At 38.9% G+C, this 144,179-nt stretch overlaps 1 protein-coding gene across 1 annotated transcript; it reads right to left on the bottom strand.

Annotated features, from left to right (window-relative positions):
• Positions 1 to 141,518: 141,518 nt before the first annotated feature.
• LOC149164900 (expansin-A1-like) lies at positions 141,519 to 143,228 on the bottom strand. Its single transcript, XM_089432193.1, has 4 exons — positions 143,071 to 143,228; positions 142,860 to 142,983; positions 142,281 to 142,593; positions 141,519 to 142,148 (listed from the first exon to the last, which is right to left on the bottom strand). Exons 2-4 carry the CDS (start codon positions 142,978 to 142,980, stop codon positions 141,842 to 141,844), a joined length of 741 nt encoding a protein of 246 aa, XP_089288319.1. The 5' UTR covers positions 142,981 to 142,983; positions 143,071 to 143,228; the 3' UTR covers positions 141,519 to 141,841.
• Positions 143,229 to 144,179: the final 951 nt, after the last annotated feature.

Raw genomic sequence — 144,179 nt, 5'->3', positions numbered from 1 at the left:
CAAAGTACAAGTCGATCCATGTGAGAGATGTTCTGGAGTTGAACATGGAAAGACATCGCCTGATTACCAGCCATTGATGTAAGCTGTTAACAGGTGTGAGAGGAATCATTGATAATGATGATGACCCTCAAGGTATGACAGTACAATTCACGTGGTGTGAAAAAGGGACTTGGTGTCTAACACCACGCAAAATCTTTCGGTCGAAGGCCATTGATGTAAACCTGTCGTCGGAAGTGAGAAACTTGCCATTGAGGCATGCAAGCTTTAAAGTAATGAAAGGGTTGTTCCTAGATCGACTTCCTAGATAATGAGTTGATGTCGACAAGAAGTGATCCGTCATAGAAGGGCCTTAATGAATCCCACATCTATGACACGAAACGGAGCAAATTATTTTAATGGAGGTGAAAACGATCTGATGATATAAGGTTCAGGGTGGTGGTCATGAAAGAATGGAGCATAAACGTATTGTAGTGGATGAGACACAGGTGAATTCTCTGAGCGACTTCTCTTGAACATATCGGCGACACTGACATGATGGATTGGTAGCGTTAACGCTAAATGTGGATGGTGTGATGGACCAATGGTGATATGATCAGTGAACAGAACAACCCAACCCGACTCGAATGTGGAGTGAAAGTGTCATGTTCAAGAGCAACTTGCTACCAATAAAGTTTCTTCAAGTTTTCTTCCCAATTTTTCACTAGTCATTGCTAACCAGTACCTCTTTATTTTTGTCAAGCTTGAGGAGGATAACATATCCTTGTTCTATAATTTTCCCTTCGGGCAAACCCATCCCTATGTTTTAACGAGCCTAGCGATAGTGAAACTCGTTCTTATCTGTATGGACAAGTTTGTCGCTATTCGGTTTTAACGAGTTTAACGACAAAGATAACTCGGTCCTTTTCAATTTTAGAGAGTCTGAAAGGGACGTAAAGAAAACTCCAACAATATTTTTTCGTCATATAATCCCTTGAGTCCAAAAAAGTATAAAATAATACAAAAGGGATGAATTTTCGGTAATTTTAACGAGCCTAACAAAACAAGCGCTCGATCGTTTTGTGTAATAATCCCTCAGGTCCAAAAAGATTAAAATCTAAAGGAGGGATAGCACTTTCGGTCACTTTAATGAGCTGGAGAGGCCAACTACTCGGCAATCTTTTCATATTTTACGAGTCAGATGAAAAGAGCTTAAAGGAGACTCATATTTTGAGGAACGAGTGATAAATTCGGGTAGCAACTAATTCCAGGTAAGGTTTGGAATTTTCCAATCACAGCAGTGCCACAAGGATGGCTAACAGGATCACTCTTCACAGTTGTTCCTCAAAAAGGGTAAACGATCAAATGGAGGTGAATGATCGGCCAATACAGAGTGGAGGTGATGATGAGAACATGACCAAGGCTTCAAAGGCTGATGATAATGCATTCACGATGGTTATTTACCGGAAATTGGTTCATTTTTTAATGAATGAGCTTAAACTCTGGGGGAAACATTTGCTCATTGCTTATGTTTAATTTTTAACGAGCTTGAACTCCACATAAAAACTGCTTGATCCAGTCGTATAATAAGGATGTCTCATCTAAGATGCCATTTTTTATGGAGCTTGCACCTTACAAAGCTTTGCCCCGCATCCTTTCTTTATGCAAGTTAGGAAACGACCAATCCTACGAGTTTAAAGGGTTAGAGGACCTACAAATTTAAAAAATAAATGGTTGCTCTTCGCTTGCATGCCAAAAGGTTTGCATGCCCTTAGGTATAGTGAAGTAGAGTTTCCCAGGTTACCCCTCAATTTGCAGACAAAACATTTGTTTTATCGGGAAAGGCCTACCTTTTCTAGGTTACCCCTCAATTTGCAGACAAAACATTTGTTCTATCAGGAAAGGCCTACCTTCTGACAGAGGTATCTTATTCCGGTCTAATCCCATATCAAACCAGTCATATATCCTTCACGGGAACCTACCCTATGCCCAAGGTTTTCCTGCCGAAACAGACCAGGGTGCATGCCCCCTGGGTTTCAGTCATGTCCTCCCGAATCACTCACGCTCATCAGGTGGACGGACTGGGGATTGATGAGACATTCCTTGCGTGAAAAGACCATTTACGGATTTTATTTGACTATTTTCTATGTGTGAGCCGGGGAATGAAAGGTGGTCTATGAGCTTGACCACCCTTCCTTCATGCAGAAAACACATTACTCTAAAGAGCGAGGAGACAATGGCTCCCATGCAATAAATATAGTCGCGTCCAAGGAGTAGATTATAATCTAGTGGTCCTTGGACTACCATTACATTCATGTGAACGGTTTTCCTTCTCAATGTTATCGGCACATCGGGAAGGATCCCTAACGGTCAACTGGTTCCTTTGTCAAAGCCTGTTAGATTTCTCATCTCAGGAAAAAGCGATGGTGAACCAAGCGCTTTCCAAGCAGTTGAGGAAAGGATACTCATAGAATCCCCTTCATCTATGATGGTACCGGCCATGACCATTCTATATATTTGTGCAATGATTCGAAATGGTACACTAGCCGATAAACGGGGTCTGCCTAGTAGATTCCGATCGAAGGAAACAACTAGGTTGCTTGGAGGTGGGACCGAATAGACGGCCGGATATGACTCTCACGAAATTCCTTCCTGCGATAAAGGAACGGGTAAACTGCCCCCATGTTCATCGGAGTCTGTGTTTACGAAGAGAATTTGAACAGTGTCGTTCTTTTTCTCTTCGGTGACTGTATCATCTAAAGGTGGACCTTCTGAAGGCAAGACCGGATCAACTGTCGCCTCAACCTTTTGACTTTCATCTGGTGTGGATTTAGATGGTTTAGCTTCAATGATAGACACTTTGACTGACCACAATGGTGTGTCAGTCGAATTTTCAACTAGTGATGGACTTGGCAAGAGTTTATTATATCCAGGAGGAAGCCGTAACGGTGAAACCGGACGGTCGTCCAAAACTCTTTTAGCCTCGTCTAGGAAGGGAAAATGGTGGACGACATGATTGCCTTCACACAGTTTACAAGGGGATTTACTTTTCCTTTTCTGTCCTGACGTTTCTCTTTCACTAGTTGACGGTGTACTTTCAACATGATCATCAGAGGTTGTTGACACTGGATTGTGCAAACGAGGAGACCAGTCCCTTAAGATCCGAGGGATGCAGGGACAATCTCGATGATAGTGATCTCCTTTGCAAATGACACATGGAGATTTAGGCTTTGACAGTGCAATGTGTGGATTTTCACTAGATGATGCCTGGTTGCCCCTTTTCAACTTTGGCTCCTTCTTCTTCTTCTCTTTCTTCTCCTTCCCCTTCTTCTCCTTCTTAGTTACTTGATTTTTGGCTTTACCAGTTTCATCAAGCGAAGAGGAAGGAGGAGAGGGAGAATCGGATGAAGTAGAAGGTTGGGGGGTAGCTTTGGTATCGTCTAGTTGCTTACTTGATTGCTCAGGAATCACGTTGTTCTAAATGACAGAGGTCGAGAAGAGCCATACGGGCAGGCCGATTGTCAATCCTGGAAGTGACAATGTGGCCATATGGGTTGCACCAACATCTCCCCAAGAGGAGAAAGGACTAGGATTTCCTCCAAGGGGAAATCCTTGGTTGGTGGACTCCATTTTTCTCAACCTGAGACCAACGTAGGAAAGGTGATGTTTATTCCGATTAAAATAAATTTTAGACGCTTTGACACAACTTGTTTTTTCAATTTTTAAGAGTCGAGAAAAAACAAAAGATGACTCTAGTCGCCTTCGATTTTTAATGAGCCTGAAGTGACAAGTGCTTAGATGGACATTTTCCTTTAAGGAGTCTAAAAAGGAACGAAAGAGACTACTCTAGAAATCTAGACAGAGGGATTACCAAACCAATTGCAAAACTGCAGAATACTTTTTACGGTACGGCAGTCAATCTTCCTGAATGCTGTGTTCAGTGCATTGCGATCGATAGGGCGGCAGACACGGCTTCCTATGGATAAAGGATATAGCCTATTGTGGTCTCCCAATATATACTCGACGGTACGTGGGAGCACAAGTCCGTACTGGCACTTGTCGTCTCAAAGTGGAGGAATCACCCAACCAGCAATGAAAACAACAGTTACCAGGCTTTACGACGCTGGAATACGTCTCTAGCCTAGACTTCTAAATGTTGTGCGTTAGGTTCCAAAGCGTTTTTAGATTCATTAAATTTATTTTACAGTTGATCTTGTTTAAGAAATTTGCCTTTCAGGTTCACCGCGTGATGTAGATATACAATTCCTAAAATGCAATCTAAGATGATAAACAATCATTTAATCTTCTTTTTGCAATGAAAATCCTAGCTACTAAGGAAAGAGAGATGATATTCTTTCAACATAGAGCAGAGAGCACACACTATATGCATTGTCCTAAATCAAACCAACAAATAGTCTAAATGCAAATGCACATGCATGTATTTGTTTTCAGCCTTCTTAATGTGTGAATGATAAAAATAAAGCTAAGTGCAAATCTGAATTATTTTTCAAAGAGACATTACTAACAAGCTCCTTTTCAAGACAAAATGAAGACAATGACGACACTTTGCGATTTGGAATTGAAAACTTTCTTTCGACACTCAAAAAACTTACTAATTCAAATCAAATACAAGAGTAACAGTGTAATTGACTATCAAGAACAATCAGATTCTCTTCTATGACTGAAAACGACACTTGCGACACTTCCAAATCAAGAAACGATAGTTCAATTACGCTACTTCTTCGTAAAAGAGAACTGAAAATGGCTCATAATACATAAAAACATTTACAGTTATTTGCACAATGGAGGCGGAATAATGGCAAGGAAGGGGGTTTCCACAGATGTATACTGACTACAGACAGCAAAAGTCTGTAGGTTGAAAAGAGTGAAGAAAAACCAAAGTCTGGAGGCAAAATTAGCCTTCTCTGATCATCGCACCTATTACACAGAGATTCCAGTATGCATCCCACCTACAGCACATGGGAAGTGCGATGCATACTGATATCCTTGAAGAGAGGGTGCGATGGTATAGTGCGAGACTTTTGATCCAGTTCTTGATCACAGTTTGTAGCACAGTTCAGGGCTTTAGGCCGAGCAAGTGATAATCAGTAAATAAATCACAGGGTTAGATCTAAGGAGGTTACTAGAGCCACCGCAAGGGCAATTAGGATGTTTACAAATCAATTGTTCAGTTTATAAACAAAACCTGGAGATAGACTGAAGAAGCATTGATCTACTTTTCACTTGCATAACAAATGCAGTTCGAAGGCTAGCTGGCTTGACTTCAGGCTCCATCTGTAAGTTTATAAAACAAACAAGTATAGAAAAGCAAACAAGCTATTCGGTCCCCAGTGGAGTCGCCATTTTGTTATCGGGAAATCTAGTGTCTATGCAGAGCTGCTAGTCCCACTAAGACTGGTAGCTATCTTAGAAACAAACAAACTAAAACTACTTTCGTTTTCCTTTATGAGAAGTAGATAAGAGGGGAACAAAGGAGACCAACCTCTGTCTTGCGCTTGGTTCCTTTCTTGATTCCTCTCCCTTCTGATAGATCTTTGCCACTCGCTTCCTTGTCTACCTAGCTTCAAAGAGCACCTGTGGAATCAAAGCAGCATAACACTATCCAAGAACAGAGAACTACTATCACAAAAAATATAGGACCAGATATATATTGACCACACAAATGCATATATCATCAATCATACAAGAATGTGGAGGAAAACTTTAATAGCTTTATTAAAATCAAGAATAGCAAAGAGGATTACAACCAATTGTTCTGACCCAGCGTCATCCTCTCCGCAAGAAAGCCCTTCTTCACCTCATTAAAAGCTTAGATCACCCAACACTATGATGTTACACCAAGAAACCAACAACACTTCCTTACAAGATACAAAATTCCAGCCTCTGGATCTCTAGGATGAGGGATCCATATATAGATCATTGCAGGGAGATGAGTCAGCTTCTGAGATTTGATTAGTGTCCTCTCTCTGATAGTTCTTGATTCCACTTAGAGATTGATGATCTCTTACTCATCCCTGGGCGAATGCAGAGAGGCAAGTGTCATAGGAGAAGTTTCTGGAAGATTCCATGATCCTCCACCTCACAAATTGACTCTGCCATTTGTCCACTCTCACCCATTGCACCCCATAGAATGGCTTTCCAGTATGCATCGCACCTCCCATGTGCATTTAGGTGGGATGCAGCGCACTTTAACCATGGAGCAGGTGAGATGGTCCAGCTTTGACCAGTTCTGAGTATTTTTTCATGGAGAACTTTTGGGAGATGATGTAATCAGCTGACCTTGTTCTTTTAGGGGATGGAACAACACCTTTAGGGACTTAGGAGTCCTTGGTTTATAGACATGTTTGATTGGGGTTGCAGTGCCAAAAATGTCTATAACACCAATACAAACAAAAAATGAGGGAAGCTCTTGAAACTATAAAGCATCTGCAAAATCTAAATAGCGATGGAGGTCTTGAAATTAGTAGAAGTTGGATTCGTGTTCTTTCTCAAAATCAACCTAAACAAAGCCTAACATAATTTCATCCTCTCCCCTTCATTTCTATCTTCCTCTTATTAAACTTCCCCTCCTTTCTCTTTTCCGGACCTCCCTTCCATTCCTATTTTCCTATCTTATAATAAAAAACTAGCAACACCTCCCCCCTTATTATAATATACTAATACCTCATTAAAGATTAATTTTTTTTTAATATTAATATTAATTTTAACTATTAAATATATTCCTTTATATAATAATAACTTCCCCTAATAATTATTAGCCTCTCTCATCGCTCTAAAAATCATTATCATTAATATTTATAATTCATAACTTAATAATTATTATTAATACATGCTAAAATCAAGAGAAAAAATAATTAATCTAGTTAATATAATTATTATATTATCAATATTCATAATTCATAACGTAATAATTATTAATATAATTATTATATTATTAATATTCATAATTCATAACTTAATAATTATTAGTAATAGAGGCCCAAATTAAGATGAAGTTTTATCTAGTTAGTAATATAATTATTATATCATTGATCAAACTTCACTATTAAGTAATAATTATTACCATTAATTAATTTTAATTAATGCTCTCAATAATCATTTATTCCTATATTTATTAATTCACCATTATAAGATTTACTAATAATTATTATTAAATATGTATATTTCTAAATAATTCCTAAAAAGTAAAAAACCTTTTCGGTTTTATTAATTAATTAATTGGGGTTTTTTTTTGTCGACCATTTCTTTTCTCTCTTCTCATCTCTCATTTTAGTATTTATTTCCTTCTCCCTCTCTTCTTTGTGGATTTATCCTAATGATGAGTCTTGTTATATACTTGAAACGTCAACATAAAATGACTACTATGGTTAATATTCCGAATATTCATTCTCAATAATTCTGGAATACCTGTATATGAAAAGTCCTCATGACAAGCAACCATCTGCCAAAAAATATCCTCTTCTACCATCTTTCATGAATATTTTATGTTCATGCCTCTTTAGTGTGCTTAAGAGGAACAAAATGGGCTTCATGGCACATGGGCGCACTTTGAAAGGCTGGAGGGCTGAAGAGGAGAGACTTCGAGGCTTCGACATTGTTGTAATGGCTACAACCACCCTCCAAAATTTTGCCTCAGCTTGGTTTTGGATCCTCCCTACCAACCATCCTTAGCAGCACATCTTGCACTATCCAAGTACATAGGCTTCAGTTGCGTTTCAGTGGTCTGCCAACTTATGTATGTCAACTTGTTTGTCTCCCGCCACAGGCTGACATTACGGACTTAGCCAAATTTCTGGCTGAGGTGCTCACATAGAAAATTGCACAATTCTGGAAGGGAACCAACCTTCCCTCTAGAAATTGCACAATCCAGCCAGGCTACATGCTAGGCTCCAGAAATGTGCAATTCAGCCAGGCAACGTTCCCTCTGGAAAATTCACAATTCAGCCCAACACTAGGCTTTAGCTCAGAAAATGCGTTATTCTGACTTACGACGAGGGCTTCAGTCCAGAAATTGTGAATGCATGAGGGACAACCAGTCTTTCTCAGCCCAAAAATTGTGTAAATTTCATCCCCAGGTTTATAGATTATTGCATGTGATTTCAGGTTTACCAATTCCCCCTAGGACTTAGCAATCCTGATTTGCATGCATGGGTTGCTTTTCCCGAAAAAGAAAAATGCAAAAAAAAAAAGAAAAAAAAAAGCATCCCTATATTTTAGGGATCTATTTTTAGTCGCTGGAAGTTACATGCAAAGATTATTTTAGAAACTTCCCTCCAAGTGTCGTTTTTTCCTACATTTGTGGCATGCGCATCATAAGCCTCATCCTTATCAAACTTATTTATTTGATGTTGCAGAACTCATTCCTCACATCGATCTTGGAGCTCTGATATCCCACATCGCATCTAGGAATCTTCGACACATTCAACTTAGCTTTTTCTAGGTAAGTCTACTTTTCATGTCTTTTGTTGCTTTTCTGTCACTTTTTGTATTTCGCTTTGTGTGAATGTTGTTTTCTTGGTTTCGTTGCACACCTATTGTCGTTTTAATGCATGTTAGCTTGCAGAAGAATTGTTTCAGTTTTTCATTGCATCTCACTATTGTCGCATGTATGACATTGTTTCTACACTAATGGTGATCGTTGCGGCGACTCGCTTCACACACATGATTGCTTTCCCATTTTTTGAATCTTTCACTCATTATTTTCATGCAAATCATGCTTGTTTTCTCGTTGTCAAGGTGATACCCTATTACCCCACTGTTGGGACTCCTACACCAAATAGTCTGAGGTCTCGTGGGGACTTCTTACCGGGGAGATCCCCTGACATGTTGGCGGGTCCAACACTATCAACATTTATGGCGCTAGAAGGAGGTCAAGATGACAAATTGAGTCCTCAGATCCTATTTTGAATCTTCACATATCTATCATGGATATCATTAGAATCCTCCCTCTCTCATTTCTATCCAATTCTCAACCTATCGACATCACGAGGGAGTTTTATCATCTCTTGTCGGAATTCACATACAATGGTGAAGGAGAAGTGGCCTGGCCTGACTACTTACATGACTTCATTGCATTCTTCGAGGAGGTAGATTAATTTGATGAAGTCGAGGTCAACTTGTTTCTTTCACACACACTTCATGAATCCCCACAACGATGGTGCCACAACCTATCTCACGGTTGCGTGCACTCACTTAAGCAGTTTAGTGATCTAATTGAATCTACTTTCCATCATTTTGATCTTGAACCTCTTGACAAAAAAATGTTAAAACAATGGAAGACTCCGCAAGAATCGCCTATGGATTTTTGGTAGCGTTTTTATGTACTTCAATTTGAAGCTCCAAAAAACCAGATGAAAATCTCATATATTTTGGATAGATTTGAATATTGACTTCACAAATCACTCTAACTGAAGATGAAGTTGAAGTTAAAACCTCACTCAATATACTTTGGTGATGGAGCTACGCAATCACAAGCGGACATAGTTGTTGTCACAGGTGACTTTTTGCCTACCCCTCATCAAATAACTCCACCACCACAAGTGATGTGGGAGAACATGCACACACATCTATTCAATTTTCATATCCTCCTAGCATCACTTCTCTCAATTTTCGCATAGATTTGGTTGCCCATTGGTTGCCACATGCATTTGTTACCTCGACCTTCGTCTTTGCATTCATTCTGATGATCCTCTAGATTGCACTGTCTTGTGTTATTCCATTTCGGACTCTACACCTATTGTGAACGAGGATCAAACCACTGACAGAATTGGTGTTGCAAAACCAACCTGCGCTGTCATTTATGATGAGAAGACTGGGAACCTAAACATCAACGTCCGCGCCTCCTCCACTTTTTCCTGACATCTTTGGTGATTCTGCCATCTTTTATTTTCCTTGTGTAAATCCATCCATGAATGCATCCACTATTGATCATTCACAGAACACACCCGATGTCAATCCATCATTCAACATCAGAGAGGAAAAATTCTTCATTGAAAATCCACTTGACTTTTCATATGCTTTTGCTAGAAATGCAGAGGGTGAACATTCTTGATTCTCATCTACCCCTTTGTTTGATTATTTTATCATTGAGGATGCCAATGAAATCATTGATTTTTCTAATCGTAGTTGTCGTGATCTATTTACCCATGTATTCGATCATGATGATGATTCTATCACTGTTGATCTTTCAAAGCCACCTATTTATGATGACCTATCTATCGACGAAGTTGAAACCTTGCAAACTATCGAGGCACTTCAGCCTGAGCTGATGGTTATGTCAAGCCCTCACTGTCCTAAGGTTGGTTTCACTCTCGATCAGGAAATCGCTGAAACACTCAAGGCTACTCATCACTCATTTGTATGCATTGAAGATCAATCCAACACACAAATTTCGCTTCCTCCACTTGAACTACATGATCCCATCGCTCATGCATTGGTGGAATCTTACACAGCAAGCACACTTGCGCGATGAAAGTTGTCTATGTTTCTTACATTTTCTTGCATGTCACAGTCAAGAGAATGCATATGCTTAACATCTGCACATAGTGTAGCACAACATCATGGAAATTCCATAGAGTGCATGTCATGTACTTTCACTTGTTTCTTTTCTGTGGACGCATTTAAAATCGAAGTGTGTTTGTCTTCATTGTTATATCTTTCATGTTTGTTGGTTCGCGTGATTGTGTTGTTCGCGAACCCTACCTTAACTAACATGGGTCGACCAATGCGTCGATGGTTGCATTGGAAATATCACTTCATGTGATTAGACTCGTGCACCATTAGCTTAGGAGTAGTAGTGTTTGCTTCTTGTCTTGTTTTCTTGCCTGCATTTTTCTTTTCTTACTTTTTGTTTGTTTGTTTGCTTGCCTTCTTCCTTTGCTCACACATTTTTCTTTCACATTTACTTCTGCTTTCACTTTGATTTGTTTTCTTGTTTACGTTTGTAGGTTAGTTTCTCATCGAACCATGCGCGACTCTTGAAACAAGTAGGGTGAAGTGCAATAGGACTTGTACAACCATCAATACTTGGTTATTTGTTGTCTTGTCTCTCTATGTAGAACTTGTTTTCTTCAGTCAATCATACACAAATGTAAAATACGTTCTTTTCAAAGTGAAACTCGGTGAAAACACAATCCTTGTGCGCTAACTAGTATCACCTACTCTAGTCAGTTGTTTTTGGGTTAACCCTTGTCAACTCACGCAAGTAGAGTGAGGTGAGGGAGAAAACCTTAACAAGTATGTTAGAGGTATATACAAATACTTATGTGAAGGAACAGCCTCTTCTACTCTAAATAAGTCGGGATCCCTCTTCCACCTCTGAAATGAATAAGTGTTATGCACAGTTCTTGAAAAAATGAAAAATGAAAATATGAAAATATAAAAAAAATTGAAAAAATGAAAAATGAATAAGGCGAAAGAAGAGAAAGGCTTCCTATGCAGAGAGGTGAAGCAAGTAACTCCGCCGGGGTACTAACTAGGCTCGCTGGCAGCAGAGCAAAGTTTGTATTCCTACGTGACTCCATTGGGGTATTGTCCAGGCCTACTGGCATGGGAGCAACACCAGAGATGAAACTTAAACAATGAATATTATATTTTTTGTGTACCAATATACGCCTCATACCCAATCAAAATATTGTGCTGACTTGTCTTGGAATGTGTACCAACCGACCAAGAGCGTGGCAGGTGCTACATCTTTCAACCAAGCAAGTGTGGAACTGAAGATGATCTAAGAATTAAACAATACTTCCAGATGTGTTAGACTTGATTTTCATGAAACAAGGTCCATTCAGAGAGCTAGAGTGCTACCAGTGTGTCACCAAGTGTAGTAGCGGCTACAACCACCCTCCAAAATTTTGCCTCAGCTTAGTTTTGGAGCCTCCCTACCAACCATCCTTAGCAGCATGTCTTGCACTGTCCAAGTACATAGGCTTCAACTGAGTTTTAGGGGCTTGCTAGCCTATGCATATCAACTTGTTTGTCTCCCACCGCAAGCTGACATTCTGGACTTAGTCAATTTTCTGGCTAAGGTTATCACCTAGAAAATTGCGCAATACTGGAGGGGAACCATCCTTCCCTCCATAAATTGTGAAATCCAGCTAGGTTGCCTGCTGGGCTCCAGAAATGTGCAATCCAGCCAGGCAACCTTCCCTCTGGAAAAAGCGCAATTCATCACAACACTGAGCTTTAGCTCAGAAAATGTGCAATTTGGGCTGATAGCCAAGCCTTCAGTCCATAAATTGCACAATGCATGAGGGAAAACTAGTCTTTCTTAGCCCATTGTGCAAATTTCATCCCCAGGCTTGCCAACCGTTGCATGTGCTTTCATGTTGACCAGTTCCCCCATGACTAAGCAATCTTGATTTTCATGCATGGGTTGTTTTTCCCAAAAAATCAAAAAGAAAAAATCTAAAAAGAATCCCTAGATTTTAGGGATATATTTTTAGCAGTTGGAGGTTACATGCAAAGATCGTTTTAAAAAGTTCCCTCCAAGTGTCACTTTTTCCTAGATTTGTGGCATGCGTGTCATAAGCCTCATCCTTATCAAACTTATTTATTCAACGCTGCAGAGCTCATTCCTCACATCGATCTTGGAGCTCTGACATCCCACATCGCATCTAGGAGTCTTTAGCGCATTCAGCTTAGTTTTTTCCTGGTAAGTCTACTTTTCATGTATTTTGTTGTTTTTCTATCGCTTTTTGTATTTTGATTTGTGTTAATGTTCCTTTCTTGGTTTTTTCGAATGTCTGTTGTTGTTTTAATGCATGTTAGCTCGTAGAAGAATTGTTTTAGTTTTTCATTGCATCTCACTGTTGTCGTATGCATGACATTGTTTCTGCATTGACGGTAGTCATTGTGGTGACTCGCTTCACACATATGCTTGTTTTCCCTTTTTCTGAGTCTTCCACTCATTGTTTGCATGCATGATCATTAACTCTTGTTTACACTTAGCTTTTCCATGCATTCATAACTTTTCATGTTTTCAGTCATATGTCGGTGGGTCTGGGCTGCCTTGGCCCGGACCTTGCCTTGCCCTGCTAGCAATGCACATTTTTTAGAGTGAAGGCTCCTCCTTCCCTCCAAAAACTACAAAAATATAGCCCAACACTGGCATCCACACTTTCTTTGCCCAATTCTGGGAAGTAGTGCCTTGTTGGCCCCAGAAATTACACAATGCAGTTTGTTGGGTTTGCACGTCATTGCTGACTGAAACTGTGCATTTCGCAGTTTCAGTCCTCAGTAGGCTAGGATGGACTATGCATTGCATAGTTTCAGCAGTCAATCAGCCTCCTAATAGCTAGGAATGTGCCTTCCACAGTTTTGGTAGTCAGTCTCACAACCTCCTAATGAAAATTATGCAATCTTCCCAGCCAATCACCCGGGTATGTTGCATGTCAGTCCTCAAGTCGATTTTGTTTTTCAACTGACAAATTTCTTGTTGTGAGTATTTCTATGTCTACAGCTATCTCAGGTGTTCATCCATCTCTCAACAGTACAGGTTCAATGGCCTCCAAGAGAGCAGGGTCAAAGCACACCATTGAAAGTGCAACTAGGGATGTAGTTGAGCAAGTATCTATGAGCTTGCCTATCTACGAAGACACCAAGTTGTTCATAGATAAGGATATCAATGACACCTTCTCAAGCACATTTGAGGAAAATATTGAAGGCCACAGGTTCTATGTCAACATTCACAAGTCTGGCTTGTACTGATTGCATGCAGGTATCCCCCGTTTCCATGCACAGACATGATCCACTGAATTGTCTCACATATTGATCTCGAGAAAATGGTGTTGAGCAGTTCTAGTGGAACATAGCTTGAAACCTTCAGGGCAAAGGAATTTTAGGATATTTATCACTTACCACAGTCAATGATCACGATGGAGAAACCCTTCAGCAGACCCAGCAACAGCACAAAATCAAGAGATATCTTGAAGAGCTGGGCGAAAGAGCCAGCCAAGTTCAGGGCAACATCTAGCCATGTTTACAAGATGAAGATACTACGGAAGGAATATCAGTAGTTGGTCATATTTTCATGCCACTTATATGGCCAAGACAGCACAAAGACCTTCCCACGGAGTTGGTTGATTGCATTAGACCAACTGGCCAGCAAAGGAAGACCTTGCAACTGGTCTGAAATGTTGGCTCTCAGGTTGAAGGAACAGGTGACATAAGCCCGACATCCACCCAAGGGTCAGCAAGTGGAGATATACATGTATACATACATTCTAGATGCAGTCTGTGCCCGTCAGTAGTTCCCAAGCTTGGGTTGGGCATGGACACCTTTGGAAACCTTTGTGCACACTTATTGCAGGTTGTTCTTTGAATGCAACTTCCATGGAGTTATCATACAGTTGTTAGACCACTTTGTCACCCTAGTGTATAAGATGATATTTGAGTAGGATCCACCTTGCATGTTGCAAGTAGTGATGGAGGCACTGATTGACATAGCATATTAGTATGCCTCACCCCTTGGCACCTTCATACAGACGTACATCGCAGAGAAGGCTATGCATATCTTACCGAAGTTTTCCATGGACAAGCTCGTCATACAAGAGGTTTCATATCACATCTCGATAGGGTTATCAACGATATTACACAGGAATAAGAAGGCACCTTGGTCCGCTCTTCCTTTGTGGATCGAGTTGTATGAGATACAAAATCTCAAGCATGTTGAGGCCAAGACAGAGGAATTCAAAAGATTCACCTTCAACACAAAAAGTTTTAATCTGTATGACCCACATTGCTTGGTGAAGGACCACTGTGTGAGACTACAATTTCCTTGGATCCACAGGGCGTTGGCCTGAGCACAAGGAAAATTTTAAGATTGGAAAATTATCTTGAAGTTTAAAAACATTAGCAAATTTCACTAAGCTCTAATATGAAAAATATAAATATTTATTGATGTATTTGTAAAATTATTCAAATTTATAATGGTTTTATATATAGTCTCTATATAATGTTGGTGATTTTTAAGGTAAAGTAATTTTATATTGTAAAATTTGGGCAAATATGTTTTTAGAAAAAATGGAAATTAGCGAATCTTTTTTTTGGAAAAATCATGGAAAATTAGCCGACCTGCAAATATTAGCCCCTAAAATTTTCCATGCCTGACGAAGACCCATGGAGATATTGTTATCACTCCTCTAGGCTCAATGAACCAGTCACAATAGCCATATAGTGGTTATCAAAGCAAAGAGAAGTAGCGTCTTAGAGAGCATCATCCTCAGTAGCAACAGAAGGTAGAATACCTGCACATGACAAAGGTAAGAGAAAGGTTGTTGAAAACGCAGAGGCAAAACAAAGTTGCAAGTTCAAAGTAGATCCACTTGTGTTGAAATCAGCTTTGGAGATTGAGGCTAAGAGGTGATAGCGTGAAAAGAGGATTGTGTAAAGGCTGAGAGAGAAACAGAGGATGGAGGAAACAAAAAGGAGTTGCAGGAGTTGAAGTGGCAACTCAGGGAAGAATAGGTTTTTCACAAAAGAGAGAAGGAAGCACAACAAATACATGTACAGTAGGAGGAACAACATGCACATATTGATGAAATTGTGCCCATATAGGTTATAGACTCATCCGAGTAGCTGGCACAAAGCAGACAAGGTGAGTAGTCGTAGGAGCAAGACGTAGCTCAAGAGATTTAACATATGCTAGAGCATATGAACATAGATATGGTCCATCCAGTTTCAGAATAGGATATTGACCTCATGCCTCAAAACCAAGAGGTCACCCTACCATTGTCACGAGATCCTAAAGTAGAGCAAGTCCCAAACGATCAAGGAGACATGGATATCCTTGAAGACAATCTGGAGGCAGATATGCACAAAATATATTTCGATGAGTCACAACACAGAGTTGTGCAGTCGCACAGAGTGTCTGCTCTGGATGTTCACATATATCCTGCACAGTTTGAAGAATGAGTGATCGTATCCGATATATGCAAGAATCCAACAGCATTGGCTGATGCTACCAAAGCATATGTCGAAGTCACCAGCTCGAGTGTTCGATTCTTGATAGTAGAGAATGAGTGCATGGCTAAGGAGTTACAAGTGACCAAGAATGGAGGAGAACATATTAACACATCCACCAGAGCATAGTTGAGGAGAGCGATAATGGATGAAATATCGTCTCTCGAAGCATTCATGTGGATGTTGTATTCTAGATTCCTCATCATCCATAAGTCAGTTGTCCATCTCAATGGTTGGCAACAACACTATGCTAGGAGAGTACACATATTTTCAAACCTTCACATGGTATCGGTCGCATGCAAACATAGAATATGAGGTACAAAAGAGCCCCATTTCATTTGCCAAATATGATGAAGCCAAAGGCGGTAGAGTTGAAGGCCCGCATCCAGAGTCGGATCCGGAACTATGAGGAACTCCCGCAGCTCATCACCGGTTTGTAGGCTTCACATGCAGGGGTGTTCAAGAGCATGGATGTCATTGTGCACACCCATGCGATCCCATCCATTAGCACACTCACCGAGGATAAGTCAAAGAACCAAGTCTGACTATAGCTGGACATGTACTTTGATGAGTTGATGCGCGTAGCCACCAACATAGACTTGGAGATCAGCGCAGACACTATGCATCAGTATGTTTCTGGTGCAGCTGCACTCAAGACTATGATGCACATGTTATCAAAAGATTTGGACAGAAGTGCCAAATCAGTGTACCCAGATCCAACGGAGGTAAGAGTGCACTTTTAGCAGGATGTCACCATTGAGCACGTAGATACCATAACGGACTACCAAGCTTGGCACCAGTTCACCACCATCGATCATCGCAAGGATGTGGAAGAGTTGGTCTTCCCACAACTTTCTGAGTCTTAGTAATGCCTTGCATGGCTTACTCAAGCCTATTTTGTCTCACATGGCTACATGTACAGATTGTAATGTAACATCTAGTAAAAGTGAAGGACCAAGTGTTGATAGTAGAGTGTAATAGTCATATGGTAGTTGAAGAGTCATGAGGGTAGGTGCAGAGTCACAAAGGGGAATGTCAAGGGTCACCCCACCCTTTGCTATTTATAGAACCTCATAACTCAATGCGCAGGCTTTTGGGAGCCAAGATTTCTATAGGTGTATCTTAGAGAAATCTTGGAGTATATTTTAATGAGCCTTGGCTTCTCCACAGTGCAGAGCTATCATATCTCTTTGGAGGAGCAGGCAGTAGTGACTGTAACATTTCGCTATCGGGACTAGAGGTTGGTCATAGTTTTATGTATCATTGGATCTTTCACTTTCTTAATATAACAAAGCTAGCACATTTCATGCATATGTTGTTATTGTATTTCAACTATATTGGTTACTCTAATGATGTATGTAGATGTTTACGCATGTATGTATGGACTTTTCTATATATGTTTTTATGAATCTTATCGAGATGTGTTGTTGGTTTAACCATCACTTTGGATAGTTGGCTAAGCTGCTTTCTAGCTTGTGATGTTTTGATGTTCGTGTGTTCCCTTTCAAGCTGCGTGCTACCATAGGTTTCTAAGGGGCGCACTTATACCCCCTTTCCATGTGTGTGGTGAAGTAAAATTATGAGTGCGGACACAAACAATTCCTCTAACCCGATAATGGGTCTAGCCACAACCGATACATTCTATGGAATATTTACTTAGGTTAGAACCAATTAATAGGGCCTACCTCTTAGTACGCCTATCCCATTTGATGATGACCTTGCTTGCTCACTCTAGCTATCTCTCATTTCCTTCTTCAAACACTTGAAACAAGTAAACAACAGCAAACAACAACCGTGATAATAGAAAAATTGTAATTCAACCTACTTAAAAAGTCAAGAAACATTAAGCCATAAACATGTAATATGACACATTATGTAGGAAATCAATTGATAGTTGCATGTCTATTGAATCAAGAAGAGATTACAACCATTTTCTTGAGGTTGTCGTTCTCCTTCGACAAAACCAGGTTCCCACACACTTCTGTTAGCATTCCATGATGGCCTCAACAATAATAGTTTTAAGGCTCTTCCCTTTAGACTTCACACTAAACCAAATTCACACTTCTCCTCAGACAACTAGAGAGCTACAACTATGAATAGCTTGTTGTTTACTCCAAGCTTAATTAGCACTAGCACACCAACATTAACACTAGATTGTGCTTGGGAAAAATGGAGGTTTATATAGCATGAATGGATGGGAGATGGATCCTCTTCTTATGGGATAAGGTCTTATCTCTTGAGGTAGTTCCATCCATATATGGGAAAGGAGCCCAACCTGACATCCTCGACCCCATCCAGCCAGACCATTTACCAAACTTCCGTTACGAAGCTTCTAGAGCTAGAAGCTTCGGCTCCTTATTTAAAAAACTTTCTATAAGAGGATTGACGTGACTGGAACAAAGCTAAATCACTCCAGTCAGCACTAGGGACCGTGTTAATCCTTGCATATCAGTGCGAGGAGGACAAGGGTCATTAGCGCTGAAACAAAATATTTTGGGGAAATGGTGCAAAAGGGAATTGTTCTGCTCATGAAAAGGGACACAATCGGAGTTTCTTCATGAAGGGAAAGCATGTAGGGTTCAGTATAGAAGTCCTCCAGGATCAAGGAATAGGGAGTACAGGTATAGTGACAAAATTTTGTGTAACAGATGCCCCCTAAAGCATGAATGCCTAACTAGAGTGAGGGATGAAATGCTTTATGAATCAGTGCGGGAAACCAGAGTTTGTCGTCAGAAAACCTGCAAGGAAGTACAGATACATATACATAACTGAAAAAACCGGTCAAATGATACATGAATCATGGTATGGATGTAGCTATCCAGAGAATAATCATGTAAATTGATCCAGGTATGCGCGCAGCCATCCTATAAAGAGGATCATATCGAAACCAAGGTATGGTCACAGCCATCCAATAATGAGAAGGATCACATATGAAAACTCATGGTATGGTTACAACCATCCATCTGAAAGAGACATGTATATCAACATAATCATGTCACATCACTTTGCAACTTGGACATTTGTGATCTGAGCCTAGGGTCTTGCGCTCCAACACGACCCGATCAAAGTACAAATTCTAACACTTGAATAGATGTGTTGACATCGAACATGCTAGAAAGTCACTTGATTACCAATCAATGATGTAAATTGTTAACAAGCGAGAGAGAAACCACCAATAATGACAAATTTCCTCAAGGTACTATCAACACAATCCACGAAATTGGAATAGATGAACTGAAGTCGAACACTCGTGAAATCACTCGATCAAATGCCAATGATGTGAACTTGTCGTCGAGTGTGAAGAACTTGTCATTAGGGCATGCAAGCTCTAAGGTACTGGAAGGGAATCTCTCAGTCAACTTCCCAGATAATGAGTTGAAATCGACAAGAAGTGACCATGTCGAAGGAGGGCAATAATGTATCCCATGTCATCGACATGAGACAATGGGATGCAAAATGATTTTGGATGATACAGAAAATCATAGGTAAGCGTAACTAAAGAAGGAAACTCTTGAACATATCGGTGACACAACTAGAAGTTTGGTAGCTTTTCGATCCATATGATTGGTGTTCATGATGATGTGGCAGAGATCAAATGGAAGGCAAAAATGAACGGCCCAACCCAGGAAGGTCAACGATACAAAGGAGGATATCCCAACATGACACGAAGTAGAAAGTGTCATGTTCAAGAGTGAGCTGCTGACACAACTGATTAGATTTCCAAATTTTCCCCCACCATTTCTAGCAGGTACCCAAATTAGTTTTTAATCACAATCTTAAAGGGGATAGCATATGCTTGCACTGTAAGTTCATCCTTCAAATGAATCTCACCTAGTAAGTTTAATGAGCCCTAGGAAGGAGGAGCTCATGTTCTTCATGGTGATGAATCCAATGTCGTTTAATATTTTAACGAGTCCGACAAAGGTGTAACTCAGTATCTTTTTCATGGTTAGAGAGTTTGAAAAAGAAACGGAAAAGAAAAATCCACATGGTCCATTTTCATATAGTTGTGTCTCTCGAGCCCAAAAAGGTAGAAAACGATACTTGACAGAACCGCTTGACCATTTCAGTCAAGGAGTACCTTTTTCGTAAATAGTGCATCGGAGCCCGAAAAGGGGTAAACTTATACTAGGCGCATGACGTTTTGCATCCGTTAACGAGTTCGAAATGACAAGGGCTCACCCATTTTATTCTCTTTTACGAGTCAAAAGGGAAAAATACTTGGCAATATTTTCATATGAGTTTTACAAGTCAAGAAAAGAGTCAGCATCATCGTCGAACATCCATCACCTATTATTGCACAAAAAGGTAAAGTGCATTGTCCAATTCTTGAGGCAAAATAGGTCAAAATATTTACAAAACCTAATATTTCATGAAAAACTGAATAAAAGGGAGGAAAAGTAAATATTTTTTTCCATTTACTATCTTACCTTATTGTGGAAGACTTTTTACTCACTTTTCCCCTAATTGTTCTGGAGCAAATTGCGGGAGATCCAAGAGGTCATTCGCCAAGTCACCAGGTACAGGTAAGAGCCAAAGCCTTAAGCTTCATTTTCATACCATTTATTCCCGTTTTTAATCATTTTTTGGATTTTTGAGGGAGGATTTATCAAAAAAAAATCGCCCTCGATCGACACAACTTTCGGGAACAAAATCGCGCCGACTGAGGGTAATTTAAAATGGCCTATCACGTCATCCACACAACTATTTTTAAAACATGTGCACTGACGCCGTGAATAGGGAAAAAACCAATTTCCCCTCAAAACCACCGTTAGAATTTGAAATTTATGGGCCAAAAATGATTATTGACTTAAATCTATGGTTTTTGCAGGAAAGAATCGTCAAAAATGGTAGATTGGAAAGAACATGAGCATGAGGATGTGGACACCCAGGCACTGAATGATCCAAATTGCCTGAATGCTTTGAGGGACTATGGGCTCCTCAAATTCTTTCTCACACTAGGGATGCGGGCCCAACCTGAGCTGCTTCGGTACCTGATTAGTCTCTGGGACATAAATCAGGAAATATTCATCAATGGTAACCAAGAGTTGGAGTTAGAAACTTCATACATATATTTCATCACAGGACTGTCCCAGAGAGGGGAACCAATCAAATTATATGGGCGATGACCGATTGGGGCAAGAATATCCATGTTTCTTTCCGAACATTGCCCTAAAGCCCTCAAATCCAAGAGTGGCAAGATTGAGATTGCCACTGTCTGAGATCTGACACTGAGAGTGCTACTATATACTATCAACAGAGTGGCGGGGTCCTAGGCAGTGCATGATACTAACAAGTCAAAATTCCTATATGCCATTGACTACACATCATCGACGATCTTCAATTGGGTGGAAGCCATGAATATCAACATAAAACACCACCTAACATAAGCTAAGGCAAGGAATCTGAAGCAATTTTGCTTCGGATCCATACTAGTGATCTTTTTCTTGGAATGGGTGCCACTGTTGTAGTTGACTAAGGTAGATGCTCCCATGCCACGCAACCCGCTGGAGTCGTTTGATGCCCGGGATCACTGGGGGCCAGCACATGTCCTACAAGTCTACCTTCTTTTCATGGCTGCGACAACAACTAGTCGTCATGGAGGACTGGCCATACAGTGGCGCCAACTTTCATGGAGATCTGGACATGCCGCTACGAGATGGAGAGGATTTTGACGATGAAGGTAAAAAATCAATTTTTTAATTTTGTGATTTTTTAATTATTTTTTGATATATACGTGTTTATAACATTTTGCTTTGTTAATGTAGATGTTGGACTAGAGCGACCTACTGGGATGTCCCCAATAGACAAGCGTGTCGTGTGCCAATTTGATGTTGTCGCTCCTTATCAGGAGGGGAGTGACAATGAGGAGGAGATCGTGAGGAATCTTGAGGGGTTGACTTGTGGTATCCGAGAGTATGCTCGGGTGGGAGACATTCCTCGCCAGTACCAGAGACACACGGTGTGAGTATCGAAATGGATTCGTTGATTGCTGACTCGTGTTGTACGAGTCATGTCATGCTACCATGATCACCATGCTGATTAGTTCCTAGGTCCAGCATTTTACAATTTTGAGGCCTGCGTGCCATGAGTATATGAGGCCTGTGAGCCACTAATGTTATTTTGGACACACATATTATTTTTTGGGGTTCTGATGTATCAAACGTTGTCACCATATCTATATCTATATATATGTTGTATTTTCTTTCTTACTATGGAACAAATGACTTGTTTTATCTTTTCACATGTTTCGTAAATGTATATCCAACACATAATTAGCTAATGCACTTGTCAATGTATTCATGTGTCTAGGAATATGATGATATGTAATATAATCAAAATTCCTTTCCAATAGACGAATACGGAGATACATTCTCAATATCTAAGGGTTTCTAACGGAATATTTCCCATTGAGTTGAAGGATGACAAGCTCTGAATCCACATTGACAACCAACTCTCGAATGTCAAGAGCAATGGCTTTTGATAACAGTTCCATGACTGCACTGTATTCAGCAATGTTTTTAGTTGTGTGACCTAAACATATATCTTGAAGATCAATCAACTCACTGTGAGGGTCATAAATAGCCCACGCCATAGATGATAAGTCCCGAGTACTACGACAAGCACCATCAGCAAAACCGATGTGGGGATTCATAGACATCTGCAAAGCAAGGAAAACATAGTAAAAGGAAAGTTGTTAGAAAACTAACACACCAAACCACGCTGCACAAAAGTGAATGACACACTAATGTACACAGGTAACCATGCAAGATGACCTAAGCATAGTACTTCTTGAGGTAAATCCCATTTTGAGGCTTGTCCAGAGGATTGCCTTCATAATGAATAAACTCATAGACCCCTTTTTGCAAAACACATTTCACAAAGTAGGGCCCATGCCACATGGGCTCAAACTTTCCTGCCCCCAATTTATCATTAGCTTGGTTGTATAGTAAAACCAAATGACCCTTAGAGAACGCGTGGGGGGAGACCGACTGATCAAAATGGGACTTGACTCATTTCTTTTGTGCTTCGATAAATAGAGTAGTGTGATGACGAGTCTCATCCAATTGTTCTAAATATAAGAGGCGCTCTTCCTGAGGTGATGTCTCGGGGAGAAGTTTGACAGCTAGCTTGGGTGAAGGAATATCGCATTCAATCGACAACGTTGCTTCCAGACCGTAGACAAGCTGGGATGGTGTGAAACCAGTTGCATCTTTGGTTGAGGTTCGGTAAGCCCACAGAGCTGAAAATAGCATGAGATGCCAATTTGACTTGTGCATCCCAATAGTACGTTGAAGCATTGTAACGAAAACCTTATTCAGAACTTCAACTTGGCCATTGGCCTGAGAGTAATACAGGGTTGAACCATCGTGGCGCAAACCTAATGCGGAAGTCAGCTCAACCATCATGTAATCTCTGAAATGGGAGCCATGGTCTATGACAATGGCTTGAGGTACGCTGAACCTATAAATAACATGATTGAAAAGGAATTTAGTTGTCGTTTTACCATTTGCAAAGTATATAGGCATTGCTTTGGCCCATTTGGTGAAATAATCCACAACAATTATAATATGGCCATGCCCCCTGGCCGAACGCGGGTTACATGTCATATACTCGATGCCCCATTTGGAAAAAGGACCAATGGTAATGACGGGGTGTAGGTGAGCGGGTGGGGCACACATCTTGCATTGGTAAATTTGGCATTCATGGCACTAGCGAATAGCAAGGATGCAGTCCTTAAAAATGGGCGGCCAGAAATAGCCAACGCGAAGGATTTTTTGAGTGGTAGCATAGCTAGACATATGACCACAACATGCCCCAGAGTGGCAGTCACTGAGAACTCTCTCAGAATGCTTGAGAATAAGACATTAGCAAAGAACTGAATTAACACCGACAGGGTATAAAGTATCACCAATAATACGATACGATTGGGAGTGATGCCGCATCTATCGGTGATCATCCTTATTCAATGCAGACTGGAACATGGACGTCTGGAGATACACAATGATATCATCGTACCATGGATCAAGGGTGCTGATCAGGAAAAGAGTCTTGTCTGGAAGTTGTTCATCTACACCAATTGGGAGAGATGTAGAAGGAAGGGAACAAATCAGCTCGGTAAAAACTAGTGACTTCTTAGATTTGGCAGTAGTAAATACCAAATCAAATTCTTGCGGGATGACAATCCATTTAGAATACTTTTCCCCCAGCAACTGACGAGTCAAGGTGTAGGTCATGGGGTTGTATTCAGAAATCACAGTAGTAGTGCGTAAGAGGATGTAGTGCCGAAAGCATTGAATAGCCTAGACAGTAGCCAAAGCCAACTTTTCAACATGGGCATAATGTGTTTCAGTTTTGAGGAGATTACGACTAAGGTGGTAGATAACATGTTCGTTGTCGTCTTCATCATCTTGGACCAAGACCATAGCAATGGTGCTAGGGGTTGCAGCTAGGTAAAAGTAATCTCAAGGTTCATCTGGGGGATGCAGCAAAGGAGAATCTACGAGGAAAACCTTGAGATCATCAAAATATTTTTTGGAAACCTCATCCCAGGCAAAGGGTGTACCTTGTTTGAGTAACCAAGTAAATCCTATAGCTAGCCCAACATAATTGGTATAAAACGACAGAGAAAAATTTCCTTTCCTTGCAAGCTTTGGAGTTGGTGCAATGAATATGGAGGGGGTAAATTTACAATGGCATCGAATTTAAGCAGATCAAAGCAAATACCATCCTTGGAAATGATAAAGCCGAGGAGTCGTTCGAATTCTACACAAAAAACACATTTATGTGGGTTTAACCAAATGTTGTAGTGTCTACAGCGAAGAAAAATATGCCGAAGTTGGTCAGGGTGATCTTGGTTCTTACGAGAATAAGCAGGAAGGTCATTCAGGTAAGGCTGAATGATGTTGTGAATATCGTGAAACGCATAGGACATCGCCCGCTGAAATGTAGCCCCAACATTTTTTAGGCCGAAAGGGAGCTTTTTTTATGCGAACGTACCCCATGGGCAGATAAAAGTTGTCTTTTCTTGATCGGCTGGTGCAATGTTAATATGGTTATAACCAGAAAAATTGTCCATAAAGGAAAAAATTTCACTCCCAAAACATTCGTCAATGATCTGATCAATGAAGGGAGTAGGGTAGTTATCCTTAGGACAGGCATGATTGAGACCATGATAATCAATGAAAATGCGGATCATGCCTTGTTTTTCATCACTGGGACAATATTTGACACCCAATCTATAAGAGGGATGGGATAGATGAATCCAGCTTTGAGAATTTTTTCAACTTCACCCTTGATAGCGACGGCCTTCCTAGGGTGCACTGGGTGGAGCCGTTGGCGAACGGGCTTCGTGTGAGGATAAGTTGGTATTTCGTGCACAATAATGCTAGGATCAATGCCAGGCATTTCTTTGTAGGACCATGCAAACACATCACAGAATTCTTGAAACAAACAAGTATAGGTCTTGATCTCATTCGGAGAACAAGTTACCCCAATATGGACATGCTCAACTATACCAGGCTTGATAGAATATCAATCAGCATCGATTGGGTAATAGCACCCAAATTTCCTTCTGACCATACTTCATGAGTCATGATTAGTGGCAGAAGCGGGAGGGAAGGAAATGGAGAAGAGAACTCTTCGAGACCGGTAGACGTGACCACTGGGTGAGGCAGGAATGAGGAATGATCATGAGTATCATTCCAAGGTGGTTCCTCAAGAGACATTACTTCCATGATACCTTCATCAGCAAGAAAAGTCTCAGCTAAGGGATCAAGAGATTCCAAAGTGCCAAGCCATGGGGATTGAGAATATGTATCGAGAGAGGTCTTCGAGACAGAAGAATTAGAGGATGTGGAACTTAAGGCCGAAACAATTTCCACGTAATTAATTGCGGCAGGACTAAGTGGCATAACCTTGCCCCAGGTATCAACAAGATCTAGTGAAGGTATGACACAAGGGTCAGATTTGACCGAGATCATGTTGACAGAGGCAACATGAGGAGGTGGGAATGAAAAATTCTCATTAAGGCAGAATCTTTAAAAGGACCTGCCCCACACTCTCAAAGGGAGCACTAGTGTGCTTGGCGTATGGAACATTGCCATCCGAGGAGAAATAGGCAAAGAAGGACAGTTGGTCGATAGTGAAAATCTTCCCTTGATGGGGAAAATGAATCACACAGAATATGGAGGAGGCTACAGCATGCATGGCATGGGTCCAGCTCCGGTTGAGTAGAAGATTATAATTGAGGTTAACATAAACAATCTCTACCTCGACTTGTACTTGTTAGCCTTATTGGTAAATGGCCCAAAAATGGATCTAATTATGCCCCAAAGTCTCCAAATTTGCTTAAAAGCATGCCAAGGATAAAAACCATCGCATGCCAAGAGCCCTTGGAAGGGCGGAAATGCACTATCAGGAGGCTAAAACACTCAAAAACCATGAAAAACCATGTATCGCAGGCTTAAACAATCCAATGCACAGCAGCATTAGATCTAGTTGATCAACGGCCCAGATCTAAGCAGAAAATCAGAATTGGCACAGGCAGGCAGTGGCAATCAGTGCAAGACACCCCCGATCAGCGATCTATGATGATTGGATTAGCGGGTCGCAATCAGCGGAGGCAAATCAGCGCAGACATTATGGAATTGGCGATTGTGATCAGTGATGCAATGTGGACCATCAATCAAGCACGCAGATCGACAGCCCACATCGCATCCCAAGATCGTTATCGGAGATAATCAATGGGCGGGGCCTTTACATATATATGGGTGTGACCCAATGACTGGACCCGACGGTTATATATATGATATTTCATAAAGTTTGAAGTCCGCAGGAAGGCCATTTTTAATGCATTTTCATGTATTTTCGTTATATAACGAAATAAAAAAGGAACCTTGGACTTGCGATATGCGATAAGGCTCAAACTTGAAAGGGTTTGGGAATGAAAATACATAATATTTTCATGTCCGAAAAGGGCCATTTTCATGTGTTTTCAGTGTTTTGTGCGTATTTCAGAATACAAGGAAAATAAATAGGGGCAGGCCATCTGCGATATGTGATAGAAACCTTAAGGGTGGACCCAATAGAGGAATAAGGCATGTTTAAGGACTTCTAAAGTCCGAAATAAAGAGATGGGTGAGATTTTTACAGTGTTGCAGCGTTTTCTGTATTAAACAGAAAACAATCATTATTAAGCATTTGAAAGGATTTTGAAAGGCACGCAGACCCATTCCACCACCTAATAGAGGCTAGGAGACAGAGACCATGAGATAGAAGGCTGGAAGGGGAAAGGCAACATCACAGCACGATGTAGCCTGAAACAGAAATGATCATGGAGCATAGACAGTGTAACACAGCCGAATCAACCCAAAGAGATCATGGGGTATCTCTGGCATGAGAGAGCTCCCTGTCAGCGCAGCCAAAATATTAGAATGCGGTTATTATTTTGTCAAAAGAAGAAACCTCCAAGCCATGCTTGCCTAGTCAGGGCATCAAACAGTGAACAAGACAGAGAGGATAGATTAAGACACTCTAAGCCTTTGAGAGCTGAGGAGCATTGTAAAAGGCCTATAAATGGCTGAAAGTTAAATGTAACAGGGGTTCAACTTCTCGAGACTATTGAGACTTTGCTACTCAAGCTTCTCATCTTCATTCATTAGCAATATAAGCTTCTTTTGTTGTTATATGTTCAATATCCATTTCTCTTCTGTTATAAGCTTTCACTTGAACAGGTTGTTCATGTTTCTTTTGTATCTAATGCCAGATAACTGTCATTGTATCTTTGCATTGATAAATTAGATTTGCAAGCTTATTTTACTGCCTGTAGCTAGCCATTCATATGTGTTTATATATGCATCTACTGGTATAGTCAGTATTCTCATTTATTGCCTGTAGCTAGCCATTCATATGTGTTTATATATGCATATACCGGTATAGTCAGTTGTTTCAGGGAAAACTAGTGTCGATTCGAACTGCTAGTCCCACTAAGACGGGTAGCTATCTTAGAAACAAACAATGAAAGCTTTTCAAGAGTTCCTTTAAGTGTGATAGATGGAAGAGAAGAATAGAAGACCAACCTGGATCTCTCGCTTTGATCCTAGCTTGATTTCTCCTTTCCTTGATAGAATTTTTCACTTCTCTCCTACTTGTCCCGCTTCAAAGAGTACCTGTAGAGTCAAAGTAACAGCAAAATATGAAAGCATCTCTATCTAAAACATCATAAACAATATGGAATCAGAAACACATTGACCATACAATTGCACTCATAAACAGTAAGATTCACAAATACAAGATCATATGGAGGAAAACTCAAAGAAATTTATTAATAGTAATGTCAGAGAGGATTACAACCCAGCTGTCTGATCCAGCATCATCCTCCCAGTTATAGAAGCCCTCTTCACCTCATGAACAAGCAAATCACCCAACAATGCAATGTCTCTTCTCAGCAAACCAACAGCACTTCCTTACAAAATACAAAATTCCAGCCTCTAGATCTCTCATATGAGTGATCCATTTATAGATGTCTTGCAAGGGTGTGAGTCAGCTGTGGGTTTTTTATTAGTGTCATTCCATTGATAGTTCCTGGTTCCACTGGGAGATTTCATGATCTCTTACTCATCCCTGAGCGAATTCAAAGAGGCAAGTGTCACAGGAGAAGTTTCTGGAAGATTCCATGATCATCCACCTTGAAAACTGTCTCTGCCATTTTTCCATTCTCCCTCATCGCACCCCACAGAAGGCCATTTGAGTATGCATCGCACCTGGACAGTTAGGCAGTCAATATGCATCGTACCTTTCCCATGGAGCAGTCTGTATGGTCCAGTTTTGGCCAGTTCGCAGTAGTTTTTCAGGTGGAACTTCTAGGAAATGATGTAATCAGCGGACCATGATCCTTTAGGGTATGAAGCAACACTTTTAGGGACTTGAGGGGTCCTTAGTTTATGGACATATGAGTTTGGGGTTGTAGTGCCCAAATATGTCTATAACAGATGCCCCCTAAAGCATGAGTTCATAAATCTTCTGATGTCCGGTGAAATGCTTTATTCATGAGGATCCAAGATATTCGAATTGGAAGGTGACTTGTATAAAATACAATACAATACATCATCATCATATTATTTTCATGATCTAGCTGAGGCGGGCATTCCCATGCTCAGCTTTATAAATTCATTTTCATGTACATAGGACAGACAATCGTCTGTTGTTGCAGACTTGTGATCCTTCGTATGAAGAGTCATCTTCCCTGGCTAGATGACTATCTGTGCAGCTTCTGTGTACAATTGATGTCTTTATTTTCCTGAATATATCGCAGCCCAGATGGATGAAACTAGATCCAGGGTCTTCAAAACTCATCCAATCTTCACCCGATGTACAAGTCGATCCATGTGAAAAGATGTTCTGAAGTCGAACATGGAAAGACATCACCTAATTGCCAGCCAATGATGTAATCTGTTAACATACGTGAGAGGAATCATCGATAATGATCACCCTCAAGGTACTACAGTACAATTCACGTGGTGTGAATACATGAGATGATGTCGAACACCACGCGAAGTCTTTCAGTCGAAGGTCATTGATGTAAACCTGTCGTCGGAAGTGAGAAACTTGCCATTGAGGCATGCAAGCTTCAAAGTACTGAAAGGGTTGTTTCTAAGTCAACTTCTTGGATAATGAGCTGATGTCGACAAGAAGTGACCTATCATAGTAGGGCCTTGATGTATCCCACATCTACAATGTGAAATGGAGCAAATGATTTTTGTGGAGGTGAAAACGATCTAATGATATGAGGTTCAGGAATGGCGGTCATGAAAAATGAAGCGTGGATGTAATGCAATGGATGAGGTGTTTGTTGGATGGTGAATTCTCTAAATGACTTCTCTTGAAAATATTGGCGACACTGATATGTACTGGTAGTGTTAACCCCATGGATGGCACGGTGGACCAATGGTGACAGTGAACGGAAACCCAACCCAACTCAATCATGGTGATGGAGTGAAAGTGTCATGTTCAAGAGCGACTTGCTACCAATAGAGTTCTTCAAGTTTTTTTCCCATTTTTCCCCAGCCATTGTTGACCAGTACCTATTTATTTTTGACAAGCTTGAGGAGGATAACATATGCTTGGTCTATAATTTTCCCTTGCAAACCTGTCACTTTGTGTTTAGTGAGCCTAGCGTCAGTGAGACTCGTTCTTGTTTAGGTGGACAAGTTTGTCGCTATTGTTTTAACGAGTTTAACGACAAAGATAACTCGGTCCTTTTCTTGTTTAGGGAGCCTAAAAAGGGACGAAAAGGAGACTCCGACAGTCCTTTTTCGTGGCATAATCCCTTAAGTTCTAAAAAGTGTAAAATAATACGAAAGGGATGACTTTTCGATAGTTTTAACGAGCCGACAAAGACAAGCACTCGATCTTTTTGTTTAATAATCCCTCAAGTCCAAAAAGATTAAAATATATGAGAGGGATAGCATTCCCCTTACTTTAACGAGCTGGCAAGGCTAATAGCTTGATGATCTTTTTATATTTAACGAGTCTAAAAAGAGTTTAAAATAGGCTCGTTTTTTAGGAACGAGTGATATTTCTAGGTAGCAGCTGGTTCTAGGTAAGTTTGTAACTTCTCAAAACATGGCAGTGTGAAGAGGGTGGCAATCAAAATCACTTGTCGCAGATGTTCCTCAAAATGATAAACAATCAAGTGGAAGCGTATGGTCGGCCATATGAAATGGAGGTGATGGAAGGAAGACAACCAAAGTTCAAAAGGGCAGATAGCAAAGCGATCACAAAAGGTTATTTACCAGAGGCAGGTTTATTTTTTAATGAGCTTGAACCTTGTGCCAACATGTGCTCAATGCACGTTGATTTTTTAACGAGCTTGAACCTTGCGGGAACATTGCTCTTACCAGTCTTTTGATAATGTCTCTTGGTAGATTTATTTTTTAATGAGCTTGTTTTGTAATATAACATGTGCTCATGACCTTTTTATGTAAGCTAGAAACGACCGAACTACGAGGTTAAAGGGTTAAGAACCTACAAACTAATAAAATCAAGGGTCATTTTTCACTTGCACACAAAGGTTTGCATGCCCCCACGTCTTTCAGTAAAAAGAGAGTTTCTAGGTTACCAAATTGAAGTTCCTGCGGTTAGGCAGGATTGTTTCTGTCGGCCGACAAAAAACTCTTCCTTTGTGATGTCCATCGAAATAGACAAAGGTGATTACTGTGAGCTTCCAATCACATAATGTACGAAGGTGAATGCTGTGAGCTTCCATTCACAATCGTATAAAGGAAATAATTGTGTCAGACTGATCACATAACCTATACGAGAATGTTATTTGGTCTAAGTATTATGACCTTTCAAGAAAATCTCTCTTTTCCTCTGGGTTCACCTGCCGAAGCAGACTAGGGTACATGCCCCCTAATCTTCATCACACTTACCGAACTACTCACGGTAATTAGGTGGATGGGATGAAGATGGAAGAGACATTGTTGATGCGAAGAGGCCATTTAGGGATGATGGTTGATTTATAGTTGTGTTTGAACTAGGAAATGAAAGCTGGTCGACAAGTTTCACTAGTCTGCCTTCATGTGGAAAACACATCACTCGGAAGAATGTGGAAACAATGGCTTCCATGCTATATATATAATCACGTCCGAGGAGTAGATTGTAATCTAGTTGACCTTGGACTACCATCACGTTTACATAAACGGTTTTCTTTCTCAAAGTTATAGGTAGCTTTGGAAGGATCCCTAATGGTCGACTGGTTCCTTTGTTGAAGCCCGAAAAATTTTGCTTTTCAGGCAAAAGCGATGGCGAACCAAGCACTTTCCAAGCAATTGAGGGAAGGATACTCACCGAAGCCCCTTCATCTATGATTGTACCAAACACGATCATTTTGTACACCTGTACTATGATTCAGAATGGTACATTAGATGGAAGGCGAGCTTTTTCTAGTTGATTCCAGTCAAAGAAAACAACTAGACTGCTCGGAGAAGGTACTGAATAAATGTCTGGATAAGTTTCACAAACTGGGGGGGTCTCTTCCTGTGGTGAAGGAATTGGTGGATTGCCCCCAAGTTCATTAGACTCTATATTGACAAAAATAATTTGAACGGTGTCGTTCTCATCCTCTTTGGAAACTATATCATCTGAAGGTGGATTTTCTGAAGGCAAGACTGGGTCGACTGCCATCTCGACCAATTGGCTTTGATCCGATACGGACTCAGAAGGTTCACTTTCAATGATAGGTGATTCGATCGATAATTGAGTTATGTCAATCGGGTTTTCAACTAGCGAAGGACTTGGCAAGAGTTTCTTGTATCCAGGTGGAAGCTGTTGTGGTGAAGCAGGGCGGTTATCCAAAATGCTTTTGGCCTTGTCCAGAAAAGGACAACGGTAAAGAGTATGATCACCCTCACATAACCTACATGGAACTCTAGCTTTTCCTTTTTGTCTGTTGACTTCGTTTTCACTAGTTGATGGTGTGCTGTCAACCTGACTATCAGGGGTTGATGACACCGAATGGTGCAACCGGGGAGACCATTCTCTCAAGATCCGTGGGATGCAAGGGCAATCTCGATGGTAATGGTTCTCCTTGCAAATTGCGCATGGAGTTTTTGGTTTGGAAACTTTAGTGTGCGGATTTTCGCCAGATGATGCTTTGGTGTTCCCTTGTTTAGCTGGCTTCTTCTTCTTCTCCTTCCCTTTCTTTTTCTTCTCAGTTACTTGGTTTTTAGTGTCACTAGTTTCACCAAGCGAAGAGGAAGAAGGGGAAGGAGAAACAAACGAAGTAGAAGGTGAAGGGGTAACTTCAGTATCATCTGGTTGCTAATTAGATTGTTGAGGAATTGTGGTGTTTTGAACGACAGAAGTCGAGAAAATCCATACCAGTAGGCCGATTGTGATTCCTGGAAGGGACAATGTAGCCATACATGGAGAACCAATATCTCCCCAAGAGGAGAAAGGACTAGGATTTCCTCCAAGGGGGATTCTTTGATTGGTATACTCCATTATCTCAACCTCAGATCAATGTAGGAACAAGATTGTTATTCCGTTTAAAATAGATTTTAAAGACACTTGGACGCAACTTGCTTTTTCAATTTTTAAGAGTCGGGAAAAAGCTAAAGGTGACTCTAGTCGCCTTCGATTTTTAATGAGCCCGAAGTGACAAGTGCTCAGATGGACCTTTTCTTTTAAGGAGTCGAAAAGGAATGAAAGTGACTGCTCTGGAAGTCTAGCTAGAGGGTTTACCAAATCGATCGTAAAACTGCAAAATACACCTTGGTGATAAATGATAGAGAAATTACCAAGGAATTATGTACAACAGTCAATCTTCCCAAATGTTATGTTCAGTGCATTACGATCGATAGGGTGGCAAACACGGCTTCCTAAGGATAAAGGATGATAGCCTATTGTGGTCTCCCAATATATACACGATAGTACGGGGAGCACAAATCTGTACTGGCACTTGTCATATCAAAGAGGAGGAATCACCCAACCTACGATGAAAACAATAGTTACCAGGTTTTACGACGCCGGAACACGTCTCTAGCCTAGACTTCTAGATGTGTTGCGTTAGATTCCAAAGCATTTTTATGTTCATTGAGGTTTATTTTATGGTTGATCTTGCTTAGAAGTTTGTATTTCAAGGTTCACCGCATGATGTAAATGTGAAATTCCTAAATATGCAATCTAAAATGATAAACAGTCATTTATGTTCTTTTAGCAATGAAAATCCTAGCTACAAAGGAAAGAAGATAATGTTTTTTCTTTCAGCAGAGAGCAAAGAGCACACACTAAATCCACTTTCCTAAATCAAAACAAGTAGTCAAAATGCAGGTGCACATGCATGTATTTGTTTTCCACTTTCTTAATGTGTGAATGACAAAAAGAATGCTAAGTACAGATCTGAACTATTTTCTTTCAAAGCGAGAGTACTAACAATTTTCTCTTTTCATAACGAAAGGAAGACTAAGATGACACTTTTCGATTTTGAATTTAAAACTATTTTCGACACTTGAAATACTAATAATTTCAAAATCAAGTACAATGACAAAAGTACCATCAACTATCTAGAAGAGGAAGACTTTACGACCCTCTTCTTTTGATTCAGAATGACAATTACGACACTTGGATCAAAAAACGACAGTTCGATTAGGCTACTTTTGACAAAGGAGGATTGCAAATGATCGACAAATACACAAAAACATTTACAATTCCTAACTGATGGAGGCTGAAATAATGTGAAGGAAGATGGTTACAGCAAGAAGGTACTGATCATGAACAACAAAACTACTAAATAAAGTAGAAAACAGAGAGAAAAAACCAAATTTCAGAGAAGAAAACATAGTTTACTAAATCATCGCACCTGTAACACAGGGAAATAGGGATGCATCTCACCTGCAACACACAGGAGGTGTGATGCATCCAGGTTGCACAGTTACAGATAGTGTGATGGGTTAGGGAGTGAAACTGAGCATGGTTTTTGCTCAAAACTTGCTGCTAAGTTCAGTGATTTAGGCTAAGTAATGATGGATAGTAAACACAAAGCATAAGGGTAGGATCTAATGAGGTTCTAAGCTACCACAAGGGCACTTAGGATGCTTTGTAAGTCAGATGTTCAGTTCATAAACCAAACCGAGATTGACTGAAGCAGCGTTTATCTACTTCTCAATTGCATAGCAAAGGCGTTTCGAAGGCTAGTTGGCTTAACTTCAGGCTCCGTCTGTAGTTTATAAAGCAAACAATAAACAACCAAAACAAACTATTCGTTCCCCAGCGAAGTCGCCATTTTGTTTCAAGGAAAACTAGTGTCGATTCGAACTGCTAGTCCCACTAAGACGGGTAGTTATCTTAGAAACAAACAATGAAAGCTTTTCAAGAGTTCCTTTAAGTGTGATAGATGGAAGAGAAGAATAGAATACCAACCTGGATCTCTCGCTTTGATCCTAGCTTGATTTCTCCTTTCCTTGATAGAACTTGTCACTCCTCTCCTACTTGTCCCGCTTCAAAGAGTACTTGTAGAGTCAAAGTAACAGCAAACTATGAAAGCATCTCTATCTAAAACATCATAAACAATATGGAATCAGAAACACATTGACCATACAATTGCACTCATAAACAATAAGATTCACAAATACAAGATCATATGGAGGAAAACTCAAAGAAATTTATTAATAGTAATGTAAGAGAGGATTACAGCCCAGCTGTCTGATCCAGCATCATCCTCCCAGTTGTAGAAGCCCTCTTCACCTCATGAACAAGCAAATCACCTAACAATGCAATGTCTCTTCTCAGCAAACCAACAGCACTTCCTTACAAAATACAAAATTCCAGCCTCTAGATCTCTTAGATGAGTGATCTATTTATAGATGTCTTGCAAGGGTGTGAGTCAGCTCTGGGTTTTTGATTAGTGTCATTCCACTGATAGTTCTTGGTTCCACTTGGAGATTTCATGATCTCTTACTCATCCCTGGGCGAATTTAGAGAAGCAAGTGTCACAGGAGAAGTTTCTGGAAGATTCCATGATCATCCACCATGCAAACTGTCTCTGCCATTTGTCTATTCTCATTCATCGCACCCCACAGAAGGCCATTTGAGTATGCATCGCACCTGGCCAGTTAGGCAGTCAGTATGCATCGTACCTTGCCCATGGAGAAGTCTGTATGGTCCAGTTTTGGCCAGTTCTGAGTAATTTTTAAGGTGGAACTTCTGGGAGATGATGTAATCAGCTGACCATGATCCTTTAGGGTATGAAGCAACACTTTTAGGGACGTGAGGAGTCCTTAGTTTATGGACATATGAGTTTGGGGTTGCAGTGCCCAAATATGTCTATAACATCAGTATTCTCCATTTATCCATTGAATCTACAAACTATTGAGCATTAGTGGTCTAAAGCCTTGTAAGCTGAGGGTGTTCATGCATGTCTTGAGTAAAAACAAAGTTGAAATGGTTATCTGGCTTGATCCAAACCATCTTTCATTCCAATAGTTCAGAGAACAATATTGAAGATTATATGTTACTAGGCATCTTCGAGTTGCAACCTAAGAGAGTTTCATGGAGTGATAACATAATTGGCGTTGTTACCGAGAAGAGGAAACTGAAGCTTAGCTTCCCAAGGAAACGACACAGATCCAGCTTTGATGATATACAAAGTCTAGGCACTTTTTTGGTTGTAATCATCTATCTAGCGACTCTACTAGAGGCCGAACCTCTTGGCAACTCCACTTCATAGTTTGGCTCAGTTTGTGAGGCATACTCAGAGAAATCCTCAGAAGTCACAAGCTGGCCCAGTATCTGATCCTGAAAAAATCATCAAAGAAAGAACGATATTGCAGAAAGGAGCATCAGGTTCAGGTAAATCTATGCAATCTTCTATATCTCTTCAAGAAAATCCTGCAATAGAACAAATACATGTTGAGATTATAGCTTCTAATACTAGTAGTGAAGAAAAAATCTCAGAAATTCTTAAAGTTCCTTATTCTTTATGTTCTCCTTTTGTTGTAAGCCCAAAGGAAACCTCATATCCTATCCATCATACTGCTTTAGTCTTGTCAGTCACTCCTCAGCCCTCTATCATTTAGACTTCCAGTACTCTTATAGCCACCACAGCTATGGCAAGTCCATAGCACCTACCAAAATGGAAAGAATCATAGCTGCTAGGTATGGACCTCTAATACTGCCCATTCCTTTGAATGCCATGCCTACAAGAGAATATCATAAATATAGGCCTAAGTTCACTGGGACTGAAGGTGTTACAGCTGAAGAACATCTTGAGTCATTCTATAGCTATGCTAATAACCTGGACATTAGTGAAGATGATGTCTGGATGAGAGTCTTTGTCCAAAGCCTAGATCGAGAGGCTAGAAAATGGTTTAGAGAACTGACCCCAAGATCTATAGCAGATATTGAGGCTTTAGATGATGCATTCCTAAAGCATTGGATGGATAAGAAGGATCTACTCTACTACCATACCAAGTTTGGCAACTTAAAGAGGAAAAATGGTGAGTTGTTGTCTGATTTTAATAAGAGGTTTAACCGCATGTACAGCAAGATACCAGCTGAAGTGAAAACCACCACTACCTCTGCTAGACTCATCTATTCCATTGCCTTTGATTCTGACTTCGGTTTACTGTTGAGAGAGAGGCGATGTGCTACTTTGGCTAATATGCAGGATGCAGCCTTGGAAGTAGAATCAAAGATCATGGTTGTAGAGAATCTCAGGGGAAATGTTGATAGAAGGAGATAGAGGGGCGAGTCTTCATCATCTTTAGATCCCAAGATCGAGAAAATGGCCAAGATGATAGAATCATTAGCCTCCGAGATCTCCAAATTAAAGGTTGAGCAGCACCCTAGGAAAGGAAGAGTTCCTAACACCTTTGTGTTAAAAAGTGTGCAACAAGAAATGATAGATTTGGGAAGTGCTAAAAATAGAATTGTTAAAAATAGCACTTCTAAAAATAGCAGTGTGGCCAATGAGCATTTTGGCCACCTTGGGTGAGAGGTGAAACTACTAAAAATAGCATCTTCTAGAAATAACATTTATAGGTCCCTTCCTATTTTTAGCAGTCCCTGGTCTATCTATAGGAAGTAAATTCGAATTTGATCAAGTACCAGTAGTTTGGAATATTAATTAATTAATTCAGTTTGAGTTAATTAGTTAAGGAAAATCAAATTTGAAGTCTTTGTGGAGAACATGCAATAATTTCTCCACTGATTGGGGAATGTGTCCTTGATTTGCTCTACTGATTGAGGAATTAAAGATGAGTTCTATATTGAGAGGATCAATTGACTTAGTTTAACTTAGTCAAGTTCAGTTAGATTAATCTAACAAGTTGTTAAATTAATGAGATATAGTTTGTTGATGCTTGCGCGCATGTGACAACTATTATTATCAGGTAACTGTGTATTCACTCATGGATAACTGATGCATGTCAATTCTGTCAGAGACCCAGTTGAGATCAGAGAAGGGACATTGTACTATCAGTTGGATGAATATTTTTCCTATAAAGGAAGCTCATCCATGATGATGATTTATCTCCTTCAAGTTTGTGCAGTTAGATCAGAGGTTAGTGAGTGTGTGAAGAGGCCAATTCACAGGTGGCAACACTAGACCCCAAGGAAAACTGCACAAGGAAATAGGAGGCTTGGAGGGCAGAGGAGAAGTTTTTTGAGAAGCTTTTGACTGTCTATCAGCAGCAAAGGGATTGCATTGAGAGCTGGATAGCTTCCAAGCTCAGAGAGGATCAATTGACTTAGTTTAACTTAGTCAAGTTCAGTTAGATTAATTTAACAAGTTGTTAAATTAATGAGATATAGTTTGTTGATGCTTGCACGCATGTGACAACTATTATTTTCAGGTAACTGTGTATTCACTCATTGATAACTGATGCATGTCAGTTCTGTCAGAGACCCAGTTGAGATCAGAGAAGGGACATTGTACTATCAGTTGGATGAATATTTTTCCTATAAAGGAAGATCATCCATGATGAGGATTTATCTCCTTCAAGTTTGTGTAGTTAGATCAGAGGTTAGTGAGTGTGTGAAGAGGCCAATTCACACAGGTAGCAGCACTAGACCCCAAGGAAAACTACATAAGGAAATAGGAGGCTTGGAGGGTAGAGGAGAAGGTTTGTGAGAAGCCTTTGACTGTCTATCAGCAGCAGAGGGATTGTACTAAGAACTGGATAGCTTCCGAGCTAAGGCTTTGTGTAATCCGGACTATATTTCCACTTGTATGATAATACAGAGATGGGGTTTTAGGCAGATGCTTTCCCCAAGTAAATTCTTCTGTGTTATGTGTGATTGATTCCTTCTTATCAGTTATATGTGTTCTTATTGATGTTGCTCATGGTTGATTAAGCCTCCGCTAAATTGTTTGTAGAAGTAGATCAAGTGTTTTAATTTAGTACATTGCATTACCAGGTTGATCTACAGGTGGGAAATTTCTACATGGTACCAGAGCTAGCTAATTTATAGAAAAATTTCTACATGGTATCAAAGCTAGCTGATTTGTAGGAAAAAATCTACAAAATTATGCATGGTATCAGAGCAGAGGTGATCAAGGAAGAACAATATACTAGAGGAGATTTCAAAGTTTTGAGTTTTGGGCCGAGAGTTTGCAGAGCAGATCTGAAAATTTCTATAGAAAATTTTTAGAAACAAATAGTAGATTTGGATTCCTTGTGGAAAAATACCCAAAATCAAAAAAAAATCAGTTGAATCGGAGTTCGGATGAGGGATATATCACTGATTTAAAATCAGCTCTTTTTCTAGAAAATTTCATGACGGCGGGAAAGTGGAAATAGATTAGTGTGCTAGCCAAGAACTTGTCTGCAATTGAGGTACAAGATGCATGCAAAGCCTTGAGGAGCAAGGCAAAGGTTAGAGACTTGGTGGTTGAGAGGGAGGGTATGTTACCTCTCAACATGCAGCGCCAGAAGAAGTCTCAGACGATTGTGGAGGAGCCACGATTGGTGAAGCAGCTTCAAGAGGTTGTGGAGCAACCACAACAGGGGAAGATGAGTGGAGATCGAGTAGAGACATCTACTCATGTAGAGACATCTAGTAGGGGGAAACTTCTAGCCAGGTGGGCAGAGAGATCACATGCAGCCATACCTCCAGGTAGGAGGTGGGGCGATATAGAGTGATCGTCCCAAGGAGGAGGGGCAGGATCCTTGAGGTACCCAACCTCTTGGATGAGACCTTGCTACGAGAACCTCGATGTGGAGTCGCAGGAACTGACTGATTGGGTAGAGATAGATGCGTATGGAGTGGCAGAGAGAGCTACAGTGCATGGAATCCCAGGACAGTGTAGAGCATGCAGGCTGCAGCAATGCGAGAGGCATAAGTGTGTTGCACAGTGTAGGGTAGCACAGAGAAGGGTGTAACGGTGCAAGATGCATGGAGATGTTGCAGTAGCACAGAGGTCAGAGAGGGAGCACTTGACAGCAGCAGGTAGAGCTTCAGCATCAGAGTATGTTTCTAGGCCAATAGAGAGGTCAGTTGGGAGGTTTTTTTTGTTCCGAGTGTTGCTGGAGCAACCGCACTTGGTAGATGTGTTGCATGCAGAACATTCCAGAGTTACAAGATCGGGTTAAGGAAGCCTTTCTTATTGAGAGGGAGTGTTGAAAAGTGTACAACAAGAAATGATAAATTTGGGAAGTGCTAAAAATACCACTTCTAAAAATAGCAGTTTGGCCAATGAGCATTTTGGCCACCTTGGGTGAGAGGTGAAATTGCTAAAAATAGCATCTTCTAAAAATAACATTTCTGGGTCCCTTCCTATTTTTAGCAGTCCCTGGTATATCTATAGGAAGTAAATTCAAATTTGGTCAAGTACCAGTAGTTTGGAATATTAATTAATTAATTCAGTTTGAGTTAATTAGTTAAGGAAAATCAAACTTGAAGTCTTTGTGGAGAACATGCAATAATTTCTCCACTGATTGGGGAATGTGTCCTTGATTTGATCTACTGATTGAGGAATTAAAGATGAGTTCTATATTGAGAGGATCAATTGACTTAGTTTAACTTAGTCAAGTTCAGTTAGATTAATTTAACAAGTTGTTAAATTAATGAGATATAGTTTGTTGATGCTTGCATGCATGTGACAACTATTATTTTCAAGTAACTGTGTATTTACTCATGGATAACTGATGCATGTCAGTTCTGTCAGAGACCCAGTTGAGATCAGAGAAGGGACAATGTACTATCAGTTGGATGAATATTTTTCCTATAAAGGAAGCTCATCCATGATGAGGATTTATCTCCTTCAAGTTTGTGTAGTTATATCAGAGGTTAGTGAGTGTGTGAAGAGGCCAATTCACACAGGTGGCAACACTAGACCCCAAGGAAAACTGCACAAGGAAAAAGGAGGCCTGGAGGTCAGAGGAGAAGGTTTTTGAGAAGCCTTTGACTGTCTATCAGCAGCAGAAGGATTGTACTGAGAGCTGGATAGCCTTTGACTGTCTATCAGCAGCAGAAGGATTGTACTGAGAGCTGGATAGCTTCCAAGCTAAGGCTTTGTGTAATCCGGATTATATTTCCACTTGTATGATAATACAGAGATGGGGTTTTAGGTAGGTTCTTTCCCCAGGTAAATTCTTATGTGTTATATGTGATTGATTCCTTCTTATTAGTTATATGTGTTCTTATTGATATTTCTCATGGTTGATTAAGCTTCCGCTAAATTGTTTGTAGAAGTAGATCAAGTGTTTTGCTTTAGTACATTGCATTACTAGGTTGATCTACAGGTGGGAAATTTTAACATACTATCAGAGCTAGCTAATTTGTAAAAAATTCTACATGGTATCAAAGCTATCTGATTTGTAGGAAGAATTCTACAAAATTTTACATGGTATCAGAGCACAGGTGATCAAGGATGAACAATATACTAGAGGAGATTTCAAAGTTTTGAGTTTTGGGCCAAGATTTTGCAGAGCAGATTTGAAAATTTTTGTACAAAATTTTTAGAAACAAATAGTAAATTTTGATTCCTTGTGGAAAAATACCGAAAACCAAAAAAAAAAATTGGCTGAATCAGAGTTCGGATGAGGGAGATATCACTGATTTAAAATCAGCTCTTTTTCTAGAAAATTTTGTGACAGCGGGAAAGTGGAAATAGATTAGTGTGCTAGCCAAGAACCTGTATGCACTTGAGGTACAAGATGCATTCAAAGCCTTGAGGAGAAAGGCCAAGGTTAGAGACTTGGTGGTTGAGAGGGAGGGTATGTTACCTTTCAACATGCAGCGCCAGAAGAAGTCTCAGACGATTGTGGAGGAGCCATGATTGGTGCAGCAGCTTCAGGAGGTTGTGGAGTAACCACAACAGGGGAAGCTGAGTGGAGATCGAGTAGAGACATCTACTCATGCAGATACCTCTAGTAGGGTGAAACTTCAAGCCAAGTGCGCAGATGGATCACATGCAGCCATACCTCCAGGTGGGAGGTGGGGCGATATAGAGTGATCGTCCCAAGGAGGAGGGGCATGATCCTTAAGGTACCCAACCTCTTGGATGAGACCTTGCTCCGAGAGCCCCAATTTGGAGTAGCAGGAACTGACTGATTGGGTAGAGACAGATGTGGATGGAGTGGCAGAGAGAGATACAGTGCAGGGAATCCCAGGACAGCACAGAGCATGTAGGCTGCAGCAATGCGAGAGGCACAAGTGTGTTGCACAGTGCAGGGTAGCACAAAGAAGGGTGCAACAGTGCAAGATGCATGGAGATGTTGTAGTATCACAGAGGTCAGAGAGGGAGCACTTGTCAGCAGTAGTTAGAGCTTCAGCATCAGAGTATGTTTCTACCCCAATAGAGAGGTCAATTGGGATTTTTTTTGTTCCGAGTGTTACTAGAGCAACCGCACTTGGTAGATGTGTTGCATGCAGAACATTCCAGAGTTACAAGATCGGGTTCGAGAGGAAGCCTTTCTTGTTGAGAGGGAGTGTTGAAAAGTGTGCAACAAGAAATGATAAATTTGGGAAGTGCTAAAAATAGAACTGCTAAAAATAGCACTTCTAAAAATAGCAGTTTGGCCAATGAGTATTTTGGCCACCTTGGGTGAGAGGTGAAACTACTAAAAATAACATCTTCTAAAAATAACATTTATAGGTCCCTTCCTATTTTTAGCAGTCCCTGGTCTATGTATAGGAAGTAAATTCGAATTTGGTCTTACCAGCAGTTTGGAATATTAATTAATTAATTCAGTTTGAGTTAATTAGTTAAGGAAAATCAAACTTGAAGTCTTTGTGAGAACATGCAATAATTTCTCCACTGATTGGGGAATGTGTCCTTGATTTGCTCCACTGATTGAGGAATTAAGGATGAGTTCTATATTGAGAGGAACAGTTGACTTATTTTAACTTAGTCAAGTTCAGTTAGATTAATTTAACAAGTTGTTAAATTAATGAGATATAGTTTGATGATGCTTGCATGCATGTGACAACTATTATTTTCAGGTAACTGTGTATTCATTCATGGATAAATGATGCATGTCAGTTCTATTAGAGACCCAGCTGAGATCAAAGAAGGGACAATGTACTATTAGTTGGATGAATATTTTTGCTATAAAGGACGCTCATCCATGATGAGTAATTATCTCCTTCAAGTTCGTGCAATTAGATCAGAGGTTATTGAGTGTGTGAAGAGGCCAATTCACACAGGTGGCAACACTAGACCCCAAGGAAAACTACACAAGGAAATAGGAGGCTAGGAGGGCAAAGGAGAAGGTTTGTGAGAAGCCTTCGACTGTCTATGAGCAGCAGAGGGATTGTACTGAGAACTGGATAGCTTACGAACTAAGGCTTTTTGTAATCTGGACTATATTTCCACTTGTATGATAATACAGAGATGGGGTTTTAGGCAGGTGATTTCCCCGGGTAAATTCTTCTGTGTTATGTGTGATTGATTCCTTCTTATCAGTTATACGTATTCTTATTGATGTTGCTCATGGTTGATTAATCTTCCGCTAAATTTTTTGTAGAAGTAGATCAAGTGTTTTTCTTTAGTACATTGCATTACCAGGTTGATCTACAGGTGGGAAATTTCTACATGGTATCAAAGCTCGCTGATTTGTAGAAAAAGTTCTACATGGTATCAAAGCTCGTTGATTTGTAGGAAAAATTCTACACTTTGCTCCTCCAAATCCAAATCCATACAGTAGAACTGATGAGCAATTGCAGATTTTGCAAAGAAGCAAAGATGCCCATGAAGAGCAAAGTGTGAAGGCCTCTTTCCAGAATGTAGTCATGGAAGAAGAGCAGTTTGAAGAAGATGATGAGATCCATTGTATGGAAGACAAAGCAGTGCCCCTTTTTTTAGCAAAGCTGCCTATGAAAAGTCATTATTCAATGACCAGATTAGCCAAGAGTGGGACGGTGAAGCCGTTCTACAAATTGAAGATCAGCAAAGATATAATCTGAGGTTGAAGATGAATAATGCCAAGGAAACTCCTTTTCAAAGAGCTGTGGTCCCTACAGTACATCAATCTAGTAAGCAGAAGCAACCGGCAGTTGATCCCATCGTCCTCAAAGCTCCAACTCATGAGGTAAGAGGCCTTGACAAGTCTCCTCTCCTTTCAGCTTTCAATCAGAAATTCAGAATCTAAGAATACCTATGCCTCTGATTGAGCTAGTGAAGAATGATTCCTTCAAAAGATCCATCCTCGAGGCCCTTGAGCCTAAATCCATCCAAGCCTCCACTGACTATGTAAATCTGCAAGATGACCAACCAGCTGTTATTCTCATCCCAATGATTGAAAATTGTGAAGACATCTCCCCATCATTCTATATTTCTCTGTCTATTCATGATAAAATCCTTCACAATTGCCTTTTGGACACTGGAGCCAGCCATAATCTAATGCCCAAGGTTGTCATGGATAAATTGGGTCTTGACATTTCCAAGCCTTATCATGACTTGTTTTCTTTTGACTCTAGAAAGGTGAAATGTCTGGGATTAATCAAGGACCTAGCCATCACTTTGTATCAGCTACCCATGAAGAGCATGATGATGGATATTGTGGTAGCAGATGTACCCCCCAAGTTTATCATGTTGCTTTCCAGAGGCTGGATCAAGAGATTAGGTGGAACATTGCAAAATGATCTATCCTATGCTACTGTCCCAGTTTTTGGAGGTGAAAATAGAGATTGTATAAAGAGGCTCAGTTGGCTTATATAATCAGTGATGAAAGGAATCCCAATAATCATCCCATCTATGTTGTCGACAACGATTTTGGAGCTTGTTTTCTTCAGATTGAAGAATCTCAGTTGGCCTCTATGCAACTTAAAAAACCAGTTTGCCAGATCACAGAGGAAGAAGGCCCACAAATTTGGGATATGTTCTTTGATGGGGCTTTCTATAAGGAAGTTGTAGGAGTAGGTGTAGTCCTTGTGTCCCCCACACAGGAATGCATTGATTCATCTTTTATATTAACTTTTCAAGTGAACAAAACCTTCCAAGCAAAACATCCAAGGCTGAAAGCATACAGAGATGAGGTGAAATATAGACCATCTCTGCCTGACAAAGTCAAATGCTACAAATTTTTTGAAGAGGATGATAAAATTAATAGGCTTTTGCAAGTATTTGATGAATTTGATGCCTTATGGATAGGTCCGCTTCTCATTTCTCAAGTTCAGATGAGCAACATTTTCATTTTGCACAATTTAGAAGGAGGAGATGTTTTTGGTAGCCCAGTCAATGGGTTGTTTTTGAAACTTTATTTCATTTAAGGCTTTAAAGCCTTGGTATTGTAAATATGTTTTTCCCAGTTTTTATTTCATTGTAAAATAGACTCCATGCCCAATGGAACACTAGGAGGAAGATTTGATTTTGTTTTTATAGGAAAGGCATTGTTCTGAAGTTCTTGAAACCTCACAGGGAGGCTTTCATCCCCAAAAGGAGCCAGTGTTAGCCTTGTTGGCAAATGACCCAAAAATGGATCCAAATATTCCCCAAAGTCTCCAAATTTTCTTAAAATCATGCCAAGACCATCGCATGCCAAGAGCCCTTGGAAGGGTGGAAATGCACTATCGGGAGGCTAAAACACTCAAAAACCATGAAAAACCATGTATCGCAGGCTTAAGCGGTCCAACGCAAAGTAGTCGTTAGGTCTAGCCGATCAATGGCCCAGATCTAAGCGAAAAATCGTAATCGACACAGGCAAGCAGTGGCAATCAGTGCAAGACACCCCTGATAAGTGATCTCTGATGATCGGATCGGCGGGTCGCAATCGGCGAAGGCCGTATGGAATTGGTGATTGCGATCAGCGATGCAATGTGGACATCAATCAAGCACGCAGATCGATGGCCCACATTACGTCGCAGGAACGCTATCGGAGATAATCAATGGGCAGGGAATTTACATATATATGGGTGTGACCTGATGACTAGACCCGACGGTTATATATATGATATTTTATAAAATTTGAAGTCCGCGGGAAGGCCATTTTTAATACATTTTCGTGTATTTTCGTTATATAATGAAATACAAAGGGAACCTTGGACTTGCGAAATGCGATAAGGCTCGGAAACGAAAGGGTTCGAGAATGAAAATACACAATATTTTCATGTCCGCCAAGGGCCATTTTCATGTGTTTTCAGTGTTTTGTGTGTATTTCAGAATACAAGGAAAATAAACAGGGACAGGTCGTCTGCGATATGTGATAGCAAACCTAAGGGCGGACCCGATAGAGGAATAAGCCATGTTTACGGACTTTTGCAGTCCGAAATAAAGAGATGGGTTGCATTTTTACAGTGTTGCATGATTTTCTATATTAAACAGAAAACAATCATTGTTAAGCATTTGAAAGGATTCTGAAAGCCAAGTAGACCCATTCCACCACCTAATAGAGGCCGCGAGACAAAGACCGTGAGACAGAAGGCTGGAAGGGGAAAGGCATGGGGTATCTGTGGCATGAGAGAGCTCCCTGCCAGCATAACCAAAATATCAGAATGCAGTTATTCTTCTATCAAAAGAAGAAACCTCTGAGCCATGCTTACCTATTCAAGGCATCAAATAGTTAACAAGACAAAGAGGATAGATTAAGACACTCCGAGCCTTTGAGAGCTCAAGAGCATTGTAAAAGGCTTATAAATGGCTGAAAGTTAAATGTAACAAGGGTTCAACTTCTAGAGACTATTGAGACTTTGCTACTCAAGCTTCTCATCTTCATTCATTAGCAATATAAGCTTCTTTTGCTATTATATGTTCAATATCCATTTCTCTTCTGTTCTAAGCTTGTACTTGAACAGGTTGTTCATGTTTCTTTTGTATCTAATGCCAGATAACTGTCATCTTATCTCTGCGTTGATAAATTAGATTTGCAAACCTATTTTACTACCTGTAGCTAGCCATTCATATGTGTTTTTATATGCATCTGCTGGTACAATCAGTATTCTCATTTACTGCCTATAGCTAGCCATTCATATGTGTTTATATATGTGTCTGCCGGTATAGTCGTATTCTCCATTTATCCATTGAATCTACAAACTATTGAGCATTAGTGGTCTAAAGCCTTGTAAGTTGAGGGTGTTCATGCATGTCTTGAGTAAAAACAAATTTGAAATGGTTATCTGGCTTGATCCAAACCATCTTTCATTCCAATATTTCAGAGAACAATATTGAAGATTATATGTTACCAAGCATCTTCGTTCTGCAACCTAGGAGAGCTTCATGGAGTGATAACAGTACTATATTGCCCTCCACAGTTATGGAGAGGTTAGGTAAGACACCGAAGGGTCACGAATCTCGCCCATCAAAAGCTTCCAAAGTGTTCGGGGATTGGTTCAAAGCAGGAGAGCCAATGGCCTTCCACCATGTGATTGATATGATTCGAAAAAAGGATTCAGAGGATAAATAACCAGTCCAATCTGACCATTAGTGGTCGACAAACTCTCAGGAGTTTGAACAGGATTGTCTAGAGATTCTGGGCCAAAATCAGTAGGTGACCCAGTATCAAAAGTAGATGGAGCACGTGATGACAAAGGTTGAATGCTCAGAACGATTCTGAGTTCAACACCTTAGTCCTCGAGTGACTCTGGCAATTCAGGAAAAGGCTCCTCAGGCAATATTTCAAATGGAGGAGATGAAGAGGAACTAGGTGAACTAGATGGTTTAGCCACGATGACCTTATCTTAGTTAACAGGAAAAGAGAGAGATAAACTTCAAGGCCTTAAAAAGTTCTTTTAAGGGAAACTCACTATTTGGTCTAGAAAGACTAATAGGATGTTATAAGATTGTGGGCAATCAATTTATTAAGATGCATAAATAGACTGGTGCTCTTTCATGTTTTAAGAGTCGAGAAAGAAACAAAGATGAATCTATCACTTTCGATTGGAAATGAGCTCGAAAGGACAAGCGCTCGAATGATCTTTTAAGTTTAATGAGTCAAAAATATCAAATGACTGCTCTAGATGGTCTAGGTAAAAAGGATTACCAAGCAACCATGAACTGCAGAATACCTCCTGGCGAACCGAGAAGTATGGGCAGGCAATCTCCCTGAATTTTGTGTTCGGTGTATCACGTTTGCAAGGCGACCAACTTGGCTTCCTATGCATAAAGGATTGCAGCCTAGAGGGTTCTCTCATTATATACTCAACGGTATGGGGAGCACAAATCTGTACTACCATTGTCTAGTGTCGAAGCTAACGACAACTGCTAGGTTTAAAGATGCCAGAACATGTCTCTAGCCTAGACCTTCTAGATGTGATCGTTAGATTTGAAATGCACCTTAGTTTAATTGAGTACATTTTAAAGTTTATCTTGAGTTATGTCTCGATTTTCAGGCCTTAACGATGTGACTCGAAAAAAATGCAACTAAATGAGACAAGACCCTTTCAATTCGATGAATTTTCTACACTAGAGAGGGTAGAAAACACACAATCAAATGCAAACAACCAAGCAACTAAAAGCAAAATGATTTTTCACTACTTCACTTTTTGAGAAAATAAACTAATGAAAAATACATTCCAATTCCTAATTTCCTGACAAGTACATTTCTAATAGTCCTTTCAAAAGCAAAGAGAGTTCTTTTTCTTTTCAAATGCCAATGCAATCCTAGTCTTCAATGATGCTAACTATCGTAGCATATTGATGCAGCAAACTAGAATTTTACACTTTTCATGAAACAACGAAATAATTTTTTTTCATACAACACTTCAATGAAAAAGTCTTCGAGACAATTAGATCTTCAAGAAAATGAAAACATGAAAATAGAATCTATTTCTGACTAATGAAACATTGACTTTACCAAAAACAAGACAAGCAATGTGATCCATGCTGGAAAAGAAACATTTAGACAAACAAACAAAAACTTTCCAAACTTGTGTAATGGGGGTCAAATCCATAGCAGGACTGCAAACGAAATGCGAGTAAATGCACCAACAACTCAACTCACTGAGTTCACAATCAGCTGAATGGATGACAATCTAGATGGACTAGTCCCACTAACCATCCAATGACCCAAGAAATCAAGTGTAAAGATGATAAATCAACAAGCAAACAAACCAAATGAAAAGCAGCTTTCTAGTCAGGGAGAAAATGGTCTAAAAGGCTTACGGGGTTGAAATCATGAGAGAAAAACACACTGGCCAAGATTTGGGACAAACCCTAATCTTCACTTACAAGCATCGACGCAACTTCCTAACTGAAAATAAGCACCAGAAGCGGGTCAGCGCGACTGTTTCTCAGCATATCGCGTTGATCGGCATGACTATCAGTGAATTAAGTGCGCTGAGCAAGGAAGCCAAGAAAAAAATTAAAAAAAATTAAAGTTGGGACCATACTTGCTACTATGAATTTCAAACTTAGACCAGTAAGCAAAGGAAAACAAATAGAACCAAAGGGAAAAAGTGGAACTAGAAAAGTTCACACAAAACCATGAAATCCCAAACAAACAAACAGAAGGATTGGTTCCCCAGTATGGTCGCCAATTTGTGGTGAAGTAAAATTATGAGTGTGGACACAAACAATTCCTCTAGCTCGATAATGGGTCTAGCCACAACCAATACATTCTATGGAATATTTCCTTAAGTTAGAACCAATTAAGAGGACTTACCTCTTAGTACGCTTATCCTGTTTGATGATGACCTTGCTTGCTCGCTCCAACTATCTCTCGTTTCCTTCTTCGAACACCTGAAACAAGTAAACAATAGCAAAGAACAACCGTGATAATAGAAAAATTGTAATTCAACCTACTTAACAAGTCAAGAAACATTAAGCCATAAACATGTAAGATGACACATTATGTAGGAAATCAATCGATAGTTGCATGTATATTGAATCAAGAAGATATTACAACCATTATCTTGATGTTTCCGTTCTCCTCCGACAAAACTAGGTTCCCACACACTTTTGTTAGCATTCCATGATGGCCTCAATGATGATAGTTTTAAGGCTCTTCCCTTTAGACTTCACACTAAACCAAATTCACACTTCTCCCTCACACAACTAGAGAGCTACAACTATGGATAGCTTATTGTTTACTCCAAACTTAATAAGCACTAGCACACCAACATTAACACTAGCTTGTGGTTGGGAAAAATGGAGGTTTATATAGCATGAATGGATGGGAGATGGATCCTCTTCTCATGGGAGAAGGTCTTATCTCTTGAGGTAGTTCCATCCTTATAGGGTAAAGGAGCACAAACTGACATCCTCGACCCCATTCGGCCAAACATTTATCAGACTTCCATTACAGAGCTTCTAGAGCTAGAAGCTTCGGCTCCTTATTTAAAAAACTTTATATAAGAGGATCGGTCCACCTGGAATAAAACTTAGTTGCTTCGGTTGGCGCTAGGTACAGTCTTAATCCCTGCATATCGATGCAGGGAGGACAAGGTTCATTAGCATCAGTCTTGTAAACTAGGAAAAACAGAAGATTTTGGGGAAATGGTGCAAGAGGGAATTGTTCTGCTCATGAAGAGGGACACAATGGGAGTTTCTTCATGAAGGGAAAGCATGTAGGGTTCACTGTAGAGGTCCTCTAGGATCAAGGAATGGGGAGTACAGGGACAGTGACAAAATTCAATGTAACAATGTGTTCGATCCATTCATGCACCATCCTTGACTTGTTGCATATGTCACACCCATGCTACCAACAAGGACATCTTACTTACCTCTACGTGCAACTGCGGTCAAGGTGATACCATACTACCTGTTATCGGGAAATCTAGTGTCTATGTAGAGCTGCTAGTCCCACTAAGACTGGTAGCTATCTTAGAAACAAACAAACTAAAACTACTTTTGTTTTCCTTTATGAGAAGTAGATAAGAGGGAAACAAAGGAGACCAACCTCTATCTTGCACTTGGTTCCTTGCTTGATTTCTCTCCCTTCTGATAGATTTTCGCCACTCGCTTCCTCTTCTACCCAGCTTCAAAGAGCACCTGTGGAATCAAAGCAGCATAACACTATCCAAGAACAGAGATCTAATATCATAAACAATATAGGACCAAATATATATTGACCACACAAATGCATATATCATCAATCATGCAAGAATGTGGAGGAAAACTTGAATAGCTTTATTAATATCAAGAATAGCAAAGAGGATTACAACCAATTGTTCTGACCCAACGTCATCCTCTCGGCAAGAAATCCCTTCTTCACCTCATGAAAAGCTTAGATCACCCAACATTATGATGTTACACCAAGAAACCAGCAGCACTTCCTTACAAGATACAAAGTTCCAGCCTCTGGATCTCTGGGATGAGAGATCCATATATAGATGTTTGCAAGGGGGGTGAGTCAGCTTCTGAGATTTGATTAGTGTCCTCTCTCTGATAGTTCTTGATTCCACTTGGAGATTGATGATCTCTTACTCATCCCTGGGCGAATGCAGAGAGGCAAGTGTCACAGGAGAAGTTTCTGGAAGATTCCATGATCATCCACCTCGCAAATTGATTCTGCCATTTGTCCACTCTCGCCCATCGCACCCCATAGAAGGGCTTTTCAGTATGCATCACACCTCCCGTGTGCATTTAGGTGGGATGCAACGCACTTTGACCATGGAGCAGGTGAGATGGTCCAGTTTTGACCAGTTATGAGTAGTTTTTCATGGAAAACTTCTGGGAGATGATGTAATCAGCTAACCTTGTTCTTTTAGGGGATGGAACAACACTTTTAGAGACTTAGGAGCCCTTGGTTTATGGACAAGTTTGTTTGGGGTTGCAGTGCCCAAAAATGTCTATAACACTACCCCACTGCTGGGACTCCTACACCAAACGGTCTGAGGTCTAGTTTGGACTTCTTATCGGGGAGATCCCCTCACTTGTTAGCGAGTCTAGCACCATCAATAGGCATGTGACCAAATGCAGAAGAGAATCAAGGGAGGGCACATGGCGCAAGTCCAAAGGATGAAGGGGAAAGCTTTAGGCTTCCCAAGTGCGCTATGCACCCAAGGGAAAGATGACAAGAATAGGGCACACTCTTGAAGGTTGAATAATGAATACTTTAGGCCTTTAGGGTGTGCTCATGAGCTAAAGAGGCCCAGGAGGGTGCAGGGTGAAATCCTCAAGGCTGAAGGTTGGTGCTTCGTGCCTTCAGAGTGTGCTTATATGCTCAAAGAGTCCAAGAGGGTGCATGTCACATTAGGAAAGGCTGAAGAGTGGAGCTTAAGGCCTTTAGGGTGTTCTTATGCACTCAAGGAGGGCACACTTCTTTGAGTCGAAGGAATGTGCTCAAGGAGGGCACACTTCTTCGAGTCAAAGGAATGCGCTCAAGGAAGACCTTGTCTTTTGAAGGATACATTTTAGAGTAAGGAAGGGGAAAGAGGGTTAAGGAGTACACCAAGTGCTCTTGGAGGGTGCATGGAACACTTTAGAATAAAGAAGTATTCCTCATCAAGGTTTCAAAGTGCGCCCATGCGCTCTTGGCCTTAATGAATTCATTTTGAACATAAAATTTGTTTAAGTATGGGATATGGGACAAGGAGTGAACAGGGTGAGTCTAGACATAGAACCACGTGTCACAAAAACCAACTCATCAAGATAACTTAGAAAAACATGAACAAAGGTAAGCATTTATTGAAACGCCACTTTATACCCATTCCCCAAGTGCAACGAGTGTAGTGTGTGTGACTACGAACCAAAAGTGTTGTTTTGCAACAACAAATATGTTATGAGCATGAAATTCCTTAAAACATGTTCTCATAAATGTGACAACACTTGAGATCATTCAAAGACACTTGAAACACATATAACAACATGACACGACACTTGAAGATCAAAGCGACTCTAGATTTTACAATGATAGTAGGCTCCAAAATTCGCATGTAGTGAAATTTTGGAGGGTGTTGTAGCAATGACAACACTTGGCAACACACTAGGTGAAATTCGGATTCCCTATTGGAGAATAGATTTCGGTTAAGTTTTAGACCTTTAGGAAGTATTGATTTCCTTGATTTCCCCTTTTTGACCTCATTTTGTACTTAGCATCCTCACTTTTCTCTACTTAGTCGAAACACATACAAAAGATACAGCATATCACAATTGTTTTGATACGGAAAGGGTATTGTGCACGACAAGTTTATGATTTTCACAGTATGAGTTTTCATCTTTGGTTTTTCTCTGTTGCCAGCAGGCCTAGACAGTACCCTGATGGAGTGACTTTAGGAGCACAAACATTGCTTCAATACCAACGAGCCTGGATAGTACCCGACGAAGTCACTTACTTCACCTCCCTATGTAGGAAACCTTTCTCTTCTTTCACCATTTATTTAGTTATTTTAATAGAAATTTGCATTGACACTTATTATTTTCAATGGGTGAAATAGGGATCTTGACTTATTTAGAGAAGAGGAGGTTTCCCCATTAGAGTAGTAATTTAAGACCTCTAATTTTGGTTTTCTCACTTTATATTTTCCCCTTATCCCTTCTCTACTAGATTGGAAAAGCGTTAACACACTAGTATATTTACACCAAGTTGAGCAGTTTAGATACCAGCATAGGCAAGAATGTAATATGTTCCCTCCATGTTCTCCTATTGGATGAATCATATTTTCCATCTGGACTTAGCTTAACCTATGGAATTTTCCCAAACAAAGAAGGAGAACAATAGAAAGCCAAGCGTTGTGGTTGTCACACTTCTATTTTATTGCACTACAAAGCCTTTTGAGCCATGCACTTTACACAAGGGTCTTATTTATGTACACTGACATGACTTGCATAATGGACAAACAAAATAAATAGAAGTAAAACAAATATACAGGAAGCACAACTTGTAGTTGCTATCGAAATTAGTGCTTTAAATATCGACCATTTACAGGAAGGGGGTCAATCCTTCTGCCTAATGATTTCAGCTTGAAGGAGTTGTGACCGAGCTTTTCATCAACAACAAATGGCCCAATCCACAAAGGCTGGAACTTCGTGTGTTTCCCCTTTCTTCATTGGGTTTATCCCACTTCAGGACTAGGTCACTCACATCAAAGCTCTTTGCCCCTGAGGACTTCTTATCAAACCAACACTTTACACAATTCTGGTGTATGGAAAATCGTTCTTTGGCCTTGTGCCTTTCTTCCTCAAGTTTAAGTAGTGTATCTAACCTGCTCTAAACCAGGAGGTAAGGTTTACCTTGTGACTCTTGAGAGAGTTGTAAGGACAAAAGATACAGGTTCAAAGACAACATAACTTCTTTACCGTAAACCAGGAAGTAGTGCAGGGTTCTCAGGGAAGGTTTCAGAGTATCACGGTTGGTCCAAAGAGCATTTTTCAAAGCTTTATGCCAGTTCCATTGTTCAGAGAAGATGGTTTTCTTGATTATACGGATAAGATTCTTGTTTATAGATTCAACCAAACCATCTCTCTGAAGATAATAGTTAGATGCATGTTTCAATACAATTTTGTTTTCTAATGTGAATTCATAATGTTTTAATGATGAAAAATATGTCGCATTATTAAAGACAAATGACATAGGAATTCCAAACCTGGTCATAATATTTTGTTGCAAGAAGTGGATGACTACCTGGTCATTTACTTATTAGAGAGGAATTTCTTCCAACCACTAAGTGAAGTAATATGTCATTGTTAAGATATATCGGTGCTTCTTTGATGAATGAGGAAAAATTTCTTCTATAACATCAAGGCTCCATTGTTGGAATGGTTCTTCTACTACTATTGGTAGCAGTGGGGCAGTTGACTTCTTATCGCGGTCGGCACATTTCTGACAAACTTGGCACTTGCAGACATAGGTGTGAGAATACTTAAATAGAGTAAGCTAATAATAACCAACCTGCATAACCTTATGTGTTGTGGTGTTTTCCACGTAGTGGCCACCTTCCGACCCATCATGTAAATCTTTTAAGTCCTTCTATATATCATGTATCTCAAGGCACCTTAGTAGGACACCATTGTGGTGCTTCCAGAAAATTACTCCATGAAATTGCCCTTTTCTTCTTATTCGATAAGTATGAGGGTAAGGTGTCATGATCGAACAATTTCTGTAGATCTTCATACCAAGGCATTGTAGACATGGACTGAGGAACATATTCAATATTGTACATTTTGATCTCCTGCTCCCATCCTGAAAGATCTTGTTTAGGAGCATCTCTTACTTCGGTGGCTAGCTTACACATGTCATGAACCTTTATCGTATGAACTGGTTTGAACTCCAGATCATACTCTTGCATACAGGTCATCCAATTAGCCCTCTTCTCACCTATCTCTTGTTGTAGGAACAACGTTCCTACTGCTAGATGAGGTACAAATACAATTGTGTGAGCTTTCAATATGTAGGGACTAAAATACTTAACTGTCTTGTATACGACATATGCTTGTTTATGAAGAGAAGCATAATTTAATTCGAACCCTTGTAGGCTAGTTCTTATAAAAGATATAGGTCACTCATTTCCTTCCATATATATTTGAGGCAGCATGGCCACAATTGATGAATCCGAAGAAAATGTATAGAGTATAAAATCTTTTCCATATTATCAACTGAAGAGTATGGGTGCATCGGTAACAGCCTGCTTAATCTGAGAAAAAGTGTCATTTTCCCATTTATCCCATCAATATACTACATCTTTCTTGATCATCCCCTAAATGGGTTTGATTATCTGAGCATAATCTGAGATGAATTTTCTCAAGAAATTAATTTTTCCTAAGAAAAACTACATGGATTTATTATTCAATGGGAATGCGATCTATGTGATAGCTTTGACCCTCTCAAGATCAATCTTAATTCCACTCTTTGCTATGATGTGCCCAAGTAGGATCCCTTTGGACACACCAAGGATGCTCTTCTTGGGATTAAAATAAATCCCATAGTTTCGACACTGCGCGAAAATATGCTTCAGATGACATACATGGTCTGATATTTTCTTGGAGAACACAATAACACCATCCAAATAAACAACAATGCTCTGACCTATCAGGTCATGAAAAGTAATGTCCATTTCTCTTTGGGAAGTCGCACCTGTGTTTATAAATTTTTTGTAGCAGCTACAACCACCCTCCAAAATTTTTCCTTAGCTTCATTTTGGAGCTTCCCTACCAACCATCTTTAGCAGCATGTCTTTCACTCTCCAGGTACATAAGCTTTAGCTGAGTTCCAATGGCTTACTAGCCCATGTTGGTCAACTTGTTTGCACCCACCCACACGGTGACATTCCAGACTTATTCATTTTCTAGCTGAGGTGGTCACCTAGAAAATTGTGCAATAATGTGCAATCCATCTAGGCAGCCTTCCCTCTGGAAAATGTGCAATTCAGCCCAACAGTGGGCTTCAGCTCAAAAATTGCACAATTCTGACTGACAGTCAAGGCTTCAGTCCAGAAATTACACAATGCATGAGGGACAACCAATCTTGCTCAGTCTAGAAACTGTGCAAATGTCATCCACAGTCTTGCAGGCTATTGCACATGCTCCCAGGATGACCAGTTCCCTCCAGGACTAAGCAATCATGATTTTCATGCATGGGTTGCTTTTCCCAAAAAAGAAAAAAGGAAAGAGCATCACTAGATTTTAGGGATCCATTTTTAGCAACTGGAGGTTACATGCAAAAGCCATTTTAGAAACCTCCTACCAAGTGTTGTTTTTTCCTAGATTTGTGGCATGCGCGTCATAACCTCAATCTTATCAAAACTCATTTATTTGACATTGCAGAGCTCATTCCTCAAATCAATCTTGGAGCTCTCATATCCCACATCACATCTAGGAGTCTTCGGCACATTCGGCTTAGCTCTTTCCGGGTAAGTCTGCTTTTCATGTCGTTTGTTTCTTTTCTATTGCTTTTTGTATTTCGATTCATGTAAGTGTTGTTCGCTTTGTTTCAATGAAAATTTGTTGTCATTTTGATGCATGTTAGCTTGTAGAAGCATTGTTTCAGTTTTTCACTGCATCTCATTGCTGTCGCATGAATGACATTGTTTCTTCACTATCGGTCGTCGTTGTCACAACTCACTTCAGACACATGCTTGTTTTCCCATTTGATGAATCCTACACTTACTATTTGCATGCATGATAATTCACTCTAACTTACACTCAGTTTCACCATGCATTCAAGCTTCTCATGTTTTCAGTCATCTGTTGGCGAGTCTGGGGTGCCTTGGCCCAGACCTTGACTTACCCAGCTAGAAATGTGAATTTCTAGAAGTGAATGCTCTACCTTCCCTCCAGAAACTGCACAAATCTAGCCCAACACTAGCCTCTGGGCTTGCATTGCGTAATTCTGGGAGGTAGTGCCTTGCTGGCCCCAGAAACTACGCAATGCGGTTTGCTGGTACGCATGTCACTACTAACTGAAACTATGCATTGCACAGTTTCAGTCCTCAGCAGGTTGGGCTAGACTATACATTACCCAGTTCCAGCATTCAATCAACCTCTTAACATCCCGAACTATTCCTTGCGCAGTTTTGGTAGTCAGTCTCCCAGCCTCCCGGTGAAAATTGTGCAATCTTCACAGTCATTCACACAAATATGTTGCATGGCAGCCCTCCATTTTTTTTTTTTCAAATAAAAAATTTCTTGCCATGAGTGTTTCTATTTCTCTAGGCATCACAGGTGTTCATCTACCTCTCAACAGTAATGGTACAATGGTCTCCCAGAGAGCAAGGTCAAATGACACTGTTGAGAGTGCAACTGGAGATGCAGTTGAGCGAGTGTCTATGAGCTTGCGTATCTATTAAGACACCAAGTTGTTCATAGACAAGGATATCAAGATGAAATGGCAATGACATCACAGAGAGCAGAAGCAGAGAGTAGCATACCTGCACATCACCAAGTTAGGAGGAAGGTTGTTGACAGCGCAGGGGCAGAGCAAAGATGTAAGTTCAAAGCAGATCCACTTGTGATGAAAGAAGCTTTGAAGATTGAGGCTAAGAGGTGACAAGAGCATCGTGCAAAGGTAAAGAGAAAAACTGAGTATGGAAGAAACAAAGAAGTTGTAGGATTTGAAATGACAACTCAGGGAAGAATAGGAGTTGTGCAGAGGAGAGAAAGAAGCATAGCAAGAACAGGTACAATACGAGGCGCAACATGCATAGATTGATGAAACTGTGCCCATACAAGTTATAGACCAATCTCAACAACTAACATAGAGTAGACAGGGTGAACAGTGTTGTCAATCACATGCACATGTGTTCAAGAGCATGGATGTCATCGTGCACATGCATACGATCCCATCCATTGGCACACTCATCAAGGTGAAGACAAAGAACCAAGTCTGACTAGAGTTGGACATGTACTTTGACGAGTTGATGTGCATAGCCACCAACACAGACTTGGAGATCAGCACAGACACTATGCATCAGTTTGTTGTTGGTCCGGCTGCAATCAAGATATTATGTGCATGTTATTACACGAGTTGGAAAGAGGAGCCAAATCATTGTACCCGTATACAATAGGGGCAAGAGTTTTCTTCGAGAAGGATGTCACCACAAAGTACACAGACACCATCATAGACTACCAAGCTTGGCATCGGTTCGCCACCGTCGATCATCGCAAGGATGTCAAAGAGTTGGTCTTCCCATAGCTATATGAGTCTTAGTGATGTCTTGCATGGCTTACGTAAGCCTATTTTGTCTCACATGGGTACATGTGTAGATGGTAATGTAACATCTTGTAAAAATGCAAGAACAAGTGTTGATAGTAGAATGTAACAGTCATGTAGTAGTTGAAGATTCATGAGGGTAGGTGAAGAGTCACAAAGGGGAATGTCAAGGGTCACCCCACCCTTTGTTATTTATAGAACTTCATAACTCATTGTATTGGCTTTTGGGAGCCAAGCTTCCTATAGGTGTGACTTAGAGAAAGCTTGGAGTGTATTGTAATGTGCCTTGGCTTCTCCACAGGGAAGATCTAGTACATCTCTTTGGAGGAGTAGGCGACATTGACTGTAATGTTCCACTGTCGAAACTAGTGGTTGGTCATTGTTGTATTCTATGATTGGATCTTTCACTCTTAATATAAAAGAGCCAACACATTTCATGCATATATTGTTATTGTATTTCAGTTGTCTTGGTTACTCTAATGATGTATGTAGTTGTTTTCATACGCATGTATGTATGGATTATTTCTATATATGTAAGTATGATCTTATTGAGATGTGCTCGTTGTTTAACCATCACTTTGGATCATTGGATAACCCACATTCTAGCCTGTGATGTATCTTTGCTCGTGTGTTCCCTTTCAAGTTGTGTGTTTCTATAGGTTTCTAAGGGGAACACTCATTCCCCTTTCCATGTGTTAGAATCCTTCAATTCATGCACCTTCCTTGGCTTGTTGCGCTAGGCACACCCTTGCTATCAACAAATACATCCTACTTACCTCTACGTTCAACCGCAGTCAAGGCAATACCGTATGACCCACTACTAGGACTCCTACACCAAATGGTCTAAGGTCTAGTTGGGACTTCTTACTGGAAAGATCCCTTGACATGTTGGTGGGTCAAGCACTGTCAACATTTTGGCTCTAGAAGGAGGGCCAGATGACAAGCTAAGTCCTCACATCTATTTTGAATCTCTGCATACTTATCATGACTAACTACAGAGTTTGTCTTCCAAGGTGTATGTCTTATGGAAATGACTTCAAAGTCTGAGAAGAGCTCTAAGATAACTTGTCACATAAAACATACGATGGTGGGGGCCACGTAGTGTTGGTTAGACATGCGGTCGGCGTTGTAGGCTAATGTGAAAGACATGAAATCTTTGAAGATTACATGACCTACGTGTTTTTCGCCTACACGCTTCGAGGGAACGCAATGCATTGGTGTGCCACGCTACCTGAAAAATATATTCATTCTCTTTCTCATCTGGTCGCAGAGATAGATTGTGCTTTCAATCATTTTGATTGTAAAGCACTCAATAAATAAATTCTAAATTACGAAAAGTACCCTATTAATCCATTATCAGTTTCACACACGCTTTTGTAATCTTGCATACCGATTTCTCGAATATGAAATTGATTAGGAATTTCTCAATGGAAGATTTGAGTATCTTCTTTACATATCTGAAAATCCACAATTCTTGAATCATTCGAACCCTACTCAGCATAATTCAGTGATGGATCTGTGTAATCATAGGCAGGCACAGTTGATGTCACAAGTGATTGTATGCCTTCACCTCATCGAATAGCTCCACCACCGCAGAGTGATGTGGGAGAACATGCACACACACCGGTTGAACTATCACACCCTCCCACCCCACCTGCACTTGTTTTCTGCACATATTTGGCTTACAAGTCTGTTGGTTGTCACGTGGATTCCTTCCCTCAACCTTCGTCCTCGCATTCCATTGATGCTTCTGATTGGACTATCTTGTGTTCTTTTGTTATGGACACAACACTTGTTTTGAACGAGGATCAAGTTGTTGATGGAGTTGGTGTTGTGCAGCCAAACTGTGCTATCATTCATGATGAGTGTGTGCAGGAATCTAAAGAAGAACCCGTGGTGAAGGATGACTCCCTTCCATTCGCACCGCATCCACTTTATCCTAACATCCCTTTTGATTCTTCCACTATTGATTTCCCCTGTGAAAACTCATTTTCGGATGTTTCTAATTCTGATTGTTCACAAGACACATCGGATGTCAGTCTCTCATTACATTGTGTAGAGGACACATATTCCTTTAAAAATATGTCCAATATGTCATCTATCATTTCTTAAAACACAAAGGGTGAACATCCTTTCTTCTCATCTACCCCTTTCCACGATTCATCAAATCATGAGGATGCCGACGAACATCCCGAATTTTCTAATCATGGTTGTCGTGATCTTTGTACTTCTTCATTCGATCATGATGTTGATTCACTCGCTGTTAATATGTCTAGGCCATTGGTCTCTGATGATCTACCTGTCGACGAAGTTGAAACCTCATAGGATTTCGAGGCACTTCAACTCGGGCTGATAGTTATGTCAAGCCCTCACTGCCCTGAGGTTGGTTTCACTTTCAATTTGTAAATTTTTGAAACATGCAAGACTCCTCATCACTCTCTGCTTCGCATTGAAGATCAACCCAAAACCCAGATTTCGTTTCCTCCACTCGAATCACATGATCTCATAGCTCTTGCACTGGAGGAATCTTACACGACAAGTACACTTGCGCGACCTAACTGGTCTACCTTTCTCACGTTTTCTTGCATGTCACAGTCAAGAGAATTTGTATTCTTAACATTTGCATGCAGCGTAGCACATCACCATGGAAAGTCCACAGAGTGCATGTCATGCACTTTCACTCATTTATTTTATGTGGATGCATTTAAAATCGGACTGTGTTTGTCTTCATTGTTATATCTTTCATGTTTGCTGGTTCACGCGACTATGTTTTTCGTGAACCATGCCTTCACCAACATGGGTGGACCAATGCATCGGTGGATGCATTGGAAGTATCACTTTACGTGAGCATACTCATGCAACGTTAGCTTAAGAGTAGGAGTAATGTTTTCTTATTGTGGTTTGCTTGCATGCATCCTCACTTTCTTGTTTGGTTGTTTGCTTGCTTGCTTGTTTACTTACTTGCTTTGTTTTTTCATTTTGCTTCTGCTCTTTGCTTTTTTATTTGTTTGCATGAAACTGTGTGCGACTCTTGAAATAAGTTGGGTAAAGTACAAGAGGACTTATTTAGTTATTAATACTTGGTCATTTGTCATCCTGTCTCTGTATGAAGAAATTTTTGTCCTTACTCCATGACACACCAATGGAAAATATGTTATGTTCGAAGTGAACCTTGATGAAAACACAACGCTTGCGTGCCAACTACTATCACCTAATGAAAAAAATGAAAATATGAAAAATTGTTGAATTGAGGCTTTTGTGATCCATAATAGTTGTAAGAAGAACTTTGGCATAAACACATACTGAGCAGTATCTTCATGCCGATTCCCATCATTTCCTTGCTCAAAAGATGGGTGTTCTTAACACCCTCGCTACTCGTGCCCCTAGGATTTTTGATAATGAGAGCTTTGATAAGGAGAGATACCATCTCCTTAATGTCTTTGTGGAGAATGGCTATAGTAGGCGCCTAGTCAGAAGGCTTTCCTTAAAGCCTCTAAAAATGCGTTAATTAAAAAAGAACCGAAGGAGCACCGACTAGGTGTCCATCTTCCCTATGTCCAAGGAACCACAAACAAGATTGCTTGTATCCTTAAGAGGTATGATATTCCCTGTACCTTTAGGCCCCTCAACACCATTCGTAAATCCCTCCGATCGGTGAAAGATCCCATTGACCCTAAGGACATGAAGGGTGTCTACTTGATCCCTTGTTCTTGCGGGACCCCCTATATCGGGGAAACAGGGCGCTCCATCCATCAGAGGATCAACAAACATGTAGTTGACCTAAGACATGGGAGAACCAAGTCTTCAGCGTTAGCAGAGCATGTGGAAAAGACCAAGCATCAGGTTTTTATAGAGGAGGCCAAGGTTGTTGCCAAAGTTGCTCAGTTCCATCATCATAAATTTAGGGAAGCTATTGAGACTGAAAGAAGGCCTAACAATCTCAATAGAGATGACGGCTAGAAGATCAGTAGATGTTGGATCCCTGCCCTTTCATCCTAGTCTTTCTTTTCCTTCCCCCCCCCCCCCTTTTAATCCTTTTCAAGCTTTCGTTGTTCCCCCTGGAGCCTTCCTTCCTCCTAGGGTTTATCCTTCTTGCTCTGTGGTTTTTAATGGTCTTTTTCTTGTCCTTCTCCTTCTTTTTATTTTGTGTCGCTCTTTCTATTTATTTTTTTCCTGATAGATATTAATAAATATTATCTTAACTAATATCCTCCCCTTTTTCTTTTTTTAGGTATATATATATATATATATATATATATATATATATTTGTATTATTATCATTATTTTTATTTATTTTTATTTTTAGTTATTTATTTAGTTATTTTTATTTTTATTTTATTTTTATTTTTATTTTTAATTTTTTTTCTCTCTTCGGATATATTTATTTATTTATTATTTTTATCTATTTAATTATTTATTTATTTTATTTTATTTTATTTTTATTTTTATTTTTATTTATTTTTTTTCAACTAACTTTTACCTTTACTAGCTACGTTCTTAATTAAATTTATATATTTGTTTATGGATTTTTTATTTATTTATTTTATTTTATTTTGTTTTTATTTTTTATTTTTTTATTTATTTTTTTTTTTTAACTTATTATTATTTTCCCGTTCTAATATATATTTATTCTAACTAACTATTATCTTAAAAATACCTTATATATATTTTTATTAAAAGAAAGGTCTTCAATATAACTAAATCCCATTTAAATTTCAAATAACTTATAATTTTTAATTATTAAATGATACCTTTTTAACTAACTATTAACTTAAGCACCAATTAAAATTATTTTATTTATATATTTTTATATATATTTTAAAGGTATGGTCACCGAATATAACTAGCTTCCTTTAAATTATAAAAATGACTTTATGACTCTGGTCCCTAAGTCAAAATTAGTCGTTGGTCAAGATAGTCGTTGGAGGCTCTGCTCAAACTATTTAACATGCAAAGCTGGATCTGTTTCTTCAACTTGTCCCGACGATGAACCACACTGGTTGGTTCAAAACGCGTCCACAAAGGTCTTTCTACATGTGATTTACGTCGAAGTTATTCTTACAACTAATATGAAAAATAATAAAAAAATGAAAAATGAATAAGGCGAAAGAAAAGAAAGGCTTCTTATGTATATAGGTGATGAAAGTAACCTTGTTGGGGTACTGATTAGGCTCGCTGCCAGCGGAGCGATGCTTGTGTTCCTGCGTGACTCCTACAGGGAATTGTCCAGGCCTGCTGATAGCAGAGAAACACCAAAGATGAAACTTAAACTCTGACTATCATATTGTTTGTGCACCAATATACCCCTCATCTCCAATCGAAACAACTGCGTTGACTTAGCTTGGAATGTGTGTCCACTGATCAAGAGCATGGTAGGTGCTACATCTTTCAATCAACCTAGTGTGGAAACCAAGATGATCTAAGAACTGAACAATACTTCCGGAGGAGTTAGACTTTCTTTTCACGAAACAAGGTCCATTTAGAGAGTTGGAGTTCTACCAGTGTGTCACCAAGTGTTGTAGCGGCAACAACCACCTTCCAAAATTTTTCCTTAGCTTCGTTTTGGAGCCTCCTTGTTATCACAAAAAATTGATCATCTAGCCTTAATTTACTAGATGGATTGAGGTACACCATGTAAGGCCAATTTTACCATAGTAAAATTGCTCTCATTGCAAGAAATTACTTAATAAACCACATTTGTTAAGTAATTTACAATTAAACCCATGAAGAATAATTAAATAAATCATTATTTATTTAATTATCTTCTAGCAATAATTAATTAAACCATTGTTTAATTAATATTCCTTGTCGTATTTGATCTAGTTATGAAAAATAAACAGATAAATTATTAATTTTCTTAATTTTCTCTAGGAATAATTAATTAATCAGTAATTAATTATTATTCCTTGTCAATTTTGACTCAATCCCCCAGGATAATTAAATAAATCATTATTTGTTTATTATTCCTTAGTCATATTTCTTGAGATGAAAAATAAATCATTTATTTATTTATTATTTCTAAATAAAAGTTTATATACTTTTTCCCTCCTAACCAAATATAATAAAATATTCCAAGTGTTTATCCAAGAATGGGGTTAATAATATTTTATTACTTCTCATTATTCGAGGATAACTCAATATTTTGTTATAAATAGAAGGGTTTTCCATTCATTATTCACTTCTGATTATTTTCATTGTTGCACTCACTGTTGTAACTTTGATTATTTTCATTGTCGCATACCATTTTTCTTCCATTTGAGTTCCCATTGAGCTCAAACATTTTATTTGTTGGGTTTACACATTATAAAGGAGAGGGACTCTACCAAAAAGCTGAAGACATTTGAGGATAGCCAAGAACCCATCCCATAGAGGGGGACTAGTAACATTTATTTGTTCCCTTCATAGGTGTTATTTAATAAAATCTATTCTTTCTATATCTGGTTTCCATTGGATTATTGGAGTTACCCACATTTATTACTATTTCATTTTTTTGTTTAACTATGATTGTGGAATAGATCAGGACTTTGGCAAGTTTTGTTTTTATCATTTGTTGCAGATCTACAATGTTTAACAACCAATTATTTTGTTGAAATTGTTTGTCATCCATAGTCTTAGGTGATTTATTTTCATACATCATTGAGAAGAAAACACTATAACAAAATTGACAACTCCAATGGGTTTTTACTTCAGATCCAGAGACCTGGGTGACCTTCAGTTTTCAACATAGGGTTTCCGGAAAAATTCTTTCTTTCTTTTTCAAATCTGTTTCTGGTTGTTGCCCAGAGTTGTCTGCTAGGTTGGTTCACCAATGTCCTCTCCCGCTTAGGTCTTGAGCTACTCTGATTTACTCATCAAAGTGGAATTTAGCCCCTTAGGGCTTCTAGTACTCTTCCACCTTTATAGGAGGAGTTCAACTAAGTAAGAAGTCTGAGTTTCTGGAGCATTTTCAGCCATATTTTCCAAATCTGTACCCTTATGTTTCAGATCTTCAAAGATAGGTTGTTTCCATCCAAAGTTTCATTTTAAGCCTTGTTTGGTCATTTTCCTTAGGGTCCCATCAATTTCCCTAGATTTTACACCCATCTCCTATACTTTTCAGCAATCTTCCTATCCAGTTTTTTATTGTTGCTGCACCACTTTCCAGCAGCCTAGTTTCATTTTATCCCAGTCACACCAACACTTATATCTCGTGGCATTTTTAGTGTGTTTTCAGTTGATTTTGCCACCAACCAGCAGAGTGTTTTCAAACCCAGTTTGGGTTGGGTTTAGTTAATTGATTTGATGTTCATTTCTGTTGTTAATTTCAATTCATTTTCAACAATCTTTTTTCTTCTTATTTTTTCATACACAATTTGGGCTTAATTAATAATCACACTTCCACACATAAGCACACCTTAAGCAAAGGGCGCTTGGTTTACACCACTAATCCAAGACATAACATAATTAATTTATCTCCCTACACAAAGACAAAACGATATTGTTGATCTCCCTTCACCATTTCTGTGTCACTTGTATCTTACCACCATTGCACCACCAAGGCATTTGTTGCAGAGACTCTTAGGCCTTCATCCCCAATTTTCACTTGGGCATATTACTCCTCCCCACAGGGTTTGAGTTCATAGTCCCAGTCCCCATACTGACTCTTCTCTTGGTTCATCTAATTCCTCATATGATTCTGAGCCTCCTTCACTGCATATTGTCACCATGTCTGGACCCACTGTTGGTGCAGGAACCCAACCTGTTGTTGGCTCCGGTTCTACCCCAGTGGTCACATTTAGCGGAACCGTTTCGGAAGCCCCCATGCTCCCTTTTATGGCTGGGTTAGGTCTCCCGGATTTTAGCCAATTCATAAACGATCCTATACACCACGATGTTGGTTGGCCTGCTATGTCGACCAAGCTTCCCTCCGACATCCCAAAGTTTGAGGGTAAATCTGGAGAGGACCTTACTAATCATGTCTTGTCCTTCCACATATGGTGTTCATCCAATTCCATTACCGATGACTCCATTTTTCTTCGGTTGTTCCAAATCACACTCACTGGATACGCTACAAAATGTTATGTAGACCAGCCCGTGGCATCTCATTCCATTTTTGTGACACTTGCTAAAGCGTTCCTCTCATATTTTCAGTTGCTTCTTTGATACGACACTGGTACGGAGCTATTGCCCTCATTCCGCCAGTCCTCCGCCACTTTTCTTTCCAATCATGTTCAGGAATGGTGTAGAAAGAGGAGCACATGTCATTCCCCACCCTTCGAAGACCATGTCTATCTTGATTGGTTTCTTAGGATCCTTTTATAACCCATTGGAAAAGATGTTGCATCCCATTTTCCTCAGATAGAGGAAGAAGCTCTCCAAACCGCTCTGAGATATGACCCGATTTATGCGCAATCTAGTTATGTCTATATCATCATTCCAGACCTCCCCCATCCTAGAGGTGCCAATGCACCGAGGCATCTCACACCATCGACGATGTCATTGGAAACCTTTCACACACTTCGCCATATACTCATCAAAGTTATGGCTATCCCCAGGGGGGAACCAGTTCCTCCAACACGTATGCCCCTCCTACTAGCAACATGTTTTTAGGGCAAACTAAAGCTCAACCTGTCTACCAAATTGTTGTTCCTCCCTATGCACAATCAAGTGCTCTAGACCTAAATCATTAGCATCGTAGCCTCCCACGCATCCTCAGCCCCAGCAGCCACTGCCCCCCCATGGTCAATTGCTTGTGCAGCAGAGTGTGACCAATCCCAAAATTTGAAGAAAAAGAATAAGGGTAAGGGTAACAAGGGTAACCAGGGTAATTAAGGTAATCAACCTAGTGAACCCCATGGGAACTAGCTTAGCACTAATAACCAGCAATAGGGCAGCCAGCCCAAGAAGAACAAGGCTATTCATACAAAAATTCCTTGTGCATGTTGTGGTGTGCATGTCCATTATACACATGAGTGCCCTCTCTTACCCTAGATGCACCAAATGTGGGAAGCTTAAGTAGCTTCTAGAGGTCAGTAATCGCCTCAGAATTCTACGCCATCTATAGAGCCTCTTACGACACCAAATGGTCTGCTACAGATCCCTCAACCTAAAGTTGATGCAATTCCCAAGATCCCAAAGGGGCCATTACGTAGTAATGCGGCTTCTAACCCAGCTACCCATACATACAGTATAGTAGATGACTTGGCACAATCACCTGCCACCATGTCAACACTAGAGGTACTCCAATCATGCCCATCTCAAAAGAAAGATCAACTAGCTTCTTTGGGTGTAGTAGATCCTTCCAATGATCATTTGATTGTCTTCCCAGTTGATACATCAGAACAACCCCCATTACCTTCATCTATTGTTTTCCATATAGCAGTCTAAGTCCGTAATTTTGTCATTTCCCGATGCATTATTAATGATGGCGCATCCACCTGTGTGATGTCCATTGTCATTTGGAAACAACTTAAGTCACCTGAAGTCTCCCCATCCACCATCACTTTGTGTGCTTGGGATGATCACTCCTCCCAGCCTCTTGGCATGTATCGCAATTGTCCAATGACTCTTACGAGAAAGACTGTCCATGTAGACTTGAAGTTATTGATGCCCCTTTAGATTACAACATTCTCTTAGGTCGTATTTACACATATGCCATGTCAGCGGTCACATCTGCGGTTTTCTGCAAGATTTGCTTCCCCATGATGGGAAGATCGTCACCATCGATCATTTGACTTACTACGAGCCGGAATCAGTGACCTCCCTCGAGTCCATTATCTCGTCAATGTCAAATAAGCAGTCTTCAACTCCTCTCACTAGTGTTCCACTTGGAGTCTACAAATATTACTCGTTGTTGGGTGCTTTCCCTGGTCCTCCCCCTCTCATCTCAGAGCCTAACTCTTTGAGTGTTTGCATGTTACAACTGTCACGGGCTACTCTCAAGTAGTCTAGTACATCAGATCAATGGTTGGCTCCTCAGCACCTTGTTTTTACCCTTTCAGTGGAGCCATCTAGATCCACCTCGCTAGGACTTATTCCTTGTGTGATCATCATGATCACTATTCCCATTGTTTCCCTCATCTTGATGAATTTCGCAATTGCTTTCAGAGGCACTTCGTGAAAACGAGACCACTCGTAGTGGATCACCTACTCCTCTACTCCTAGATTTTGGTACCACTAGTAAACCAGAACTGGGGGACTCTGGTCCCACCATCGTGATCCCTCCCCCAATGTTGAGATGACGGACTCCATGGGCCATATCCTTTACCTGTCGTAATCCTTGAGTTCCTCACAGGAAAACCTTTCTAAGGTTTCTACGCATGCTTCTATTGAACCTCTTTCGATAGAATCCCAGGTTCAACATTCGTGGATCCTCCATATACTAGCTCGTCGTCTACCATTCCAGATGATGTGTATGTGAACCTTCTTTCTCAGTTTGATGCACTAGGTACTGTTGTCGCATCATGTAGTATGTCTTCCTCCTATCCGCCCATCTTCCCTTCTGATAAGGACATCATGGAAGATATGTCTACCCCTGATTACCCTTACACTTAGGCAAGGTGGCATATTTTTTGGAGGATTTCGAAGGCCATCTCCTTCCTAATTCTCCCAATGCACTCTACCTCAAAAAAAAATTCTCATAGCATATCCCTTCTATTTGTGTGTCTTTGTTTTTTTCATGAAGCTAGGTAGGCTGCATCATCTCATCCATTGTCTTTTGCACCTTTCAGATGGATCCATCATCCACATCGTATATCAGTCATCCTAATTGTGCGAGTCTCTTCTCCAGGAATCTAGCCTCTGCAGCCTCGGCCATTTTTACCCCCTTGCATACATTAGCCCTTTCGAACAGTGTGTGCATTGGATATGCCATCAATAACGGGCCGAATATGATGCAATGATAGGTTTGTTAGTTAATTCCCTCACTCATCACATCCTTCATCTTCATGTTCATTTAGATTCCTTGCTACTTGTCATGCAATTGAATGGTGTGTATCATGTGCATAACCAAGTCCTATTTAGAAAATACATACAAGTTAAGTTGTTGGTACATGAATTTGAAACCATTACTTTCATTCATGTTCCTAGAGCCCAAAATAACTATGTACAGATAGAATTGCAAATAACATTCTAGATTGGAATAAACACATGTATACCATAGAAGACAACCATAAAACATAACACATGCAGAACCATCATCATCATATAAAACATGTGTCATTATGTATCACATAAAACATATAAATATTTGGAGTCCACCACTTTAAATACATCTAGTATGCCCATAGTATAATGGGGGGAACATAGGCCCCTACATCGACTTATCATCCTTTGGAGGATCTCATGCCAAATTGGGTCGAGATGCTTGAATCCATTTTTCAAGCACTTGGAACACAATGGTGCTCCACAAACTCCTCCTGCTAGGGGGAATCATTCCCACCTTTGCATACTATATAAGTCCCCTCCATCACATATGCTTGCGGGCAGTATCCCATGCTTAGGGGAATGATGGTTTTCCCCTGGCCATCTTCTCAATATTAACATAAGTCTCGTCCTAGATCCTACTGGATCTAGGTATGGTCGATTATCCTCCCATTTCTTGGATAGTTTGTCCTACCGGCCTCTTTGGTGAGCCATATGCACATCGCATATCGTACATGTTTGATACCATATCTTCAAATATTCTACTCTATGTCCACATTGTCCCCATATTTGACTTAGTGGGTGAGGATGACACTAGACCTCCTCTAGTAGTTCATTCTTGTTTTCCTTTTCCCTTAATTCTTCACCGGGAACCATCATTCCAAGAAGCATTAAGTCCATATTTAGACAAGTAAGGCCACTTACCTGAAAGTCGCAGATCCTAATTTTGATGGTCAGTTTGACCGCTACGATCTCCACAAGATTTAGGGCCTTCTACTCCTCTCAAATCTGTGGGAAAACACCCTTTTATAGGAAAACCCACAGCTTTTATGTCGCACATTGTGACCAGACCGTAGCTCCGTTTGATGAATTGTCATCACCATTGGAAATATCTCATCGAGTCTCATCCATTTTTTGAGGGAAGGGCCATTATATCTCATGTACTTAAATGATATTGTATTTAGTCTTGGCTCCTATTTTTTCCAGGTGCATTATGTATATGGGACACATTATATTATTTTTTGGCTCAGTTATGTTAGTGTATCATGTACCATTCCGCATGTACTTCATTGCTCAGTTTTATGTTTCTAGGCACATCATTATTTTTGTACTAAGTTATCTCGATGGGTATAAGTATGCCTTCCCTTGGCTCACTGAGATCGAGTACCACAACATAAAAGGATACTTGCATTGGTCTCACCACCTCTGCCCCTATCCTCTATTGGTCTCTCTATCTCTCTCTCTGACTCCACTTTGTTGTCTAGTGATTGTGTCTTTACAACGTACTTCAGTCATATTTTTTTCTCCTAACACTTGTAAGTTAGGGGGCAATCTGTTATCACAAAAAATTGATCTAACCTTCATTTACTAGATGGATCGAAGTACAGCATGTAAGGTTAATTTTACCATAGTAAAATTTCTTTCACTGCGAGAAATTACTTAATAAACCACATTTGCTAAGTAATTTATAATTAAACCCGTGAAGAATAATTAAATAAATCACTATTTATTTAATTATATTCTAGGAATAATTAATTAAAACATTGTCTAATTAATATTCCTTGTCATATTTGACCTAGTTATGAAAAATAAACAACTAAATTATTAATTATCTTATTTTTCTCTAGAAATAATTAATTAATCACTAATTAATTATTATTCCTTTTCAAATTTGACTAAATCCCTCAGGAATAATTAAATAAACCATTATTTGTTTATTATTACTTAACCATATTTCTGGAGATGATAAATAAATCATTTATTTATTTATATTTCTAAGTAAAAGTTTAAATACTTTTCCCTCCAAACCAAATATAATAAAATATTCCAAGTGGTTATTCCAAGAATGGGGTTAATAATATTTTATTATTGTTCATTATTCGAGGATAACTCAATATTTTGTTATAAATAGAAGGGTTTTCCATTCATTATTCACTTCTGATTATTTTCATTGTTGCACTCACTGTTGTAACTCTGATTATTTTCATTGTCGCATACCATTTGAGTTCCCATCGAGCTCAAACATTTTATTTGTTGGGTTTACACATTATAGATGAGAGAGACTATTAAAAAGTTGAAGATGTTTGAGGATAGCCAAGAACCCATCCCATAGAGGGGGACTAGTAAAATATATTTGTTCCTTTCGCAGGTGTTATTTAATAAAATATATTCTTTGTATATTTGGTTTCCATTGGATTATTGGAGTTACCCACATTTATTACTATTTCATTTTGTTGTTTAACTATGATTGTGGCATAGATTTGGACTTTGGCAGGTTTTTTTTCTATCATTTGCTGCAGATCTATAATGTTTAGCAACCATTTTTTGTTGAGACTGTTTGTCATCCACAGTCTTAGGTGATTTCATTTCGTACACCTTTGAGAAGAAAACACTATAACACTCCCTACCAACCATCCTTAGCAGCATGTCTTGCACTGTCCAAGTACATAAGCTTCAGCTGAGTTCGAGTGGCTTACCAGCTCATGTTGGTCAACTTGTTTGCCTCCCACCCGCAGGCTGACATTCCAAACTTAGTAATTTTCTGGTTGAGGTGCTAATCTAGAAAATTTTGCAATCCTGGAGGAGAACCAGCCTTTCCTCCAGAAACTAAGCAATCCAGCTAGGCTCTAGAAATGTGCAATCCATCCATGCAGCCTTCCCTCTCAAAAATGCACAATTCAGCCCAACACTGGACTTCAGCTCAGAAATTACACAATTCTAACTAACAGTCAAGGCTTCAGTCTAGAAATTGTGCAATGCATGAGGGACAGCCAGTCTTGCTCAGGCCAGAAACTGTGCAAATGTCATCCACATGCTTACAGGTTGTTGGATGTGCTCCCAAGAAGACCAATTCCCTCCAAGACTGAGCAATCTTGATTTGCATGCATGGACTAAGAAAAAAGCAAATAGCATCCCTAGATTTTAGGGATCATTTTTTAGCAGCTGGGTTACATGCAAAATCCATTTTGGAAACCTCATGCCAAGTGTCTCTTTTTCCTAGATTTGTGGCATGCACGTCATAACCTCAATCTTATCAAAACTTGTATATTCGATGTTGTAGAGCTCATTCCTCACATCGATCTTGGAGCTCTAACATCCCACATCACATCTAAGAGTCTTCGGCACATTTAGCTCAGCTCTTTTCAGGTAAGACTGCTTTTCATGTCATTTATTGATTTTTTGTTGCTTTTTGTATTTCGCTTCATGTATGTGTTGTTCGCTTGGTTTCAATGAACGCTTGCTCTTGTTTGGATGCATATTAGCTTGTAGAAGCATTGTTTCAGTTTTTCACTACTTCTCATTGTTGTCGCATGCATTACACTGTTTCTGCACTGACAGTCATCGTTGCAACGACTCACTTCACACGCATGCTTGTTTTCTTGTTTTTTGAATCCTGCACTCACCGGTTTCATGCATGATCATTCACTCTTGTTTACACTCATTTTCATCATGCATTCAGACTTCTCATGGTTTTTGTCACCCGTCGGCGGGTCTGGGTTGCCTTGGCCTGGACCCTGCCTTGCCCAGCTAGCATTGCGCATTTCCGAAAGTGAAGGCTCTTCCTTCCCTCCATAAACTGTGCAAATTGTGCCTATCACTGGCCTCCAAAATTTCATTGCGCAATTTTGGCAGGAAGTTCCTTACCGACCCAAAAAACTATGCAATGCAGTTTTCTGGTATGCATGTCACTACTGACTGAAACTGCACATTGTACAATTTTAGTCCTTAGCGGTCTAGTCTGGACTATGCATTATGTAGTTCAAGTATTTAGTCAATCTCCTGACAACCTGGATTGTGCCTTGTGTAGTTTTTGCAGTTAATCTCCCATCCTCCCTGTGAAAATTGCGCAATCTTCATGGTCAGTCACACAAGTATGTTGTATGTCAGCCCTCCATTTTGCTTTGGTTTTAAACTGACATATTGTTTTCCATGAGTGTTCTATGTCTCCAAGTATCACAGGTGTTTGTCTGCCTCTCAACAGTACAGGTACAATGTCCTCCCAGAGAGCAGGGTCAAAGGACACCGTTGAGAGCGCAACTAAAGATGCAGTTGAGCAAGTGTCTATGAGCTTGCCTATCTATTAAGACACCAAGTTGTTCATAGACAAGGATATCAAGATGAAATGGCAGTGGCATCACAGAGAATAACACCATTAGCAGTAGTAGAGGGTAGCAGACCTGTGCATCACCAAGGCAGGAGGAAGGTTGTTGACAACGCAGAGGTGGAGCAAAGCTACAAGTTCAAAGCATATCCACTTATGATGAAAGAATCTTTGGAGATTGAGGCTAAGAGGTGACAATGCGACAAGAGGATCGTACAAAGGAAAAGAGAGAAATAGAGGATGGAGGAAACAAAGGAGGAGTTGCAGGAGTTGAAATGACAACTCAAGGAAGAACAAGAGTTGTGCATAGGGGAGAAGGAAGCGCAATAGGAATAGGTACAACAGGAGGCGCAACATGCACAAATTAATGAAACTTCACCCATACAGGTTATAGACTCATCTCGGCAACTGGCACAGAGTAGACAGGGCGAGCAGTGTTGTCAATCACATGCACAAGAGTTCAAGATCATGGATGTCATTGTGCGCATGCATGCAATCCCATCCATTCGCACACTCACTGAGGGGAATACAAAGAACCAAGTCCGACTGGAGCTAGACATGTACTTCGACGACTTGATGCGTATAGCCACCAGCACAAACATTATGCATTAGTATGTTGTTGGTCTGGATGCACATTAGACGAGTTGGACTAAAGAGCCAAATCAATGTACCCAGATGCAATGGAGGCAAGAGTTCGCTTCCAAAAGGATGTCGCCACAGAGTACATGAACACCATCATGGACTACCAAGCTTGGCATCGGTTCGCCACCACTGATCATCGCGAGGATATCGAAGAGTTGGTCATCCCACAACTGTCTGAGTCTTAGTGATGTCTTGCATGGCTTACTCAAGCCTATTTGGTCACACATGGGTACATGTGAAGATTGTAATGTAACATCTGTTGGCATTATGGTCCAAGTGTTGTCCTTGATGGAAAATCACATATGATAACCAGATGTATCCACAAGCCAGTTTAGAAATGATAAAGTGATGCATGATGGCAACTCACATTGTAACAGGTCAATTACGAGGTAACACAGTAATGGAAAAGAAGAACAAAATGATGGGTCAAAGGATTACATATCATAATCAAGAAATTGAGGAAAGAGAATATTTTAAGTTGTATATGTTGTTTAACCTAGTCCAAGTCACATATACACATGCGTACATAGAGTAAAAAGGAGTGTATACGTATGCACGCAGTTTCACATAAGAAAAAGTGTGTATGGTATGAAAAATTAAGATGTAAAGAATACCAAGGGTCTTGTTCTCGCAACAGCTACAACAATTGGCAATTCCCTGGAAGATCCCAGGATCTCTGATCCCTCATGTTTCTCATGTTCTGATTGTCCCTTAGGTTCCTAAGGAGACGTTGGTTGTTGTAAAAGTTTATTCGGTCTCTAAGGTAGTCCCGGCCTCTTGTCCCAAGATCCCATGAGTGCTCTCGGTGAGAGGTTGATCGTTGGCAGGGGTTTCCTCAGTGATTCTTTGATTGTTCCCATGCACTTCTCTTCTATGCGTCTGGTTATTCTTGCCAGTAAAGTTATTCTTAGGCTCCCTCTTCATCTTCCGGCTGGCTTTCCAACCCTTCGATAGATATTCTTTCGACGGCGTCTGCATAATCATCTAGGGCTAAGCCAATTAATTGTGATACAGAGTTAACTAGGACGCCCTGACGCGTATGTTGAAGGTTGGAGGTGCGAGAGTTGGCTAGGGAGTTAGTGGCGGGGATACATATTAAACCCCTAGTGAATTGGCGTGTGATATGGTGCAAAGCTCTGAGCTGTTCATTAGTGACTTCGTACATGGGAATTTCCTCCCCTCCAAGGGTGTATTCAAGGGGGGGAATAGGAGTTTCTTCCTGGAGGGGTTTTATGAAGGGTGGCCCAAACGGAGGGTTATAAGTACCTCAGGGGGCGTGGGAGGCTGCGGTTGATTACTTCCTTGATGGGAAGTCTCTGTGTGAGGATGGATTTTAGTGCTTTCCATGGCCCTCCTTCTAGCACCAGCGGCAGGTCGAGTACAGAAAGTGAATCAGAAGGCAATTATCCCTAGACCAAACCACCGTCCCCCACCACTGGCTTGGATGGCGCAATCCCCTTTAAACCTTAGAGGCCTCCTACATGATATGCCCCGACATTCTGAGAAACACCTTCCAAAATTCGACCCGGAGAAAGGGACCTTAGATGATGACCACATTAGCAATTTCTCTTTAGCTTTGCAAATGAGGAAGGTCCAGTATGATGACATAGCATGCCGCCTATTCCCACATACCCTTGAAAATAAAGTGGCCACTTGGTATCAATTGCTACCCATCTCCTCCATCTGAACGTGGGATGAGTTCCGGAAATCCTTTCTGAACAAGTTTTCAAATGATAAGACACCTTCCATGCTCCTCACCGAGATCAGCACGTTGAAATGCAATAAGAAGGAGAAGTTAAAGGATTTTAATCAAGGTGTCACCACTATTTTAAACAAGTTCCCCATGGATGTAGCCCTTGATGATTCCATCACGATTGACTACTACACAAGGGCCCTGCCATGGGACATTGTTGTTTTCGTTAAGCGCGAAGAAAAGCTCACTCTGGTAGATAATTTTGTCGCGGCACTCAAGGTCGAAAAGGATGTTCTTTCAATTGGTGCCCTGGAACATGAGTCGCGAGAGGATCCAAAGTCCTCTGGTAAGAGGAACCAAGCTTCCTTAAGTAAAACAGGTGATAAAGACAAAGATCCTTTTGACTTTGAAGGACTAACCAAATCGCTAAAACAACTAACCAACAAAGTGTCTGAGCTAAAGTGAAGAACCAGTGATGCTTCTGGAGGGTCCAAACCCACTAAGCCCTTTTTCCAGAAAACCAATAATTTCCCCCTAAAGTTTCGCAAAACCCTAGTCCTACCTTCAACGTAGAAGAATTAGGCAAAGATAACTTCTACACTTTCCATCAGGCTTCACACTCCGAGAAAACCTACCCGCAATGGTTACATAATATGACCATCGTCATCACCCAATTATTAAAAGATCAGACTGCTGGCAAAACGGAGGATGAAACAGACGAATCAGGAGAATATGATTCCCCCCTTGGTGAGGATTCCCCCTCTGTTGTGCTAACTCTCGAGATCCTCCGAGGAGGAGATGTGTGCACTACACAAGAAACCTGTGTCGGAGAGGCTCTCCAAAAACCGCCCAAAAGTTACAATCTTAGGAGTAAAGGTGTGGTAATATACTCTTCCTTAGAAGAAAAGAAGAAAGCTTTGTTGCGTAGGATCTTGGCCCCGACCGATACCAGTTAAACATCTGTCCCATCACCCAGAGGAACGGATGATTTACACCCGACCAAATCAACTGCCAGCATGGAAAGGAACCCCTCCACACCTAAGGATGCATCCAAAGGGTTTACTACTAAGACTATCGTGGCTACACCAAGCATAACACCGGAATCTTTGCCCGCCGAGTTAGATTACAATATCATCGAAGATTTAAAGAAGAAACGAGCTAACATCTTGTTATTCAAGTTTTTCAAATTGGAGACTCAGCGGGAACTCATAGCCAAATCCCTCACCTTCTCCCTTGACCCTGTTAAACCCACTGCCTCGAGCAAGGGAAATCTTGTAGGTCGATCCCTAGGCGTAGTCGACCTCCAAGCTATAGTTAACACCGCCAACACCAACTCGAGAGGCTCAACCCCCCCATTCCTCTTAACCTTTGAGATGTTTAATTTCAACGTCCACAACTGCCTCGTCGACTCTAGTGCATCAACCAACGTTATGCCCTGGTCGGTATGCAAGAAACTGAATGTTCAACCAGAGAAAACCAATGCCAAAATTATCCAACTTGACAGATCTCAAGTCCCAACCATTGGAGAATTAAATAATGTCATCATTCGGTTATCCTCTGATGCCTGAGTGAACTAATGCATTGACATAATCATTATAGACATCCCGGAAACTTACGATCTTCTTCTCAGTAGAGATTGGTCTTGCAAGTTGCAGGGCTACTTTGCCACCGATTGGTCTCACTTATGGCTACCTTACAAAGGAAAAAATAACTAGATCAGGGTAAATAGTGAACCTTGTATGAAACATATTGTTTCCAACCTTGAAAGCTCTAATGAACCAATGAGTTACACACAACAAGATCTATGAGTATGCCTCCTCGAATCTTCATTCGGGTGCTATCAACGTCAGACCTCAACCATTTCCTCGGATACCCAAATTGAAATCCCCACACAAACCCCAAGCTGTAATGACGCAATTTTTTCTTTAAACTTGCATACGTCAGGTTTACTCTTTCCCAACACGAAGACATGGATGTTGTACTATGACGGTTCCAAAACCCATGATGGAGCAGGGGTCGGATACATCCTGCTAAATCCCAAAAGGAGAAATATTTTTTGTCTCTTGCAGGTTAGAATTCCAATGTACCAACAACACTGTTGAATACAAGGCATTAGTGATCGGCCTAAAAAAGGCCATTGACTTAAAATCAGACTGCCTGAAAGTCATTGGGGATTCGGAAATCATCACGAGACAGGTATGCAATAACATCCATTGTTTGTCTCCACATCTAAAGAACTACCAACAAGAGGTATGGTGTCTCATAAATTCTTTTAAAGTTTTCGATATCATGTTTGTTCCTAGGTTTAACAACGTTGCTACTGATACTCTAACTAATGCCGCAGCTAGGTTCACACCCCTTAGAGATGGCTTTTCTATTGAAATTTTGTATAAACCAGCAGTACCAGATAATGTAACTAACTTGTGCATGTTTAATGATGACCAACAGATTCTGGAATTCATGGAAAATGCTGAAGTATTCAAAGACGCGGCTATTGATGAAGAGGAACATGAAAAAACATTACAAGATGAGGTGGATTCCCGAAAGGGAAATACCTTACCGAAAGGGGTGGTGTCATTGGAATAACTCTTTGACCTTCAGAATCACTTCAAGGGTCCACCAAATGCCAAGACACATAGTTCCACCCTCTTACATGAGAAAATCAATCTCGGGACTGAGTGTGACACCAAATATGTTAATCTAGGAACAGAATGCACCCCGGAGTAAAAAAATCTTTCATCAGTTTGTTTTGAAAGTACCAAGATGTCTTTTCTTAGATTACGATGACTTGAAAGCGTATGATACTCGGATTATTCAGCATGTCATTCCTACCAGAGAGGGGGTCAAACCATTTCAATAGAAACTGAGGAAGGTGCATCCCACCTTAGAACCCCTCATACAAAAGGAGTTAAAGAAATTTTTGGACGCCCACATTATCTTTAAGGTCAGACACTCGACATGGGTATCTAATCTGGTACTGGTAAGAAAAAAATCTTGAGAAATACGCCTTTGTGTTGATTTTCAGAACCTTAATCGGGCGTCGGACAAAGATAACTACCCTATTCCATCCATGGAGCAGATCCTTCAAACTATCTTAGATTCCGAGCTCTTCTCTCCACTGGATGGGTTCTTCGGTTACAATCAGGTCCTGGTCTCAGAACTTGATAGGATTAAGACAACATTTCGAACGAGGTGGGGAACATTCACTTTTCGTCACATGTCATTCAAACTAATAAACATTGGGGAAACTTTCCAAAGGGCTATGGATATCACTTTTCGGGGGTTAATGGGGCAGAGTGTGGTGGTCTACTTGGATGATGTCACTGTTTTTTCAAAAAAAAGAAGTGATCATCTCAGCATTTGAAACATAATTTTGAAAGATTCTGGAAATATGGGATCTCTCTCAACCCTAAGAAGAGCATATTTGTAGTTTTGGAAGGCAATTTTTTGGGCCACATCATCACCAAGAAAGGGATCACCGTCGACCCTGACCGCATAAAATCCATAGCACAAATCCCTCAACTGAGCACCAAGAAAGGTATGCAATATTTCCTCGATAAAATTAATTTCCTGCACAAGTTTATTTCAAATTTTTCACAAATTGCCAAACCTCTACAAAACAAGATAAAGAAAGATACAATTTTCAAATGGGACCGGGAAGAAAAGGAATCATTTGATCGGATTAAGGCAGCAACCATGGAGGCACCTTCACTCTCAAGCCCCGATTTCTGCAAATATTTTATCTTATACACTTTCACTTCAGATTCATCACTGGTCGTGGTCCTCACTCAAAAGGACTGTGATCATGACAAACGTCCTATATCTTTCATGAGTACAGGATTCCAAGGGGCAAAGCTGAATTACCCAGACATCGATAAGCAGGCTTATGTTGTCTACAAAGCAGTGAAACACTTCAGGCCTTACATCCTAAAAAATCACGTCATCATAATGGTCCCCCATCCCACTGTTAGATCCCTCTTCATACAACAAGAGTTGGGGGAGAGAAGAGCCAACTGGACGACATCCCTCCAGGAATATGACTTAGAATTTAAGCCCTCGCACATTGTAAAAGGACATGGTCTTTGCAAGCTAGTCGCCAAGGCCATAGATCTGCAGGGCACGGAAGCTGACTAATTGGCCCAAGAAACAGAAGGATGGGAACATGAAATCGAAATGTACCACAATGAACTCCTCAACTCACATGACTCCCCATCATGGTATGCTAATTTAAAGCAATACCTAACACAGGGGTCGTTGCCCGAAACAATGTCTGCTAAACAGAGAAGAGCCATCAGACTGAAAGCAGCCTCATATCAGATGGTCCAGGGGAACCTCTTCAGGAAGCATCACCTTGGTGTGTTGCTAAGATGTCTAGAATATGACGAAGCACAACGGGTGCTCAAAGATCTACATGATGGATCGGCAGGAGGTCATTACGCGGGTGACACCACAGCGCACAAGGTTATGCGAGCAGGTTTCTACTGGCCCACTCTATTCAAAGATGCTCATGACTATGTACGAAAGTGTTCGATCTACCAAAAGCATGCTGGCAGGAAGGCAAGGTCATCCACCCCCTTACAACCCATAGCAATCGAGGAAGCTTTTCAACAATGGGGTCTGGACATCATAGGCGAGATCATTCCTCACTCGTCAAAGCAGCATAGGTACATACTCACGGCCACCGACTACTTCACTCGATGGGTAGAGGCAATCCCACTTCGAAAGGTTAACAACAATGAGGTAATATCTTTTATTAAGCAACACATCATCACCAGGTTCGGCGTTCCAACCTCCCTTGTTTTTGATAACGCTACTTACTTTTCGTCTTTGAAATTATATAATTTCACTCTGGAAAATAGCATAGTGTTAAAACATTCGGCTAATTACTACCCTCAAGGGAACGGCTTGGCTGAATCAACCAACAAGAACCTCATTCGTATCATCAAAAAAACCCTGCTTTCGCAGCAAAGGAATTGGCATAACGCCCTCAGTAATGCTCTTTGGGCTAACCAGGTCACTCCCAAAACCTCAATAAGCACATCTTTGTACTTCCTAGTCTACGGGAAAGAAGCCATCTTGCCCCCAATCTGTATCTCCCCGCCCTTAAGCTAGCCCAAGAGTCATGAGGCACCCCTTGCCCATCTATACAAAGCCGGATCGATACCTTGGTGAAACTAGAGGAAGAAAGGTTCAAAACTAAGGAGAAGTTTGCCATTCACCAAGCTCAGATCAAAAGATGGTTTGATGGGAAATCTGCAGGGTCCCACAAATTTGAGGTAGGGGACCTAGTGCTCAAATGGGACCAGGCTCATGAAGACAAAGGCAAACACGCAAAATTTCAAGCCTTGTGGATAGGCCCATTCCAGATTGTAGAAAAAATTGGTCATCACACTTTCAAATTACAAACCCTGGGAGGACGGGTGGAACCCCTTCCAGTGAACGGCCATGACCTTAAACATTACTTCACCTAGCAACCCCAGAGTTGCTAAGTCCCACCTTGTACTATAGTCTACCATTGCTTTCATAGATAGTTGTCATTTACCGCCATTTAGTTTCAATCACTAGTTTAACGGTTGTTTGTTGTTTTTCTGGAATAAAGTAGAGATGGTAGTTCAAAGTTAAAACGGCCCTACAGTTTAGGTCCCTTAGACACTCTCCAGATCCGTTAATGGACTAAAGTTTAAGTATGACAAGAGTATAGTATGAAAGATTTGGTAACGACAGGGAATGTGATGGCATGCACAGATCCTGATTCTCACCCACGTCGGTCTATCCATGCTACTCACATGATCTAAATTCTTGAAGCCATTCTAGCTCACTTGCAACCTTAGGGACAAAAGAGGAGCCGAAGAAACTAGCAATGAGTATACACATATCCAAGGAAAACAATAAGGACTCTATAAGCCAGAAACAACCTCTTTGCAAGTCAAATAAGTCGGGATCCCTCATCCGCCCAGGTTTTAAGCCTCCATTAAAATAAGTGCATTATACGCATAGGCAAAATAAGTGCTCATGAGCACCTAAACCTTTCATAATAAGGGCTAAGGGACTGAGAAAGGCTTCTTGCACAAAGAGGTGAAGCAATGACTCCACTGGGGTACTGACCAGGCTCACTGGCAGTGGAGCAACACCAGAGTACCATGACCACTATACCGGGAATACTCTAAAACTCATGATGTAACTTTGGTTCTCCCTTTTAGGCCCAAGGTAGCAGAAGGTAATGCCCCCTTTTTTTGCATGTGTAAAGATCATGTTGAGACAATCAGGACAACTAGCCAAGTTCGAAAGGAGAACCTGGAATATCATCAGTGGGACCCACAGCCCAATCAAGAAATATATATTTCAAGTCCCCTTAAGTGAGGCCCGTAAACGTCAGAGATCCTGGGATCTTCCAGGGAATCACCAATTGTAGTAGTTGTTGCAAGAACACCTCCAAAAATCCCTATAAACATAAAAATTTTGGACCCCCTACATCAAGCCTAAGCGTCGGCCCCGTTAGGCCCTTCCCGAAGTTTCGTTAGTGTTAGTAAATTTGAGGGAATTCCAAATTTTGGCTAAGTTAACCCAAGTCGCAAGTCCATGAGATAAGATCGGGTCGCATAATCACAACGCGACTATAGCATATACCTGCAACCAAGACAACTCTTGCAACCTCAGCGACCCGCCAGTCACAAAGTCGCAAGGTTGCACTTTCGATCGCTGATATTCCACACAACCTCGCGACCCTCCGACCCCATGACATTCTGAGTCGTAAAGTCGCAAAGTCACCTTAGTTACAGCCAGGAACTTTTGCGACCATGCGACCATGTGACTTCTTGACTCACCAGGTCGCAAGGTCGCAATATCACATTTCCTATCCACATCTTCCAACGTGACTTCGCAACCCCTGAGTCCCATGTGATCCTTGAGTCGCAAGGTCACAATTTACCCCCTCGCGACCTCGACATGTGTGATGATTTTATAAATAGGAGGGCACCTTGGTCACATTTGGAAAAGCTTTGTTGGTCACACCAGAAGGCATAAATCCCTCTGACCTGACTTCGCGCACGTGTCTGACTCTGGTAAGTAACACTCCTCCCTCCTGCAATGATTATTTTCTTCCAAATGGCATAAACTACATCCCCTGACCTCCGGCTTACCTCCTACCCTAGGTTTTAGCTCTTTACTTAGCTCTCCTTCCCAGTTGTGCCCCATAAATCACCCTGGCCTTCCCCTACTCCTTCACTCAAGTTTTCAATTTTCCTTACACCTGATCCTCCTTATTAGATCAAGAAACCAAGGTTTTATCCTTCTGAAAGTGACCCGAGTCTCCCTAAGTCGTTCAGAGGCCTCCTCTGGGACAATCTGAACCTTAGTCACATGCCTCGCAGCTGCGATATCCTTCCCTCCACGACTCTGTGACCTCGCGACTCCCCTTTCCCACGACCTCCTACCGATGTGACCTCGCGACTCCCCTTTCCCCACGACCTCCTACCGTTGTGACCTCGCGACTCCACCATTCTCTATGTGACCCACAATCTTCCCCTTCGCATCTCGACCTCACGTTCACACCCGACCTGTGACCTCAGTTGCAACATCGCATCAAATACCTTGCGACTCGCTCATTCTCGCAACCTCCCTCTCATTAGCTAAGTTTTCTTTTGGTATTTTTCAATTTATGGTTATGCCCTCTCTCTCATCGTGGGATTGCATTTTTGACATGCCAAGTGACGTCGACCTCAAGTGCATATCCATTTCCTCTTTTGAAGACAAGATGGGTCACCCGACTACTAAAACAGCTCAAGGTGCATCAGGAAGCGGGACATGGGAAATAGATCCAAATGAACAGCCACCTATCTTCACAGATATGGCGTGCAACATAAGTAAGACCACCAGGCTCTCCTAGTATGAGATCTATGAAGAATTTGCTAAGAGGGATATCCCAGAGACATAAGAGGACTTTCACGTATATATCAACGTCAAAAGGTCAAGGTTACATAAAGTGGCGGCTCATCCACCAATATTCCCGTGTGCTGAAATCATCAAATGGGTCTTGCAGTGTACAAGCACAGAAGACTGGATGATTAGGGGTCATGATGGGGCGCCTATAGCTACCATTGCTTCCACGAATATTAGCACCTACTATAAATTGCCTGAAAAGCAGCAAATTTTTAACACCAAGTGGATACCGGATTCACTACCCCGATGAAAGACATCTTGAGGGATTGGTGGCAAGAACATGCGAAGTTCCGGGTTAGGACAGATCAGGCATACAAGAATGAAGGGCTACGTAGGGTATATTAGTTAATCGCTACAATGATGTGTCGACTATATGGCAAGGAAAACTACGATGTGTTTTATGGAACATGGGTCCCACTCATGTATGCCATCGCCACTCAGGGGATTATTTTCAATTGGGCGAGCATCTTATCATCGTCTTTGAGGGCCAACATAGCCGCTGCCCAAAGCCCAGCTCCCGAACAACGCCCAAAATTTTATATGTCTTTGTACCTCCTTGACGCTGTCTGTTCAAGGTGCCACTTTGAACACTGGAGCTACAATTGGGACTCATCAGTGCCCCTACCTATCCACTTCCACTACAAGGTCTTCTGGGACATGGCATATAGATCCACATTGGATATAGTATCTGAAACATTTATCATCCCATTATACTAATTGTTGTTCGGGGAAGATCCACCTTGCATGTCCAAAAGAGCCATGAGGACCGTGGTTAAAATAGCTCACTGGTTCCCTATTGATGAGGGAAAGGTAGTCAGGGTGTTTGGTACTCACAAAGCTCCACATGCTCTACCCTAGTTCATCACAGATAGGACTCTTCTACGAGAGGTCTGCTACCAGATGACATAGGGTTTCTCAAAAGTGTTGCACAAAGGTAAGAAGAAACCTTGGCCGCCTTTTCCTCTTACTGTTGGGGTGTATGTAGTAGAAAACTTCAAGCAGGTGGAAGCAGAAGCTTAAGAACTCGAGGGGAGCCATTTCGTGACCCTGAATTACAAAATGTACGACCCTGAAAAGATCGTAGTTGTCCACTGTAAGAAGGCAAAATTCAGTTGGTCTTACGCCCACACTTGGAAGGACCTTGAGGACGGAATTAGGAACTAGTATAACTCCATAAGGGAGATCAGCCCCAGTGAGAAACAAGCCATAGAATATCAACTCCTTGATTATTTCGAGGATGATGAAAGCCTCAAAGAAAGAACACCAAAGAGAGCCGAAACATTAGGGAAATGAAAAGGAAAAGAAGCAGAAGATCCTCTAAGCGACAACGAGGAAGAGGAAGTTACACTCATACAAAGAAATGCCAAACTGGCAAGAAAGAAGTGAGAACTAAAGAGACAAAGAGAACTGGAAAGCAAACAATCGCAGGAACCTAACACTCAAAGCCAAGTCGAGATAGAGAGGAAAAGGTAGGAAGACGAGAAAAGGAGGCAGGAAGAGGAAAAGAGAGCACAAGATGAGGAAGAGAAAAGGAGGGAAGAAGAAGCTGAAAAGCAAATACAAGTAGAAGAAGCTACGAGGAAAAAACAAGATGAACAACAAAGGTTAGAATAGGAACTGAAGAACATGGAGGAAGATCTAGAAAGGCAACGGGCACTAGCAGAAAGGGAAAGGAGGCAACAAGAAGAGGAGATTAGTGCAAACAAGGAGAAGGAAACTATAGTAATTGAACAAGGAGAGATGACCAAGGTGGTCGATCCAAGCCTAGGATAGAGTGAGCTTCCTCCTTTGGACGTACCTCCCATTCCTCCCCTCACTGGTGGACACCTACCCCTCCTAGAGCTAGGCATCATAGAAGATCAAGAGGAAGAGGTTCTAGATCTAACTAAAATCACATTTGATGAAGTAAACCTCAAGATTATACAGGAGAGGAAGAGATCTTGCAGCAGAAACCCAACTGACCCATTATCGGTAACTACGGAAACAAATATTGTGCCAAATATCACGTCAAACCCGCTAATGATTGCCTCTACTGGTACAGCATTCGTAGCTGCCACAGAACACAACGTAGCCCGGATGAGTAGACAAATTGTAGATTTTAAAAACAGGTTATATGCATCCGAGCAAAGGGCCAGTGTAGCAGAACAAGGGAAGAGGAGCTTGGAGGAGGAAATCACGACACTCTGCTTACTACATATAGGGTCAGTTGATTTCCAAACAGTAGTCGCATCAGAAACAGAGATCCTAGGAGAGACTATGGCTGTAGTTTATAAGGAGATGGCAACATTGCATCACACTATAGCTCCCATAGTGGCTATTCAGACTCACTCAAAGGAAAGGGTTGCCATGCTCAAAGAGGCCATGACCGCCCTAGATAAAATACATGAATGGTCTGAAAAGTACCCCAAATCCCCGGTAGTAGTCCCCAGGAAAGATTGGATTGCTATGCAGAATACCAGAGTCCAACTTCGTATCAAAATGCAATCCAGAGAAAAATTGGTAAAAGATGCAAAAAGGGTGTTGGCTTCCTACAGGAAATTGTTCAGCGGTCTTGAGTCAATGATCCAACTGCATGGGTCCCCTTCTATAGGAGAAATTGGACAGGTTATAAATTTGGAGGAGATCAACAATGAGGTGCAATAATTCGTAGAAACATATAGATGAGTTGCCTGCACACGAGATACGCCAGCCTCAGCGGAAAATATCAAGCATTATATCATGGAACTAGTGAGGCTCTACACCAAGTTGGGTACCTGAACAATCATATACGTGCCAAGAAAAATGCTCTCACCCCAAATGCATTGGAATGCTTACACTGAATGATGAAGGCCAACCACCAATCTCTCCCATCGTGGTAGAATACAACATATGATGCACTTACCTGACCGAAAAGCTCGAGCTCAGCATTCCAGAACTCGCCATCTGCAACTTAGTCAACTAGGATGATAAGCCATTTCCTTTTGCTTTTGTGTGTGTAGTATGATAGCATGGAATACTCTATGAACACGAAAGGTCACATAGAATGTCAAGAGTCATGTGGTTGTCGAAAGGTCACTAGGAAGTCCAAGATTCAAGAGTAGACCAAAGGTCTCTCTCATCCTATAAATGTAACTTCACATCTCATTTGAATGGAATTTTTTTGAGTGAGGTACATCTGGATAGTAATAGACACAGTGCTTAAGAGAAGTGTGGTTCTTCTAATCAATACAAGAGTTAATTGTATGTTTTCACTATTGAATTCTTCAAATATCTATGTGTTGGTACCATGAGTATTTTTCTACACTTGACGGATCAAATGTTCCCGAGAGCTTCTTGATGTGTGGTTGCTCCACATGCTATTTCGTACCCCGAATCTGGTTTTGCTACACATGAATGGTATTTGGTGTATTTCACTCTATATGCATGCCAATGAAGTATTTCTTTAGGTGTTAGTATAATCTTTCTTTTGACTACACAATTTTTGTATGCTAGAAAATGGTTGATTATTGTGAACTGATTTTGCAATCGTTAAGCAGTATCTATTTAATTTTCACAAGTCTTATTTAAAGTCCTGCTAACAGTAACTTTACGTGAGACTGTGTGGCTTATCTCTTGCTATTCATGGTATATATGTATGACACGGGATACTTGTCAATTATTCTCTTGTGTTTCTTAAAACTCACACTTTCTACTAAGTTTATATCACACCTCTATCCGAAGCTAGCTCTGCAAAACTGAGCAGCAGCCAGGCCCACATACCGGAAGGGATCTCCAACATACTCAGTGCAGGCTCTAGTTGGGAACCTACATCGGAGAGATCCCCTCGACTGTTGGTGATAAATTCCAGCCCATAAACAAGTCCATAACATGGTATTAGCCCGCAATATTGAGTGGAATAATGGTTACTTGATCCCGTCTAAGAATACCATAGGTTCTAAGTGTTGTTTTGGTGCATGGTATTGACAAAGGCTCTAAGTATATAAGGAGGAGAAAATCAAAGGGCTAGATGTGCAAGTGAAAGAGTTATTCAAGAATACTTCTATCGGAAGTATATTTTGAGTTGTAAGGGCTATGGTTATGATATAGATTTGAAACATCTTGTGCACCCTTGGATACAATGATTTCATCAGGATCATGAGACCTGAAATGACTTATCATTGTATGATCTGATAATGGATAGGCTAGATCGAAGTGCCAATGCTTGTTTTATCCTTTCAATGCTTTGATATGGGTATTCTGAAGTCTTGAAAAGTTGTGAAGTTATAAGTCATTATTTGCAGATCTATATGCAGGTTCGCCTCATTGAAGGCGCATATACACGTGAATTCGGCACTTCCAAGTAGCATATGCAGAGGAAGAGCTTATTTTCAAAAATGATTGTTCTATCTGATTAGTGTTGTTATTTTACTGTTGTTTGTTAATGATGTCTTCATTAGATCTAAATTTAAACTAATTAAATAAGGAGATTGAGTCTGGCTGACTTATTCATTGAGTAAGAAGGGTGATCTTTGCTGCTATCTGTTTAGAACTTTGTAATATGATAGTAGATCTTCAGAATGTCTTTGGTTAGTATAGTTTTTGGTTCAAAATTTTTATGATTCAGTATCTTTAGAGGTATACGCAGGTTGGGTTACAGAAATTAGTGTATACATGTAGGTTGTCCTCATTGAAGTGGCGTATACATTCTAACATATGATTTTTGAGGTTGCAGTTGGTTCTGGTTGTTGATGCAGTGTTCTAGGTTTAGCTTTGTGTTTTGGTGACAATGATCTGACTATTCAGATTGATTGATTGTGTTTTTCTTCAGAGTTGATGGGTTTCAGTGATTGGTTGATGTCGTTGTATTTGATGGTTGTATTACAGTGGTGATTGATTTTGAGATTAATTGTTATTGATGGGTCTATTCTGAAAATTTGATGAAACATGGCCTACATATTGTATTGATGTATACCAGGAGTATCCAGTCTGAAAAGTTATGAAACGTGGTCCCTGGAGAAAGAGTTGAGGTGGTAGCCTTCTGTAGGTCGGCACCTACATACTGGTAGTCATATAAGCCAGTACAAGAGCTAGGGGGTTGGACCTCCCTTCCAGTAGAATCTGGAAAATGGGTGAAGGTTGTAACCTTCAACAGGTAGATGCCTATGTACTGGAAAGAGTCTGCACCAATACAAAAATTGTAAACACTTTTTAATAAGAAGATTGAAGACTGAGACGAGTGCAGCGGTGGGTTTTCCCACATTGGGTTTCCACCTGAAAAATCCTTGTGTGCATGTGTGCTGCTTATGTGTGTTGATATATTATGTTCTTACTGCATATGTTTACTACTTAGTAAATGCATCACACTCTGATTAAAGTTCAATACACAATGAATTAGTTGTTTTACTAGTTTATTATCTATATGTTGGTTTCATTCATTATAGTGTTATAGCTCCAAATACCACCTTATGTATTTGTGATGCTTGGTTTATGGCCTAGGGCAACCCCTCCTTCCAAACTTGGTCCAAATATTCAAAAAACAGTGGTTTACTCCCTGTACGCAACTTTTCCCTATATTAAATGCGTGTACACGTGGGTCAGCCTATAACCAACCCGCGTATATGTCTTAAAACACTTAAAAAAAAAAAAAAAAAAAATCCTTAATTTTGGGTGGAGATCATGGGTTTTACCTATTGATTACCTATTAGTGCCTGTGGCCCAACTGTTTCCGAACTAAAAAACTACTTTGGGAGAAGTATAAAAAGACTTCGGAAGGCCTTAAAGAGGAGAAAAAATAGAGAATTACTCTGCTGAGATTATTCCTGATCAAGTCTAAAGATCCCTGTACTTCAAGAACTTCCCCAAGTTCAGGAAACCCTTGTTTCCTTGAGAGTTGATATCCTTTAACTTGTGGGAGATATCCTTGTGTTGGTTATGGAAAGAGCCTCTTGAAGACCGGGACTGGACGGACCTGGAGGACGGTTCCGCTTGGAGCTGGAAGAGGAAGACTCAGGTGAACTCTTTCTATGTTTTGATTATAGTTATCTGCAATAAAAGAAACATTGTCTTGTTCCTGATATCGACTTTGTTCATGCATCTGATGTTATTGTTATGGTTTATGTATGAATGATTATTTCAATGTATAACTAACCATCTATTTATATGTTATAAAGTTGATTTCACTATAATGATTTATCTATATGTTGTTGTGTGTCTTTGAATTGGTTGTTTTGCAGGTTCAAAGATCGTGAGGAGTTGCAGAGGGTTTGAACCCTGGATGGAACTACCCGAACGAAGGACCCCGGGTATGTACATCCTCGCATAGTTTGCTCGTTTAAGCATTTTTCCTGAGTTATTTGTTTGTTTCTTGTTGTGGATTACTCCTGCTCTGCTAGGGTTCTGACCCAAAGCCCTAGGGGACCTTATCCCTTAACATATAGTTATGGGCATAAGCTGTTTGGTTTTTGTAAAATCGTGTATACAATTTGAAAAAGAAAATTATTATTGTGAAAGTTTAAATATTGATTCACCCCCTCTCAATATTTTTCCCAACAATTGGTATCAAAGCGGGTCCTTCAAAAGAAGCTTGATCGCTTAAAGGAAGATCTCTCAAGATGAGGAATCAAGATGGAATGGCACCTATCAGACCACCAATCTTCAAAGGAAATAACTTAACATATTGGAAGATAAGAACCAGAGCCTATCTTCAGTCACTTGGAGCTGATGTTTGGGCAATCGTGGAAGGAGGATACCAATATCCAGTAGCAGTCCCCACATATCTAGCAGAAAAGGAATCATTTGAAACCAATTCCAAAGTCGTCAATGCATTATTGGGAAGTCTATCAAAATCAGAATTTGTCAAAGTCATGCAGTTCAACGCAGCGAAAGCAATATGGGACAAAATCATTCAGAGCTACAAAGGAGACTCCCAAGTAAAACGAGCTAATAAACTCCAAACTCTTAGAATTCAATATGAAACTCTCAAGATGCATAGTGATGAAAGTATTGCTAGTTAGTTTTTATGAGTAGATGAGATTGTACATCGTATGAAGAATCTGGGTGAAGAAATAAGGGAGGCTACTATAGTAGAGAAAATTTTAAGATCTGTATCCTCTAAATATGAGTCAAAAGTATCTGCCATTAAGAGAAGTAGGATCTACAATCTGTTACTGTTGTTCAACTTCATGGAATTTTAACTGCCTTTGAAATGAGGAAAGGAGGTCCATCAAAAATCAAAGAAGTCGCTTTCAAAGCCTCTTCAAAGGGAAAAGAAAAGGAAGTTCTCAAGGAATCAGGATATATATCAGAAGAATATGAGGTAAACTTTGTGAAGAAACTTCAATAGTTTCTAAAAGATTCAGGGGTAAGCTTCCTTTCAAATGTTTTGCTTGTGGTAGAGTTGGTCATTATGCTACTAAATGTCCTCATAAAGATAACCATGACAAAGGAAAGGATTCTGCAAAAGGTAATAGGAAACAGTTTGTTAATAGAAGAAATTATTATACTCGTGAAGATAATGATGGTATGTCTAATAGTGATGAAGGTGAATCTGATCAAGATATTAAACTACTCATGGCTTATACAAATGATAAGTTTATGGATGTTGGGGATTCGATCTGGGTGGAAGCTCTGAGGGGAACGAACAACTAGGGTTTACAGTCGTTAGCAGGCGTTGAACTCCATGGAAGGGCACAAAGTAGGGAGCTCCACTCCCTCCTACAAGCAGGCTATAGCCAGCCGAGGTAAGAAGCCAATAGAATAGGTCAGAGGTATGGCTGAAGTAGGGAAAGAAAGCATGGAAGAAGAGAAAGAGGGAATTACATTAAAGGAGAATAATAGTGCAAAAGGAAAGGAGGAAGACGACAAGAAACAGGGGAAAAAAGCTAAGGCACAGAAGGGTCCATGTAAACCCAAAACTGAAGTCAGACCCAGAGTAGTTTTGAATGATCCTGCTCTGCAGGCACATAGGGACCACATGCGGACATATGCTATCATTTTTAAATTCATGGGAGTATGGCCCACTGAAAAAGCATTACAGACATGGATTAAATATCATTGGAAACCAAAAGGAAGAATTGAAATACATCTTGGGTCAAAGGGATTCTTCACTGTGGTCTTCACAAATATTGAGGATAAAAACAGAGTGTTTGAAGGGGGGCCATACTTGTTCATCGTTGCTGGCCTCTATATGAGGCTGTGGATGATGAACTTCGTCCCGGAGTGGGAGACATTCACTTCAGTTCCAGTATGGGTAAGGCTTTACTCCCTTCCTCTTGATTATTAGCAAACGGAGTCGTTAATAGCCATAGGAAATAAATTAGGACGTTTCGTCAAAGCGTATGAAGCCACCAAAAGGGGAAAATACACCTCCTTTGCATGAATTTGTGTGGAAATGGATCTATCCGAAGCCCTACTGGATGAGGTTATCTTGGAAGTCTTTGATGAAGAATGGGTTCAAACAGTTGATTATGAACATATTCCATTTAGATGTTGCAATGCCATGAGCATGGACACCTTTTCAGAGATTGCCCTCTCAGTAAAATGGAGAATAAGAGCAAAGCTACCACTATGAAAGATACTGACAGCTTTCATAAAGTGAGCCATAGAGGAAAAGGAGGCAAAAGGGGACTTAAGCAACATCAAGCAGAAGGGCCTCAGGCTAGTCTGAACAAGTACCAAGTGCTCGAGGAAGAAGAAGAGGAAAAAAAAAGTAGATCAGGGAATGGAGGGAAGTCCAGAGGAGAAGGAGAAAGAGGAAGACAAGGAGCAAACAAAGGATAATAATAAACAGAAAGAGGCTATGATGAGCGATGTAGAACTGGACATGGACCAGGAAATGACCTAGAGCGAGATGGAAATGGAGGACCATGAACTACAGGAGATTCTTGAGAGAGAAAACCTAGATTTGGAAGGGTTCTTGAAACAAGGAACCATGGGAGGGGTAGACTCATTACCTCAAGAGGAGTTCACTAGAGTACAACAGTTGTACTTATGGAAAACCCAGACTAAAGGAATGGACAGGCAAAGTAGCACTGCAAGACAGGGTAGTGAAGGAGTGAAAACCATGAAAAACACACTAGGATTAGCACCTAGATGCCCAGGAAAGAAGAGAGGCAGAAAAAAGCAGAATGAGATGTTGATGGAATGTGGAAAGATAATGATAAAGATGAAAGACCTAATCAATTACTCATTCACAAATCTTTAATGATGAAGTTCACTTCTTGGAATATCAGGGGTCTAGGTAGTAAAAGAAAACAAAGATTAATTAGTAACAGAATGAAACAAGAAGCTCTGGATATGATTTTTATCTAGGAAACTAAATGTTCCATTCAAAAAATTAAAGAAATGTATAGCAAATGGCTCAATAATTTTGAGTATTTAGAAGTCAAGGCAAAAAATATAGCAGGTGGCATTCTTACTCTTTGGAATCCCCAAAAGATTGGCATAATAGATGATGAGGCTTCTAGAAATTATTTATCAGTGGTTATTCAACCTGTGGGGGATAGGGAGACCTATCTGGTCATGAATGTTTATGGCCCTTAGGGAATTGATGACAAACTTAGGTTTATAGATTCTCTGGTGGATCTCAGAGCGAGATATGTAAATATACCATGGATTTTGGGTGGCAATTTCAACATGATCAAATCACTATCAGAGAAAAAAGGGGGCACAAGAACGCTAAACAAAGACTCCTTAGCCTTTCAAACTTTTATGGATTCTATGAAGCTAGTAGACATTGTTTTGAGTAATGGTCTCTTTACTTGGAACAATAAAAGAGGAGGAGAGTCTCTGGTTGCATCAAAGTTAGATAGATTTATCATCTCAGAGGACCTTATACTCAATAATAAGGAAATGGCAGCGAGTATTCTCCCCTTTGGAGGATCAGATCACTGGCCGGTCCAACTAGAGGTCAAAGGCATAGGTACCCCCAGGAATAGACCTTTCAGATTTGAAAATATCTGGCTCACCCATCCAGATTTCATCAACAACATTTCAGGTTGGTGGTCTGAAGATTTACACATTCAGGGTACAAGTATGTTCCTTCTTCACAAAAGATCGAAACATATCAAGTGTAGGCTAAAAGATTGGAACATGAATGAATTTGGCAATATTTTTGAAGGAAAAAAAGTTGTTGAAAACAAATTGCAGGAACTAAACCAAAACCTTATCACGGTTGGCTTTGATAAAGTCAGAAATGAGAAAGCTACCAAACTCCAGCTAGAATGGGAGAACTTTTGTAAACAAGAAGAAATATTTTGGAGACAAAAATCTAGAGTGCAATGGCTAAAAGAAGGAGAGAAAAATACCAGATTCTTCCACAGATCCACCTTGGCAAACAGAGCCCATAATAGAATCTCTTCAATCAAGGATGAGGGAGGGCAACTTCTCAGTTCCCACGAAGACATAGAAGTTGTGTTAGTCCAGCACTTTCGTGGGATAGAAAAGGAAAACATTTCGGACAGAGAGCATTTCATCAAGGACTTAACAAGACATATACCAAGGCTAGTGTCCAGAGAGGATGACTTCAACCTCAATAGGCCGGTGACTAAAGAGGAGATCAGTGAGGTCCTCAAGGAAATGCAGAATTGTAAAGCGCCAAGCCCAGATGGATTCAATGTAGATTTCTTTAAAGCTTGTTGGAACATTGTTAAACAGGACATTCTGAATGTAGTAGAAGATTCCAGGAGGAATAGAACTATTCTGAAATCACTCAACACCTCCTTCATCTCTCTGATCCCTAAACAAGATAATGCCCTAACTCTAGATAATTTTAAACCAATGTGGTTTACAAGATAATTTCCAAGGTTGTAGCCAATAGACTCAAACCTCTTTTGCCCACTCTTGTTTCTGGGGAACAATCTGGTTATGTGGAAAGAAGGAAAATTCTCAATAATATCATTCAAGCACAAGAGGTGGTGCACTCTCTGACTAGCAATAGGAAGGTTGGAATGATTATGCAACTGGACCTAGCCAAAGCTTATGACAAGTTGAATTGGACCTATATTAGGAGGGTTCTTATTGCTTTTGGGTTCGATCATAACTGGGTCAGATGGGTCATGGCCCTGGTAACTTCTCCCAGTTTTTCTATTTTGGTAAATGGTTCTCCCTCCGAGACTTTTATTCCTTCAAGAGGCCTTAGGCAGGGTGACCCACTCTCTCCCTTTCTCTTCATTCTCATGATGGAAGGACTGGGTCGGTCCATCAAGCAAGCTAAGGAAGATGGGAAAATCAAGGGTCTCCAACTTTCTGAGAATGGACAATCCTTGACTCATCAACAATTTGTGGATGATACCATGTTGCAAGGAATCCCTACGGTCAAAGAGGCTCTAGCATACAAACAACTTCTAAGTGACTTTTCCATGGCTTCAGGTATGGAGGTTAATCTTTCCAAATCTAAGATTTTTTTTCTTTAATACCAATATTGCTATTCAAAGGAATATCTCCAGAATTCTGGGCTTTCAAAGGGATTTCCTTCCTTCAAAATATTTGGGTGTTCCTCTAACTGCTAAACCTCTGCATAAGAGCATATGGGAGCCGATGATTAACAAGATGCAAGATAAAATTAGGAATTGGACCACCAGATCTTTAAACTTGGCTGGTAGATTGGTGCTTACAAAGGCTGTTCTTCAATCTATCCCAGTTTTCATGCTTTCAGCTCTCCCTGCACCAAAAGCAGTCTTACAACAATTCAGAACCATTCAAAGAGACTTCCTCTGGGGCAAGGGGGAGAATAGAAAGAAATGGGCCTTGGTAGCCTGGGAAAAGATTTGCAAACCTAAAAATCATGGAGTTCTTGGTTTGGACGATCCAGAGGTTCTAAGCAGGGCTTTAGGGGCTAAACTTTGGTGGCGTTGGATTAAAGAACCAAAGGCTCAATGGGCTAGTATCTAGAAAGATAAATATGCTAGTACTTGGCAAATTAATGATCATATAAGGATGTCTAGAAGTATAAAGGGCTCTTATATCTGGAATAAAGCCTGGGAGAATAGAGGCTCAGTACAAAAGAACAGCTTTTGGGAAATCAGAGAGGGAGATCTGGCACTATTTTGGGAAGATAAATGGCAACAAGAACCGATACTATTAAAAGAGGACTTTAAGGACCTCAAGATTGAGACAGACATCATCAAGTTATCTAAGGTTAAAGATTTTTGGGATCAAACCAATAATGTAGGAAAATGGAAAAACTGGAGGAATATTGCCTATAGGGAAGACAGCCCCTTTAAGGCTAAAGGAGAGGCTCTTATGAAAATGTTGGAGCAAAGGAATATTCTAGTAATAGGGGGGCATGATCAGGTAAGATGGGGCAACAACAATGAGGGCACTTTTATTCTTAAGGAGGCAAAATGCATACTCTTTGAGCTGGATTCTCTTGCTCTAAATAGAATTTGGCAGAATCTATGGAGGCATCAAGGCTGGATGAAGATTAAACTCTTCATGTGGCTGGTTTACCATAAGAAAATTCTGACTTGGGACAATATTCGGAAAAGGGGGGTTCTGGGGCCTTCCAAATGCCAGCTCTGTGAGGCCCAAGAGGAAACTATGGAACACCTCCTCAACAATTGTATCTTCACCTCTAGATTGTGGGACTCTTTTGCCACCATCTTCCAAAAGACTGACAGGGATAGAGGGAGTATTATCAATACCCTAAACAACTGGAGGCGAAATTTTTCTGATTCTAAAATTCTTTGCTCAGCTTGGGCTCTCACGCCTAGCTTCATTATTTGGAATGTATGGAAAGAAAGGAACAATAGGATCTTTAAAAATGAAAAGAGATCCTTCCAATGTCTTTTTGAGCAGACCTTAAGACAACTTAGGGAGATGGTTAGTACGACCGTGAGAAATCTCCCTAAGAATCTACCTTCAAATGCTAAAATGAGAATTCTCAGACAGTTGGGCATGCAAGGGCTTATTCCTCGGGGCCTGGATAGAATGGTTAGGATAATGGAAACTAAGAAGGACTATTGGCATCCTCCCCCTCACGGTTTTCTGAAATATAACATTGATGGGGCCTCTAAAGGCAACCCGGGTATTGTTGGCTTTGGAGGGGTGTTAAGGGATGAATTGGGAAATATCCTTTCCATCTTCCATTGCCATTTAGGTAGAGCCACTAACAACATGGCAGAACTAATGGCTATGGAGCAATGCTTAGAACTCCTAGTGAAGGAAAATCAGCAAAATGTGATTATCGAAGCTGACTCTGAGATAATCATTAACTCAGTCAAAAGAATCAGTTGGGGCACGGGGCCGGAAAAGGTTTCAAAACATTGGAGGTTGATCTAGGTATTTCAAAGGATCTAGCTCCACCTCATGAGCCTACACACGGTAATTTTTAACCATGTAAGAAGGAAGGCTAACAAATTGGCAGATTTATTGGCCAACCAAGGAGTGAATTGTACCATTAGCAAAGTTGCGATGGGTTGGCAAGGGTTGTCTCAGAACAGACTCAAGGAATAGTGTGGTTGCCAAGCAGATGAAGATATGAGGGTGTATCGTAACAAAGCCATGGAGGCCATGTCCAGATAATTCGGTTTTGACATGAGTGGCTACTTTTTCCTCATTTTTACCCTTCTTCGGTGGATCGGCAGATTTTGCGGCCCGGGCAGTTGGCCGGAGGGATGGGACTGTACTTCACATGGGTTCATCAACTGGTGCAGAGGGGATGGGGTAAGAAGCCAGATTTCGGGCTTTCGTGGTAGTTGGAATACCCTAGTTTCTCTACATGGGAACATAATTCTGCCCACGAAGTGGCTTTTTGGTCATCGGGCGCCTTGCAAGCAGAAAGTGGTTTTTTAGATTTGGGAGCGATTCCACTCAAGTCGCTACACGTGGCCAAGGGGTGGGTACGAATACCACCTGTTAGAAAATTATATATTACGGAGCAATGGAACACATAAAATATTGCAGAAATATAAACACATAAAACACACAAAACAAGAGAGACATAGATATACGTGGTTCACCCAGTTTGGGCTACGTCCACCCCGAACAGCCAGTCCTTCCTTTCTATTATCCAGCAAAATGAAGAGACACAACCTACAGCAAATCCGTTGTAATATCCTTTGTTTTCTCTCACAGTCTCACCTCTCTGTTTCTCGCTCACAGAATACACATCTATCTCACAGCCTCAAATACAATACCCTCATACAAAGAGAGGGGTTGCCTTCTAGGGCAAAAAACCCTAAACTAAACATAAGTTCTACCGTCAGATCATCCGCCTAATGAACGGCCCAGATTGACTAGAAATTACTATACTTTTACAAGGCAACTTTACAGTTGTTTTTAGCTTCGGGGACACTGCCCCCGAAACCCCCCACCAGGGGGGGGCTCCCAAAGGTCGCAGCCGCCCCCCCCTGGACCCCCCTGCAGCGAATATTTTACGGGCGGCGTTGCCGCCCCCATTTCGAACTGGGGTCCTATGTGGCGATACCTTTGAATATAGAAGATAATCAGGCTCCACACCCAACAATCTCCCACTTGGAGACTGATTGTAGCAACTCCACCGCTGCTCCATTTGCTGGACAGTGACTCCTCTTTGGACTTGGTTGTTTCTCATCTTCATCGTCATCCTTGAAGACCAAATGAAACTGAGCATATTCTCAGTTTCTCCCTGGTTACAACTTTTGTTAGCATATCTGCAGGATTCTGGCTAGTGTGTATCTTTTCCAGCTTCAACTCTCCATCTTCCAACACTGATCGTATGAAATGGTACTTGAGCTGTATGTGTTTAGTCCTGGAATGAAATGCTGAGTTCTTTGCAAGATGAATGGCACTTTGGCTATCATTGTATAACGTGCCCATATCATGCTCCTTACCCAATTCACCCATAAACCTTTGTAACCAAATCATTTCTTTACTAGCCTTTGTAGCAGCAACATACTCTGCTTCTGTTGTTGAAAGTGCAACAACACTTTGGATTTTTGAAACCCAACTGACAGTTGTTCCTCCAACAGTAAATACATATCCTGTAGTGCTCCTCCTGTTATCTCTGTCACCTGCCATATCTGCATCAACATATCCTTGTAGGGAGATGTTTGAACCACCAAAGCATAATGCTTGATTTGTGGTACCTTTCAAATATCTGAGAATCCATTTCACTGCCATCCAATGTTCCTTTCCTGGATTGTTCATGTACCTGCTTACAACTCCCACTGCATGTGCAATATCAGGCCTTGTGCAGACCATTGCATACATTAAGCTTCCAACTGTTGATGCATATGGAACTTTAGACATATAATCCATGTCTTCTTGGGTCTTTGGGCACATTTCCTTGCTAAGTTTGAAATGGCTAGCAAAAGGTGTACTAACTGGTTTTGCATTGTGCATGTTAAATCTTTTCAACACTTTTTGTATGTACTCATTCTGAGACAATGTTAATTTACGATTTTTCCTGTCTCTAGTTATTCTCATACCAAGGATTTGTTTTGCAGCTCCCAAATCCTTCATTGCAAATGAATTTGCCAATTTTCTTTTGAGCACATTTATTTCCTGCATGTTAGATCCTGCAACAAGCATGTCATCTACATACAGTAACAATATAATATAGCTGCCATCATTTTGCTTTTTCAAATAAACACAATGATCAGAGTGACATCTAGTATAACCTTGTTCAGACATAAACTTGTCAAATTTTAGATACCACTGCCTTGGAGCCTATTTTAAGCCATGCAAGCTCTTCTTCAACCTGCACACTAGTTTCTCCTTCCCTTTCACCTCATATCCTTGTGGCTGCTGCATATATATCTCTTCCTCCAAATCCCCATGGAGAAAGGTTGTCTTTACATCTAACTGCTCAAGATGCAAATCTTCAGCTGCTACAAGACTTAAAATAGTTCTGATTGAAGTCATTTTAACAACAGGAGAAAATATTTCATCAAAATCAATACCTTTCTTCTGTGCAAACCCCTTCACCACAAGTCTAGCTTTATACCTCTGTTTTCCTCCATCTTCTTCCTTCAGCCTGTAAACCCATTTATTCTTCAATGTAGTTTTTCCTACAGGCAACCTGACTAAATCCCAAGTCTGGTTATGCATTAAGGAGTCCATCTCTTCTTCCATGGCTACCTCCCACTTCTTTCTGCTTTCAACCTGCATTGCTTCTTCATAACATTCGGGTTCACCAGAATCAGTCAACAATAAATAATATAATGAAGGAGAGTATCGTTCAGGGGGTCTACCTATCCTGGTAGATCTTCTAACACCACTTTCAGGTGTTTGGGGTGCCTGTTGTTGTTGTGGTTGTTGATTATTATTATTTTCAGGCACCTTTACTTTTTCAGTGATTTCATCAAGAACTGCGTATTCCTTGTTTTCCTTTTCCTGTTTCTCTTCCTGCAAGTGATTCTTATACAAGACCTTTTCATTGAATATTACATCTCTGCTCCTAATGATTTTGTGATTTTCGTAATCATATAAGCGATAACCAAAATCATTAACACCATATCCAATAAAGGTACATTTCTTTGACTTTGCCTCAAGCTTTGTTCTATTTTCTTTATCAATATGGACAAAGGCCTTACAACCAAAAGGCTTTAAAATAGAGTAGTTTACCTTTTTACTTGTCCATGCTTCCTCTGGAACACCACCATCCAAGGAACTTGAAGGCCCTCTGTTTATCAGATAAACAGTAGTATCTACAGCATCTGCCCAAAACTGTAAAGGCAATCCTGCATGCAATCTCATGCACCTTGCACGCTCCATGATTGTTCTGTTCATCCTTTCTGACACACCATTTTCTTGTGGTGTTCTTGGAACTGTCTTCTCTCTGCGAATTCCATGCTCTGAACAGTACCTATCAAACTCTTTGCTGCAATATTCACCTCCATTGTCTGATCTAAGATACTTCAATTTCTTTCCTGTCTCAATCTCAACCAAAGCTTTCCATTGCTTGAAAGTATCAAATACATCAGATTTATTCTTAATACAATAAATTCAAGTTTTTCTAGTTGCATCATCAATAAAAGTAACATAATAACGAGAGCCACCAAGAGATGATACCTGAGCAGGTCCCCATACATCTGTATGCACAAGCTCTAATTTTTCATTCTTCTTTTCTTTCCCAACTCTGAGAAATCTGACTCTCTTCTGTTTTCCATAAATGCAATTCTCACAGAAGTCCAAATCAACATTCTTCAAACCTGGCAACAAATTCCTTGAGTGAAGAATCTTCATCCCCTTTTCACTCATGTGTCCGAGCCTATGATGCCATAATGCTGCATCTGCTCCTTTGGAAGTTAAAGCATTAACAGAGTTAGAAATACCATTGCATAAATACAATGTACCAACCTTTTCACCTTTTGCTATTACCAGGGCTCCTTTGGTGACCTTCCAAGCTTTATCTGTGAAAGTTGTCACACAACCTTCACCGCCTAACTGCCCTGTTGAAATCAGATTTTTCTTTAGATCTGGAACATGCCTTACCTCCTTTAGTAGCCATTGGTTTCCATGCTGCTGTTTTACAATAACCTTACCCATTCCAACGATTTTACAGGGTTTATCATCACCCATACGAACTTGTCCAAAATCTCCTTGAACATAGTCATGAAAGTATTTCTTATCAGGTGTGGCATGGAATGAAGCCCCTGAATCTACCACCCAGGAATCAGTAATATTTTCGAAAGAAAGAATCAGAGCATCTTGTAACACCTCACCTGTCACATTTGCTTCATGATTGTTTTCTTGTTGTGCATCTCCTTCTTTTCCCTTCCGAGATCTACAGTCTTTCTTTAGGTGTCCTTTCTTTCCGCATTTCCAGCACACTATCCCCGATCTGAACTTGGATCTGCCTTTCCTTGATTTACTGTGATATCCTGAGCTCTTTCCTCTTTCCATTTTTCTTCCTCTAGACTCTGCACTCAAAGCATTTCTCGATGTCTCACCGGAGCTTTTCCGTCGCATTTCCTCGCTAAGGATAGCACCGACAACATCATCAAACTTTAAAGTACTAGATCCAGAAATGGAGTTACTAATGGCCATTACCAAACCATTCCAACTTTCTGGTAATGAGCACAAGAATAACAGAGCTCTAACTTCATCATAAAAGTTTACCCCTACAGAACTTAACTGACTTGTAACTGTATTAAAATCATTTAAATGGTTTGCAACAGATCCACCTTCCGACATATTCATATTAAATAACCGTTTCATAAGAAATACCTTGTTTGAGGCCGAGGGTTTTTCATATAGTTTCGACAACGTCTGCATCAAACCCTCTGTCGTGGTTTCCTTCGAAATGTTGAAGGCGACTGATGCAACAAGGCACAACCATATTTTTCTGAGTGCCTTTCTATCGAGAAGGTTCCATTCTTCGTCTTTCATACCCGTCGGCATCTTTGTTTTTCCGCCCAATGGTAGGTATAGATCTTTTTGATACAGATAATCTTTCATCTGCATCTTCCACAGCGAGAAGTTTTGGCCGTTAAATTTCTCGACCCTAAACTTACCATCTTCTGCCATTTCTCCCACTCGAACCAGGAACCCTTCTTTCCTGCGAGTTTATCAGCCAAATAGACCTTCGGCTTTGATACCAGTTGTTAGAAAATTATATATTACGGAGCAATGGAACACATAAAATATTGTAGAAATATAAACACAGAAAACGCACAAAACAAGAGAGACACAGATATACGTGGTTCACCCAGTTTGGGCTACGTCCACCCCGAACAGCCAGTCCTTCCTTTCTATTATCCAACAAAATGAAGAGACACAACCTATAGCAAATCCGCTGTAATATCCTCTGTTTTCTCTCACAATCTCACCTCTCTGTTTCTCGCTCACAGAATACACATCTATCTCACAGCCTCAAATACGATACCCTCATACAAAGAGAGGGGTTGCCTTCTAGGGCAAAAAACCCTAAACTAAACATAAGTTCTACCGTCAGATCATCTGCCTAATGAACGGCCCAGATTGACTAGAAATTACTATACTTTTACAAGGCAATTTTACAGTTGTTTTTAGCTTCGGGGGCGCTGCCCCCCCGAAACCCCCCGCCAGGGGGGGGCTCCCAAAGGTCGCAGCCGCCCCCCCCGGACCCCCCTGCAGCGAATATTTTACGGGCGGCGTTTCCGCCCCCATTTCGAACTAGGGTCCTATGTGGCGATACCTTTGAATATAGAAGATAATCAGGCTCCACACCCAACACCACCCTCATCGCACGCTAACCCCCGGAGCTTTAGGCCCATGCAATATGATCCTGGGCTGACGGATCAAGCTCAGAGGATCGACGGCTAGGAATCATCGAGCATGTCAATGGGGCCATGTGGTTAAGCGGCGGGCTTTTTGGCATCGCGATATCTTCCTCTGCCGTTGGATCAAGCTTGGGAGATCTACAGTCAGGAACCTTCGAGCATGTCAGTGGGTCTGCATGGTTAATAGACGGGCTCCATGGCACCGTGAGATCTTCCTCTACCGTTGATTCGGGCATGGTGTTTTGATGGTGGAGATTAAAGGCTTCAACGCTGATTTCCATTTGGATTTAGGTATTTCTTTGGTTTGAGTGTTAGTCCCCCATTCAGTTTGTGGTGAGTCGAATGGCTGGCCTTGGTACAATCTGGCAATTGAGGATTTTGTTGTTTTGTTTGGTAGGGATTGGGGTTTACACCCTTAACTCGATGCCCTTGGTTGTTAGGTGGTAGTTTTACCCGGTCCATGGATCCACTTGGATGTTTGTAATCTATGTAAATTATTTTCTAGTTTAATGATAATGAAGGTACAACTCTTGCTTTAGCAAAAAAAAGATCATTTTATGGATGCCTTAGAAGAAGATGATTTTCTTGAATAAATCACTCAACTCAAAATTTGCTTGGAAGAAAAGAATATATTCATAGACACTTTGACACATCAACTCACGGAAAGGGAAAAGCACAATGAAAAATTAGAGTGTGAAGTAGTGAGTCTAAGAAAGGAACTTGAGAAGACAAAATATCTGAATCTTAGATTTGCTAAAGGATCAGAAACCTTAGATGAAATCATCAAGGTTCAGCATTCTCCTCTTATAAAGACTGGTCTTGGATACACTAGAGAAACATCCCAACCAGAAAAGTCTTCAGCCATCACCAGAAGCTATCTTAATGCAGCAAAAACTAGTCAACAATGCGTCAATCCTCAGCAAAAGCCTAAAGGTACTCCCTAGGTAAATCATGCTCATTTTACTCCAAGGGTGAACATCAATAGAAGCACTAACCAAAATGTGAACAATACCAAAATATTTTATGATCACAGAAACTTCTTCTTTAATGGAAAATGCTTTTCATGCCATAACTTTGGTCATAAGGCTACTCAATGTGTTTCTTACAAAACTATCATGACTAGAGAAGCAAGAAAAAAAGGAGCGTGCAGGAATCAAGAAGAGATATTATAATAACTTTTCACCTCTTGAAGATGAAATTGAATGTTCATTTTGCAATAACTTTGGTCATGAAGAATCTGAATGCAGGAGAAAATTTCAGCCAACATATCAAAAGGAGCAAACATCATCAAACTGCAAGGTATGGAAAAAGAAGGAATTACAGTCATATGTATGTGGCATAGCTCTGTTTGCAAAAGGACAAGAAAATCAGAGGTGCATTGATAGAGGATGCTCAAAACACATGACATGTGCTAAATATAAACTCATTTCATACAATGCTTTAGAAAAGGAAAAGAATGTCTCTTTTGGAAATGACACACCAACTGTCATTAAGGGTAAAGGTTTTGTTTATATAAAAGAAAAGGTTAAAGTTGGAAATGTTATGTATGTTGATGGATTAAAGCATAACTTATTGAGTGTTAATCAAATGTGTGATCAAGGAAATGAAGTTGAGTTCCAATCAAAAGAATGTGTGGTTTGTGAGCTTGACACAAGAAAGACCATAATCAAAGGTACAAGAACTCCAAGAAATCTATATATACTAGAAGGAGGTCAAGAACAATTTTATCTAAGAAAAACAAAAGAGAACTAGTTATGGCATAGAATATTGGGGCATCTAATCTTTTCTCAAATAAGAAAATCATGCAGGCTCAAGGTTATTCGTGATCTTCCAGATACCATCATCCCAGAAAGTACCATCTGCAAACCATGTCAATTCGATAAGAAAACTAGAGTTCAATTCAATGCCAAAGAAGGATTAGCAAGTAAGCCTCTTGAACTCATTCATACTGATTTGTGTCGACAAACAAGGAAAAGGTCACCTCATGGAGAAGAATACTACATTTTATTCATTGATTATTTTTCTAGAATGTGCTGGATTGGGTTACTAAAACATAAAGATGAAGCATTTGAAAAGTTTAAGGTCTTCAAAGATTTAGTTGAAAATGAATTAGATCTAAAAATCAAATGTCTCAAACCTGATCGGGGTGGAGAATTCATATCTGGTGAACTCTTTGAATTTTGTGAACAACGCGGAATAAAGAGACAATTCTCTGTTGCCAGAACTCCTCAACAAAATGGCGCGGCAAAAAGAATGAATAGAACAGTTCAACAAATGGCTCGAGCTATGTTTTATGAGTCTCAAACTTCTGACACCTTATAGGGTGAAGCTGCACATACTACAGTAAATATTCTCAACAAAGCTCATGTACGTGTAAATAGTGATAAAACTCCATATGAACTTTGGTATGGTAAGCTTCCCACTGTAAACACTTCAGATTTTTTGGAAGAAAATGTTTCATCAAAAAGACTGATGAAAAACTTGGTAAGTTTGAACCCAGAGTAGGCGAAGGAATATTTCTTGGTTATTCATCTAGAAGTAAAGGATACAAATGTTATAATAAGAGACTTCGAAAAATTGTTGAATGCATTGATGTTGTAATCGATGAAGCATGCAAAAATCCGAAACATGTGACATCAGTAAAATAATATGATAATAATGAAGACAGTGAATGCTTTCCCATATCAAATCGAAATGATATAGAGGAAGAAACCAATGAAGCATCAGAAGAAGATACATCTGACAGTGAAAAGGCTCCATCCAGGTATGTTCAAAATAATCATCGAGAATCTCAAATTCTAGAAGAAAAAGGGAATGGAGTACAAACAAGAAGAACCCTTGTAGGATCTTCTAGTTATCTAGCATTATTATCCTCCATAGAACCACAAAATGTAAATGAAGCAAGGAAAGATGAATGTTGGGTTAAGGCCATGGATGAATAACTTGACCAAATTGAAAAGCATGATACTTGGGAATTAGTTCCTAGACCTCATGATAAAAATGTGATAGGGATAAAATGGATATTCAAGAATAAGTTGAATGAAAATGGAGAGGTAATTAGGAATAAAGAAAGGCTTGTTTGTAAAGGGTATGCACAACAAGAAGATATATACTTTGAAGAAACTTTTGCACCTGTAACTAGAATTGAAGCCATAAAAATGTTTCTTGCTATTTCAAGTTTTCAAAAATTCAAAGTTTATCAAATGGATGTAAAATCTACATTTGTTAATGGAGAGCTAGAAGAAGAAGTATACGGTGAACAACCAGAAGGATTCATTCTGGGAAATGATGCAAATCTTGTATGCAAACTCAAAAAAGATTTATATGGACTTAAACAAGCTCCGAGGGCATCGTATTATCATCTTGACAAATATCTTCAACAACAAGGCTTTAGAAAAGGATCCAGAGAAAACAACTTATATACAAAAATTGAGAACGATAAACTACTAATTATTGTTGTTTATGTTGATGATATCACATTTGGCAGTAATGAAGAATCTATGAGTTAAAACTTTTCTTTTGTTATGCAGCAAGAATTTGAAATGTCTTTACTTGGAGAACTAACCTATCTTCTTGGTCTACAAGTGCACCAAATAAAAGATGGAATCTTTCTCTCACAAAATAAATATCTAAAACAAATTTTGAAGAAGCACAGAATGGAAGATTCCAAACCAGTATGTACTCCAATGGTAACAGGATGTAGTCTCAGTTCTAATGATGAATCTCCTACAGTGAATCAACTAGAGTACAGATATATGATTGGAATTCTACTTTATCTAACAGGTACTAGACCAGATATCCTGCATGCGGTAGGAATTGTTGGAAGATTCCAAGCCAAAAATGTCTAAAACATGTAATAAGTAGTCCCAGTTAATCCAATCATGAGACTTAGAAAGATCTAGCTTCACAATCATTCCCAATTTTTCGAGACATTTCAAAGAATGAATAATCTCTTGAACAATAACTATTCCATCTAAAATTTGTCTACCTTCAAAAACCCATATTTCTTAGGAGTGTTGGGCATGGAATCCCCCCAAGGCATGTTTTGGGGCTCAAAGCCCAAGTTTTGACCCAATATTGTTGTAAAGACTCTGCGAATTGTGGGCACGGAGCGCGAAATGTATGATAGAGTCACAGGGTTGTCCGCCTAGTTTTGTAATGTAATGTTGGCTGGATAGACCTACCCATGGTCCGCGGACCATGGGATTGTATAAATAGAGCGAGGCTCTAAGTGTAAAGGGATATAGAATATTAGAGGAAGAGAGATAGAAAGACGTATAAGGGACTAAGGTGAAGTGTGTCTTTGGGTCGTAGGGTAGGAGAAGGCTCTGCAACTAAGTGCGTAGAGGCCTAGTAGTCCATAGCTGACCTTCTAGTTGTCATATGAGCCCTCGTACACTTTGAAACAAACACTTCCAATTTTGAAAGATTTGGGCATTACATTCCTTCCACAAGTGCCACAAGATGAAGCTTGTACTCAAAATCCATGCTCTATTAATAATAGGAATTTTAAAGATTCACAATTTCTAGTTCTCCAACCAATCCAATATCATGCCAAAAAAATGATGTTTTGCACCAAAAATATCCACTAGAAATGACCACACCTCCATTGCAAACAAGAATGAGTGTAATAAGTGATCCATATCCTCCTCTATAGAAAATCAAAGACAACAATAGGAAGGACTTGGAATACCTTTCCTCCTTATTCGCTCCCAGGTAAGGATGTGGTACCATAGAACTAACCAAAGGAATAATGATATCTTGGGCCACAAATTCGGCAACCAAATTTTTTCCAAACATCTCTACGAGCTGACAGATTATGACCTGCACGAAAATAGTAAGCTTCATTGACTGTGAACATTCCCAGAGTCCTCGCACCCCAACAAAGAATATCTGGTCCATGGGATAATCTAATTTTCCTTTCTAATAATTCATAATGAAAATTGTCCCAAGGCATATCCTGAGGAGATTGGAGCCAATCTTTCTTAATCTTCCATGAGTACCATTAAACTTCATCAAGCCCCACATTCCTATAATTCCTTACCTTAACCGCTCCTAGAGTTGATGTAAAGAGTTTAATTCCCTGAAAATTCATTATATTATAAAGTTTCGGGAGTTGTTTCTAATTATCCTCCCAAAAAATCCATGTATCACCATTATGAATTTCCAAAAGGCGTGCTCCTTAACAACATTACGGTTCTCGTGAGCCTAATTCCAAATGCTAGAACTTGTCACTAGAGTATTCCAACTTAGCTTATCAACTTGCGTCAAGAATGGATCATATTTGCGTGTCCAAATTCTCTTTCGTAGTTCAGAATCTCCATTAACCCATCGCCACCATAACTTAGCCCCAAAGGATGCACTGATCACAGTAGGATCACACAAACCTAATCCACCCACCCATTTAGGTTGAACCAAATGATCCAAGGCAACCAAGGACCATTATTTAGCCCTGTTAGCTCCTCTCCAAAGAAAATTTTTCCATTTAGAAACAAAAATTTGCATCCCTATACGAGGCATAGGCATGTTTGACATTTGATAAATCAAAAGAGCTTGAAACATTGTCTTAGTAAGAACCATATGACCTGCAAAGTTCAAAGCTCTGAAATTCCAATTATCAATTTTATAGAAAAGCTTGGTAAGAAGGTTTTGCCAACATGAAATATGTTTAGGATTGAAAACTAATGGAAATTTGAGATATCTAGAAGGAAGAGAATCTCTTTGAAACTAAAGAGTTATAGCCAAAAATATTTGAACTAAATCTTTGCAATTGAAAAAGAAAATGCATGATTTATTATTATTTACTAGCATATCAGAAGCATCCATAAATATTGATAGAAGGGAGTGTATCTCTTTGACCTCTTTCAGACATGGAAAGGAAAAAAGACAAACATCATCAACAAATTGTTAATGTGTAATTGAGAGATTCGGTCCAAATAATTGTAAATCCTTAAGCTTTCCTTGATTGCAAGAATATGAGAATAACTTACCCAGACCTTCCATATACATGATAAATAAAAATGGAGAAATAGGATCACAAAAGTGCCAAAACGAGAACCATTAATAATGATAGAGAAAAAGGGAGTCGAGATTAGAGAGGGCACCCATGAAATCAACTACTAAGAAAAGACAAAAGTGTCTAAAACGTGTAATAAGTAGTCCGAGCTAACCCAATCATGAGACTTAGAAAGATCTAGCTTCACAATCATTCCCAATTTTTCAAGACCTTTCAAACAATGAATATCTCTTGAAAAATAACTATTCCATCTAAAATTTGTCTACCTTCAAAAAACCCAAATTTCTTCAGAGAGATACTCAAATGCATCAGAGGTTTCAATCTATTGACCAAGACAATAGAGATAATCTTGTAAACAACATTACACGGTGTAACAAACATGAATCTGCTAGGATCGTCCGATTTAACAATTTTAGGAATTAGCGTAAAGAAAGTGGTATTCAATCCACTCCGCATAGATTGTAAACTATAGGACTCCTCCACCAATTCAACAATTTCAACACCCATGAAACTCTAGCAAGCTTTGAAAAAATATGTCGTGAATCCATTTGATACAGGCAAATTATTTGTCGCCATTGTCAAAACTACTGACTCCACCTCTTGAAAGGACATTGGACAGATGAGAGCCAAATTCTGCTCAAGGCTAATGAGCTTTAGGAATACAAGCTTATGTCTTATTAATATAAGGTTTCCAACAAAAGGACATCTCAGACAAAACCCCCTTAAAGTATGCAACTAGTTCTTCTTCAATTTAGTGATGTGTAAGATTTCGTTGTCCATCTCTGCCTCACAAGGAGAAGATTTGATTTATATGACAGTGATGAATCATGGATTTGTTAAAGAAATTATTATCCTTTTCACCCTCCTTCGGCCATTGCACTCTAGTGATATGGATGCATGCTTGAATCATTCCAATAAAAACTCAAAAAACAACCATCAAATTAACACATTTGTGGAGGTGAACTTGATTCATTGTAACGAAAAGTGAAAAATCAACTCTCAAATTGACACATTAAGTCGGATTGTTAGTCAAACATCTAGACAACCCTTAGAGTGATAAATAAATCAATCATAAAATTAAAAAACAAAACAAAAAATTAAAAAAATTAAAATTAAAATAAATAAATAAATAAAATAAAATCATAACCTAAAAACAACCATAATAGGTAAAAAAATAAAACTCAATTAAATTAAAACATTGAAAAAAATACAATTAAAATTAAAATTAACCAAAAAAACAAATATTTAAAAAATTATTAAAAAAAAAAAAAAAAAAAAAAAGCAACACATAAACCATAAAAAAATAAAAAATAAAAAAAAAGAGTTAAAATCACCCCACATATATATATATATATCAATTTTTTTTTTTAATAATAAAAAAAATTATATTAAAAATATATATAAACATGAAAAAACATACAAATTAAACATTTGAAAATATTTAAAAATATATATATAATCAATAAAAATAAAAAACTAAATATCTCCACCCAACCCTGCGGCCCCTTAGCCATTGATATTTATCTTTTTATTTTTTTAATATTTTAAATGTGTATTTTGTGTGTGTTTTTTAATTGTTTTTTTTTTTAATAATATGTATTTGTCAAAAAAAATTATGTACTTTTTTTTTTTTAAATAGTTTCATATCTATGTTATTTTATTTTTAAATTTTATATCATATATATGTTTTTTAATTTTTTTATTCTAATAATTTTTAAATAAATTTTGATTCTATTGATTTATAATGTTTTAATTATTTTATCCATAATTTTTTTCACTCACGTATTTGTTTTAATGGTTTTTTATTTTATTTTTATTTTAAACAATTTAGTGCTAATTTAATAATTTTATTTATTTATTGAAGTTATTTTTTATTTTCACTTTTAACAATATTTTGTATTTCGTTATTTTTACTTAAAGTTCTATGCTAATCATTATTTTAAAAAATTAAATTAAATGTTATGATTTCTAGACATAAAAATTCGTAAAAAAAACTCATTAAAATTGTTAGCTTTTTAATTTTTTTTGCAATTTTTTTCATAAAAATCTTTTATTTGGCATGTCATTTCATGCAAAGAGGTGATGAAATGTATATTTTTTAGTTATATCTATATGCAAATTGTATATTTTTTTGTCAATTGTTTAAAATTATTATTTTTTTGTGACAACTATTTTATGTGCATTAAAGTATTAATTAACGATACATAAATATATTTAAAAAAAAAATAAAAACATAATTTCAAAATATTATTTTTTAAACTTTGAAAAAAAATCATTAGAAAAAAAATATTGTAAGAGAAAATAAAAAACACAAACTTGAAAAACCATTAAAAACAAGCATCTTAGGAAGAAAAGAGAAGAAGAAGAAGAAGATAACTTGAAAAATGGTTAAATAACCAACATTTAAAAAAAATGAGCATACTTAAAAAAAAAATTATAAAGGATCTAAAATATGGGCCCCTACCCCCGAAAAAATGGGTTTATGGCACTTCAGCACTTTTAAAAATCTGCATGAAAATCACCAACATTTTTAAAAAATTATACATAATATATAAGGAAAATTAACGCGTCAAAAATAAACTCAAAATGGTGGTTGATGTTCTATCAACACTTTTCAAAATTGACATGAAAATCACTAACATTTTCTAAAAAATGTGCATACTTAATATATAAGAAAATTTGAAGTGTCAAAAATATGTTCCAAAAAAAATGTGTATTCTGAATCAACACTTTTCAAAATCGATAATTTTTTACAACCTCCAAAAAAGTGAGAACTCGAAAAAGTTTTCGTTTGGTTGGTAACTGTGTTTCAAGCGTATGTGGTCCATAGATAGCAGAAAGATAAACAACCTCTGAAGAACCTATGTACCGAAACCGACCTATCAAGACTCCAGTACTAGTCATCCAATCCTTGAACAACACCCCCAAAGGGTTCCACAAGATAGCTATCCTTCTAGCACACCCACGAGCATCAATGGACATAAGTTCACAACCTTTCTAGCAACAAGCTGCAGTAGTGGACATTTTCGACAAAGAAACATCGGTTTCGTGCAAAATAACTAAAGTCGACTTCTCCAGTCTTATTCCTTCCCTTAAATATTATTGTTTCCATTTAAACCCCGAATGTTCCATGACATAATATCCATAGCTAAGATTGAGAAAGCATATAAAATATGTTGAGATTTCAATAACCTATCCTGAATTGATTAATTCATCTCTCGTTGATTGAATCAACTCACGTTGAGACTTATGACCCTTTTTCTTGACATCCTTGTCTGGCAGTTCTTTACCTATATCCTTCAAGGCTGGAGAACTTGAAGTTCCATAAGCCTCCTGTAGCTCCATAGGTTTGTGCTTCTTCCATTGCAAATACAACTTCGCATACAACTTCCAATGATCATTCGCTAATTCATCCAAATCGTGTGTTTCCCATTCATTTAATAACTGAACTAGTTGTTGTTCCTCCACTCCTAGAATTCCACTTTTTGTTGCATGAGGGGAATTACTTCTCAATACCTGGTAAGTATGAAAAGGGTCTATCTATTCTAAATTCTCCTTTTGGGAGCTTTCGTTTGATCATTTGTTTATCTCCTATTAAATCAATGTCCTTCTTAGTCATCATAGTATCCTCTTTCACAGCATGATCTTCCTCCATGCCTTCCAAGGCAGTGAAAATATTATGCTCCTCTAGCTTCTTAAAGTGTTGAACCGAGTAACCTCATGTCGACCTTCAACAAGGTGGAGCTTTTGAAAAACCTTCTTGAGTCACAAACCTAGACTCTTGTCATTCCGTTCTACGACTAGGGAAATCACGAAACTGTTGGAAATAATACTGAGAGGGGGGGTGAATCAGTATTATCTGATTAATCAAACTTTTTAAATGCTCAGAAACATATACGCTACTTCAGTTAAGTGAACCAGCGTGTACACGCTACTGTGACGAAGTAAAACAGCGTATAGGAAGAAAACTCACAATTTAGTTAGCTTATTCTTCAATTAAGTGCATTAGGACATTATTCATCACATTAACAGTAAACATGTGCAGTAAAACAGAACAGATAAAAGGCCACACACATGAACACCAAGATATAAGGTGGAAACCCAATGTGGGTGAAAACCACCTGCTGCAAGTTGTCTCTATCTTTCTTTAATATGAAACTTCAGTTTACAATCTTTTGTACTGGTGCAGCCTTATACCAGTACGCAGGCTACAACCTGCAGAAGGCTTCAACCTTCTCTCGTTCTCCAAACTTCCTTGGAAGGGAGCTCCAACCCCCTTTGCTCTTGTACTAGCCAAGATACTAGTACGTAGGTGCTGACCTACAATCTTCCTTCTTTCAGATATCACTTTTCATACATTTTCAGACTTGGATATTCCTGAAGCACAACATTACAATCTGAAGACCACAAATCATTCAATTTCCACAACAGATCATTGAAGCATAAAACAACCAAACTTTGAATCACTGAACCACTGAACCCTGTCAATCACCAGTTACCAGAACACAGAGCAGACTACAGAACTCTGCAATAACAGTCAGACCCCACTGTAAACCCAAAATCAAGCTTCAAAAGATATACGCTACTTCAATGAGCAAAACCCGCGTATACACGCTCTTTTACCGAAGCCAACCTGCGTACAGATCTAAAAATAAACTTTCTCAACTTGCAGATGTACCAGACATTAGTTAGATCCAAAACGTAACATTGCGACAATATGCAGATCTAGAAATACGCATAATCAACCATATCATGATAGTGCATTTCAAACCATTAGATCCCGATCTATCCTTAGATCTAGTCTTCCATCAACCGATGTGATCTCTCCTTGGCTTAGATCAAGCAACCCAGAACCTGCATATCAGATCTCTTTCTCTCTTAGATATTCAAGCCTTGTCGAAAGATGATCTTGCCTAATGATCTTCTTCTCCTTATATAGTCTTAGGCCTAACTCAATACCAAGAGCCAAAACCATAGTAACACAATACCATCAACTTCAAAACTAGGGATCGACACGCCCGTCGAGACACAATGGTCCGAAATCATAGGCACAACTTCCAAGGACTAACCACCATGGACCAAAGGAACCTTTCCACATACACGCGCTTTTTATGAATCGAACTTGCGTGTACACGCGACTTGGGCTTAACGAAACGGCGTGTATGAGCTTCCTTGGTATGCTGTACTGAGATCTGTCTTCTGATTAAGTTGCCATCACCTGTACCAACCTCTGAGCACCTGTACCATCCTCTGAGTGAGTTGCCATCAAGGACAACACTTGAATCATAATGCCAACAATCTCCCCTTTGGACTTGATGGCAACCATCACACCAAGTCACTCTCCCCCTTTGACATCAAGGGCAAAGGGCTGTGCTCCCCCTGAGGACATGCTGATATCTCTGTTGGCTGTGCTGACTTGTGCTCCCCCTGACGAAGGCCAGATCTGCAAAAGATGTTCTTCAACAAGAACCAAGACGTATACACCATAAGGGACCTTCCTATCACCAAAAGACTCAATACATACATCCATACTCCCTACCAAGAGGGGACATAACAGAAACAACCAATTATATTACAGCATTCATCCCAGGCATAGTGGGGAAACCAACAAAGGCCGTTACATGACCTTGATACCATAAAAGAGATATGACAAGAGAGATACATGACATAGAGACAACAGATCTAGACCAAGACTTAGGAAAGACACCAGCAGCATCTGATAAACATCTTGTTAGATCAGCAACCAGAATTTCTTTCTGAGCTCCTTCTCCTGAAACCAACAACCAAAACATCTGAATGCCAACAATGCTTTATGAGACTTTTGAGCTGCTCCCCCTGAACCTGTGCCTGTTGCACTCCCTGAAACTGTGCCTGAAGAATTCTGACATTCCTATTGCTGTTCAGAACTTCAGAGTTTTCCCTTGCTGTTCAGAACTTCATATACGCATTTTATCCTGTACAAAACAGCGTATGTACGCGGATATTCTTTCTGCAACAAGCGTCCAGCATACACGCGACTTACCCAGCATGAAACCGCGTGTATACGCACATATCCCTTCCGTAACCTGCGTATACCAATTTTTCTGTAGAACAAACAAACTTCAACAACAGGATGAAGCATCAACTACTCCCAGCTTTTGTCTGAGATATTCAAAAGTTTCCCTGGGCAGTGGTTTTGTGAGAATATCAGCAACTTGCTCTTAGAAGGAACATACTCCAACTTGACCTTCTGCTCAAGCACTTGTTCCCGAAGAAAATGGTACTTGATTGGTATGTGCTTGGTCTTTGAGTGCATGACAGGATTCTTTGAAATGCTGATTGCACTTGTATTATCACATAAGATAGAGACAGGTGGAGTGCAAGTGATTTGAAAGTCCTGCAAGGTCTGCATCATCCAAAGAAGTTGTGTGCAACAAGATGCTGCAGCCACATATTCTGCTTCAGCTGTAGATAAGGAAATCGAACTTTGTTTCTTGCTGAACCAAGATACTAATCTGGAACCCATGAAGAAAGCACCTCCACTTGTGCTTTTCCTATCATCCACACTTCCAGCCCAATCTGCATCTGTGTAAGCATGAAGAGTGAGATCAGTATTTCTAGGATACCATAAGCCATAGTTTTGGGTCCCTTGAAGATATTTGAAGATTCTTTTGACTGCCTGAAGATGAGTTTCCTTTGGGTTGGCTTGAAATCTTCCAACCATTCCTACTGCATGTGTAATATCTGGTCGAGTACCTGTCAAATAAAGCAAACTCCCAATCATGGATCTATAAGTGGGTTGGTGGACTGCTGCTGATTCATCATTTGCACTGAGGCTGCATCCTGTAACCATGGGTGTACATACTGGCTTTGACTCTTCCATGCCATACTTCTTCAAGATCTGCTTGAGGTATTTGGTTTGAGACAAGAAGATACCTCCTTCACTTTGTTGGATTTGCAATCCAAGAAAATATGTCAATTCTCCAAGAAGTGACATTTCGAATTCTTTCTGCATAACCAAGGCAAAGTTTTGACTCATGGTCTCTTCATTGCTGCCAAAAATAATATCATCTACATAAACAACAAGAATTAGCAATTTGTTATTTTCAACTTTTATATAGAGATTGCTATCTGCTGATCCTTTTGAAAAGCCTTGTTGGTGAAGATATTTGTCCAACCGATAGTACCAAGCCCTTGGAGCTTGTTTGAGCCCATAGAGTGCCTTTTTCAATCTGCATACAAGGTTTGGATCATTTCCAAGAATGAACCCATCTGGCTGCTCAATATATACTTCTTCTTCTAAGTCTCCATTCAGGAAGGCTGATTTCACGTCCATTTGAAATACCTTGAAGTTTTGAAAGCTTGAGAGAGCAAGGAACATTCGGATGGCCTCTAGTCTTGCCACAGGAGCAAAGGTCTCTTCAAAATCTATTCCTTCTTGCTGTGCATACCCTTTACAAACAAGTCTGGCCTTGTTTCTAATTACTTCTCCATTTTCATTTAACTTATTCTTGAAGACCCATTTTGTTCCTATTACATTCTTATCTTTTGGTCTAGGAACTAATTCCCAAGTGTTGTTCCTTTCGATTTGCTCAAGTTCTTCATCCATTGCTTTGACCCAACATTCATCTTTGCATGCTTCTTTCACATTTTGTGGTTCAATGGAGGAGAGTAGAGCCAAGTAGCTTGAAGCTTCTGCAAGTGTCCTTCTTGTTTGTACTCCTGCTTCTTTCTGCCCCACAATCTGAGTTTCTGGATGATTCTTTTGGACATATATGGATGGAGTCTTCTCTTCTATTCTTGTCTGCTCCACTGGTTCTTCTTGAGATTCTTCTTCTTCTTGAGGTTCTTCTTCTTCATCATTTCGCCTTTGAGAGTAACCTTCATCTTCTTCAATGTCTTCATGATGAACTTGCCTAGGAATATATCCCTTCTCATCAACCACTATATCAATACTGTCAACAATTCTGCCAAGTCTTTTATTGTAGCACTTGTATGCTTTGCTATGTGGAGAATAACCAAGAAGAATGCCCTCATCTGCTCTAGGTTCAAGTTTGCCAAGTTGCTCATCAGTGTTCTTAATATAACATTTGCTCCCAAAGATTTTGAAATGCTTCACGGAAGGAGTTTTACCACTCCAAAGCTCATGAGGTGTTTGAGTGCTGTTTACTCGGACATTTGTTTTGTTAAGAATGATAACAGCAGCATGTGCAGCTTCACCCCAGAAGGTTGCAGGAGTACCTGATTCATCGAGCATAGCACGAGCCATTTGTTGGATAGTTCTGTTCATTCTTTCCACAACCCCATTTTGCTGAGGAGTTCTAGCTGTAGAGAATTCTCTTCTTATCCCATGTTCATCGCAGAAATCGAAAAATTCATTTGATGTGAACTCCCCACCTCTGTCAGATCTGAGGCACTTAATTTTGTGTCCTGATTCATTTTCAGCCAATGCTTTGAAGGATTTGAATTTTTCGAATGCTTCATCTTTGTGCTTCATAAGCCCTAACCAAACAAACCTTGAGAAATCATCAATGAATAATATCAGATATTCTTCTCCTCGAGGTGTCCTTTTCCTAAATGGACCACATACATCTGTATGGACTAGCTCAAGAGGCAAGCTAGCTGATCCTTCCTTCTCTGGAAAGTTAGTTCTGGTTTGCTTTCCAAACTGACAAGATTTGCATATGGTGTTGTCTGGAATTTTGATATCTGGAAGATCGCGAACTGCCTGATATTTGCATGCTTTCCTTATTTGTGAGAAGCTTAGATGTCCCAACCTTCGATGCCATAACCAGTGCTCTTCATCCTTGCTAAGATAGCATTGTTGTTGTCCTTCTTCAAATATGTACAGATTATTTGGAGTTCTTTTGCCTTTGAGAACTGTTTTACCTGTATCAAGATCACGAACAAGACATCCATTCGATCTGAAAATAACCTCGGTTTTTTGATCACACATCTGGCTGACACTTAGAAGATTATGCTTCAATCCATCAACATACAAAACATTTCCAGCCTTAACCTTTTCTTTCAAAGGAGCAATACCTTTTCCTTTTATAGTTGCAGGAGTATCATTTCCAAAAGAAACTTTCTTTCCCTTTTCTAAAGTAGAATAAGATTCGAGTTTTTCTTTATCACCTGTCATATGTTTCGAACATCCACTGTCAATGTACCATAGATTTTCCTGTCCTTCTGCATAAAACGCTATCCCACATCTTTCTGTCTGAGGTTCTTTTATTCTCCATTTTTTGGTGCTCGTGGCTTGTTCCTTTTTCTCCTGAAACCTGCTCCTGCATTCAGACTCTTTATGACCAAAATTATTGCAAATAGAACATTCAACTTCATTTTCAAGAACTGAAAAGTTGTTATAGGTCCTCTTTGTAATCCCTGTCATACTTCTTTGTTTTTGAGCTTCCCTAGTCATGATTGTTTTATATGCAACACATTGAGCTGCTTTGTGACCAAAGTTATGGCAAGAAAAGCATTGTCCATTGAAGAAGCTTCTGCGGTTATTGAATCTACCAGCCAACTGATTGTAATTTCTATTTTCATCTATTCTTGTGCCAAACTGAGAAGATTTTACCTGTGGTTGGTTGTAGCTTTTGTTCACCCTTAAGAAGGATTGTCCCTGATAGTTTCTGTTTGTAATTCGTCCCTGCTTTACCTGATTATCTTCATTGTTCTTCTGCTCATTTCTTCTTGCTGCATCAAGATAACTTTTTGAGGTGGATGCTTGAGAGGTTTCTCCATTATAGCCCAAACCTGTCTTGTTTAGAGGAGACCGCTGCACATTGATAATCTCATCCAAAGTTTCAGATCCTTTGACAAACTTAAGATTAATAGTTTTTGTTTTCTCAATTTCTTTTCTGAGACCAACAATTTCACCTTCTAGTTTTTCAAGATGTTTTTCCTTTTCATCAATTTGAAATTGCAAAGTATCAATGATCACACTCTTTTCTTCTATGCATCTCTTGAGTCTAGTAATTTCATTATAGAGATTATCCACATCTACAGCATCCTCATAATCATCATCTTCAAATGCCATTAATAGCTTATATTTATTACCTTGTTCATCTTCATCACTGTTTGATAAGCCATCACTATCTTCATGGGTGTAGTAGCTTTTCTTATTTGCACTTTGTTTCTTATTCCATCTAGCAGGTTCTTTTCCTTTATCCTTATTAGGACATTTTGCAGCATAATGACCTACTCTTCCACAAGCAAAGCATTTGAAAGGTAGCTTACCTCTGAACCTTCCAGCACCCCTTTGAAGATTTCTGACAAAGTTTGATTCTTCTTCCTCTTCTTCTGGAACATGGCCTTCTTCATAGTAATCTTCTTTTCTTGATGCCTTAAAAGCAGCTTCCCTTCTGTCTGATGGACCTCCCTTTCTCATTTCATAAGCAGTTAGAATTCCATGTAGCTGAGACATAGTGAGAACTTTGAGATTTTCCTTTTCTTCTATTGCAGATACTTTAGATTCAAACTTGGGGGATAATGATCTTAGAATCTTTTGAACTACTATAGTCTCTTTTATTTCTTCACCCAGATTTTTCATACAATTAACAATCTCATCTACCCGAAGAAAATAATTAGCCACACTTTCATCATTATACATCTTGAGGGTCTCATATTGAATCCTGAGAGTTTGAAGTTTAGCTTGCTTTACCTGTTCATCTCCTTCATAGCTAGTGATCATTTTGTCCCATATCTCTTTTGCTGATTTGAAGTGCATGACCTTCATGAATTCTGTTTGAGATATACTTCCTAATAGAGTACTGACTGCTTTTGCATTTGTTTCATATGCCTTTTTCTCAGCTGGATCTGTAGGAGTAGCTGAAGGAAAAGCATAGCCTGTTTCTACAATGTCCCAAACTTCTGTACCAAGAGATTGAAGATATGCAGTAACTCTTACCTTCCAATAATTGAAATTTGTTCCATCAAAAACCGGTGGCCTGATTGATGCTTCTTTCTCGTAGTTGCTCATGATGAATGATCTTCCTTCAAGCGATCAAGCTTCTCTGAAGGACCTGCTCTGATACCAATTGTTGGAAATAATACTGAGAGGGGGGGTGAATCAGTATTATCTGATTAATCAAACTTTTTAAATGCTCAGAAACATATACGCTACTTCAGTTAAGTGAACCAGCGTGTACACGCTACTGTGACGAAGTAAAACAGCGTATAGGAAGAAAACTCACAATTTAGTTAGCTTATTCTTCAATTAAGTGCATCAGGACATTATTCATCACATTAACAGTAAACATGTGCAGTAAAACAGAACAGATAAAAGGCCACACACATGAACACCAAGATATAAGGTGGAAACCCAATGTGGGTGAAAACCACCTGCTGCAAGTTGTCTCTATCTTTCTTTAATATGAAACTTCAGTTTACAATCTTTTGTACTGGTGCAGCCTTATACCAGTACGCAGGCTACAACCTGCAGAAGGCTTCAACCTTCTCTCGTTCTCCAAACTTCCTTGGAAGGGAGCTCCAACCCCCTTTGCTCTTGTACTAGCCAAGATACTAGTACGTAGGTGCTGACCTACAATCTTCCTTCTTTCAGATATCACTTTTCATACATTTTCAGACTTGGATATTCCTGAAGCACAACATTACAATCTGAAGACCACAAATCATTCAATTTCCACAACAGATCATTGAAGCATAAAACAACCAAACTTTGAATCACTGAACCACTGAACCCTGTCAATCACCAGTTACCAGAACACAGAGCAGACTACAGAACTCTGCAATAACAGTCAGACCCCACTGTAAACCCAAAATCAAGCTTCAAAAGATATACGCTACTTCAATGAGCAAAACCCGCGTATACACGCTCTTTTACCGAAGCCAACCTGCGTACAGATCTAAAAATAAACTTTCTCAACTTGCAGATGTACCAGACATTAGTTAGATCCAAAACGTAACATTGCGACAATATGCAGATCTAGAAATACGCATAATCAACCATATCATGATAGTGCATTTCAAACCATTAGATCCCGATCTATCCTTAGATCTAGTCTTCCATCAACCGATGTGATCTCTCCTTGGCTTAGATCAAGCAACCCAGAACCTGCATATCAGATCTCTTTCTCTCTTAGATATTCAAGCCTTGTCGAAAGATGATCTTGCCTAATGATCTTCTTCTCCTTATATAGTCTTAGGCCTAACTCAATACCAAGAGCCAAAACCATAGTAACACAATACCATCAACTTCAAAACTAGGGATCGACACGCCCGTCGAGACACAATGGTCCGAAATCATAGGCACAACTTCCAAGGACTAACCACCATGGACCAAAGGAACCTTTCCACATACACGCGCTTTTTATGAATCGAACTTGCGTGTACACGCGACTTGGGCTTAACGAAACGGCGTGTATGAGCTTCCTTGGTATGCTGTACTGAGATCTGTCTTCTGATTAAGTTGCCATCACCTGTACCAACCTCTGAGCACCTGTACCATCCTCTGAGTGAGTTGCCATCAAGGACAACACTTGAATCATAATGCCAACAGAAACAAGTGACCATGTTCATGACATAGATGACAACAGAATGGAACATGTTCATAATCAAGGCTCTGAGTCCAAATCTCAACTTGGTATTCCATGTCAATTAACTCAGGAAGGGGTTGTGAAATGTTCATATATACACAACTTGGTAGGCCAACCTCCCACAAACTTGCATATAAGTGCATGGTCCTTCATTCTCCTTCTATGATTTTCCAAATTGTTTGGTGAGATGACAAGTTTGGGGTTCTTGACTACCTTTGGCAAACAATTACCCCACAATCCTGCCTGACATTAAGCTCCCAAGATTGGAGTTGTGTGTGAAGCGTCGTCTTGATGTAAGCGACCCTGACTTCCAACAACTTGACAAGCATGGTTTGTTACAGCATATTTAAAGAAGGGGTGAGGAACCCCTCTAGTTATAGAACTAGTTGGTTTTGCTCAGGACCAGGCATAAAGAGACTCTCGCTAAACTCAACAAAGCAAAGAGATTCAAGAATCGAAACTGATAACTTGCATACAAAGTGCAAAAGATAGTTTACCCACTGTACAAAATATTATTTTGTTTACCACTCATATAATAAGAAGATATAATTTTGTTCCAAATCTATTTTTTATTATTGAAATTATTAATTATGTTGATGTATTATATAATTGTATTGGTATTGAAGTCATTTAATGTGTCGATATAATTTTTAGATTTGATGTGTAATTGAAGTTAAGAAGATGCTCAGATGATTTAATTTCCATGTTTGGTTTTCAAACTTCATTTTATTAGATCTACATCTAAATGGTACTTGAATCATCTAATATTTTGATACATGATGTCTACACTATCGAATATTGCCAATGGCATTTGGATATTAGTAGATATAAAGCTTTTATAAGTGTTTCAAAAAGTTTCGAATTCAGTTGTAGTACTAAAATTTGATATCATGAGGTGAATATTTCAATAGTAACCAATCAACAAAATTTCCCTACTTCCTTACAAGTATATTCAAATGAATGCACATCTTCTACCTAGGATTTTGATCCTTATTAGTCCCTGCCTTCAGCGGGACTATAGCGATCGGTAGATCGTTGACTCGCAATTAATTGAGTCGTTGACTGATTCTTTTTTGGTTTAATCACCGTTTATCCAAACTTTTATATGGTTATTTTCATTCATCAAAATATTAACGAAAGTTTTCGGCAGTTTTAGGCTTAGAAAAAATGGACCTCTTATTGCAGGCTTAGCTTATGTAATGAAAATGTGGTGACAATCTATCTTTTATCCAAAGTCCGGGTTATATTCACTTGCACAAAGATTTTTTATATCCAATGTCTTTTTTAGCACTGGTGCCGCATGCTATTCATGCCAAATGTTGGAGACTTCTCCTTCCACGTGTACCTTGATTTTTTGGTATAACTAAGATGGGTAGGCTAAAAAAACTCAAATAAAATCTTATGCTGCAAACAATACGAAAGGTAAACTTTTGCAGAAGGGAAGCTAGCATAATTTATTCCAGTTTGATAGCTTCGCTCGCCTGGTTTCTGTGTTTAAGCAGATCCTTTGCATTTAAGCGGTTCCTTTTCATTCACTGCTGGAAGCCCAAGAAGGAGGAGAATTTTTTTTAATAAGCTGAAGCCCAGGAAAGAACATTGTTTTTATATGTATTCCCCGTCTAACATCACTTGTGAGATGAGCTACAAAAGCCCAGGAGACCATGCAGCAGTATTGGAAGAACAAAAAATGGCTCAGAAACTTCTCATCATTTGCACTTTGTTTGCTACTCGAATTGCATATCAACGTAAGTAAGCATCATAATTCCTTCCCCATCCATTCGTGGTAGGAACTATGTATCAAAATTATGTAGAGATGGAGAGGTTGTTTGGAAAATGAAGCAGGTTCTGGCTTTTATCGTATATTTAGTTCCTTGGGTATACTTAGAAAGCGCTGAAATGATCCCTTGCTTTAAAATCTGATATCACTTCTCCTTGTTTCTTTATTATGTTTTTTTTTGTCTATGTAAGCTTGAAATTTTGAACTGTAGAAAAACATTTACCGTGTGAGCTTTTAGTATTTTCCATAAGGGGAACCTGGTAAGCTTAGAAGGTTGCCTTCCTTAAAGATGGCAGCAGTTTTGTTTCATATTTTGTGCACTGTAAGTTTTGATTTTGATTTCAACCTAGAGGCTTAGGGCTCAAATGTAACTCCAATTTTAGTAGGCAGCCATGTTCACACTGCAGGTTGGGAGGTCCACAGGGAATTTCCAGTGATCATGGTCTATTCAATTATGATTTTGATCATAGCACGCGCTTTCCAAATCAACCTCCCAAAAAAACCAAAGCAGCTCGAGGGGGAGATTGAAGGTTAAAGCCTAACTTTACAGAGTGTTTGTCTATAATCTATTTCATGATTAAAGAAAACCGTGAGTGCTCATTTGTCCAAAGAAAAAACAAAATGTTGTAGATGCATTATTGTTGATGGCTATCCTGGGGATCAACTGCCAGGAAAGATCGGAGCGGGAAAAGTGAGATGTCATCCTCTAATTTTTGAGAAATTTTCCAGAAACCCATGTCCATACGCGCTCCAGCTTTGGAGAGGAAGTGATCAGCCCATGCGTTATGAATCCTATAGATAGATGTGCCAAGAAGAGACTGTGTCACGAATCCTGTAGATAGATATGCCAAGCAGAGACTGTGTCAAGCATAGATTTCAGCATGTGAACTTCATTAAGCAATTTACATCGCTGAGTGTTATTAAAGCAATTTACAACCATCATGGAATATCCAAAGAATTGTAGTTTTTGACATCCTTCTTCAACTGTAAAGAGGATTTTGAGGACCATCCTATTAATATTAGTAATTAATTCTAGTTTTTTTTACTTTTTTGGAAGCTTTCTTTCTCGTTCATTTTATCTATGCATCTTTACCTCTCCTCCTCTCAATCGTTAAGTCATCATTCTGTTCATCAACCTCTCAATCATTAAGTCATTATTCGGTTAAGTCATCATTTGGTTCTGATGATGTTCCAATTCTGATTTTAAAAATCTACTAAAAATGAACACTGAATAAAATTCCAGACTCTAATTCTTCACTATATATATATATATATATATATATATATATATATATATTTGTTTTTCATTTATCAATGCTCATTGTTATAATAATATATATCCATTCTATTATTATAATAAAGTATATGTAAATTTTCTATTTACACAATGAGATCATATCACAATGGAAGCGCATTTGCAAAATAAAATCAACAAATGTTTCATTATTCTTCCGAATAAAACTAATAGTTTTCACAAATAAAATCTAACATTGCCCTCTTAATTCTCTTAATTATATTAGATCTATCCTTTCATAGAGCAATTATAAAGCAATGAAGGTTTATATTTGCAAAGTCCTAGTTGTATGCGCATGAGTTCGATTGATTTTGAAGAGGCAAATTCTAACTACCTGGAGCTTGGCATCCATTGATGTTTGGGTAATTAACCTTACATTGTGTTTTTCTCTCTTTCATTTATAAGCATTCTCAGGAGCCACATATAGCTTCAAGTCTTGATTTCAGCTCGAGTAACCAAGAGCCAACTGAATAACAGCTTCAAGTCTTGAGTAACCAAGAGCTAATTGAATAATTGTGTGCATCTGGGACTTCTGTGCAAATTCTATGTGAAAGATTCTCCATTATAACATTCATCGTGGAAATGGAAGGAATCGTGTGCACATTTATCTTAAAAATTAAGGGTGTGCTCATTTATCGTAAAATTAAAGCTGAAAAAGGCATCTTGAGTAATTAGGGAACACTGTGAAAGTCATGCAATATTTGTTGCTTTTTTGTCTGTCAGAGTTCAAGTGGCTAGGCACGAACACTTCTAAGAAGGAAAGTTGGATGCCGGAGTTGATGCACAATAAGAAGGTTATTTATTTTTCCTAGTGTCGATGACTTAAAATGGCAGAAGTGCTCTATTTTTGTTAAAGAAGTCCAGATTTGGCTAATCTTTCTAATTGCGCTTATATTAGCCGTATGTTGTCAGTATTATCTTATCTTCAATGTAGAATGCTTTAGCAATAGCTTAGCAGGGCCAAAATATGCATTCATAGTAATTCATACTAGAAAAAGGTATAGCCAATAGCTTAGCAGGGCCAAACTATGAATTGCTACAGTATGCATTCATAGCAATTCATACTAGAAAAAGGGATTTGTAATAATTCAAGCCAATTGACTTACCGTCAATACGCTATGTTGTTTCCCACAGGTTCTTGAGTCATCCATTTCTTGAGTCTCCTCCACTGATAGAGCAGTTGTAATTTACTATTTTCATTTGCATCATTTTTGCATTAGGATTTAAGTTATATTGTAAGGCATTAGGATTTATTCTATATTGTAAGACTTAAATTTAGAAAGTAGCTCGAGTCTCCATATTAAGTCGGGCGCATAACACTCACGATCACATTACATAACACATGTAACACTCACGATGTGATGTTTCAAGCAATTGGTCCCTCCAACGCTTTGTGGACACTACATCTGATTATACATGGATTGATACAGATCCCTGCCCCCAGAAATTTGATCATTTTCCTATTTAAATTTTTTTTAAATATTGGTAGAATGTCCAATTGAAGTTATAAAAAATGATGCTTTAATCTTGACAGAACATTCTAATTCCAAAATGCATAAATGATTATATGAATCCCTATTTCTCCTCCATGATATTGCAGAACAACACTTTGAAAGGTGACATTGGCATGGAAAGTGCTTTCTGCATTCTTGCATTTGGATCATCTTATACTAACCCAAAAGTGGAACCTAAGAACCTTCCAAGAGCACTAAAAATGGCAAAAGACCACGTGAAGTAGGCTTACTACAGGGTCAAAATAAAAGGAAAATCAATCAAATTTAAGCTCAGATAAAATCCCTCGCACTAACAGCCCTCAGACCATCTCAAAAAAATTTCATCAAACTATTCTACTGTCGGCCCTCAGACCATCTAAAAAAAATTCATCAAATTGTTCTACTGCCGACCCTCAAACCATCTCAAAAAAAATTCATCTAATTTTTCTACTGCATAAATAAGCAAAATTCCAATTTTGGAGCCTAAACCTTGGTCATTCTTTCTATCATCCCATATCACCTGATTTATGCAAAATTCCAATTTTGGAGCCTAAACCTTGGTCATTCTTTCTATCATCCCATATCACCTGATCGTCTGAAAAACATCCCCGCTATGCTCATATCTAGCAATAATGCATGCATAGTGCAAGTGTTCTATTATTTGATTTGCCTGTTATTTCATATTATACATTTAATTCATTTAAAAAATACTCATAAAAAATAACGATTTGCCTGTTATTTCATATTATACATTTAATTCATTTAAAAAATACTCATAAAAAATAACGATTCAATATCTGTACACACACTCATATTTTGCATGCATTACACATGTAACACAGATATTATAGGAAGCTTGAAAGACAAGTACCTCCTCTACCGCTTTTTATTAATTTATTCATTCAATTCTGGTTAATCCACTTTCACTTCGTTTTATACCATTCTGAGTTGATTTCCAAGATTCACTGTGAGTAATATATAATATACTTCCTTGCAATTCACTTGGTTTATACCATGGTTTCAAATTCATACTAAGTTTCCAGATCCTACAATGTTGAAACGAAGATCATACATCAGCCCCTCGACCAACCCCGCGTGGCATGGGTCACAACAATGAAGATCATCCGCAAGAGCTACTTCCCCGCATCGGAAGGAAACTTCATTTTTGCTGCCTCTATATAATTTGGATGGCATTTAATTATCTTTCTTATGTTACTTGGTTATACGATCTTATAACGTGGGCATGTCGGCAGGGACTACCGCTTACGCAGTTGCCCTTGTTAATTATGTTTTAAGTTTATACGAGTGGCCTTGGGGTTTTGCCCTTGTTAATTATGTTTTAAGTTTATACGAGTGGCCTTGGGGTTTTAAAAACCAACACCCAAATAGCCTAAGTTCAAGTTGGGTATATTAGATTCAAAATGAAAATCTAACTCGTTTTATTTTTTGTGTTTATTTATGTATAATGTTTAATATAGGAAGTGTTTCTTAATTTAATAAATATAGAATAAATATAGGTGTGTTTGAGTGGTTAACTGTTGCTTTAAATGGCTAAATGTTATAAATTGAAATAAAAAAAATTAGGGTTAAGTTTTTATAATAATGAAGTTTTTAAATTTTTTAATGGTTAAAATATAAATATAAATATATATATATATATATATAACTAAAAATTGAAAAAACTACACACAAAATACCATATAAAACTATACGTATAATAAAATTTATTTAAAGTCACATAATTGTAGTTTAGTTTATCAATAAAAACTTGATACAAATACAAATGCAAATAGTGTCTTGTTTAATTCAATTCAGTTCTAGTGTAGCTTCAAGGGTTAGCTCAGTTGGTCAAAATCAGTGCCTCGCCATTGGGAGGTCACAAGGTCCAGTCTTCCCGAAGCCCTTGGGGTCAAACCTTGCTAGTAGGCCACGGAGCTAGGGTCCAATCTCTCCAAAGCCCTTGGGGTCAGGCTTTGCTAGTAGGCCGAGGAGCTAGCCCAGATTTTTTTGCGAACGTAGTGCCACCCGTTGACCAAAGGTTGACCAAAGTGCAAAGCTGCGGAGCTAGATTCCCTCCGAGGTCAGGCCTTGCTAGTAAGGCGGAGCTAGATTCCCTCCGAGGTCAGGCCTTGCTAGTAAGGCGCGGAGCTAGATTCCCTCCAAGTTCAATCAGCCCAGATTTTTCTGTGAACGTAGCGCCACCCATTGACCAAAGATTGACCAAAATGTGTGTGAACCACAGTGTAAAAAAATATATATATATATATATAAAAATAAAATCAATTCTTGTGTTTTAGTTTAATGCAAATAAAATTTTGCGTAGAGTAGAGTAGCCTTTATGTGGTAGAAAATGTCCATCATAAAAAAAAGGACGAACCCTTCACAAATGTAATGCGCAGGTACACTCAAGCCTAAGTAGACGGATATCCTTCCAAACAAACATACAAACCAAAAACAGGACTTAGGGTTTACGAGGAAATCTGCAGCATACCTCACCAAGAAAAACCCTATTATTTGTTAACGACAATTATTCGCTGAAAACAGTTAAACCCGTGATTGGTGATTGTATAATTTTACTGTTATAAATAAAATAGGGTTAATGGTAATTGTATAATTTTATTTTATAAATTTTTGTTATTAGGGAATAAATGAATTTTAGAATTTTAATTTAATTATTAATATTATTAAATAGATTATTGATATTTATTTTTCATAAAATATTTATAGTATTATATATAAATTAAAGGTTCAAATTTATCTTTAAAATAGTTATCTTATTTTTTCCGTTTAAATAAATTGATTAATCAAAAAAATGTCATATGAAGTGAGTAATGATTTTTTGAGCATGTTGTATTGATAAGTCATGGTATTGGGCTATCTTATCGTAACAAAGCTGAAATTGTTTTCATACTTATTATGAATTGATATTTATGGACATTTCCATTTAATTTATATGGCTATGTTAGTTATGATATAAATGTCATACTAGAATTTAACCACTAAATCATAATTCTAACAATAAATATAAAATTATCTAACATAAAAAACTACAAAAATACACAACCCACCACTCAAGATTTAAACCAGTACTACATGCGGCTTAGTTTAAATATAGCTAAATTAAAGTAAAAATATTGAATTCAAGTTAGTGTTACGGTTCAGAATCTTGTCAATTTAGGTTTTATTGATTGGAAAATTGAGGTATTTTGTTAATTGTAATTATCCAATTTACCAACTATAATGTTTTTGTTGAGCAGGTTGTCTAAAAGGTTTTACATTTTTTGTGTAAAGTATAGATAGATATATTTTAAAGGGTTATTGTAGTGATAATGATTTTGTTGAGAAGGTTGTCTGGAAGATTTTACATTTTGTGTAAAGTATATATTTTAAAGGGTAGTTGTTCTTGCCAAATATATCTATAAAAGATAGCTTGAATAATTCCTTAAAAATTATAATTTTTTTTTTTTTTAAGTTCACGAACACCCTTGGTCACTGGGTGGCCGCTACGGCCACGGTAAGAGACTAGGTTGATCGAAGGGGATCAAACCTTTCGGCCACGGTAAGAGACTAGGTTGATCGAAGGGGATCAAACCTTTTGGCCATCGCAGACCACCCCCGGTAAGAGACTAGGTTGATCGAAGGGGATCAAACCTTTCGGCCACGGTAAGAGACTAGGTTGATCGAAGACCACCCCCGGTAAGAGACTAGGTTGATCGAAGGGGATCAAACCTTTCGGCCACGGTAAGAGACTAGGTTGATCGAAGGGGATCAAACCTTTTGGCCATCGCAGACCACCCCAAGAGCTTTCGGGAATTGACCATATCTCCTCCCATCTGGCCCTCTGACCTCTCATATCTGGCGAGGCCCCGACTTAACCTATTGAGCTAACCCTTGGGGCTTAAAAATTATATATATTAAAAATGGAGTTGTTTTATTTACTTCATTATTTGAATTGATAACCATTTTAATTTATTATTAATATTTTTTATTGATTTCTTAATTGATAACCATTTTAATTTATTATTATTAATTTTTATAGATTTTTATTGATATTAAGTAAAATTATTCCTATTCAATTTTTTATACAAATACTTCAGTAAATTATGGTAGTAGTAATTGAAATGAATATGAGCTATTTTCAAGGATTTTAATTTTTAGTGGTTTTCTATCAAGCTTAACAACCTAAATTTATATAAAAAATCATGATATAATTATTGCAAACATCCAAACTATGGCAGAAAAATCTAATGCAATTATTCATACAACATTGTGTTGTGCAAACATTGCAATAACAATCATTACAAAAAAGACCTAAACCAATCACACTGTAGATAAATAATTTTAAATATTAATAAAAAATAATAAAAATCAATTCAGAAGCTGCAAAATTTTTTGGTCAAAAACAAAATAATGTCCAGTCAAAAAAATTCCCACAAGTATAAGCAAACATTGCAATAACAATCATTAAAGAAAAAGACCTAAATCAATCATATTGCAGATAAATAATTTTAAATATTAATAATAAAAAAAATAATAAAATTCAATTTATAAAGTTCAATTGGCGATGGGCATGGAAATGAAGTCTCACCTAACTAAAAGCTTCTTAGGTGAGAAGTTAGACATGATGAATATGTAGTCCTACCAAGCTTACAACGAAAAAGTTATTAGAAAAATTTATATTTAGTATTTTTAATCAATTTTATTTAAAATTTAACATATACATTAAAAAAAAACAAAAACAAAAACATTTATTTTATTCAACTTTAAATTAAAAAATATAATTTAAATAATAAAAATCAGAAAACAATTTCTTAGGTTTCTGGTAAATCATTTTTCAAGAAATCTAACTGTGTTTTAAATTGTTCTATTGACGGTAGAATAGATTCAACACCCACGAGACACATTAAATCCTCAAATCAAACTTGATAGATATAACCAGAATTTTCAAAAGAATTGCCAAAATTTTTCAAAATCTTAACAGAATTTCAATAATTTTCCGAACAAAGTTGTCACCGTATTCATGTGAAAATTTCCAGAAAATTGCTTAATTCAGAGACAAAGTCAACATAACAGTAGCACTGACACCATAATGATAAAGCGACAGTTAGTTTGACGTAAACTTCAAAGAGGGCGGTTGCAACGAGGGCGCCTTTGCCTCTTCGGAATCCTCTACGGACGACAATGTAATTGTCAGTATCAACAATCCTTCCAGAGCAGGCGGCAATCCGCGGCATACCTGACAAGACTGTTAACAAGAAAACAAGCAAAAAACAAACCCTCGCTAAATTTAGACTCGCGTCAGACAGAGTGGGTTTAACTTGAAAAAATAAGGAAAAGATAGTGATTTCTACACGCCAGTGCAAGTCTGACCAAACTGCCAGCGACGTTTTAGAAAGTAACAGTTTTCCTGTCACGGGCGGTGACTCCGTAGTTTCACTTGTAAAAGTCGGTCTCGTGACATATGTCGGGGCTTTCAATTCGATTCACAGTTAGGGTTAGGGTTTCAACTTTCAGCCTTCAAAAGAGAAATGTGCTTTTCCGTGAGTGAATTTAAGCAACAAATCTGGTCAAAAGTTTAATTTTCTTTCCCCAAGATGTCAGTTACATATATCTCCCTTCTGACACGTATATCCTGGGGCCGGCACAAGGTGAAGTCCATCAAGGGATATCGATTTTCGGTAACATTTTAGTGCAGACTATAGTGCTGCCAGTTGGTTACTACAACTAAATCAAAGTTCACTGATAATTTTATAATAGGATTTTGACAAGCGCCAAGTATTTTTTGGAGTTTCCATTTGTTTAGAGGGGCTTCCACTTACAATTTCACTAATAGGATTTCGGCTACTGTCAAGTATTTTCAAATTTTCAAGAATTGCATTCATCTAGAGAGGTGCCTTCTGAATAAATTGCATCTTCATGGGGATTTAAAATTGTGAAGGTTTGAATTTTGAGGGGAAGATAAAACATATAGATGTAACATAAAGTTAATTATAAAAATGGTAAAAACAGAATATATCATAATCACAAAAATATGAAAAGAAAGAATTGGAGAAGAAAGAATTCCTTAAAAAAACTATTATATGTTATGATATAAATTTTGGGATTTTTTTGGTTTTTTATTTTTTTCCTATACTTTCTTATAAGGTGTTTTATATCACAGTCACAACAATATGAAAAGAGAGAATTGGAGAAAAAAAAATTATTTAAAAGAATCATTACATATTATGATATAAATTTTAAGATTTTTTTTGGTCTTTTATTTTTTTTTTATACTTTCTTATAAGGTGTTTTGTTGACGGAGTATTATTCAGTTCATTACAAACAAAGTTAGAAGCCACGCTGAAAAATAAATTCACATCGCTTAAGACAAGGTCCAAAAACAAATAGAAAATAAAATAGAACTATTGGAGAATAAAATGGAGGCAATGGAGACTAGGTTGCAGGTTATAGAAAAGCAAAACCAAGATACGAACCAAACATCGCAGCAAGGAGATGTTGATACTTTAGAGAGTCTTAAAATGAAGGACATGATTAAAGAACTAGAAGAAAAAGTTGATAGCCGCCTCACCTTAAATAGTGTAGCAGGTAAATTAGATATCAGACCAATTAAAGATGAAATGAAAAAATTGATAGAATTAGACCATGAGCGTAACAAAAGTGCCTTGAACCTTATAATCTTTGGTTTGAAAGAAGAGGTAGACGAGGATACTTTAGCCATAGCCTAGACAAATTACATAATAGATTACAAATTGAAACAACATGTCTCACAGAAGCAACAAGGTTGGGGAAATTAACTGAGAATAAAGAAAGGTTGATCCGAATAAAGGTGAGCTCTACCGACCATAAGTATGACATACTTAGAAAACCTAAAGTCTAAAAGAAACGGGAATATTTATAAATGAAGATCTCATTCCAGAAGATCAAGCAGAATTAAGAAATGAGGTTCAAAAGGTAAAAGAAGCTAAGAAGGAAGGAAAATGGGCAATAATCAAAAATAGCAAAGTCGTTATTCAAGATAGAAACCAAAAAGATAGTAATAAATAGCAATTCAACATGCTCCGGATTCTTTCTTGGAATTGTCGAGGCTTTCCATGGAACAAAGGCCCCAAGCTAAGTTGGATCTCGAATGATGTTGATATTATATTGCTTGTTGAAACTTGGGAGCACGATGAATCTAAGGTCCCTAACATAGATGGCTTTGCACTATGGTCTACGTGGAACAAGCGATCCTCCCATAGAGGCATTGGGGGTATAGCTTGTTACATTAAGAAGAACATCTCCCCCCATGCTAGGATTTATAAAAACGACCCTTACAACCAATATAGTTGGATAGATATTACTGACATTAATGATAAAAATACCTACATAGCAATCTATTATTTTCCCCCCATCAATTCTAACTTCTATAAGAAAAAGAATCTAGATAAAAATAGTCCTTACAATAGTTTAGGGAATGATATTTCTAGCCTAAGGAATGAAGGTAATATCATTTTAATGGGTGAATTTAATGATCTAACTTCAAACAACCAAGCTATTCTTCGAAGCAGTCATTCCAACCCTAATCCTCTTTGGTTAGACGAAGACCTTACTCTGGCTAGCCGATACAAAAGGAGCTCTGAAGACCTCGGGGAGAATTTGTTTAAGTCGGAGCTAGTCAAGCTTTGTCATGCTGAGGATCTCATAACTTGCAACGGTCTAAAGAAGTGGCCCAATTCTAGCCAGATGACCTGCATCCATGGGCTTGGTAGCAGCATTGTAGACTATGTTATTTCCAATCTCCCTTTATACAACGAAATAATAAATTTTGACATCTTAAATAACCACGAGCCTAACTCTGATCATAGGCCTTTACTTATAACTCTCAATTTTGTCATGCATAGAGATCCCATAGAAGATAATCCTTATAGCCAAAAAAACTTAATCTTGGATAGAAATAAAAACGATCTCTTTCTAAATGAATTAAAAACTAATTTGCTTCATTTATCTAGTATAGACAACATAGAATACCTCTATCATGATTTTACTACAACCCTCTCATATTCTATCAACAAGTTCTCAATTGAAGTTTCATTTAATAAAAGAAATAGCAATACCAACCCATGGTATGACAAAGATTATAAAAATGCGAGGAGTGCGATTAAGGAAGCTTTTGATGAATCTCTTAATATTGGCAAGATAAAATATACAAATCCCTAACTAAAAGGAAAAAAGGCAACATATTCATAAAAGACAAGAGAATCTCTTACACCTCTCTAAGGTAGCTCCTAAGAAATTCTAGAGGCAGATTCTAACTAGGAAAACTAAAGATAATAATAAAATTTCTTTACACGACTGGAATTCCTATCTTAAAAAGCTTTATGAATCTCTAAATGTCATGGATAACTTTGAAACCCTGCTCACAACGAAAGAAGATTTCTCATTAGAAGACATTGATTTTGGGGTTAAATCCCTGACAAATGGGAAAGCTAAGGATGTTGAAGGTTACCAGGCGGAAATTTTAAAATTTGGAGGTCTTATCCTCATCCCCCACATCCACAAGCTTTTCAATCAAGCGGTCAAGCAAGAGTTCCCTAAACCATGGACTCAGAGCCTCATTATCCCTATTTTTAAAGGTGGGGATACAAATAATCCCGCTAATTATTGGACAATTATGATCAGCCCTCTCTTAGCCAAGTTAGATGGTATTATTTTGGAAAAGAAGTTGAGCATATGGCTTGAAAGTGAAGGTAAGCAAGCTAAAGTCCAAGCGGGTTTTAGAAGGCAGCACTCAACAACGAACCACCTCGTTACACTTAGGATCATTGTGGAGGAATGCCGCAATGATAAATCCAATCTCTTTTGTTGCTTTGTGGATTTTAGAAAGGATTTCAATACGATTCCTAGAAACAACCTATGGAATATATTAGAAGAGCTAAAGGTTCCTTTCGAGTTGAGAGTTGCCGCTATAAGGTTATACGAGAATGTAATTGCCCAGTTACAGAGAAATGAGAGGGTGGTCGAAAGATATTAAGTGTAATATCGGAGTTAAACAATGTTTCCCCCTCTCCCCTACCCTATTTGGAACTTACATCGATAAGCTAAAAGGTTGTTTAGAGGAAGCAGGTTGTGCTGGCATGATCTTAGCTGGGATAGTCATCATCCTTCTTCTCTATGTTGACGATATTGTTCTTCTCACAAGGTGCCCATCTGATCTTGATAAGCAACTTAGACTTCTTAAGGATTTTTGCTCTACCATGAGTGTGACTGTTAACACTGACAAAACAAAAGTTATGATTATCAAATCCAAGAAGGACACTTAACGCTAATTTTATGTATAACAATAGTAACTTGGAGGAAGTGTCTTCTTACAAGTACCTAGGAATTGATATTCATCACAAGCTCAATTGGAATTATAGCATTGAGAAAAGGATTAATGGGGGGTGGAAATATTATTTTGGTCTTGAAAATAATTGTAAAACAACAAACCTCATAATGTGGGATAAAAAGAAGTTCCTCTTTGAAACTTTAGTCACTCCTGTTATCTTATATGGATGTGAGGTTTGGGTTGCAGCATCTCTAGAGAATCCTCGAGAAATATTGAGCAAATCCAGACGCGTTTTATAACGTATGACCTCAAAATTAAAAGCAATACACCATATCCTATTCTCCTTATAGAAGTGGGTATTTCCCCTATCGAGAGCCTAGCTATGACTAGGCTTCTGTTGTACAAGCACAAACTCAATAAAATAGGAGACCGTAGACTTCCTAAGCTAGCTTCAAATTCTAGCCAAAGCCACCTAAGGCTCAAACGGGGTTGGTATAAAGACACCAGAGCTTGGTTAAACCTTTGGGAGATCAATGAGAATGTTGCATTGCAAAACATTAATAACATTAAAAATATTGTTACTTCTAAGTTCAAAGAAAAAATGTGGTGTGAGAAAGATTTAGCAGCTAAAAGAAAATTGAGATATTATAAGGAGGTCATCAACCCCACCCTGGAAGATCAAAAGTATCTCTTTGTTTTAACTAGCTCAAAGAAGAAAATTAATATAGCCAAGATTAGAACGAACTCTCATGAGCTCCATAGTGAAACAGGTCATTGGGCAGTTCCTAAAACACCATGGATGGAAAGGATCTGCCATCTCTATGAGAACATGAACATCGAGGATGAAAATCACTTCCTCTTAGAGTGCCCCGCGTACAACCACATTCGAGCTCAGTTTCATAATCTTTGTTGCAATACTGACCTTCCTAGCCTTTTGCGGTGTCAAAATTATAGTGAGCTCGGGAGGCCTCTCTCCAAGCTTTTTTAGCATAGGAATAAAATCTTAAGTCAAACTAAATAATTCGTTTCTTTAGGTCCGATAAACCAAAGTTTGGTCTCTGTGGACGTTAACCACCATCATCATCATCATAAAATGTAAGTTTATGATTTATACACCCAAACTTAAATTATAAACCCTCTTAGATGTGAATCAATCATCCCTCTTTGATAATGGTGACTTTATGATTTACACTCAGTATATGATTTATACACCCAAACTTATATTATAAACCTTCGTAGATGTAACTTTATGATTTATACACCCAAACTTAAATTATAACCCTCTTTGATAAATGTAACTTTATGATTTACACTGTCTATGATTTATACACCCAAACTTAAATTATAAACCTTCGTAGATGTAACTTTATGATTTATACAACCAAACTTAAATTATAAACCCTCTTAAATGCAAACCAATCCTCCCTCTTAGATAAATGTAACTTTATGATTTACACTCAGTTTATGATTTATACACCCAAACTTAAATTATAAACCCTCTTAGATGCAAACCAACCCTCCCTCTTAGATAAATGTAACTTTATGATTTACACTTAGTTTATGATTTATACACCCAAACTTAAATTATAAACACTCTTAGATGTGAACCAACCCTCCCTCTGAGATAAATGTAACTTTATGATTTACACTCAGTTCGTTACATATAAAATGTAACTTTATGATTTACACTCAGTTCGTTACATATAAAATGTAACTTTATGATTTATACACCCAAATTTAAATTATAAACACTCTTAGATGCGAACCAACCCTCCCTCTTAGATAAATGTAACTTTATGATTTACACTCAGTTCGTTACATATAAAATGTAACTTTATGATTTATACACCCAAATTTAAATTATAAACACTCTTAAATGCGAACCAACCCTCCCTCTTAGATAAATGTAACTTTATGATTTACACTCAGTTGGTTACATATAAAATGTAACTTTATGATTTATACACCCAAACTTAAATTATAAACACTTCTTAGATGCGAACCAACCCTCCCTCTTAGATAAACGTAACTTTATGATTTACACTCAGTTCGTTACATATAAAATGTAACTTTATGATTTATACACCCAAACTTAAATTATAAACACTCTTAGATGTGAACCAATCCTCCCATTCTCCCTCTTAGAAGATCATTCACCCGTGCTTAAAAAAGGGATCCATTATGTTTAATGTATCATCATGATTGTAATATGCTAAGATTTGATAATGAGAAGGGTTTTGTGTGGTTTTTGCATTGATCCATTATGTTTAATGTATCATCATGATTGTAATATGCTATGATCTAATAATGAGAAGGGTTTTGTGTGGTTTTTGCGTTGGAATGATCAAGGATCTATTATGTTTAATGTACCACCATGATTGTAATATGCTATGATCTAATAATGAGAAAAGGGTTTTGTGTGGTTTTTGTGTTGGAATGATATGTCTTTCCTTCCAATGATCCATTATGTTTAATGTATCATCATGATTGTAATATGCTATGATCTAATAATGAGAAGGGTTTTGTGTGGTTTTTGCGTTGGAATGATCAAGTATCCATTATGTTTAATGTACCATCATGATTGTAATATGCTATGATCTAATAATGAGAAGGGTTTTGTGTGGTTTTTGAGCACTGTCTTTCCTTCCAATCTCTAGAGCTATTCCAATCTCTCTATTTAACCCCATGACGATAAACCATACGGGTTGGCTTATCACCTAAAAATTTCTAAGAAACCATAACATATTTTCAATAAATTTTACTTATAATTTAGTGAGAAATTGAAAAAAAAAAAATCAAAATATTGAGTTCATTGTCGGAAATGTTCATAAACACCAAAATTCATTTTATATTAAAAAATAAAACATTACAATGTAATAAAAATCATATATTTTCCAATGCCATAGGATTTTGGATATTAAGATTTAAATAAATTAATTAAAAAATTAAAATTATGTTTTACTATTTTTCAACCAAAATGTTTATGCAAGTAAATCAGAGTTTACATGAGCTTATTTATTTCTTTTACACGTTGTAAAATGTTATTAGTGAGAATACTTCTTTTACACGTTGTAAAATGTTATTAGTGAGAATACTTTATTTTTTTGAAATATCTAAGAATACTTTTGGCATTGAATAGGGTGTTAATAAATTTTTATAGAAAAATGAATACTTCATTTATGTATGTTATTTTTAGTAAAACTTTTACAGATCACTACTCTAAATGAATCTTCATTTATGTATGTTATTTTTAGTCAAATTTGTGGAGACAAATAACTTAGTATTTCATTTATGAATGTTATTTTTAGTAAAATCTATAATACAAATATTTCTTCATATTAATTATTGAAAATCTTAATAAACTAATAAAAATAAAAATAAAAATATTTTCACACTCATTTATAAATAACGATTATAATAAACTTTATTTATAATGAAAATTTAAATCAAATAATTATAAACCTAAAATTATTCAAATTAAATTAATTCCTTTAAATAAAAATAAAATAAAAAATATTTCAATATTGATATTTTTATACCTGTACCTTCCGCCTTTCAAATAATCGAAACTTCCCTCCAAACCCTTCAATATTTTCAGACAGTGAAAATGACCTCACATATGACAACAGGCAATGACTGAAAATGACTACACAATATAACCTACACATTGTGTCATTCAACTTTTTAGTGAAAACGAAGGCCACCCACTGGGTATAAAGATACATCTTTTTCAGAACGGTATAAGAAAATATCTGAAAGTGATTGGAAACTACGAAGTAGGCTGAACCAAACTTTTGACCAGAACATTGATAAGCTGTCCCACTAAACACCATCCTTGTCCTGTAGGTATGCAGAGGCTTCTTGCCTTGAATCTAAGCAGGGATGTTCAAAACTTAATCGTAATTTATGTTATGGAATCAGTCAATAAAAACATCTGAGTTGGGACTTACCTTGGTGTGAGAATAAAAATATAACAGTAGTTTGAAAAAGATTAGAAAATTTCACAGTGACAATGTCGCTTCTTTGGGGCAAATTTTTTTCCAGAAGAAAAAAACGTTGTTGATTTATATTATGTATCAGTTCATTTTCCAACCTAATATGTTTCTATTTTTTTACAAACATATGTTTGTGCCAACAGTACCAACGAACAGCAGAAAAAGACCTCTACAGAAATACATGCTGCTTGCAATTTCAAAGTCTGCAAAACCCTTAAAATTGCTCAATACAAGTGTTAAGCTTACAACATGGACATGCTGCTTTAAATTTCAGAGTCTGCAAAACCCTTAAAATTGCTCAATACAAGTGTTAAGCTTACAACATGGACATGCTGCTTGAAATTTCAGAGTCTGCAAAACCCTTAAAATTGCTCAATACAAGTGTTAAGCTTACAACATGGACATGCTGCTTGAAATTTCAGAGTCTGCAAAACCCTTAAAATTGCTCAATACAAGTGTTAAGCTTACAACATGAACATGCTGCTTGTAATTTCCGAGTCTGCAAAACCCTTAAAATTGCTCAATACAAGTGTTAAGCTTACAACATGGACATGCTGCTTGAAATTTCAGAGTCTGCAAAACCCTTAAAATTGCTCAACACAAGTGTTAAGCTTACAACATGGACATGCTGCTTGTAATTTCCGAGTCTGCAAAACCCTTAAAATTGCTCAATACAAGTGTTAAGCTTACAACATGGACATGCTGCTTGTAATTTCCGAGTCTGCAAAACCCTTAAAATTGCACAAGTCATTATGGATTGAGTATTAACTTAGTTTGCACCAGCGAAGTACCTTACAGTATTCCAGAAACGATATTTATAATGTAAACTGTAATTTTGATTCTATCATGAAAACTTGACAACGGGCTTACTGTATCTGAAATTGATAAAGAGCGGAGAAAATTACTAGTTATTTATTGATAAATAGGTCTTTTCTAACATCTCTTTTCAGGGAAATCAGTCTTGTCAGGTCAAAAGTAAGAATGATGTTCTGATTGAATTAAATTCTGAAATTCTTACTGGTTTCTGATTCTATCATGAATGAAAACTTTGACAACGGGCTTACTGTATCTGAAATTGACAGAGCAAATAAAATCAATGACTATTTATTGATAAGTAGTTTGTTTTGAAAAAAAAAATTGAGGAAATCTCTGGTCAGTTCAGAAGTATGATCTAGTATCAAATCAATCTGAGTATTAATTACTTTTTAAAATCAAGGCTGAAATTTATTACAATAATAATCATCAATATTAAAGCTTATCTGAACCTGGATGGAATGATGATTATTACTCAACAAGCCCCAAATTTCCAGTTAGTATTTAAAAGATATTTCATTGGTAAAATGCGTCTTATTTGTGGCTTTTCATTATCCATACTTATTACTCGTAGACGAAGCTTTGAAAAATAAATATTGTTCTGATGCATGACAGAGGGCCTACCGTATCTGAAATTGGTACAAACAAAAAAATGTTCCTTAATAGAAATTCGTAACAATGTATTACAAATTTTCTGAAACTGTGATACAAATTGGCAAAGGACCTACTGTATCTGAAATTGGTACAAAATATAAAAATGTTTGTTAATAAAAATTCATTACAATGTATTATAACTTTACTGAAACTGTGATACAAATTGGCAGAGGACCTACTGTATCTGATATTGGTACAGAACATAAATGTTTGTTTATTAAAACTTCATAACGCTATGATAATTTATCTTAACATTTCACTATTTAAAACGCCAGTTTATTGTGAAAATGTGTCATTTGTGGCTCTTCATTTTCCATATTATCTTTAATGGAATCAAATCATTTTACAGAAATTCTGTCAAACCCATTAAATTCAGATAGGCATGTTTATTGGGGACCATCATATTTTCAAAATTCAACCATGAAGTTCAGATAGGCCTGTTTATTTTGGGACCATCATATTTTCAAATTTCACAAGTGTTTAATTGGGCACCATTATATTTTCAAAATTCAAAACACAACACACAATTAAAACTCCTTACAAATTTATTCCAAACACCAAAACTTCAGAGACCAACAAAATGCAACAGCATTATATATATTTATAATAAGAGGGCTTTACATAAATCCCCAGTAGAGCGGGTGTCAAGAAGCCACCTCTGCAACTTAGAATCGTTAAACAAGACACTGTCGTTCAGATTGACGAACGATAAACTCAGGAGCGGGCAGCAAATCACAGCCACCGCGGCATCCATTACACAATCACAAGACCGTTTATAACCCCAAAGAAGGTGAAAAAAGATAAAGACACCCAAAAGGACAAAAACCTTGCTACGTCTAGAAGGGAAAACGCTTGTAAGGTTGGTTAATGTGGTGATAAACAAAACCCCCAAATCAGTTCATCTGCTCCCCGGCAAAAGTCTGGCCAAATTGCCAGTTGCTGGAAGCGACATTGTAGGAAGTTACAGTTTTCCCATCACTGGTGGTGACCTTGAAGGAGAGGCTCTGCCCATCAAGGTAACTGTTGCTCTGCCAATTTTGACCCCAGTTCCGGGACATTGGCTGCCAGCCAGTCTTGGCGCCTTTGACAGAAACAGCCTCAACGTCGCCTGCTCCACCAACGTTGGTGATGAGGACCAGATTGAAGTACGAATGACCATTAATGGTGAAACGAATTCCGCCCTTTCTTTGACAAGGTACCCTGAATCAACAAACCAACACCAATTCAAACCCCATATCAAGAAACAACTTTTTAATAGAGCACCGCCTCTAGTTCAAAACCCACATCAAGAAACAACGATAAAGCTAGCAGATACAGACAAAATCCACAAACCTTCTGTATTGAACAGGGACGATTCCAGCCCGAAACTTAGCAATGTGCTGAAAAACGGGCTCCGAGAGATCAAAGTGCTCCAGAGGAGGATTGCACCAACCACCGTTGTCATTGGGAAGCGCATTGTTGGGCGGGCAGAAGTTAGTAGCAGTGACAACGATAGAGCCGGGAAGGCACCATTGCGGGTCATCGTTGCACTGGATTTCATAGCAAGCACCGCAACTGAAACCATTATTGAACAATGCAGTGCTCAGAGCCGCGGTGTTGGTACCGTAGCCCTGGCTATACAGATTGCCATAGCCACAAGCACCGCCTGAAACAAAGCAAGGAACAAATCAAAACCAAGCCAGAAACAACAAAACAAACCAAAGCCGTTCTTTAAATGCAACCACACTTCTTTTTAATAGAAGCAGAATTTGCAAACTATTAATACAACTATTTGATAAATGTGAAAGAGGACTAGTTGTAAAATGTATCCAGAAACCGGTCTTTTTCCGAAAACTTGTACACAAACAACCAGAAACAAAATCTCCAAACCACTCAAACTAAGATTCTTTCGCAAAATAAAACCACACTTACCCATGGTGCCAGTAGCGTCACCGCCACCGTAAAACGTAGCATGAGCACTGGTCCATCCGGAACCATGCGCAGCTCGGAGCATTGAAAGGAGACCCAACGAAACCAGCCATAGAAACGCCATTTCCTGCACACACAACACATAATCAGTACGCTACACTCTACAAACCAATCCCATGCATTGGTGCCGGGACGAGAGAGGTTCGAAGCTCACCAGAGAAAACAATAAAAACTGCAACAGATTTTAACTGATACTGATGATACTGAAGAGCAGGGAATGGATATGAAAATCAGACCAACTGGGGTTAGTTATATAGATGTCGCGGGGGAGGGCAGAGCGCAGCAGCAGTACAAGGAAGCGTTGGGGATTGTGTTAACGTTAACAACGAACTTCGGAAGGTCTTTCTTTGTCTGAACGGTTTAATGTGTGGAGGGCCCACTTCCGTTATGTAGGGTGGGCTATTTTAATTTAATAATCAACGCCGTGTAAAACCAAATATTACTGATTTCCGCGCATTATCTTTCTCACCGCCGCGCGGGAAAAGGACCTTCAAACCCTAGGAGCCCGGATTTTGAAAGCAAGTCATAAGCATTGTAATTATTATTAATACAAGAATTTAAGTCAAACCACTATGTGGCTCCCCTCCCCAAAAGGGAAGTTATGGGTGAGTAACTATAGAGTTTTATTTTTTTAATAAAGCTATAGGTAAGTTACTATAGACTTTTATTTTTTTAATAAAGTTATAGGTAAGTAACTATAGAGTTTTTTTCTTTTAATGTTTGTTATGGGAATGGGGCATCCATGCCTAAGGGCGTGTGGTTAGGGTAGACAAATCTAGATCTCTACTTTATTATAATAAGGTGGGGAATTTTTAAATATTAGGGTCCACTTGACTGAGTTTGCGGCGTGTGAGACATGATTCAACAATAAGTCAGGAAAGTCAGAATGGAAATGTAAGCAACCAAGGGTGGCCCAACGTGATGTCACAACGGAAATGTAAGTGAGCGTTACAGTTGTTGCTGGTTTATTGTTATGGATACATGTAGTTTAATCATTAGATTTATTTATTTTTTTGCCTTTTTGGCATAATTTTTGGTTGGTTTTATCCAAAATCTAAAGTATAATCTTTTTAGAATAGTTTCTTTTTAGAATAGTTTTGTAATCTACATAATTAAGTTTGAACTTAACAATCCTTAGTATATAAAAGTTTAAAATTTTACTAAAAAGAAATTCACTCAAAAAAAATATCTTAAAGTTAGAATTTAGATATGTCATATAGTAATATTTTTTAATTAGTTTTATTTGAAATTTAGTTAAAAATG

Source organism: Pinus tabuliformis, chromosome 5_1, assembly GCF_031772625.1.
Source record: "Pinus tabuliformis cultivar Carrire ecotype Pingquan chromosome 5_1, CPIR1, whole genome shotgun sequence".
Taxonomy (NCBI): Eukaryota; Viridiplantae; Streptophyta; class Pinopsida; order Pinales; family Pinaceae; genus Pinus; species Pinus tabuliformis.
Note: the sequence above shows the minus strand (reverse complement) of the source record. Positions and strands in the feature narration are given on the sequence as shown.

What these genes read in the sequence shown, in the direction of transcription:
- LOC149164900 (XM_089432193.1), bottom strand. Translation starts at nt 142,980, where the DNA reads ATGGCGTTTCTATGGCTGGTTTCGTTGGGTCTCCTTTCAATGCTCCGA. An exon ending in TGACGCTACTGGCACCATGG is followed by an intron (nt 142,594 to 142,859) that starts GTAAGTGTGGTT and finishes GCTTTGTTTCAG; the next exon opens with GCGGTGCTTGTGGCTATGGC. An exon ending in GTCCCTGTTCAATACAGAAG is followed by an intron (nt 142,149 to 142,280) that starts GTTTGTGGATTT and finishes TTGTTGATTCAG; the next exon opens with GGTACCTTGTCAAAGAAAGG.